The sequence below is a fragment of the Peromyscus eremicus genome, chromosome 19 (genome assembly GCF_949786415.1).
Source record: "Peromyscus eremicus chromosome 19, PerEre_H2_v1, whole genome shotgun sequence".
Lineage (NCBI taxonomy): Eukaryota > Metazoa > Chordata > Mammalia > Rodentia > Cricetidae > Peromyscus > Peromyscus eremicus.
The window spans coordinates 24733868-24861318 of NC_081435.1; the positions used below are offsets into that span (position 1 = coordinate 24733868).

The window sequence follows — 127451 nt, forward strand, 5'->3', positions numbered from 1 at the left end:
TCAAAAAAGAGGAGGAAGAGGAGGAGGAAGATGCAGCAAGCTGAAACAAAGCTCAGAAGTTAAGAGCAAATGCTCCTGTTGCTGAGGACCTGGGTTCAGTTCCCATCAATCACATGGTGGTTCACAACCATCTGTAACTCCAGGGCGTTCAATGCCCTCTTCTGGCCTTCATGGGCCTCGGGCATGCATGTGGTGCACATACATACATGCAGGCGAATACTCATAAAATAAAAATACATATTTTAAGGGTTATTTATTTAAATGACTTTTTTGAGACAGCCCTGGCTGTCCTGGAACTTGCTCTGTAGATCAAGCTAGTCTTGAACTCAAAGAAATCCACCTGCCTCTGCCTCCCAAGTACTGGAATTTAAGGTAGGTATCACCATTCCAGGAAAAAGTGAGGTTTTTTTTGTTTGTTTGTTTGTTTCATTTGTTGTCAAAGGGTGGCAGCAGGAAATAAGGACCATACACTCGTTGTTATTTCTGTCACCATGGCTCCCATGGTCAGCCATTTATTGCGCACCAGGACAAGAGGACCCACTCCGGGGTGGCCCTGGTCTCTCTAAGCCATTGGGATCAACGTCTGTGGGAGAGATGTCCGGGTCATTCTGACTCAGTGTTTTAACCCATTTCCAGTCCAGGGCAAGGCTAGTAGAGGACCCTACGGATCTTGGCTGCACAGCCTTGGAACCAGAGACCTATCAATTGTCAACCTTGACCCTGCTTCTGGTGGGGACTGTCCTTCCCCGGACACCCCTCCAGCAAGGTCCAGTCATTTTAGTCTCAAATCTACAGAAATCACTTCCCACCTCACAGAGGTTGTACTCTATCCCTCAGTTTACCTTCAGCTCAGGGCAGGTGGAGTATGGGTTTGGGGTCTTTCCTGCACTGTGAACAGCCTGAAGGACCAGTCCCTGTGTGGACATTGTTCCCTCTGCATGGAGAATGGAATCAGCTAAAGTGTCAGGACCCTTGGCTTACTCCATATAGGAACATTCTTCCTCTCCATATAGGAACATTCTTAATCTCCATATGGGAACATTCTTCCCCTCCATATGGGAACATCCTTCCCCTCCAAATGGGAACATCCTTCCTCTCCATATGGGAACATCCTTCCTCTCCATATGGGAACATCCTTCCTCTCCATATGGGAGCATCCTTCCTCTCCATATGGGAACATCTTTCCTCTCCATATGGGAACATCTTTCCTCCTGCCAGCCCCCACCCACCCAGGTCTTTTGAGAGAGGGTTTCTCTGCATATAGCTCTGGCTGTTCTGGAACTCACTTTGTAGACCAGGCTGGCTTCGAACTCATAGAGATCTGCCTGCCCCTGCCTCCCGAGTGCTGAGATAAAGGTGTGTACCACCACACCTGGCTTTCTCTTGCCAGCTCTAACCCACCTTCCAGCCACCGAGAGCACACCCCCTTTGATGACACCCCAGCCTTCCTCCCTCTTGTCATCCTGGGGATTCAACTCACTTGCTCTCTACCTGGATGGAATACCTTCAAGGTGAGCTAGCTCAGCTCCCTCCAGGGTCTACAGAAGACAGACACTGGGGCTTGAGGAGGAGCTGGGCTCCATGCTGTGGACTGTTAGCTGTGGACACACTATTTTGTAAAGCCCCTCCATTTTGGTTAAACAACCACAATTCCCAAAACTAAAGTGATTCGTTTTTTCTGGATTTCCCTGCCCTGTCAATCTTTAGTGACGGCCGGCCAAGAGAAGTATTTACTGATCCCTTGACATTCTTTAATTCACCACTTGTCCCTAGTCACCCTCAGCAACCAACAGAGAGCCCGAAGAAGAATAATTTCACTCCTCTTCCTCGTTTCCTAGACCCTTCTGCAGGCCTTTCTGCCAATGAATGGTTTCTGCCTTTGGCTGTCTTTACAGGGACCACAGCAATCCGGGGCCATCTCACTCCTGTCCTCTCACCTCCAGTTCCAAGCCTACCCTCCACATCTCCTTATACAACATCCGTGCTCTGCCTCCACTTACTCCCCTCATGGCTGCCATTCTTGGCCCCAAGCTGGCCTGGGGCCACACTGCGTTCTCCCACAACCTCCCAGCACAAGGCTCAGATCCCGATTTGATGGCTGTCATCCACCCCCTCCATCTCTGCAACACCCACTGTCCTGCTCCACTCAGCTGGGCCCAGTGTTAGGGAGATGCCAACAGCTCACCACCACCCCAGGCGGCCCTGGCCCTGCCACTCCCACACCTGCTATTCTGGGAAACCCCAACATCTCTTAGTGGTCTCACTTTGACACGCTTGCTTGCCTGCATACACACATACACACATACAGCACACCCTGGGAAGGTTTGGGGAAGGGATACACATTTTTGTTGGCGGGGGACATAGGCAGCCAAACATTAGCTAATGATGTTCGGCACTACCAGACCAGGTAGCAGATATACTCTCTTAAGATCACTTCTGGTCTGGTCACCGGCTGGAACTAGCCAAAGAGTTGATAGGAAAAATTAAGAGACTGGGAATCAGAACTTCCAAAGCCGCCTTCTAGGAAACACAACTTCATGGGGATCGGAACCTCAGGCTTCACAAAGGAAACACGGAACCCTTGCTGGACTGGATGGGACCGGAATTGGAGGGCGGGGCACAGAAGAGCATCGGTGGAGCCGGACTGGGGGTCCCGCTCAGGGGCATGTAGTACATCCCCTCCAGGGGCCCAGCCTCAGGGGCCCAGGGTAGCTGGAGACTGCCGAGGGCCGGCAGGTTGGGGGACGGGGGCGACAGTGGTGAGCCAGGGATTGGCCCATAGGCCGGCGGGTAGAGGCCGGGCCCTAGGGCCAGCGGGGCATAGGCCGGTCGTGGCGGCCGGGAGAGAGAGGGCGAGGGCGGCAGCAGCACTTCCACGTACTGCCCGCTCTCGGGATCGAAGAGTAGCCGCAGCCTCGGCTGCCGCGGAGCCTCCACAAAGTAATAGCGACCGCTCTCCGGGTCTACGAGGACCTTCCCCGGCGGCGCGGTTCCTGGAAGCCTCCGCATGCCCTGGGAGGATGCAGGAGGGAGCCGGTCCGTGGGAGGCGCAGAGGCAGCCCGCGGGAGCGGTGCAGGGGTCCTGGCCGCCGCCGTCGCCTGAGGCTCCCGCGGGAGGGGCGCCTGGACCGCAGCTGCAGGAGCCACAAGGGGTGTCTCCAATTCGGGTGCCGCCCCAAGGCTCGATCTGGGACATGCCTGCGGGGAGCCGGGGCGAGGAGGTCGGGTCTCTGCTGACCCTAAAGGAGACCTCTGGGTTGGAGCGCCTCCTAAGGGGCTGCTCCGACCCTCGTGGTCCGGGACCAGGCGCTGGGCCTCAGCATCGCGGTCTTCTCCCCCAGCACCGCGTCCTTGGACACCCGGGGTTATCTCCCGACGACGGCTCAAGGCTAGAGCGCCAGGCAAGCGGATCTCACTGCGCGCGAAAGGCTTCGCGGTGCTGTTCTCTGCCCTCCGCCTCGGGACCCCGCTGGAGTGGGAGACATCCTTAGAGGTTGCGTGGAGTGAAGGCTCTGGAGACTCGTAGGGGTGAGGTACTACCGGCAGGAAGTCCTTGAGAAAGATGGAAGTGTAATGAGCCGGCGCGGGCGACTCCAGCGCCGGGAGCTCGTGCGCTTTGGATGCATCGCCCGCCTCCCCGCAGGCGTCAGCAGGAGGCGCGGGAAGCCCGGAGCCTGGGGTTCCCGCAGGGAAGCTTGGCGCGTAAGTGGTCTTAACCATCTTGCGCACGTCTCGCGGCCGCGGAATGGTCACGCGCGGACGCCCGGAAGCCGCTTCTCCGGAGACCAAGGCCTCTGGGCACACATCGTCGTCCAGGATGCTTGTGAGATGACTTCCGGGCGGTTCCAGAGTATCCATAACTGGAGACGGCTGCCTGCCTCTGAAGGCACTATCCTCATTTTCCAGGGTGAGCAGACACTGCGCCTCTGTGAGTTCTGGGGTCCCGGGTGCTGATGGTGTAGGCGGCTCCAGCTCCTGAGTTACACCATTCATAGCTTCCTGACACAACGCCGTGGATGAGCCCTGCACACTAGGACCCCGTGTCTCTCGGGGCGATGGGCTGTTCGTTTCAATAGGATGACCAGGTGACTCCCGTGGGAGCAGGGCTGGCAGAGATCTGTCCCTACTCAGCCCTGTTGCATCTCCGTCTATCCAATGCCGCACCCTCCACTGAGAAGGAGTTTCGGGACACGGATTCCCAACTCTAGCGACACCCTGAGTCCATGGGGAAAGAGGTGGAGGGGAAGGGCTCCTTCTGCTGACGACTTCCTCGACGGCCGCATCCCGATTTTCCCACTCAGATGATGTTTCAGGGAAGGACAGATTATTCATTCTCCAAACAGTCCTATGAGGTTGTGACCGGTTCTGGGGGGACGGGCAGCGGGGACCCCGCCCCGCCCCGTTTGGAGCCTGCCGCGGAGGGGATGGGCTCCTAGGCCTCACAACCTTACTGGGAACCACCCGGGAGCTTCTAGAATGGAAGGGAGGACTCCGTGCCCTCGGTACGGTTCGACCGGGAGTCTCACGAGGAAACTGGGTCTTAGATTCCTGTTCGTGAGCCTGCTGAATTTTCTCCTCTGACTGCAGAAAGATGCTGGAACTAACTGGACCCAGCGGTTCGGTCCCGGGCGCCGGCTTGTCCCGCCGAATCGCTCGCTCTCTGAGGCTGGGCCAAGGCCGCGGGGCTCTGGCGGGGGCAGAACCATCGTGGGCGCGGGGTGGCCGAGACTTGGCCTCTTCCGGGACCACGCGAGTGCTGCGTGCCGTTTCCTGGGGGTCCGTCGTGGGTTCTGGCTTCCCGGTGGACCTAAAAGTGACATTGCTGGGGGCCGGGACGGAAGAGCCCAGTTTTCTGGCCAGCGCCGTCTGCACGATGCCCGCGGCGGCCTGCAAGCGGCTCAGAGACTCGTCCAGGGAGCCGGTGCGCAGGAGCAGTCGGGGATGCGGCGCGCGACTGTCCTGCGAGGGACTCCGAGGCCGCGGACGCAGCTCGATCTGACGCTTGGGTACCGTGCGGGGTCTAACGGGCGCGGGGCGCTCCTCCAGGGCCACCTCCACACACTCGTACTGGCCTGAGACGGCAGGACTGGGCCCGCGGGGCGGCAGCTCCAGGTAGGTGGCCCAGCGAGAGCCCCCGTCGGGGGCCTGCGGCTGCGGCGACACTGACACAGGCGACGCTGACCGGGGCAGCAGGGCACTGCTGAAGGCGGGCGCCATGGGCGGTTGTTCCTCCAGATCGTCCGCGTCCGAGCGGCTGAACAGAGGCCCCGCGCCGAAGATGACTTCCATCTCCCCCGACGGCAGCATGCGCAGCTGGGGCCGGGGCGGCTGCGGGCCGGAGGAGCCCGGGCCTCGCGGGAAACCCGAGCCGGAGCCGTGATGCTGGCGGCTATTCTGGGCGCTGACGGACAGGACAGGCTGCGCGCCCGCCCCCCGCCCAGGGGCCACCCAGAGCCAAGTCCCCCGGCCTTCTGCGTCCGGCCCAACGTCCGGGGGCTCCGGAGAACCCGGAGCTGTGTGGTACGAGCCGGACGAACTGGACGAATCCTGACGCCGTGCAGGGGCAGGCAGCCGCCTTGAGAGCCCAGGAAGGGCTGGCGGGGCGAGCGCTGTCAGCATGGTGGGCCGGACACTTAGCACTACCTCCCCTGGTGCCTCCGCTGGTGGCGCCTGCACTGTCCCCGCCCCGCCTGGATGCCGTGGGGTCAAAGCGTCTTAAAGCGCCAGTGTCCACCCCGAAGCTAGCGGCGTTGGCAGCAGAGAGACCTAAGCCCTGGGCCCCACGGGGTGAAAGCCCTTTGCCGAACTTTCTCCAGCACAGGTGGAAGGCGGGGTTGGGGCTCCAGACTTTGGCTGACAGGCAGGCGAGAGGAAGGCAGGCCTAGATTTGGAAAGGAGCAAGCAGCTAGGCCCAACTCCACCTGTCACAGGTGGGAAAACTCTGGCCTTGCAAGGGGCTTACCTGAGATGTTCAGGGTGTGAAATCTTGAGGTTCCATATCCTCAGCCCCCAACTCTTTACCATCACAAAGAAACTCCTCCATGGCTTCCTTAGCTACAATCCATCCGCTTCCTTGACTTCCCTCACACCCACAGATCACCTTTGGTAGGACAGGGAGAATCAGAATGACTCTCCTCAGCTAGGACTAGCTAGATTCATTGCTCTTAGCGAGACCAATAGGGAAGAGCTGGAGTGGGGAATATCACCAAGCCTCTTAGCACCCAGAACGAACCTGGGAGACAAACCAACCACTGGAGAGGTCCCAGGCTCACAAGGTTCTTACTCCAGTGCCCCACAACGTGACTTCCTTCCCCCAGCAGGGAAGCAGCCACCCGCTGTCATTACGACAATGGGACACCACATGCCCTTAACTTCTGGCTTGAAGGTCCTGCTAGGACTCAGGCCCCAGCTGGCCCTGAGACTGAGGCAGAACACCTGCCTTCTTTACACTCACCCTCACACTGACCCAGCACAGGCCAGTCTTGACCAATCGTAGTCTTGTGGACCCCGTTCCCCACGATCACTTAGGGGCACACTCGGTGAAGGCTTCTGAAAGGTGTTAACCTTTCATCCTATCAAGGCCTGCCTGAGCAACTTGAGCAGGCTGTGGTCCGCTCCCCGATTTTAGTTTTGTAACTTACGTCCTCTTTGTGAAGGTTTTTGTTCTGAAGTGTAAGGAGGTGTAGGAGCGATTTGTATGGCTAGTATATAATACAATTGTTCTTTCATACTTGTTTTGGGGGTTGAGACAGGGATTCTGTGTAGCTTTGGCTGTCCTAGAACTTGCTCTGTAGACCAGGCTGGCCTTGGAACTCAGAGATTCGCTGACCCGTTTCCCAAGTGCTGGGATTAAAGGTGTGTACCACCACCGCCCGGCTCATACATGTGTTATTACCTGGGTGGCTTCTGGTTTCTAAGATTCACTGTGGTCCCGGAACCTAGTCTTTAAAGTGTCTGGTCAGGCTACATCAACATACACACGCGCTTGCGCACACACACTCCATTCTTCCCTAACCCTATAGCCAACCCCAGAGAATCACATTTATTGGAGTCCAGGTAGGCTGTGACTGGGCTAACCCGGGCTGTGTACGGAGAAAAGGACTAAGCACCAAAAGCAAGCAGCAGTTCCTGCTAGACCCGGAAGACCCAGATCCCACCCCGTTTCCATCAGCTCTACCCTGTCCCAAAGCAGTACAGCAGCAGGGGCAGGAGACTTGAGCAGCATTTCCTGAGCTCAGAAGAGGCTGTACAGTGGTGGCAGTCCCCAGACCCGTTCCCCATGCAGCTGTGGTGCCTTGATTTGCTCTTGGAGAGGTGAGGGGACACACAGGGGTGGAAGGGAAGAGCTGTCTCCCCAGAATAGAGACGGTAGAAGTTGGGCATTACAGCTAGAGAACAGGAAGACAACCAGCATTTTATTTTTCCCTGGGACACTGGCGGCTACGGGCCCGACGTGTTCCGGAGGCTTTCTTATGCTTCTGGTCCAGCACCTGGGCCATGTAGCTCTCCTGTTGCTTCTGGATCCGGAAGTCAGACACGTGATTCCTGCAACGGAGCCAGCTGGTCGTAGGCTGGACGGCCCTGGGGAGGGGCCAGAAGTCAGGCTCCCCACTTCCATCAACAACCCCCAAGCCTGGCCCGGACCCTCACCTGAAAATCTGTTTCTGCTGGCTGATAACTTGCTGCAACTCTTTAATCTCATTCTCTTTGCCATTAAGTATATCTTCTTGCTTTATAATGTGAGACTCAATTTCTGTGGGGGAGAGAGGCAGGGAGGAGGGGTGGTTCCCATCTCTCAGGCCCCTCCTGAGCTGAGGTCTTCCCTTGGGAGGCTTTTCAGAACTTTGCTCTTGATGCTCAGAGGTTATCCTTGAACAGCTTCCAGTACCTCAGTATGAAGAGTGTCTTTCTGTATTGGAGACTGAACCAAGGGTCTTACACATGACAGGTAGGTGCTCTACTACTGAGCTACATACCCAATCCTTTTTGGGTTGTTTGTTTTTTATTTTGTTTTGTTTTGTGAGACATGGTCTTTCTACATAGCCCCAGCTGTCCTAAAACTCACTCTGTAGACCAGGATGGCCTCAAACTCCACAGAGATCCGCCTGTCTCTGCCTCCCGAGTGGGGGCGATTAAGGGTGTGCTACCCTCTATTATTTATTTATTTATTTGAGGCAGAGTCTCTCCATTATGTAGCTCTGGATGTTCTGGGACTTGCCCCATCTAGACCAGGCTGGCCTTGAATGCAAGAGATCCACCTTCCTCTGCTTTCCAAGTGCTAGCTAGCATACACCACCACACCCATCTACTTTCTACTTGGTTTTGAAGCAGTCTCATTAAGTTGACCAGGCTAGCCTTAAACTCACTCTGTAGTCTTGGTAGGCCTTAAACTTTTGGTCCTTCTGCTCTGGGATTACCTCAAGGTGCTCACCACAAGGCTCTGCCGTATCAGCAAGTTTATGGGGTCTTGGGAGTAGGGACCATGATTATGTCCGCGACTTTACCACTCTATTACAGACCTCACTCAGATGAGGATGGGCAAAACCCTGGGAAAGAAGCAGGCCCAAGCCCTGGCCCTTAGTTGCTGCCCCTGGGTCTTTACACTTCCTTGGTAAGATCCCTGCTCTAGAAACTGCAACCCCTGACCTTCCTAGTGCCCTTTCCTGTCCTTTTCTCCTAGTGCCCATGTCTAATGTATCTCATATGTCACTCATTTGTCTTTTTACAACTAGGGCATAAGGCCCACAAGGACAGGGACTATTGTCTTCTTCACTGTTACCCCTAAGACCTAAACCATGCCAGGCCCTGAGATCTGTGTACCGTGGAGTGGATGAACAAGTCCCTAAGGACTCTGGAATTGGAAACATCAACTCTGGCCACCTCCGTTCAACCAGACTTGTTAGGGACAGACTGGATGCCCAGCCCTGTGCTCTCCAGGGACTCTGGGGGGAGATGAGGTCCTTGACCCCATCAGACATGTGCTTATTCCCCAGAAGAAGAGTTGGGACTCAGGAAGTAAAGGCTGGACAGATAGCTCAGTGGTTAAGACTGACTGCCCTAATAGAGGACCCTGAATTAGTTCCCAGCACCCATATGGTGGTTCTTCACTATGTTAACTCTAGTTCCTGAGGATCTGGGCACCCTCTTCTCACCTCCACAGGCACTAGGCACACGCATGGTGCACATACATACATGCAGCCAAAACACTCATACACGTAAATCTAAAAAAATAAAAAATCCTCAAAAAACAAAACTCAGAAACTACACTGAGGGTGTTGGCACCTACCAGTGATCCCAGCACTTGGAAGGCAGAGGTGAGAGTACTGGGAGTCCGAGGTCCCTACCAAGTTTGAGGCCAGCCTGGGCTAACTATCACAACAGAAAAATAAATAAATAAAAATAAAGACTTGGGAGTTGAGGGCTAACTCATAACTGGAACACTTGCCTAGCATGTATAAGGCACGTGAGTGCACATGTATACACACACACACACAAACACAGAGAGAGACGGGGGGGGGGGAGAGGGAGAGAGAAGGAGAGAGGAAAATAAAAACTAATGACAGACAGAAGAGGAAATGAACAGGACGAGGCCACACACTTCAAGAAGGCTCACACTGATGAGGTAGTGTTAGCATGCTGGCGTAGCTGCTTTTTAGGGCCTGTAACTCATATGGAAATAGTCCCTCTTCCAAGACAGCATGGAGAGGACAGTGACCACGGCGATGGAAAAGCCTCTCTCCTAATAAAGCATGCATTCGATACAATGATTTCTGTGTCTTGGGTCAAAAATCCAAGGTGTCTATATGGATCTGAGAGCACTCATATATATAACTTTCCTTCGATGGAGCCCTGGAAAATTCTGATCACATGGGGCGCAGGGGTAAGGGGAACATCCCACTGACTAAAAGGCTGCACAGGACTGGGATTACAGTTCACCGGTAGAGTGCAAGCTTATGCTTAGCATGCAAAGCCCTGGGTTCGATTCCCAGAACCATTAAAGAGAGAAAAAGACAGGAAGAAAAATGCTAGTGTGGTGACACGTGACAGGAACCCAGCACTCGGGAGGTGATGGTGGTGAGCTCAGAGTCATTCCATGGCAAGTCTGAGGCCAGCCGGGGACGCATGAGAACCCTTCTCAAAAAAGGGGGTGAGGGGAATCGTGGACTGGATGGTTAAGAACACTGGCTGCTCTTCCAGGGGACCTGGATTCCATTCCCAACACCCATGATAGTTAACAATCTTCTGTAACTTTAATCTCAGGGAATCTGATGCCCACTTCTGTGGTACCAGGCACACACAGAGTACACATGTACAAAATACACCCATACATATAAAATAGTAAGGTGAATAAACCTAAAAAATCTGTCATTAAGCTAGAGAAATATAAAAAAAAAATGGAGAGTGAGAATTGGGGAAGGGTTTGATCTGTAAAACACTTGCAAGCATGAGAATCTGACTGAGGTCTACAAATCCATGTGAAATGCTGGCTGTGGCGGCATATGCTCATAATCCTAGTGCTGGGGAGGCAGAGGCAGGAGGGTCCTGGGTTTCTCTTGGCCAGCCAGTACAGCCAAATTGGTGAGTTCTGCTGTGGAGTTAATCTTCTCTACAATGTGTAAATTACATTGTGTAGCTGAAGTTTTCCTGTGTCCCACCCAGTCTGCATGTAGCTGGAAGTTTTCCTATGTCCTGCCCAGTCCGTAGCCGCTCAGACCCAAGTAAACACACAGAGGCTTATATTAATTAAAACTGCTCGACCGTTAGCTCAGGATTGAGCTACTGACTAGCTCTTACACTTAAACTCAGCCCATTTTTGTTAATCTATATGTCACCACATGTTCTGTGGCTTTACCTGTGTGCCATTACTTGGTGCTCCCTGGACAGTGGGCTGGCGTCTCCTGACTCAGCCTTCCTCTTCCCAGAATTCTCCTTGTCTGATTAGCCTGCCTATACTTCCTGCCTGGCTACTGGCCAATCAGCATTTTATTAAACCAGTGTACAAAAGCATTATTCCACAGCAATGCTGTGATTAGTTTAATAAAGAAGCTGATTGGCCAATAGTTGGACAAGATAAGGTTAGGTGGGAAAACCAGACTAAGGATACTGGAAGAAGGGCAGAGTGAGAGGAGGTCACCAGTGAGACACAGAGAAGAAACGGGAGGTACGAGATGAAAGAGAGGTAACGCCACGTGGCAGAATGTAGATTAATAGAAATGGGTTAAATGAAGTTGTAAGAGCTAGTTAGTATAAGCCTGAGCTATTGGCCAAGCATTTATAATTAATATATAATTAATATAATAAATAACTGTGTTGGTTATTTGGGAACTGGCAGGAGGGAAAGAAACCCGTCTACAAGCTTCAGGCCAGTGAGAGAGCCTTTCCTAAAGGAAGTGGGTACCACTCCTCAGGATGATACCGAGGTTGTCTTCCAGCTTCTACGTGCATGTGCACACATGCACACACTCCATACATGAACTCAGACAACTTAAGTGGAATGGGGGTTGAGGAGGTGGTTCAGTTGCTAAAGTACTTGCTGTACAGTAAATGTGAGGACCACAATTTGGATACCGAGCACCCATATAAGCAGCCAGGTGCAACTGTGTGTCCCTGTAATCCTAGTGCTGAGGAAGTCAAGACAGTGGGTTCCTGGGGCTTTCTGGGTCTAGATGGACTGCAGTCTAGCCAAAATTGTCAAGTTTTAGGTTCAGTGTGAGACCCTGTCACAAGAAATAGGGCAGTGGGCCAGTGAGATAGCTCAGCAGGTTAAAGTTCTGGCTGGCAACTGGAGGACATGCATTCAATCTCCAGGACCCACACAGTGGATGGAAATGTGAAGGCCAAAATTTCCCTCACCTCCACACATTTACTGTGGGATGCACATGCACACATACACACCACACACAAACACACAAGAAACTGTAATACAAAACCACTGATTTAAAAAAAAATACGTCAGGGGGTTGAAGAATTAGCTCAGTGGTTAGGAGCACCTGTTCCTCTTGCAGAGGACCCTGTCAAGTCCCATCACCCATATGGCAGCTCACACAGTCCCAGGGAATTGGATGCCTTCTTCTGGTATCTGTGGGCACCAGTCATGCATGCAGTGCAGATATATACATACATGAAGACAAAACACACATATACATAAAAGAAAAGAAAAACATGATAATGTGGAGAGTGACTGAGGAAGCTGCCTGACTGTGACCTCTGGACCTTGCACACATATGCACACACAATCAGATAAGTACACACACAAGGAGGGAGAAAAGGAGGAAACTCCAACACAAGCTCCAGCCATGCAGAAATGTTGGTGCATCTAGATTTCAGAGGGAATCTGGTCCCAGAGGCACAGGGTAGAAAACAGGAGACACACAGGTAAAGGTGGGAGACTTAGGGACCCACTGCATGACAGCAAGGGCCACGAGCCTGCTCCTCAACGTCACCCAGATGGCCGGGATTAATTACACCTAAAACTCTTTTGGGAAAGAACTAGAAATTTGTGTGACTAGCTGGGCATGGTGGCACCTGTTAATTCCAGTATTTGGAGGCAGAGGTAGGAGGATCTCTGTGAGTTCAAGGCCAGCCTGGTCTACATACCAAGTTCTAGGACAGCCAGTCTCAAAAAAGGAAAGAAAAAGAAAGGAAGGAAGGAAGGAGCTATGTAAATATAAAAACAGAACTGAAAACACAAAGGATCAGGTAGAAGTATTGATTAAAATGAGGTTCACAGCCGGGCGGTGGTGGCGCACGCCTTTAATCCCAGCACTCGGGAGGCAGAGCCAGGCGGATCTCTGTGAGTTCGAGGCCAGCCTGGTCTCCATAGCGAGTTCCAGGAAAGGCGCAAAGCTACACAGAGAAACCCTGTCTCGAAAAACCAAAAAAAAAAAAAAAAAAAAAAAAAAAATGAGGTTCACAGCACCATACTGGCTAGGTAAGGGCTTGTAGCCCATTGAAGAGGTGCAGGACACTCTGTGGAGAGGCAGCCAGACCCTGACCCCATGACACATGGAGAACCCTAGGGCCTGGGCTGATTTTGATAGAAGGAAAGATGGAGAGCCCTAGGGCCTGGGCTGATTTTGGTAGAAGAAAAGAGATCTCTGGCTATACCAGGAAATAACTCCAGTTGTCTGTGTAGGGGAGATGTTAAGGGAGGTGGAAAGGACCCAGGAGTGTAGGGACCCAGTGGGTACGAGACAGTGACTGTTAGGCTTCAGAAGGCCTTGACACCCATGACGCCTGTCAGCCTGCTTGCCCTGATCAAGAGAGCAGCCTTGTTGGCACTTCTTAGAGAGTGCGGCTTACCAGGAGTGGCAGAAGGCTGTGAGTGCCTGAGGACTATCTAGGGCCCCATGGGGGAGCCTCACCAGGAAGGGACCTTGACCATCTTGGGCTCAGGCTGGTCTCTGGCCTATTCAAGATCTGCTACAAGAATGAACAGATTTCATGCATGGAATGTATGGCTGCTTCGTAGGCTAAGTAACAAGAGTTTAGCAGTCTCTGAAAATGAAAGGTGTTCCTGAAGGCTAGGACAGCTGTGCCCAGTTCAGAGCACTCTACAGAACCAGCAAATGGCCAAAGACATGTACACAGCAGAGCTGAAATCCTGTGGCCCAGACATATTTTACTCAGTGAATAAAACACTTTCAAATTGCCTACACTAACAATTTGGAAGTTTCCATTAAAGATGACTTGAAAATTCTTTTTTGTTTTTGAGACAAGGTCTTACACAGCCGACAATGGCCGCAGACTCCCAATCTTCCTTCCTCCACCTCCTGAATGCTGGGATTAGAAGCATGGGCCACAACACCTGGCTTCTAGATTCTTCTTTTAAAGATCTGGTGACCCTAGGCTCTGTTCTCACGGGAGGGGCATGGCTTTCATGAGTCCCCATTCCTACTGAGTCCCTTGATCCTGAGTCTAAGATCAGCCTACAGTAGGACTGCGCTTGCTCTATGGTTCCTCTAGAAGCAAGGTTATCAATCGGGTACACGACTTCTAACACTTATCAAAAATGGGAAAAAACAAAAGGTGCACTAAGAAGGTTGTATGTTTCAAGAAAAATGGGAGCGAGCCCGTTTCTTTATGGCTGTGAAGAATACCGCACACCGATTTCATCCATCATTTCCGTGGCCTGCCTGGTCCCTGAAGGCATTTTCGAAGGTGTGACCCGCCTGGACTTGCCTGTATCCTCAGCCGGGGGCAGAAGTTGGGGTAGAGCCCTGATTTGGGCACAGGCACTGGGCTGTTGGGAAAGAGCCCATGTATGTTAACGTGGGGGGCAGCACGTGCCTCCCGCCTACCATTACACTTGCTGATGAGCTGGTCCTTCTTGCTAGACTCCTGCAGGACTCTGTTCTTGATACTGGAGAGCCTGCGCAGGGAAGTGAAGAGGAAAGCGTGGGCAGGCAGAAGGAGAAGGAGTCTCCAGCCTCCACGCCCCTTGCTGCGGCCCACTCACGCTTTCTCAAAGGCCAGCTTCTCTTTCTCCAGCTGCTTGGACAACACCTCCACCTCTCCCAGAGCAAACTGTAACTTCTCTTCTTCCTTGGCCAGGAGGGCTTTGGTTTTGGCATGAGCAGCTTTCTCTTCCTGCAGTGGAGGTTTATCCCTCTTTATCCCAAGCTTCCTTGGGTCTCTTAGGATCCCTAAACTAACCTCCTTTCTCAGAGGTGCATGCGGAAGCCAGGGTGCAGGGAAACTCTACCGCACCACAAGGGCTAGAGGTTCCGAAAGGCCAGTGCTCAAGGACTCTGCCCAGACACAGGGATCTTGGGAAATGGGAGAAAATTAGGAGTCTGCAGAGGCCGTTACTCACCCCCAGTTTCTTCTCTACTTCCTGGAACTCTTCTTTACTGACAAAATTTTCATCCTGGAGAACCATCTGCAACAGAGCCAGGGCTCAGGAAGGGACTGGGACTAAGGTGGGAGTGGGTGCCCTCTAAGGACAGGACAAAGGACGAATAATGAAATGATGTCCAGGACTTCAGTCAGGCCTTAGCACAGGAGAACTCAGTTCCACAGGTTTACTGAGGCCCAGCTCTAAGTGCTGCCTGCATGGAGCCATGAGCCTCATGGAGATGGTTCAACACCAGCACTTGACGCTGTATGTCGTGGGGGGAAGCCCAAGGGACCCGGCTTTAGGAAGGATCAGGATTGCTCTCAGAGAAAGTGACATTAATCCTGATATCTGACTGCTAAATATGATGACTAGAGAAAGAATGTTCCAGATGGTGGAACAGACATGCCAAAGGGAGCTGCCAAGAGAAAGATCTGGGAGCCATCGGGGAATTGAAGGTAACTGAGTGCCCACAGAAGCATACATTTTGTTGAAATAGGCAGAGTACGCCTCTCATAATGCCCCTCGAATCTAACTTCTCAGCAGGGAGACACTGTCTACAAATCATTAGCGTGAAAAATATTTTTGGTTTCGAGCCTAGCCTTTAGCGGCTGAACCATCTCTCCAGCCCTAGAGCGAAAAATAGATGTGAAGCTAGTTTTTCTTATTTTTTATTTTTATTTTTTTGCGCTAGAGAAATATCCCAACATTGCTACCAAAATAGGAAAAACACAAACTAGGAGCTCCTGCTGGCCAGCAGCGAGGCAACCTGTGACGCCAATGCTTGGCACCCATTAGCTCAGGCTGGAAACAAACGGACACCGAAAGGCTTGGAGGCCCTTAAACCAGCACCATGAAAGGCCACATTTGTATTAGCACTGCATTTGACACTGGGTAGGAGTGAGGCTTAAGGAATGATCTGGTTTCTGTGTTCAGGAGGCCTTGGGGAGTCAGTGAGGTCATCTCCACTGAACGTGGAGACACTGAGGTTCAATGAGTATCTACCAGTCCCTTCAGCAACCAGGCAGAGTGGGGAACGTCGTCTGATTTAGGTTAACTTAAGCAAGGCACCGGGTTCTTCTTGGTTCCATCCCTAGCCGCCAGGTGAGCCCCGCCCCCAGGATGACGCCCTCCGCAATATATTCTAGCCACGCCCCCTACTCCAAAGAGGGCCTGGTCCCGCCCCTGCCGGTGAGGCCTTTCTCCGCGCGCTGGCTGCATACCACATTCCTCAGTTGGTGGATCAGTTCCTCCTGAGATTCAATCACGTCCCGCAATTGATCGAAGGCGAGACACACAGATCCGGAGCCCCCCTGCGACCACCCAAGGGGCGTCGCCATCTTTCGCCCCCGCCAGCTCGTTGGAAATGGCCTCCGGCTGCGTGCCCTACCCGTCGCCAGCCAATGAGAATACGACGCCACAGAGCACCCTAGCAACCGGGGGCGGGGACTTCCTCTGTTAACAAAGCCGAGGACCGGCTTCAAGAAAGCCTCCCGGGCGTGTGGCTCAGGGAGTGGAGCGCTTGCCCGGGAAGAGGTAGTCTGGATTGCATCCCCAACAATGCAGCAACAAACGACTGGGCGTGGTAGCTTAAACTGGAAACCTCAGCATTCAGGAGGCTGGAAGATTGTGAGTTCAAGACCAGCCTGACCTACATAGAAAAAAGCCTGCCTCAAAACAACAAAACCCACAAAAAATACAGAAGCTCAATGGAAAGCCTGTGTGCTTCTAATTAGCATGCATGGAATGCCCGTAATCCTCCCACTTCGGAGGTAGAGGCAGGAGAATAAGAAATTCAGTCATCTTTTCATACATAGCAAGTTCAAGGCTAGCTTGGACAAGGCTACCTTGTCTCCAAAACAAACCAAACCAAAAAAATGAAAGTCAAAACCTTATAAAACAAGCCGGGGGTGGGGGTGGGGAGCTAGAGAGATGGCTCAGCAGTTAAGGGCACTGACTGCTCCTCCAGAGGACCCAGGTTCAATTCCCAGCACCCACGTGGCACTCACAGCCATCCACAACTCCAGTCCCAGTAGATCTACCATCTCTGGCTTCCACAGGCATTGCATGCAGGCGGTGTACAGATACACATGCTGGCAAACACTTGTACAAATATAATAAAGTTTCTTATATGAAAAAAAAAAAAAAACAAGCCGGGCGTGATGGCTGATGCCTTTAATCTCAGCCCTCTGTGAGTTCCAGGACAGCCAGAGCTACGTAGTGAGGCCTTGTCTCAAAAACAAAACAAAAAACGAACCGAGGGGATGTTGGCTAAAGAAGCAGTCAATAGAACACCCTGAAGTGCACGTAGTCTACAGTCTATACTGTCCTGTAGGGAGTCACTAGCCATACCTGGTTCTCAAACTGCTACCCATGGGCTTAAGAATTTCAGAAAAAAATTCTTTTGAGATTTATTTTTTGTGAGTGTTTAGCCTGCATGTATGCCTGTGCACAATGTCTGCGCCTAGTGCCAGTGGGGAGTCAGAAGTGGGGGCTCAGATTCCCTGGAACTGGTCAGGGATGGTTGTGAGCCACTTTGTGGGCCCTGGGAACTGAGCCTGGGCCTTCTGAAAGAGCAGGTGCCTCCTAAACGCCGAGCCGTTTCTCCAGTCATGTGCCCAAGTTTTTCAAAAATCATTTATTTAAATTTATGTTATGTGCATTGGTGTGAAGGTGTCAGATCCCCTGGAACTAGAGTTACAGACAGTTGTGAGCTGCCATGTGGGTCCTCTGAAAGAGCAGCCAGTGCTCTTAACCTCTGAGCCATCTCCCCAGCCCCAAGTGCCAGTTTTTTGGTTTTTGTTGTTGTTGTTTGTTTGTTTGTTTTTGGTTTTTCAAGATGGGGTTTCTCTGTGTAGCTTTGTACCTTTTCTGGAACTCACTCTGTAGCTCAGGCTGGCCTTGAACTCACAGAGATCTGCCTGCCTCTGCCTCCAGAGTTCTGGGATTAAAGGGGTGCACCACAGCTGTCCGGCTAAGTTTTTAATTTTTGAAAAAATTGTTAATTTGTGTGTGTGTGTGTCTGTTGTGTGTGTGTGCATATGTGTGCAGGTGCCTATGGAGGCCAGAGGAGTTGGATCCTCCGGAACTGGAGTTATAGGTGGTTGTGAGCCACCTGATGTGAGTGCTGAGAATTGAACTCTGGTCCTCTGAAGAGCAATGCATGCTCATAATCACTGAGTCATCTCTCCAGCCCCCTGCCTAAAGAGTTTTACAGTTTTAAAGGTTTGTTTAAAAAAAAACAACTTTAGTTAGAATTTCCATTTTAGGAAAGTGCTGTACTCCTGAGCTACATCCTCAGCCCACAATTCCAATAGCTACATGTAGCCAGTGGTAATATGGATATGTTGTGTAACATTGGATAGTATGTGTGGAAGGTGCCCTGAAGTCTGAGGCCTCCACATAGAGCTTGCACAGAACTTTGTCTAGTAAATGAGGCTGTTCATCTGAGTTACCCCAGACAAAGCTCCAGCGTCCCCCACGGCAGTGATCCCTAGGATGCCTCCATGAATTGTGTGTGTTCCCCCTCTCAGATCTTCCCTGAGATGTTGCTTCATGTCCTTGCCACTCAATGTTCACCCCCATCAGTCTGAACAGGCTTCCCTGAATGTATTTGGAACAACACCTGAAAGGCAGGAAGCTCTGACAACCAGTCCCTGGTTCGACCAGGGTTCGAGTCCCAGGACTCACATGCAGCTTAAGTCTCAGGGATCTGATGCCTTCTTCCAGCCTCTGGCAGGCTCCAAGCACATAGACGGTACACAGATATCTATTCAGGCAAAGCTCTCATACACATAAAAATAATTAAAAATATGTCTGACTTTTACAAAAAAGTACACCCAAGCCTTCTGTATTCTTTTGGCTACAGGGATGGAGACACAGACCCCACCCCCAGGTTTCTTTGACTGCTGGGGACCAAACTCATGGCAAGCACTTTCTGACAATGAGCTCCACCCCTTCCCTGCTCTCCCCAGCTCTTCTCCCCTTTTCAACAGGAACAGTGTCAAAAGATTTAGGTTCCTTCTGTTCACTGAGAAAGGGTCTTGTATAGCCCAGGCTGCCCTTGAACTCCTGACTCAGTCTCCACTTCCCAAGTGGATTACAGGCCTGTTCCACCACACCTATGTTGTAGTTGTCTTTTGTTTTGTAGACAGTGGTGTTTTAGACATGTCTCTGTGGTGGTTTGAATAGGAACTGGCCCCATAGACTCATGTGTTTGCATGCTTGGCCCTTAGGGAGTGGCACTATTAGGAGGTGTGACCTTGTTGGAGTGGGTGTGGCCTTGTTGGAGGATGTGTGTCACTGTGTGTGTGTGTGTGTGTGTGTGTGTGTGTGTGTGTGTGTGTTATGGGGGCAGGCTTTGAAGTCTCACATGTTCAAGCTGTGCCCAGTGTGGCACAGTCTTCTGCTGCCTGCAGATGAAAATATAGGACTCTCAGCTCCTTCTCCGGCACCATGTCTGCCTGCATGATACCATGCTTCCCGCCATGATAATGGACTGAACCTCTGAACCTGTAAGCCAGCCCCAATTAAATGTTTTCTTTCTAAGAGTTGCTGTGGTCATGGTGTCTCTTCACAGCAACAGAAATGCAAACTAAGACCGTCTCCATATGTCCCTCCTGCTGACTTTGCACTGTGGCTCAGGCTTGCCTTGAACTTGGAGCAATCATCGTTCACACTCTCCTGGGGTTCCAGCTGGGAGTCACCCACTCATCAGACTCTGCTAGAGCAGCTCTTTTCGGAAGGTGGCATGTTACCTCAAGGCTCGTCTCAGTCAAAACTAGAACTTAGTCTACTGGACAAGTGTGTCAGTAATCAACTATAATTAGTATTCGGATCGCTATGACAGTGCAAATAAGGAGTTCAAGGGGTACTTCGCCAAAGCTGGTCAGCGTGTGTGTGGACATGTTCTAGCTGAAGCCTGTGGTAACACGGAAGCTCTTGGCAAAAGGGGAAGCGGTCCTCGGAAAGAAGTAAAGTTCCTGGGGCAAGAGTGGCAGCGGCAGAGTAACTACAAGATTAGTCAGAAAAGATGGACAGAGCTGCTTCTGCTGCTCTAGGCCGATAATCTCAGCTACCAGGAGGCTGAGGCAGGAAGACCACGAGTTCAGGCCAAGTTAGGTGACTTAGCAAGACTGTCTCAAATTTTAAAAAATAATTTTTTTTAAGATTTATTTATTTATTATGTATATAGTGTTCGGTTTTGCATGTATCCCTGCAGGCCAGAAGAGGGAGCCAGATCTCATTACAGATGGTTGTGAGCCACCATATGGGTGCTGGGAATTGAACTCAGGACCTCTGGAAGAACAGCCAGTGTTCTTTTTTTTTTTTTTTTTTTTTTGGTTTTTCGAGACAGGGTTTCTCTGTGTAGCTTTGCACCTTTCCTGGGACTCACTTGGTAGCCCAGGCTGGCCTCGAACTCACAGAGATCCGCCTGGCTCTGCCTCCCGAGTGCTGGGATTAAAGGCATACGCCACCACCGCCCGGCTTAAAGATTTATTTATTTATTATGTATACAGCATGTATGACTGCAGGCCAGAAGAGGGCACCAGATGTCATTACAGATGGTTGTGAGCCATCATGTGGTTGCTGGGAATTGAACTCAGGACCTCTGGAAGAGCAGTCAGTGTTCTTAACCTCTGAGCCATCTCTCCAGCCCTAAAAAATATTTTTTTAAAGGCAGTGGTGGTGCACGCCTTTAATCCCAGCACTAGGGAGGCAGAGGCAGGCAGATCTTTGTGAGTTAGAGGCCAGCCTGGGCTACAGAGTGAGTTCCTGGACAGAGAAACCCTGTCTCAAATATCAAAAAAAAAAAAAAAAAAAAAAAAAAAAAAAAAGAGGAGGACATAGCTCAGTGGCAGGGCACTTACTTAGCACACACAAGGACCTAGATTAAATTCCCAGACTGTCTGTCTGTCTGTCTGTCTGTCTCTCTCACACACACATACACACACACACACACACACACACACACACACACACAGCTGGGTAGTGGTACTAGAGGGATGACACCAAGTACTGCTCATCTGGTTCCCAGAACTCACGTCAGGCAATTTACAAAACAGCTGTCTGCAATTCTAGCTTCAGGGGATCAGCTACCTCTACTTCTGTGGCCAACCCCACTCAAGCCAGGCAGTGGTGGCACACGCCTTTAATCCCAGCACTCAGGAGGCAGAGGCAGGCGGATCTCTGAGTTTGAGGCCAGCCTGGTCTACAGAGGGAGATCCAGGACAGCCAAGGCTACACAGAGAAACCCTGTCTCAAAACAAAACAAAATCTTCAAAACAAAATGTTATCTATGATTAGAACTTGGATGATTTTAATGCTGGGGATGGGAACAAGCGACTGAAATACTAGGCAAGATGGTGAAGCTGCAACTGTAGAAGTGGCTGGTGATTTGGGAGTGTGAGTCTAATGGAGGCAGAAGTTTGGATGCTTTGGAGTAAAAACCCAGACTTTCAAGGCGGAGTAGTGCACACCTGTTATCCTGGCACTAGGGATGTCCAGGCAAGAAGATGAGGAGTTCAAGGCCAGCCTGGGCTTCCTGAGACCCCCCCCCTTTAAAAATAACCTCAAAATGAAAACCAGTAAGACAGTGGTTCTCAACCTTCCTGACGCTGCGACCCTTTAATACAGTCCTCGTGTTGTGGGGACCCCAACCATGAAATTGTTTCGTGCTACTTCAGAACTGTAATTTTGCTACTGTTATGAATCGTATGTAAACATCTGAAATGTGACTCCCCAAGGGGTCTCAACCCACAGGTTGAGAACAACTGCGCTAGGCGTTTGCTCTCGAGTTCTGGGGTAGGTACCATTTGTTCTCTGACCCAGCCCACCTAGAACACAGGAAGTTCTCAGACTTAGCTGAATTGAGTTTCACGTGTATGTTGGTCCAAGTAGGAGATGTACCCTGTCGGACCATGAAATATTAAATACCATGAATGGTATTTTTAAACCAAGACTTTGCTAAATATGGGCCACTGGGAACAAAGCCAGAAAAGAGCTCAGTAACACGGATGTTTCTGATGCTAAACCTAGTCTTGATCTGGATTGGCTGTGGTAGCTGCCATTGCTATCTGAAGCACAAAAGGAATCCTTAGCAGAAGTGACTCTGGTTCAGGTAAAGTTGCACCCTTGACCTACAGACACTCTGTGGATTCATTCCTCTCCTCTGTGCTTTTCCCAGCCTCTGCCGCCGCCATCTTCAGTGAAAAGAAATAGATTAGGTCGCTCCTAGGCATTTGGCTTCAGGGTATCACGATGTTGTATACGTTTATTTCAGGATAGAAACAGACTTTTTTTTAAAAAGATTTATTTATTTATTATGTATATATCATGTATGACTGCACACCACAAGAGGGCACCAGATCTCATTACAGATGGTTGTGAGCCACCATGTGGTTGCTGGGAATTGAACTCAGGACCTCTGGAAGAGCAGCCAGTGCTCTTAACCTCTGAGCCATCTCTCCAGCCCCCAGGAATGGATTTTTATCAACAGGTTCTTTTTTCCTTTTCCAAGACACGATTTCTCTGTGTAGCCCTGGCTGTCTTAGAACTCACTCTGTAGACTTTAAACTCACAAAGACTGGCTGCTTCTTCTGCCTCCTGAGTGTTGGGATTAAAGGCATGCACCATTTTCACTCTTAATATAAGAGTGCTGTCATTTTACATTGTTCTTGCTGAAACTTGATATATAAATTGTTGCCAAACTCCTCCCTCCAAAACAAAACATCCACTTGCTGCTCCTGCAGAGAACCCAGGTTAGGTTCTGTTCCATCACCCACATGATGGCTCACAACTGGCACCTTCTTCTGGCCTCCAAGGGCACTGCACACACATGGTGCACATACATGCAGGCAAAACACCTATACACATAAAAACGTGATAAATCTAAAACAAAACAAAAAATCCTTAGCCAAGTGGTGGTGGCACACACCCCTAATTCCAGCAATTGGGAGGCAGAGGCAGGTGATCTCTGAGTTTGAGGATAGCCTGGTCTACAGAGCAAGTTCTAAGATAGTCAGAGCTAAACAGTGAAACCTTGTCTCAAAAACCACTCCCCATCAAAAAAAAAAAATCTGGAATTCATCCCATTGGTATTATGTATTATTCTAAACACAAACTATCCACAGTAACATCTTTAGTCCAAAGTGGCTCCAAGCACGAGGACTGTGGTCGAAGGACAAACAGAGAAGTCATAGGTTGCACTTTGTATATAAAACTGTTTAATGTTTACTTTGTTAAAATACACTCGTTTTTAGATGCAGTGGGTCAGGTGACCAAAGTTTTCAGCATTTTCACAAGTGTCGTCATTCCTGACTCTGGTCACAGAACACCACCACCTCCAAACACTGAGTGTGATGCAAACGTGGACTCAGCGTACACAGTTACTTGGTGACCACTGCATGAGGTATCAACAGTGCAGGCCCAAACATTACGATGTAGAGTAACTTGGCCCCTTCCCCAATAAATTTATTAGGACACCAATCTAATACCTTAAATGAATACAAAGTAAATGCCAGCTCCTGGGAGGGGCAGTGCATGCAGAGACGATGGGGGGGTCTCAAGGGGCTCCTGGCAGCGCTAGTTCTGAGGAGAGTGAAGAGGAGAATGAAAGCAGCCTCAGCGTGGCCGGCCTGCAGCTCAGCCGGCCTGCTGGATCCTGTTTGCAGCAGGCTTTGGTGTTTCTCGTCATTTCCAACAGTTCCCAGAAGCATGCATAGTGATGCTATTTGCTTACCAGTCACTTCTCCCAAGCTGTGCGCCTGGAGCTGATCAGTGAAGCTTACGTTTCCTGGCTTGAGCAGATGAACGAGGACATGGGCTCCTCCCAGGGAGAAGGATTTTCTCCACTAAAGAGAGCACCTCATGTGAATGTCAGTTTCTGGTCCTGTGTGAGCCCTGTTTCTTAACCTCACTCCCATCAGTCTCCATCTGTAGTCTCAAACTGGGAGCCACAGTGACAGCAGGAAAAGCCATATCTAAAGGGTTTACACTGCCAGGAAATCTCATAAAAGACATAGGCAAGAGTACAGAGCTTATTTTACCAACACGCGGACAACGTATCTAAATTATAAGCAAGGAATTAAGAGTTTAACACAATTCTAGATAGTGCCAAATAGATTAAACTACCCCTCAATCAAAGCAAATATAGTTCTTTTGAGGAAATAAGATATGAGTACTGTAGTCTATCAGAAATAAACAAAACAGTACCACCAGGCTATAAGGACAGACAGTTGGTGTGACAGTTGATGGAGCTGAGTTAGATTGACTCTGATTCACCACTGCCATGATATCCACACACTATTCAAGGGCATCTGGGAGGGTGGTACCCTGTCACACCAGTTTCATGATGGTCCACTTTCTAGCTGAAGCAGAGGCTAGGAGAGGAGCACTTGGCATTTTTCCACGTCTAGGAACTTTCCATAAGCTTGTTCGGTTCATGGGTACATTTTACAACATATGGGTATTGCTGTTGTTTGTTTTGAGACAGGGTTTCACTATGAACTTGCTATGTAGAGCAGGCTGGCCTTGAACTCACAGTATTCCGTCTGCCTCTGCTTCCTGAGTGCTGGGTTTAAAGGTGTGTTTCACCATGCCTAGCACATTAACAAAGTAAATTCCCTGTTGCTCATACTTAAAGAGGTTCTCAAAAAATTCGGAAGATGCCAGGCAGTTGGTGGCACACACCTTTAATCCCAGCACTGGAGAGGCAGAGGCAGGCGGATCTCTGTGAGTTCGAGGCCAGCCTGGGCTAGAGTGAGTTCCAGGAAAGGTGCAAAGCTACACAGAGAAACACTGTCTCAAAAAAAAAAAAAAAAAAAAAAAAGCATTCAGAAGGTAAGTCTGGGGATGTAGCTTAGTAGGCTAGCATGCACAAAGCCTTGGGTTCCTTCCCCAGCACCACAAAAGCCAGGAGTGGCTCTAGCATTCAGGAGGTAGAGGCAGGAGGATTTCAGGCAGTAGCGATGGTGCACATCTTTAATCCCAGCACACGGGAGGAAGAGGCTCTGAGTTCAGGGCCAGCCTGGTCTGCAGAGCAAGTTCCAGGACAGCCAAAACTACACAGAGAAACCCTGTCTTGAAACAAACAAAACATCATCATCATCATCATCATTATCATCATAAAGGGGTCGGGTGTGGTGGCACACACCTTTAATCCCAGCACTTTGGAGGTGGAAGTACGAGGATCTCTGAGTTAGAGGCCAGCCTGGTCTACAGAGTGAGTTCCAGGATAGCCAGGGCTACAGAGAAACTCTGTCTAGAAAAAAAAAAAAAGTTCAAAGTTTTTGGCTGTATATCAACTTTGAGGTCTGGGATACATGAGACCCTATCCAAAAATAAAAAAAAGACATGGAATATAAACCAATTGCCTACTGGTCCTCTCATTCAGTCTCATGATAATCTGGGCAGCTCAGTTACTCAGATCTGACACAGCCCTCCAAAGGAAGGCACAATCACACAGCCAGAGCAATCAATGCCTTTTTTTTCTAGAAAGAGCTGCTTTTTCTGCCTCTGAAGGTTTTGTATCAAAGGGTCCTGCTTTTTAAAAAATGTGTATGGGTAGTTTGCCTCCAAGTTTGTCTGTGCACTATGTGCATTCAGTGCCTGTGAAGGCCAGAAGGGGGAGCTGGATCCTCTGGAATTGGAGTTACAGGCTGTTGGGATCTGCCATGTGGGTGTTGAGAATTGAACCTGAGTCCTCTGGAAGAGCAGCCAGTGCTCTTCTTAACCACTGAGCCATCTCTACAGCCCTGGTCCTGCTTCTAAAAGACCAGTGGGTAAGCAGTCCTGAAGGGACACAGACCTACCATGGAAAGGATGCAAGCTGGTCCAGGGGGTTGAGGGGCGGGGACGGAGGTGTCCTGAGGACAGAGGCATCCTAGGGAAAAATCTCTGCTTTGCCAACCTGGCTAGAATCACCTGAGAAATAGGATGATTGCTCACATTTTGTACTTCCACACCTAGTCACATGACCCAGGCCAACCATTTATCATGTTCTGACTCATAAAAGAGGTAATGCACCAGCTTCACAAATTGTGAGGAAACTTAAGTAAAACAAAAGCAAAACACACCACATGTGAAAGCCATTGCTTTGTAGTAGGCACTCCATAAACACTGAATGAACGAAAGATCACTTGTACTAAAATGCACAGGACACCGAGTCAATCAAAGTGACTGCCAAGGCTAACATCAGCCTCCATGAGCAGGGACAGGCCCCTCCCTCTGTGTCTCCACGCCTGAGCCTCATCTCGGGTTTGCCGACTGCACTTCTGTGCTTACTTGTGCTCCGTGTACAGCCCACCATACTGCATGCCGATTGAAAGGGAAGGGACAGAGAATGCTCGCTAGTTCCAAAGGACAGGGAGCCTGCGCCGAGGAGGAGCTACAGTCTTAAGAATACTCCACCTTCTTCCTTAGCCCTGCTTCCTGCTGTCCGACGTCCCCCACTCAGCTGTGTCACAGCTCAACAGGGCTTTGTTTTTGTTTTTTTTTTTTGAGACAAGATCTCATTATGTAACTTTGGCTGGTGTGGAACTTGCTATGTAGCCCAGGCTGGCCTTGCGCTCATAGATTGGCCTGCCTCTGCTTGTGTGAATGCTAGGATTAAAGGGTGTGCTACCATGCCCAGCCTGCTCAACACGTTTTACTTTCTAGATCCTCTGAAAGAGATGACTAAAGAATTAAAAGGAACCTCCCTGGGTATGGCAGCTCAGGCCTGTAATCCCAGCACTTAGGCAGGAGGATCATTGCAAATTCAAGGCCAGCTTGGACTCTATAGTGAGTTCCAGGCTAGCCTGGGCTACCTCTCTCAGAAAAGAAAGAAAAGAAACCACAAATCAGGCAGTTTGCTAATGCTCCTGCCTCAGCAGAGACTTGGATCACACCAAACTATTGGCTGAACAGTTCACTTTCTCTCTCCTCTCCTGAGGGAGTGGAAAACTGAACACTAGGGGATGGTGACTCTAGCAGGAAGAGGTGTAATTCTCGGCAGACACCACCAATACTCTGAAGTGCCTTGGCTGAGCCTAGAAACGCCTGGGGGTGGGCTTTTGCTGCAGGCAGGATGAAGGAAGAAATGTGGGTCTTCTCTGGGATACCCTGATCTACGTTCACAGAGGAGCAAGTCCAAACTTCACCATTCATGTAACTTAGATGAACTGTCCCTGCCCTGGGAGCCAGGCCTGGAAGAACTGGATGGAACTGGTGACAATGTGGCTCCATGTCCTGCAGCTCTGCCCAACAAAGTTAGCAGATGGTAAGTGTTCATCATTTCCTAACTTGTATTATAAAATGGAATTTGCAATGTAAATAGTAACAAGTAAGAAACCCCGTCCTGAGCCGGGCCATCGTCCTCTCAGCCACCCCTCCGGAGGCCAATTAGCTTGGAAAGTTTGTCACAGTTTTCAAGTTTCATTGACTCTGCTTTCTGCCGCAGCCGCTCATCTCTATAGAGCCCCGCCAAATTGGTCAGCTCCGACTCTGAAAGAGACAACAGGTGACGGATCGTTAAGGCTGAGCGCTTTCGTTTCAGTAGTCCTAGACTCAAAAGACCTTACTTTCACGCCACTTTGTTCTACTCCATCCGGGCACTGCTACCCTCCGCCCTAGAGGAACCTGCTGGGCACTGCACCAGGTCCTGAGGGGGAGGCCGCCTGTGACCTGACCACAGTCTCTGCTGTTCTGAGAGCACCAGGCTTAGTTCTTGTCAGCAGAGCACCCGGCCCCAAGCTTGGGAGGCCTGCACATGTGCAGGAAGAGGAGGGTGCCATGGCCTTGCACCGTGATGGGGCTGGAGCCCCATCGCCTGCTCCTGTCATCTGAACAGAGACAGCTGCTTGACTCTCCCCAGCATTGCAGGCTCTGAGCCACACACGACATGGGGTCCTCTGGTAGGTGAGCATCTACAGAGGGTCAGGCTGCGGCTTTCTTCACCCCCTCACCACACAGAAGGTCCCCAACTCAAACGGCTCTTTTAAATGGAAATCATCTCGGCCCAGTGGCCTCTGTGTCCTTGACTAAGTAAATTTCATTTTCTCCTCATGATAGAGCAGGCCATGCTATTTTTAACTGGAATATAATCTCTGCTGTGTTTCCCAACTCCATGGTGGTTGGTCTGAGTTTTTACTCTAAGTTCCTCCTTCTCGGGGGAACTCCTGACATGCACCTTTGGGGACATGTCACGTGTGCCACATAGTAGCAGGATGGCATGCTTGGGTGGCTTCTGAGAGCTGCCAACAGCAGGCAGCTGTTGAAGGACCATGCTTGTGAAAACTCTATTTTAATCATTTTGAAATACGCCTTCCATTCTTAATCACCTTGCTGACAGGTTTTGTTTTTCTTGGTGGAACGAGACGAACCTGTCTGATGAATCGGCAAACTACCAGGACACAGGAATTAGCCTTAGCCTTCAGCCAGAAGGAACAATGGGCATGGACCTCTGAATAAATGTCTATCAACACCAAACACTGCCTGGCATTTCTGCTCACAATGATTCTATTTACACCAAGGAAGGCCCAAAGTGCAGATGAAGTGCAGGACTCCAGGGTGAGGGGTGGCTAAGCATGACAACCCTCCCTGAACAATGGGACTGCAGCCCTGGACTTCAGCCAGCAGTGGCTTGGCAGGCAGTGGGTCTCCCAGGCTGCAGAACAATGTGCTCTTACCCTTGGTGCGGGTGCCCACAGTGCCTGCATGCCAGGGCTTGCCTTGGCACCATCTCCTTGCAGGTGATGAGGCTCTGCAGAGGGTTGTGTGCTGCACCCAAATGTTAAGTTTTTGCTCCTGCTCCCCACTAGGTGCTCAGCACCCCTTCCTAGGGCTTCTTTGGCAGGGGGGAGGCTATGTAGGAGACTTCTGTGAAACCCATCTGCACCTTGTTTCTCTAGAGTCACAGCTACCCCAGTGTCCAGAACAGATTCTGTGGCTCTGCTCTTCACTGGAGCAAGCTTCTTATGCTATTTTGTTACCGACTTTTATGTGTCATTCTCTGAAGTCCTCATCCTGAAGGCTTCAGAGACTAATGATACTTAGTGTTTTCTGTCTTGACAGCCACTATAACAAGCTGAGGGAAGATGGCTGTCACAGGAGACATGGATTGCTGGCCTGCACAAAGCTCACTGAAACCCGGTCAGACAACATTGCTTCGGAGCAATGAAGAGGCACAAGCCAAGGGTTTACTCAAAGAACATATTTTAACAAATTCTGTTAATACTCACTAACTTAAAAATATTTTAGGGGATGGAGAGATGGCTCAAAGGTTAAGAGCATTTGTTGCTCTTTTTTTTTTTAAAGATGTATTTATTAATAAATACAGTGTTATGTCTGCATGTACCCCTGCCCACCAGAAGGGAGCACCAAATCTCACTATACATGGTTGTAAGCCACCATGTGGTTGCTGGGAATTGAACTCAGGACCTCTGGAAGAGCAGCCAGTGCTCTTAACCTCTGGACCATCTTTCCAGCCCACACTTGTTGCTCTTACAGAGGACCTGGGTTCAATTATCAGCACTCACATGATGGTTCATAACCATCCATAACTAGTTACAGGGGATCCAATGCCCTTTTCTGACCTCTGCAGGCACCAAGCACACATGTGGTGCACAGACATACATGCAGACAAAACACTCACATATAAAATAAAATGAATGAATCTTTAAAAAGATTACTTTATGTGTATGCATGAGTGCCTCATACAGTGTATATACGTGCACCATGCACAGGCAGGCATGAGTCTGTGGAGGTCAGAGAAAGGTCCTGGATCCTTTGGAACTTGTTACACTACAGTTGGGAGTCACCCTACATTCGTGCTGGGAATGGAAGCCTCTGAAGAACAGTGAGTGCTCTTAACCACTGAGCCATCTCTCCAGCCCCAGTACTCAATAACTTACAAGTAAAATGAAAGAAAAAAGTCTTTGGGAGGAGCAGGGTCAATAAAATACCTTTTCTCCCTAACAAAGGAGAAAACAAAACTAAGAAACAAAAAAAACAGAGAAAACAAAAAGGGAGAAAACAGGAGAAGAAAACAAACAAAATATCCTTTTCAACTGTAACTACCCACAACCCAGTCCCATGGAACACTGCCCTTCAGTTTATTGTGTGAGGCTGTTCAAGCATGGATCACCAGAAATAAGGTGTTCACTGTGTTCCAGGCACTGCGCTAAGCCACACACACACACACACACACACACACACACACACACACACACACACACAAAACCTCTCAGTAGGAAATGAATTCTTTCCATCACTTCAAAGCCTAGGATTCTACCCACTCTGCTATCCTGCTCAAGGGCGTGGAAAGAAGTGCTCACACAGCTCTGATGGACCAGACTAGGAGGCACTTTCCCGGCAGTATGTATAATATGCAGCTATATCTATGAAAGAGTTCACAGGACAATTATCACCCACAGTAAAGGAATACTCATAATAAAAAAAAAAAAGTCACCCATACTAGGCATTCCAGGGAAGAGCAAATAAAAGGAATAATAAAGACTTTCAAAGACAATGGCTACCCTTGATAAAATTTCCATTTGGTATTTTGCCAAGAATGAACTTTGTTCTCAGTGAGTTTATTTTTACAACCTCAAAGTGCTAAATTTAACCTTCCTGGCTACACTTGCTGCTGGATTCAGAGGGCAGATGCTGCCTCTCAAATGGCACTGGGGTGGTGTGGAGGCTCCACAGAATCACGGTGTTTAAATGCTAGGAGTAGATTTGTTTCAGGGTATGTGCTGACAACCTCCATTCAGAACTGGTCAATTGCACCCATCAGGCTCATTCAATGGATTTGTGTGTGTGTGTGTGTGTGTGTGTATGTGTGTGTTTTAACTGAGGGTGGATCCTAGGACTTTATGTACGTTGCTAGACATAAACTTTACCACTAAGCCATAACCTGAGTTCTTAACAAAACAAAACAAAGCAAAACATTTTGAGATAGGGCTTATTAAGTTGCCCAGGCTAGCCCTGAACTCACTCTGTAGCCACCGCAGTCCCTGAATTTGTGATCCTCCTGCCTTAGTCTCCCAAGAGATTATAGGATGAGATTATAGGCCTGTTATACCAGGTCTGGTTCTCATAGAATTTTCACTTGTACCTGGAGAGGGCCACAGATCTGAACAAGCCTCATGTGGATGAGAAGCTCAGACACCACTCTTCCATGTAGCCCAAGGTCATAGGCAGAGCAAACACCTCTACAACTTTCGGTAAAATCCTTCACCTTTCTGCAATGTTAGCATCTCAATGCCACAGAGTAGAATACGATACATGTGCATGTACACGGAGAGCGTGTGTGTGTGTGTGTGTGTGTGTGTGTGTGTGTGTGTGTGTGTCTTAAGAATGCAAAATGCAGATTTTCATGTAGTTCTTACAGAAAGCAATAAATTCAAACCATTCCTGTGCCTAATACAAAGGGGATGCTTAGGACACATTACTGTGGCTTTCACCTGATTTAGATTCACATAGATTTTGGCTCCTAAATTTTTTCCTGGTGCAGGCCTTGATGGGGAACATCTTTAAGTCCAGCACTCAGAAGCGGAGGCAGGAGAATCTCTGTGAGCTTGAGGCCAGTCTGGACTATACACCAAACTCTTTCCTGATTTCTTTTTCTTTCTTTCTTCTTTTAATTCCCTTTATTTTTGAGTGTGTGTACCCTCATGCATGAATCATAGCATGTATGTGGTGGTCAGAGAGCAATTTTGGGGAGTCAGTTCTCTCTTTCTACTCCTGGGTCCTGGACTGAACTCAAGTCAGGCTTGGTGTCAATCCCTTTACCCACTGACCTGCCTTTACCCACTGACCCACCTCACCAGTCTGATTTTTTTTTCCCCCAAGACAGAGTCTTACTATGAAGCTATGGCTACCCTTGACCTTAAACTCAAAAATCTTCCTATCTCTGCCTCCTGAGTGCTGGGATCACAGGCCTACACCAGTGCACCCAGCTTTTTCCTGATTTCTAAAAGATGAAACCCAATTTAAACAGCCTGGTCTACAGAGTGAGTTCCAGGACAGTCAGAGCTACATAGAGAAACCCTGTCTCAGAAAAACCAACACAAACAAACGACACTAATTTAACAATGAGATGGGTAAAAGCACCTCCCTGCTGTTTGACTGCCCCTTGTTTGAGAAGGTAGTGAGGCTTTGCCCTGTAGAAATAGAGGGCAGAGGCAAAGTCCCCGAGGAGGATAAGACGTCAGCACTGATCCCTTACTCACATTCCTCGTCAGTGCACAGCTTTCCAGTATGAGAACCTTTTCCAACAACATGTGTTGAGCACCTGTTCTGAAGTCAGGACTGTGCCTGCAGCCCAGGACACAGAATTAGTAAGACAGTCTGTCCTGGGGCCAGCAGTCCTGCAGAGGGAATGCACCTATGGATCACTAATGCTATTGATCAGTACTGTGGTGGCCGGAAGAGCAAAGTGCTTTAAGAACACACAGGAAGGGTGGGTTAACTCAGTGAGGGGTAGGAGTACGTGATGGGTCAGCAAGAGCTTAGAAGCACTGTGACCAAAGAGCTAATTTTACAAGTACACATTTATAGACATCCAGTAATAAAGCTTAGAAGATGAGTTATAGTTTGCTTTGAAAAAAAAAAATCAACCAAAATCCAGTTTGCAAAGCCAAGATGCAGTTACTTCGCAAGTGTGGTGTGTGTGTGTGTGTGTGTGTGTGTGTGTGTGTGTGCGTGTGAAATTCATTTGGGATTTAAAATGAACCTATTGGCTGAGACTAGGGCTACCACTGGTGCCAGTACTCCCCAGTAACGCCTGGAACTGTAAGCCAAGTAGGAAACACTGTCTCCTGTGAGGGAGAGAGAAGAAAGATCTTTCACACACATCTACTGGAAAGCCAGACCCAGGAGGTCACTCTTCTCTGTACCCACAAGCAACAAGAAGTAAGGGGACACCAGACTCCATGCTAGCGATCTCTTCTTTTTCTGTTTTTTTGTTTGTTTGTTTGTTTTTGTTTTTGTTTTTTGAGACAGGGTTTCTCTGTGTAGCCCTGACTGTCCTGAAATTGGAACTCATTCTGTAGACCAGGCTGGCCTTGAACTCACAGATCCACCTGCCTCTGCCTCTGGAGTGCTGGGATGAAAGGCGTGCGCCACCACTGTTTGGCTCATGCCTACAACATCTAAACTTCTGACTTGACTCAATAAGGGGCCTGGCTCAATCAGATTTCTCTCTAGGGAATGTGGGATTTAGGGACTGTGAAGGAAAGCAGTTAGCACCGAGAACTTCATGAAGAGGCTTGGGATGCAAAATGGGCGCAGTGACTGGTGAGGTTAGGGACCTTAGGACATTGACAGAAAGAGCAATAGTCAAAATGCACAAAGTCCCACACAGTGTCCTCTGACTGCCACACATACTTTGGGGCATTTGTACATATTCTTGCACAAATAAATAAAGTAATTTTTTAAAAGAATAAAAAACGGCAGGTAGTAAGATGGCAGAGCCAGGGCATACCTATAATCAAGTCCTCAGGAATATCAAAATCCAGGGCTACATACGAACGAGCAGCCTAGAGGCAGAGCCAGGCAGATCTGTGAGAGCACCCTGACCCATGCAGTGAGCAGTAAGTCAGCGAGGGCTATGTAGTAAGCCCGTCCCTTGGGGGCAGGTGGCAGAGAGAAGACAGTACAAGAGGAGAAGACAGTGGTGCCGAGTTTCCAAGTTTTCCAATCCTGGTCGCATGTCGACAAACGTCCCTTCTTTGCAGTAGTAGCTGAGGGGTGTGTGTGTGTGTGTGTGTGTGTGTCTGTCTGTCTGTCTGTCTGTCTGTCTGTCCGTGTGTCCGTTCTCTGTCTCTGTTCACCAGCAGAGGAGAGGGGTCAGGAGGCTGGGGAGACCTCGTGACAGCCTGCTTGGCCTTACTTACTTTGCTGTTTCTCCTTCCAACAGCTTGTCTGGATGTAATCAATATAATCTTTCTCTATTGTTTTCTCCAGGTCACGAAGAGCAGCTCCTCTGTAGGCCTTGTCAAAGTTTTTATCCACGAAGTAAGGCACCTGCAGGTTCTGTGTTTCTCTAGAAATGGTATAGCCCAAGGTTCTGAAACAGAGAGCGGCTCCCATCAGCTCATACCACTGGACAATCTTACTCTTGGCTGGTCTCTAAATACAATTGCCACCATCTCCCAACATCTGTTAGTCCATTAGTGAAGTAGAACACAGTCATCACTACAGGCATCAAACAAGCAATTTGGCAACTACCAATGTAGCTTACAGTTCACTCTTTCCAAGACTCACCTTTCCTTCATTCTTTTTTGGTAAGGTGTATCAGAAGAGGGTACCTGATCCCACAGGACTCCAGTTACAGATGGCTGTGAGCCGCCATGTGGATGTTGACAATTGAACTCAGAACCTCTGAAGAGCAGCCCGTGTTTTTTACTGTAGCATCTCTCCAGCCCAAAACTCACTTTTCTTACATGGTTTTCTGTGTGCGAAGTAGAATGACTAATCCTTTGAAAGTTTGTCTTGAGGGTTGTGGATGTGGCTCAGTTGGTATTAGGCTTGCCTAGCCTACATGAAGCCCTGGGATTTCCCCAGTACTCAATCAAACCAGGAGTAGTGGCACACCCCTGTTATTGAGAGGTAGAAGCAGGATGATCAGAAGTTCAAGGTCATCCTGAGCCACATGGTGAGTTCAAGTCTAGCCTTGCATGCTGAGACCATGTCTCAAACAAACTAATTCAGGGGAGGGGGAGGCACTGGGAAATGGCTCAAGTAAAGGTTCTGGCCCAGTAAGCCTGAGGACCTCATTTGATACCTGGAACCCCTGTAAAAAGCCAGATAAAGTAGCATGCATCTGTAACCTCAGCACTTCTTCAGCAAGGTGGGAAGGAGACAAGAGGGTTGGCTGGAAGCACACAGCCCAGCTAACCTGGAATATGAAACACAGTGGCAGAAACAAGAGACATCTGCCTTAGTAAGGGGGAAGGCATAAACTAACTCCCAAAAGCTGTCCTCTGACCACACATGCACTAGCACACCCCACACATATTTACTTGTTTTTGCTTTTGTTTTTTGAGACATGGTCTCACTTTGTAGCTCTGGCTGACCTGGAACATGCTCTGTAGACCAGGCTGGCCTTGAACACATAGAGATAGGCCTACCTCTGCCTCCCAAGTGCTGGGACTAAAAGCATATGCCACCAGGCCCAGCCTTATTTATTTGTTTTGTACGTATGTGAGTGTAGGTGTGCACAGACCCCAGCACACGTGTCAAAGTCAGAGGACAACTCTCTCATTCTCTCTTTCTAAAATGTGGATCCTGGGCATCAAACTCAAGCTTGGCAGCAAGTACTTTTATGTGCTGAGCCATCTTGCTGGCCTCACATTCACCTATACATACAAAACAAACAAACAAACAAACAAACAAACAAACAAACATGTAAGAGTTCCTAGATACTTGAAAAAATAAAAGCCAGATACAGTGGTATACACACGTTGTCCTAGCACTTTGATCTGGTGGTACATGTTAGGGTCCTAGATAAGTCCCACAAAAGATCACCATCCACGTATGCAAACAACAAGAGCATTAATTATCTTAGTACACATCTTGTAGTCGTAGCACTCAGAAGCTGGGAGCAAGAAAACCAAACATACGAGACCAGCCTGAGCAAGATGGACGCCCCAAAGAAACAGAGTAAACTAAACCAAAGGAAAAAAAACTAGAACCAGGCGTGGTCACACAACTTTAATCTCCGCTTTGGGAGGCTGAAGCAGGAAGACTGCTGTGAATCTGAGGCCAGCTGGACTACACAGTGAGAGATTCTCAAAAAAAAAGAAAAACAAAAAACAAACAAAAACCTGAAGTTTACTTTTCTCTCTTTCTTTTGGTCTTGGTCTATGTAGCCCAGGCTGACCTGGAATTTATAGCGCTCCACCACTTCTGCCTCCCAGGTGCTGAGATTAAAGGAGTGTGCACCACGTGCAGCTTCAAGTTTACTCTCTAACAGGTCTAAATGTGTCGCCAGCTGATGCTCTTGATGCTTACTTAGGGACCAAACTTTGACCAGAGCAACTGAAAACACTAAGTGGAAAAATTAAGAAAGATTCCTAATCTGTATTTATATATAATCTACATGCCTCAACAAGAATCATAATAAATTTTGTTCTCAGCAAAAGCAAAGAAACACAATAGCATAGTTTGACTCTATGTCCTTATTAACAACTAATGTCCCTTCTTGTAATTTTTTTCTTCAAGACAGAGTTTCTCTGCCTAACAGCTCTGGCTGTCCTAGAATTTACTCTGTAGACCATGCTGGCCCTGAACTCAAAGACCCCCTGTCTCCAAGTGCTGGGATTAAAGGCATGTGCCACCCCTCCTTGTAATTTTCATTAATCTTAATTATATGAGCATTTTGCCTGCTTGAATGTCTGTGAACCATTTACATGCATGGTGACCACAGAGGCCAGAAGAGGGCATCAGATCCCCTGAAACTGGAATTATGGATGGTTGTGACCCACCATGTGAGTGCTGGGAATTAAACCTGGGTCTGCTGCAAGAGCAGCTAGTGCTCTTTACCTCTGAACCATCTCTCCACTCTCCTTTCAATTAAAAAAACTGGAGCCGGGCGGTGGTGGCGCACGCCTTTAATCCCAGCACTCGGGAGGCAGAGCTAGGCGGATCTCTGTGAGTTCGAGGCCAGCCTGGGCTACCAAGTGAGTCCCAGGAAAGGCGCAAAGCTACACAGAGAAACCCTGTCTCAAAAAACCAAAAAAAAAAAAAAAAAAAAAAAAAAACAACTGGAAAAAATCACTAGGTTCCAGTCACTATCTATCATCACAACACATTCATCACAACCTGCCCTCTCTCCCTCCCCTCTTCCTCCTCTTCTCTCTCTGTCCCCACCCATCTCTCTTCTCTTCTCTGTCCCTCTTTCTCACTGTAGCTCGGGCTGGCCTGGAATCAAGCAATCCTTTGTCCCTGCCTCCTCCATGCTGGATTGCAGGTATGAGTCACCATCCCTGCCTTCACTGAAATTCTTCCTAACTTCACCATGGTGAGAGAGATTTATTAGGAACCTCAAACCATTCTGCTGGTCCTTCTGAACCAACCCTGACTGTTTTTCCATTGACCAGAGGCTGTCACTATGTAACAAAACAACCCCACTCCTTAGGCACAGGCAGCTGCCACCCACTTAGTCTACATTATTACTGCTTGGCTGCTCCTTTTGGTTTAGTGTAGGTGTTTTCAAGCACCTAAACTTAGTACCTCCACAGAAAACACTAGAGAAACTTTGAATGGCTATTCCTTGAAGCATAAGGTCAGCATTTTCCACAGTGGAAGGTGAAATGAAATGTCAGCATGAATCAGCAAAACCTTAAGTCTTTCATCTTTCTTTTCTTTTTCTTTTCCTTTTTTTTTTTCAATTTCCCCCCCCCCCCCCAAGACAGGGTTTCTCTGTGTAGCCCTGGCTGTCCTGGATCTTGCTCTGTAGACCAGGTTGGCCTCAAACTGACAGAGATCCGCCTGCCTCTGCTTCCCGAGTGCTGGGATTAAAGGTGTTCACCACCACCACCACCTGGCCAAGTCTTTCATCTTTCAGACTGATACTAAGGAAAAATTGGAATTTTCAACTTACGATTTATAGAATAGACTATATGGGGGGTTAGCAGCCAGCAGCTGAGTAATGACAGAAATAAGCACAATCACCAGAACTGGAAGCAGCTGAACAAATGCAGAATATGGAGTCTGTAAAAGAAAAAATGAAGTGTCTGAGAATACAGACATCCCAGAGGAAATGCAGACTATTGACGCACGGTACAGGAACACCCACAAAGCCAAAGGTTTGCCAAAAAGGCTGGACTGCAGCTTAGAACCAAACGACTCATCTCTCTGCTGAGAGGGTAAAGGAAGCCCCTCCAACCTGGACTGTCAATGACCCGCTACCCCTTGCGTCTCTAATTCTGCCAGACATGGATGGGGCTCCAGCAGTGGCTGGTGTGAAGCAGCTCTTACTCTGCCACAGCTGTCCAAAACTGATGACATTGAACTGTAACAGAGACAACCGCATTCTCCCTGGACCATGTGGGGTCGAGGCTCATCAAACTTCTTTATTAACTAGCGTTTGGAGAAAAGGCATTCTCTCAGGGCTGCGAACCAGCCAGAGGCACAGTATTTGTTGTTTTTGAATAGGTACACGAGTGTTTGGCCACTTCGATAGCTCAGAAGTCGAAGTGCCACCAAGCCTGAAAACCTGGATCCATCCCAGAGATGCTGTTGCCTTTTGAGCTTCCATGAGCCTCTACCAGTTTCTTTTCTCTTTTCTTTTTTCTTTCTTTCTTTCTTTCTTTTTTTTTTTTTTTAACGTTAACGTTTATGTGTTTTTTATGTATACAGTGTTCTGCCTGCATTGTGTTGCCTGCAGGCCAGAAGAGGACACCAGATCTCACTGTAGAAGGCTGTGAGCCACCATGTGGTTGGTGGGAACTGAACTCAGGTCCTCTGGAAGAGCAGACAGTGCTCTTAACCTCTGAGCCATCTCTCCAGCCCCCTCTCCTGGTTTCTTACTTAACACCCTTTTTTAGTTCTGAATATTTTGAAAGGGATTCTTATTTTCTGCAATAAAGAAAAGTTCGATCAAGACAGCCCCACAAGCTGGACATGGTGGCACATGACTTTAGTCCCAGCACTTGGGAGGCAGAGGCAGGCAGATCTCTGTGAGTTTGAGGCCAGTCTGGTCTACATAGTGAGCTCCAGGACAGCCAGGGCTACACAGAGAGAACCTGTCTCAAAAACAAAACTGTGGTGATATCGTGTTCCCCAAATATTGTGCACCCTAATAAACTTATCTGGGGTCAGAGAACAGAACAGCCACAATATTAAACATAGAGGTTAGGCAGTGGTAGCACATGCCTTTAATCCTAGCATTTCAGAGGCAAAGATCTGCCTGGATCTCTGTGAGTTCAAGGCCACACTGGAAACAACCAGGCATGGTAACAAGAGCCTTTAATCCCAGGAAATGATGGCAGGAAGCAGAAAGGTATTTAAGGCATGAGGACAAGGAACTAGAGCCTGGTTAAGCTTTTAGGCTTTTGAGCAGCAGTTCAGCTGAGATCCATTTGGATAAGGACTCAGAGGCGTCCAGTCTGAGGAAACAGGATCAGCTAAGGAACTGGCAAGGTGAGGTAGCTGTGGCTTATTCTGCTTCTCTGATCTTCCAGCATTCACCCCAATACCTTGCTCCAGGTTTGTTTTTATTAATAAGTACCTTTAAGATTCATGCTATACAAAACAAAACAAAAAAACTTAAAAAAGAAAGAGAGAAAGGAAGGAAGGAAGGAAGGAAGGAAGGAAGGAAGGAAGGAAGGAAGGAAGGAAGGAAGGAAGGAAGGAAGGAGATCCTTACAGGGAAACTAGGATCCTATGAAAACACAAAAAAGGATCAGGGATGGAGGATTACCAACATTCTGGCCCATCCGGGCCACTTATCCAGCTCTTACCATTGCTGAAAGTACATTTTACAAACATAGCTCAACTGCACTTCTAGGGCTGATTATATACCATAGGAGCAGGCTCAGTATGCCCATGTACATGATCTCGGCTGCACACGCACCTGAGTTTTATCTTCTTCCTCTCTCTTGTGTGTCTGTGTCCTCTCATGGCGGTGTCGCCTGCGAAAATAGTGACTGTCATCTGTCACATTTGAGAACATGTGAATATTTCCTGGAAAACAGACATTAGAGAGAGGGAGGGAAAAAGGAAGAGAGGGAGAGAGAGAGAACGTTTATGAGATGGCAATTCCTTTTTGGCCCTTTTCAAAGTCTTGTTCCCAAGGAGGCTAAAGACAGGCATCTGTCTATCTGACCCGGCAAAAAAGAAGGCAATAGGTGAGCCGGGGGGCCAGCCAGGCACAGGATGTGCAAGGCTCTCCTGACTTCATGGACTTTGCAAGTTTGTGGGAGAAAACTGCAAAAGGCGAGAAGACAGCATTTTGACCATAAGTCCTATCTGACATAGTTATGTCTGCTTCTGTGTCCAGTATTAGTCACTAACATCTTTTTTAACTAAATTTATTTATTTTTAATTTATGTGCATTGGTGTTTTGCCTGCATGCATGTCTGTATGAGGGTGTTAGATCTTGGGAGTTACAGTTGTTAGCTGCTATGTGGGTGCAGGGAATTGAACCTGGGTCCTCTGGGAGAGTAGTCAGTGCTCTTAAGTGCTAAGCCATCTCTCTGGCCCAGTCATTAGCATCTTTAATAACCACTCATAAAATTCAATTTATTGCTGGGCATTGGTAGCTCATGCCTTTAATCCCAGCACTCGGGAGGCAGAGGCAGGTGGATCTCTGTGAGCGCAAGGTCAGCCTGGTCTACAGAGTGAGTTCCAGGACAGCCAGGGCTGTTACACAGAGAAACCCTGTCTTGAAAAACAAAACAAAACAAAGTGCAATTTGTAGCTGGGGTGTAGCTTAGCATGGGATACATGCCTAGCATGCTGGAGGCTCCAGTTGCATCCCTAGCAACACAAAAAATTCAACTTACTTTCTTGGCATTGAATTTTCTCAACTGCTAACTGTCTGTGATATACTTTTCTGGATTTCTATTTTGTTACACATATTGATGGTAAAGAAAATGGGTTTCATTGTGATTTTTTAAAAAGATTTCCTTTTATGTATATGAGCATGTGGTGTTTGAATGAGAATGGATCCCACACATTTATACATTTGAATGTTTAGTCCTCATTTAGTGGAACTGTTTGGGAAGGATTATGAGGTGTGGCCTTGTTTAAGTAGTTGTGGTCTTGTTGGAGGAGATTGTCAGTGGGGATGGGATTTGAGGTTTCAAAAGCCCACACCTGGCTCAGTTTCTCTCTCTCTGACTGTTGTGTGTAGATCAAGATGTAAAGCTCTCAGCTACTGCTCTATTACCGTGCCTGTCCGCTTCCCACTATGATAATAATGGACTAATCCTCTGAAACTATGAGCAAGCCCCCTAATTAAACATTTTCTTTTATAAGAGTTGCTTTGGTCATGATGTCTCTTCACAGCAATAGAACAATAACTAAGACAGGGTGTTTTGCCTGCTTGCAAGTCTGTGTACTATATGCACATAGTACCCATGGAGGCCAGAAGAAAGCATCACCAGGATCCACCTGGAAATGGAGTTACAGATGGTAGTGAGCTGCTGTGTCTGTTGGAAATTGAACCCAGGTCCTCCATATGGACAAGTGCTTGTAATTGCTAAGTCACCTCTCCAAATCCTAAATTTATGTATTTTTGTTTCTTCACTTAAAGATTTATTTTATGTTGCTGGGTGTGGTTACACAGACCTTTAATCCCAGCACTCAAGGCAGAGGCAGGCAGAGCTCTGAGTTTGAGGCCAGACTGATCTACAGAGCTTTCCAGGACAACCAGGCTTACACAGAGAGACCTTGTCTTAAAATAAATAAATAAATAAATAAATAAAAGATTTTTTTATGAGCTTGAGTGGTCTTTTTTAAATTTTATTAACTTTTTTTTCATTTATTTTACATACCAACCAGTTTCCCCTCCTCCCACTCCTCCCAAAAGGACTTGAGTGTTTTTAATCTGCATGTATGTATGTATGTGTGCCACATGCATGCCTGCAGAGGTCAATCCCTTGGAACTGGAGTCACAGATGTTTGTGAGTCACCATGTGAGTACTGGGACTCAAGCCTGGGTCGTCTGAAAGAGCAGCCAGTACCCTTAGCCACTGAACTCCAGATACCCTTTTTGGGTTTCTTTTTGTTGTTGTTGTTAGTGGTGGTTTGTTCATTTTGTTTTTTGTTTTTTCAAGACAGGGTTTCTCTGTGTAGTCCTGGCTGTCCTGGATCTCGCTCTGTAGACCAGGCTGGCCTCAAACTCACAGAGATCTGCCTGCCTCTGCCTCCCGAGTGCTGGGATTAAAGTCATGTACCTAACTGACATAAGGTACACAGACATACATACAGGCAAAACTTAAAAAAAAAAAAAGATACCAACCTGAAGGAAAATGTCCTCCAAAGAACACATTGAATAGTTCTTCTGGAGAGATGTCAGCTTCAAAATCCCTGTAATAATGGTAAGATCTGGCTCGAGGTGCGGTGAAAGTCACCTGCTCATCTCCATACTCATCATAGCGGAGTCTCTTGTCAGGATTGCTCAGGACCGCAAAGGCATTTCCTATTGCTGCAACCAACAAGAAGCCGCACATGAGCACATCCTTGGCTGTGGCTGGGGGTGACCACTGCAGCAGAAGCAGAAGCAGCAGCAGCAGCAACAGCAGCAAGAAGCCTGGAGTTGGTGCTAGACAGCTTCACAGAATTCCAAAGAGGCCTACAATGTCCCCCCAGGACTTGCCCCAGAGATTTTTCATAATCATGATAAAGCAGAAACAACACTAGAATCCAAGAACTAGGAACTGCTACTGAAGTGAGCATTATCCCCTAACTAAGAGTTCTCCAGTCATCCCAGATATGCTGAAGTTGGGACCCTGTCGCCAGCTCAAGCTGCCAATAATTTCAGGCATGTTAGAGAAATGCCTAACATTCCTATTATTCAAAAATGGAATTTGGGGATCTGGAGAGATGGCTCAGAGGTAAAGAGCACTTGCTGTGCTTGTAGAGAACCCAGGTTCAGTCCTCAGCATCACAGTTACTTACAGCTGCCTGTAACGCTAGTTTCTGGGGTTTTTGACAACCTGTGCAGGCCTGTGTGGACACCTGTACACACAAAGTGTACATGCAGACAAGCACACACATAAACAAAATTTTTTTTTAAATGTGTTCAGCCAGGCGGTGGTGGTGCACACCTTTAATCCCTGCACTCAGGTGGATCTCTCTGAGTTCGAGGCCAGCCTGGTCTACAGAGTGAGTTCCAGGATAGCCAAAGCTCCACAGAAACTTTGTCTCAGGAAACAAAAAATAAACAAACAAATAACTGTTTCAAGCTGGGCAGTGGTGGTACATCCCTCTAATCTTAGAAGCCAGGGCTACACAGAGATACCCTGTCTCAAAAAACCACAAAAACAAAAAAAAATCAAAAACCTCAAAGGGCTCACCAAAGTCTTATTTCAGCACATTCTAGGAAACAGTCTTTTTTTTTTTTTTTTCCTCCTTGGTTTTTCAAGACAGGGGTTCTCTGTGTAGCTTTGGAACCTGCTGGTGTCAATGAAGTCAGAAGGAGCACTTTGTTATGATTCTTCTACAAAACTCTATTAATGTTTGCATAAGAAAACCCAGCTAAGTAGAAAAACAAACAAAAACACCCAAATAGGGTTGCTTAAGCATGCACACTCCTTGAAATATAACAGATTTCCCAAAGAAATGGCATTGGTTTCTGAGACTTCCATATGCATATAAAGAGATCGTGGATCATCTCCACATTTCCTTAGCAATGCTGTGAGAACTAGATTCACAACAGAGAGGCTGGCCTCATGGTACTCAGGGACTTTTTCTTTCTTTTTTAAAGATTTATTTTTAGCTGGGTATGGTAGCACACACCTTTAACTAATCCCAGCACTTGGGAGGCAGATGCAGACAGATCTCTCTGAGTTTAATTTAAGGCCAGCCTAGTTTGCAGAGTGACTTCCAGGCTAGCCAGGGCTACACAAAGTCATCATCTCAAGCAACAAAAAATACATTTCCATTTATGTGTATGGGCTTTTGACTGAATGTATGTATATGTACCACATGTGTGCGGTGCCCACAGGGGCCTGAAGAAGGTGCTGAATTGCCAGGAGCTAGAGTTACAGACAGTTGTGAGGTACCTACCACATGGGTTCTGGGAATTGAACCTTGGTCCTCTGCAAGAATAGCCAGAGCTCTTAAACATTATCTCTCCAGCCCCAAGAATAACTTAAAAATTTCTCAGGTACTCATAAGATGGTTCAGTAAAGGCAATTGCCACCTGGCCTGATGACCTGAGCTCAATCCTTGGAACCTACATGATCTACATGGAACCACATGGAATGAACAAACTCCTGCAAATTGTCCTCTGGCCTTCATATACCCACATACCCACACCCACACAAATAAATGTAAAAGAGTAAAGCTTTTTCAAAACATCAGACATACAGAAAGGTTCATGGGGTTTTGTTATTTAGTACAATAAAGACATATAAGCTGGGCCTGGTAGTGCACAATTGTAATCCTGGCATCCAGGAGACTGAGATAGGAGATTCTGGAGTTCAAGGCCACCCCTGGGCTGGTGTTGGTTTTTCTTACTCTTTTTGGGGGGCCTGCCACCCAGCTCCCAAGTAAATCACACATGGAAGCTTATTCTTAATTAAGAATGCTCTGGGGTTGGGGATTTAGCTCAGTGGTAGAGCGCTTGCCTAGCAAGTGCAAGGCCCTGGGTTCAGTCCTCAGCTCTGAAAAAAAAAAAAAAAAAAAAAAAAAAAGAATGCCCCGCCTTAGATTGGCTTAGTTTCTAGCCAGCTTTCCTTAACTTAAATTATCCCGTGTACCTTTTGCCTCTGGGCTTTTCCTATTCTCTTTCTTCTGTAAATCTTACTCTTACTCCATGGCTAGTTGTGTAGCTGGGTTGCTGGCCTTTGGAGTCCTCCTCCTTCTCTGGCGGCTAGCTCCCTCCTCCCAGTTTTCTCCTTCCATTTATTCTCTCAGCCTGCCAGCCCCACCTATCCTTTCTCCCGCCTTGCTATTGGCTGTTCAGCTCTTTATTAGACCATCAGGTGTTTTACACAGGCACAGTAACACAGCTTCACAGAGTTAAACAAATGCAGCATAAGCAAAAGTAACACATCTTAAAATAACATTCCCCAACACTGGGCTACATAATAAAACTTCGTCTAAAAACCAAACCCCAGGGCTAGAGACGGCTCAGCAATAAAGAGCATTTGCCGCTGTTCCAGGAGCAGTGTTAGGTTCCCAGTACCTAGGTCCAGTGGCTCACAGCTGCCTATAACTCCGGCTGCAGGGGATCTGATGCCCTCTTCTGGCCTCTAAGGACAACCACAAACATTGGCATCTCCCCCCCCCCCCACATACACACACATGCACATAAATAAAAGCAACAAATATTAAAAAAAAAAAAATAACCTATATGCCCTCTACCTGGATTGATCAATTGTTTTGTTTGTTTGTTTTTTGGTTTTTCCGGAGCAGAGGACCAAACCCAGGGCCTTGTGCTTGCTAGGCAAGTGCTCTACCACTGAGCTAAATCCCTAACCCCATTGTTTTGTTTTGAGAAAGGTCTCATGATCTAGCTTTGGCTGGCTTAGTACTCACTATGCAGACCAAGCTGGCCTCGAAATCACAGAGACCTGCCTATCTGTACCTCCCTACTGCTGGAATTAAATATGTGAACCATCATGCTTAGACCCTGATTAATTCTTTTTTATTTATTTTTTATTTTTATTGACTCTTTGTGGATTTCATATTATGTATCCCAATCCTATTCACCTCCCCGTCCCTTCATATTCGCCTTCTGCCCTTGCCACTTCCCCACCAAAATAAAATAAAATTAAATTAAATTAAAAAAAAAAAGATCTTGTCATGGAAGCTGTAGTGTGTCACAGTGAGTTACACAGCAAACCCTTTAGTCCATACATCTTTACTTGCAAGTGTTCACTGCAATGAGTCATGGTCTGGCTTGAGGCCTCTGGCTTCTGCTACACTATGAATGCTGGGCCCTCACTGGGACGCTTCTTGGATATCCTGTTGTTGCCCTGTGTCATGGAGATCCTGCAGCTCTGGATCTGCAGGACCGGCCCCTTCACGTGCTCCAGCAGATCACAGATGGAGGTGAGTGTTGGGGTGGGCCAACTCATATCCCTGCTTCTGGGCCCAGGTGATAGCTGGGTTGGCAGCTCTTCCTCATCCTCACCACCAGAGAGAAGTCTCCAGCATTGCCCTGACTAGCTTATCCAATGCTGCAGGCAGCAAGGGGCAGGGCTGGCTCACCCCTGTCCCTGCCAACAGGGTCTGCTCTACTATGCTGCCCAGGTGAGGTGCAAGGCATGCTCTCCAGTGAGGGGCAGAACCAACTCTCTGCAGCTCTTGGATATCGACATGGTCCCAGGCAGCAGTCCAGACCGGAGACATCCACAAAGCCTTTGTTGGTAACATGGGCCTTGGACATCAACACAGACCCCTGCTGCTGCATGGCCACGGACCCAGACATGGCCCTCAGCAGAAGCATGGGCTAGGACTTCACCATGGTCTCAAGTGGCTTCAAAGGGTCCTCACAATAGGTTGTTCCTCTCCACCTTGCATCTTCAGATCCGTCTCAATTCATAGTACTCAAACACTTCTTCTCTTTATCTCCCATCTCTCTGTCCCATACTTGCACATCATAGTGGTTGTGCTGCAGGTGGACCACATGTTGGGTGGGGTCTCTAGGTGTCATCTTCCTGCCCACCCTGCATTGTAGTGGGTGGGGCCTCTGGGTGTCTTCAAGTGTTTGTCCAACCCAAAGCTTCCAAAGGAAATAAGTCTCCGGCCAAGGTTAGACACAGCATGGTAAAACTGTAGTTCAATATAGAGTCGTCCAGTCTCAAGGTTGAACTGCCACCACAGCCATAGAGATTATCAGATAGGCCAATGATGAGAAGTAAACACAGCAGGACATGTCCGGTCAGTTGTAGGTCTCCATTCTGCAGGTACTGCTCTTCCTCCTGGGCTAGGATGCAGCTCTGGGAGTCACAGTGACTCATACAGTGGTCAGTTTTCTCAAAGGAAGCAGGCATAGGCTTACTGGCATTTGTGTTTGTTGCTGGCTCAATTGGTGGGCAGTATAATTCACCTTTCTCAAGGAGCAAGAACAGCAACCGCCTTCACGTCTCCAGTTCTGCCTCACTTCATAGCACACAAACAGCTCGTCCTCCATTTCTCCACCGCTTGCTTCTTTCTCTCCCATCACTCCCAACACCCACTCGCTCATGTCTCAGAGTGCCCAGGGGGTACTGGGCCGCAGTGTTGTCTCCGTTTCCTGGAGTGTCTGTGCTCTGGGGTGGCAGCGTGGTGGGCTTCCCAACTGATTAATTCTTAGCATTTTATTACACTTATTCTCAACTAAGGGCTGGAGATTTAGGTTAGTGGTATCACCATTGGCAGTCCCTAGCTCAGTAATCCAAGCGGGAGACAAAAAGCTGGTAACTAGCTGTCCCTATACAAATGCTATTATACTGATTTTCTTGAGGATTAGACTAGTATTCTTCTGTTTGTTAGTTTGTTTTTCAAGGCAGGGTCTCTCTGTGTAGCCCTGGCTATCCTGGAAATCACTCTGTAGATCAGGCTGGCCTCTAACTCAGAGATCCGCTTGCCTTTGCCTCCCAAGTGCTGGCATTGAAGGAGCAGGCCACCACCACCTGGTTTAGACCAGTATTCTTTTTTTTTTTTTTTTTTTTTTTTTTTGGTTTTTTGAGACAGGGTTTCTCTGTGTAGTTTTGGTGCCTGTCCTGGATCTCATTCTATAGACCAGGCTGGCCTGGAACTCACAGAGATCCACCTGGCTCTGCCTCCTGAGTGCTGGGATTAAAGGTGTGTACCACCACCGCCTGGCGACCAGTATTCTTGTAGGATATTCTATATCTTGATAAGTTTCCTTATTGTATTCAGGTCAGATGCATGGGCACTGCACCACATGATATCAGTTGTTCCAGAACTAGTGATTTGAACATAGCTCTAGATTGCTCCCTTTAAAAATCAGTATTTTGGGGCTGGAGAGATGGCTCAGAGGTGAAGAGCAATGGCTGCTCTTCCGGAGGTCCTGAGTTCAATTCCCAGCAACCACATGGCTCACCACCATCTATAATGAGATCTGATGCCCTCTTGTGACATGCAGACAGAACACTGTGTATATAATAAATAAATGAGTCTTTAAAAAAACACAAACAAACTGTGTTTTAAAAGATCATTCGGGAGGCAGAGCCAGGCGGATCTCTGTGAGTTCGAGGCCGGCCTGGGCTACCAAGTGAGTTCCAGGAAAGGCGCAAAGCTACACAGAGAAACCCTGCCTCGAAAGAAAAAAAAAAAAAAAAAAAAAAGATCAGTATTTTGTGAGATAATACTTTAAAATCATGTAACAACAAAGAATCACACATTGGGTGGTTTTAGTATCGATTGATAAATTTTGCTTGCATCAATTACTTCACTGTGGGTGAAGCCCTTAAGATTTTTATTCATATATTAGGCTTAAAATATGTTTTAAGAATATATTTCTTCAGCTAAAAAGATAATTCAGCAGTTAAGAGCACTTTCTATAATTCTAGGTCCAAGGATCCAAACACCTTCTTTTGACATCCAAAGACACCAGACATGCATGTGCTCATACTTACAGACACAATTAAAAATAAAATCTTTTTTGTTGTTGTTGTTGTTGTTGTTTTTTTCAATATAGTTTCTCCCTGTAGCCTTGTCCTGGAACTCACTCTGTAGACAAGGCTGACCTTGAACTCAGAGATCCACCTGCCTCTGCTTCTCCAGTGCTGGGATTAAAGGCGTGTGCCACCATTGTCTGGCTGCATGGTGTTTTCTTATAAGCATGTCAATAACATGAACAAGGAGTTCCCTGGTCACAGAAGCTTGAAAATACTGCCTAGAACTCATGTGAAAGCAGTTACCAACCTCTCACAAGCAACACGCCAACTTGATTCATTCATTCTGATATCTAGAAGGTCATCTTTAAAAAACATTTTTTTTTAAATTTATGAGTGCCTGCAAAGGTCAGAGGAGGACACTGGGTCTCTGGGGTTGCCAAGCGTCCTGAAGTCGCTGCTTGACAAAGCTCACACTGCTTGGATGACATGGACTGACCCTTCACTGCCCTTGGTGGAATTTGCTACACAGCTCTTGCCTGTCTTTGACATGTTTAATGTTTGAATTCTTGGCTGTTAAGGGCCCCTCACCAAAGGCTAGAGCTGGGATAATGTAACAATTCTTATAAAAGCTGATCTTAGAAAGAATAAAATTTATGGTGGTTTCCTAGGAGAATTAGCTGAAAGAAATGAGTCTTCTATAGAACCTATTACTTAGGTGGTATAGTAAGCATGAGACATGGGATTTGGAAAAAAATCATTAAAGAAGAAAAACTTAGGGAAATTTTAGAAGCTGACAAACTAGGAACCGAGGAATTAGATTTCCGTAGAAAGATCAGATATTCATTATAGCAGATTAATAAGTAATACAGGAGAAGCTTGATATAACAGGTAGTAGGAAATAACTTCTGATCTATTAACTTAGTCAAACTTAAATAGAGATATCCTGTCTCATATTTCTGTAATTGCAAAGCTTTATGACACCAATTTTAAGGGGAAAGATATTGAGTTGAAAGAATTGATTTTATCATGATGTTAGATTTTAGTTCTCATGAATTTGCTATTTGTTCATTGTTTCTTTTACTTTGATATGCTTATGTAATCACGGAAGACTTTAGGAAAAGCATGCAGCATGAAAAGACTTTGTAATCAATAATTAAAGTCTATGAGGAAATGATTTTGTGTATAAATAAAGCCTGTGGGAGATGCAGGTTATCAGAGGAGGTCTTGCCATACCGAGATGCGCTTCCTCTCTGTCCATCTCCTGTGAAATGAAACTAAGAAATGTCCCGTGTCTGATTTCTCCATAGCTACTCTTACATCTACCCACTTCAGACTCTGCCCTTATCCAGAGCTGGACTCTGGTAACTGGCACCCTAACATAGGATCTGGAGATAGGATAAGTTCCCCCCTAGCTGTGAAGAAGGACCTCACTAAAGCTGCTGCAGGACCCCCTGATAAAAGAAAAGGCTGGGTAAGAAGAGTGAGAAGTAAGAAGTATAAAAATGGGACAGACTAACTCCTCTGAGAGACAAATGTATATTGATGTCCTTAAATATTCCCTAAAAAAGAAAGGTATTAAAGTCCAGGAACACAGTTTGTCAGAATTTGTACAGTTTGTGCAAAAGACTAGTCCTTGGTTTCTAGACCACGGAACTTTAGACTTAGGAGTGTGGAAAAGATATAAGATGTTGGTACACTAAACATGGCCCTGAAGAGGTGCCTATTCAAGCATTTCCTTTGTGGGGACTTATTAAACAGATCTGCAGAAGGGACAGATCTCCCTGACAATGTTCCAAAAGAATCTCTCTTGTTACAGGGTATGAACTATTAAGACTCCTGTTCCCATAAAATCTCCTTCTAAGCCTCCTTTATTAAAGCATGGAGATTTAATTGATCTGTTAAATAATGATTCAAAGGAATCTGACCCTGAGGATGCTCCTAAGGAGCTTTTAGAGCCTTATGATGCCTCTGATTTAAAAGAAGCTACAAGGGGCTGGAGAGATGGCTCAGGGGTTAAGAGCACTGGATGCTCTCCCAGAGGTCCCGAGTTCAATTCCCAGCAACCACATGGTGGCTCACAACCATCTGTAATGACATCTGGTGCCCTCTTCTGCTCTACAGGGATACATGCAGGCAGAATACTGTATATGTATGTAATAAATAAATCTTTTTTTTTAAAAAAAGAAGCTACAAAACATTATGATAAAGATTGGCCTCCACCTTATAAAAAGCCATCTGTTCCTCCTCTTAGAAAGAAAAGAGGGGAACTTAAATATCATAGCTCAGGACTCTTAGGTATTTCTGACACTGCCCGAGGAACAGTTTTATTTGGAGATCCTCTTTTAAGATGTTTCCCTGTTATTTATGGGGACAAAGAGGATGAAAATGCTGAATCTTTATGGGAACCACTGCCTTCCAAGCTTTTTAAGAATTAAAGGAGACAGCTGCCAGTTATGGTGCCATGTCACCTTATGTTATAACATTTTTGGAGAATTTGGGTACTTATTGCATGACTCCTAATGATTGGCACCAATTGGCTAAAATGTGCCTAACCAGGGGGACATTTCTTATTATGGAAGATAGAATATAAGGAAGAAGCAAAAAAAGAAGTTGGTATCAGAAAGAGAGAAGAGGATATAGATCTCTCTATGCTATTGGGAGTAGGCCAATGGATTGATCCTAGGCAACAGCTAAAAATACCTAAAAAGGTTTTGCTTTTAATTTCTGATTTAGTTATTGCTGCTTGGAAAAATTTACCCACTTCAGATATTTCTTCCCAGGGGATGGTTAATATAAAACAAAAAGGGGATGAACCTTATGAGTCATTTATTTCTCGGCTCACTGATGCTGTGACGAAAATCCTATCTCATGAACAGGCTACAGAAATAATTATTAAACAACTGACCTATGAGAAAGCCAAGAATGCCTACAAGACATTGTTAAAACCTGTTAGAGGACTGGGAACTACTCCAGAAGATCTGAAGGCTTGTTGATTTCAGCTCCTCTTTTGCTCAGCACATAGCTACTGCTGCTGTCCTCCAAGGTAAAACAACTACTCAATCCCTCAGAGGCAGCCCCACCAGGGAATGTGGTGGTGGTGGGGCTTGTTTTTCCTGTGGTCAGAAAGGACATACAAGCGACAGTGTTCTAATAAAAATCAAGGAGGGCCGGGCGGTGGTGGCGCACGCCTTTAATCCCAGCACTCGGGAGGCAGAGCCAGGTGGATCTCTGTGAGTTCGAGGCCAGCCTAGTCTACAGAGCTAGTCCAGGACAGACTCCAAAGCTACAGAGAGAAACCTTGTCTCGAAAAACCACAAAAAATGAAAAAAAAAAAAAAAATCAAGGAGGACTTGTTCGGCCTTCTCCTGTTAATATGAAGCCTGGAACAAGTTCAAATCCTCCAGATTCCCTCTGTCCTTGGTGCCAGAAAGGATTTCATTAGCAAAGAGATTATAGATCTAAATTTCACAGAAATGGGACCCCTTACCACCTTGGGGGCCTACGATAACTCCGGGAGGTCATTCAGCACAGCCTCCCGCTTTCCTCTCAGGAAACTTTCAGAGGGGCCAGCCTCAGGTCCCTCAAATAAGGAGACGACAGTGATCGATCCCTTCCTGTTCCAGGAGGACACCGGACAACCCAGGGAGTGCGGGACTGGACCTAAGTTCCACCACCTCAGTCATATAACCCCAGACATTCCTAATGTAACCATCCCTACAGGAGTTTATGGACCTCTACTCCCTGGTCAGTGGTGAAGTGGGATTAGTCCTAGGTAGAAATTCAACTTCTCTTCAAGGGACCCATGTTATTCCTGGGATCAAGGTCAGGATTCAAGCATCAGTAAAAACCATACAGATTCATTCTGGTGAGAGAACTGCTCAATTATTAATCTTATCCTGCTTTTCTTAAGGCCATTCAGCTTTGAATATACTGCAGGGTAACTAAGGTTTTTTTTTTTTTTTTTTTTTTTTTTTTTTTTTTTAGGGTTTCTCTGTGTTGTTTTGGTGACTGTCCTGGATCTTGCTCTGTAGACCAGGCTGGCCTTGAACTCACAGAGATCTGCCTGGCCTCTGCTCCCTAAGTATTGGGATTAAAGGCATGCATCACTACTACCCAGCGGTCAAGGCCTTTTAAAACCTTAAAAATACAAGAAAAAGAAATACATGGGCTTGTGGATACAGGGGCTGATATCTCTTATATAGCAGGAAAGGACTGGCCACAAAATTGGTCTACTACAACTACCCCTTCCATTTTATATGGAATTGGACAGGCCTCTCAAGTTGCTAAAATCTCACAAGCCTTACACTGGGAAGATGGTGATAATAAAGGGACTTTTACTCCCTTTGTAATTCCAGCACTCCCCTTCTCTTTATTCCCTTTGTAATTCCAGTACTCCCCTTCTCTTTATGGGGACATGGTATTCTGGAACAAATAGGACTCCTTTTGGTGAGCCCTAACAAAATTGTCTCTTCTCAGATGTTACAAATGGGATATGACCCCCAAAAAGGATTAGAAAAAAAATGGCCAAGGAAGATTATATCCAATAGAAATTATATCCAAAAAATAAACAGGATAGACATGGCCTAGGGTATTAGGATTTTTAATTGGGATCATTGCAAAACATTTTTTTTTTTTCTAGACAGGGTTTCTCTGTGTAGCTTTGGAACCTGTCCTGGAACTCGCTCTGTAGACCAGGCTGGCCTTGAACTCATAGAGATCTGCCTGCCTCTGCCTCCCAAGTGCTGGGATTAAAGGCGTAAGCCGCAACCACCCAGTGCCAATTTTTTTTTTTTAAATCAGGAAAATAGAGACTATTACAGGACATCAGAAAAATCAGTCAAACCATGGAAACTACGGGAGTCCTTCAGCCTGACCTCCCTTCCCCTACTATGATCCCCAAAGGGTATAATATAATAGCTATAGATTTACAGGATTGTTTTTTTCTCTACCCCCCTTGCCTCTGTAGATAGAAAAAGATTTGCTTTTAGTTTTCCCTCTGTAAATTTAAAGCAGCCTTATAGACACTTTCATTGGAAAATTCTTCCCCAAGGAATAAAGAATAGTCCTACATTATGCCAACAACTTGTTGATTTGGCACTTACAAACGTTAGACTCACTTATCCAGACATATATCTGGTCCATTATATGGATGATAATCTTTTAGCTCACCCAGATCAAGCTTTCTTTCTTTTTTTTTTTTTTTTAGTGTATGAATTGATTTTATTTTATGAATCAAAACTTTAGGGCTGGGGAGATAGCTGAGAGTAAAGAGCCTCCTGTACAATGTTAAGGACATGCATGGATCCCCAAAACGCAAAGATCAAGCTTTCTTACAAAATGTCTTACAAACTACTGTTAGTCAACTCACCAGTTCTGACCTGTCAATTGCTCCTGAGAAAATACAGGTGGAGCCACCTGTCTTCTATTTAGGGAGAATTATTTATTCACATACTGTGGACCATCAACCTTTAAATCTGTATTTAAGCAAATTAACTACATTAAATGATTTTCAAAAAATTTTAGAAGTTAATTGGATTTGTCCTTTTCTTAAGTTAACCACTGAGGAGCTTAAGCCTTTGTTCAATATCCTCAAAGGTGATTCTAACCCTAGGTCTCCACATTCCTTAACTGATGAAGAAAAAAATGCACTGACATTTGTGTAGCAGGCTACTAATAAATAGCATTACAGAGAACAAAACTGGATGAACCATGGGAACTAAGGGATCTAATAGTATTGCCTACTGCTCATACACCCATGGGTGTGCTATGGCAGAATGGTCCCTTGGAATGGATCCATCTACCTGTTACTCCTAGAAAAACTGTTACCTCCTATGTTACTCTGGTGGCCCTTGTGATTTCCAAAGGATGCAAGCACAGTAAGGAAATAATAGGTAGGGATATTTCTAATATCATAGTGCCTTATAATAATGAACAATTGACTGAACGCTTCTTACATTCAGAAGTTTGGGAGATTGTGCTAATGGATTTTACAGGCCAGATTTTACATGACTTGCCTAGTCACTCTTTACAGCAATTCTTAAAAAGCCAGCAGGTTATTTTTCCCTCTTACTGTTCTACTGAGCCTTTGCCCAATGCAGCTCTATTCTTTACTGATAGATCAGCAAGAGGCAAGGCTGTGACCATTATTAATGATAGAATCTTTACTCAAGAAACTTCTGAAATTTCTCCACAAAGGAAAGAACTAATTGTTGTAATTTTTTGCTTTCACTAAATCACAAAACTGTCCTTATAATCTTTACTCTGATTCAAAATATGTAGTCAAACTTTTCCTGACTATTGAAACTGCTACTCTGGCTCTAAACAAATCCACTACATCTTCACTTTTATCTAAATTACAAACTTTATTACACTAGAACCTCCCATACTTTGTAAGTCATTTCTGGGCACACTCTAATCTGCCTGGGTCCCTGACAGTGGGTAATTGGCTGGCTGATCCTGCTATGAGGCCCTATATTTGATCATCTGTGAACAAGCTGTTGCCAGTCATAAAATTCATCATCAAATCTCCTGTGCTTTATGCTATCAATTTGGTCTAACAAGGGAGGCTGTCCGGCAAATGGTCTGTCCATGTGCCATTTGTCCAGAAACCCATCATTCTCTGCCTATGGGAGTAAATCCCCAGGACTCGGGCCTAACAATCTCTGGCAAATGGATGTTACTCATGTTCCTCTGTTTGGCAAACTTTTCTTTTGTTCGTGTGTGTGGATACCTTCTCCCACGTCATTGTCGCCTCTGTACAATGAGGGGCTATAAAAGCTGTGGTTCAACATTTTTTTGTTTTTCATATTTGGGTATGCCACAACAGCTAAAAACAGACAATGCTCCTGCTTATACTAGTAAGACCTTTACAAATTTGTTTGACATTTAATATAAAACATACTACGGGTATTCCCTATAACCCACAGGGTCAGGCCATTGTGGGAAAAGCCCATCAGACCCTTAAAGCATGTGTTTTTAGGTTACAAGAGATGAATTTAAATACCACTCCCCACCCACTCTTTTTGTTCTAAATCATCTCAGTAGAGAGGAAGTGGGGACTTCCCCTATGTACTTAAGACACTGGGAGCCCGAGTTTTCTGTTCCCCCAAACCTTTGGTAAAATGGCGTGATTTGCTCACAGGAACCTGGCAAGGTGCCGATGTATTGCCAACTTTGGGTTGAGGGTATGCTTGTGTTTTTCCACAGAATGCAGACTCGCTTATCTGGATCTGGGATCCACTCATCAGGCCTTATTGTGGAATTGCCTCTGATCCACCCCAACCACTTTCTCACACTTGGACTCAACAGACAACACTCCTGATCCTCCCCCTGCTTCTGCGCAAACAGGCACTCCTCCTCCATCTTGCTCAGTTGAATCTTTGGCTCAGCTCTTAAACTTCATCAGCGTTCCAGCCCTGGCACTTGTGCCACGCTTCCAGGTAGCAGCCAGTACCAACCTGGGGAAAACTGAAGTCGTTCAGCAATAGTACTCAGGCGCTGCTGTGCACACCAGAGAGTCTGCTTTTTGCTATGGTATCTCTAACTACAACTGAGGTACTATTACTCTCCCTGGCTGTGAAGCATTCACATACTGGGCTTATTTACCTGATCCTCCTATTTTTCATCTTACAACATGAGACTTCGCTTCTGTTAAAGTTATAGCCGATGCTGTGGATCTTATGGGAGGAGAGAGCAGTGAGTATTTGTTCTATCAGGAATGTGATAATATTACATGCCTGGTGTTTTTGATCATTGCCCATTTGTTTTTACACTGATTCTGCTTCCCCAGTTACTGATTATTTTTTTGCTTATCCAACATGCTTTGATTTGCTGATTCCCCTGGTGGAATAACTATTACCTCTGTTAACAAACATATATATCTTTGGGATCTACAAATTATGCTTCCTGCCCTCAAGGATAGTAAATATGAGACTACTGCTTTGCCATTGCCTTCTGGATACCCTGCTTGTCCTGATCCTTCCACATTGGATAATGCATGGACACATAGTTCCTCCAGAGAAACTTTTCCTAAATGGTTTTCTTGTGGCTTTGCAAATAACTCTGTTCATTGTCTTTTTGTTTGTTTGTTTTGTTTTGTTTTCCAAGACAGGGTTTCTCTGCGTAGTTTTGGTGCCTGTCCTGGATCTCACTCTGTAGACCAGGCTGGCCTCGAACTCACAGAGATCCACCTGGCTCTGCCTCCCAAGTGCTGGGATTAAAGGCATGTGCTACCACTGGCCGGCCCTCATTATCATCCTTTTAATGCCTCTTTTACCATTACTGACTGGTCGGTTAATAATCCTAGCTTTGATTATAAAACATTTTGTGCTGTGGGATGTTCTGTATGGCAAATGTGTTGCTCTGATTGGTCAATAAATAAAACACTGATTGGCCAGTGGCTAGGCAGGAAGTATAGGTGGGACAAGGAGGAGAATAAAGCTGGGAAGTGGAAGGCTGAGTGAGAGAGACACTGCCAGCCGCCACGATGACAAACAGCATGTGAAGACGCTGGTAAGCCACGAGCCATGTGGCAAGGTATAGATTTATAGAAATGGATTAATTTAAGCTGTAAGAACAGTTAGCAAGAAGCCTGCCACGGCCATACAGTTTGTAACCAATATAAGTCTCTGTGTTTACTTGGTCAGGTCTGAGCGGCTGTGGGACTGGCAGGTGAGAGAGATTTGCCCTGACCGTGGGCCAGGCAGGCTACAATTTTGAATCTAAGAAATGAAAATGTATTTATGACCCTCAATCCCTATTCCTTCAAACTTTTAGTACTTGGTATACCCGTGGTTGGCCCACTCCAACTTTATTCCCATCCCTCTCTGTAAATGTCCTTTACAAAAGGATTTATTTCCTCTCTGCTCTCCTCGTAAAGTTCTGTTGTATCACCCTTTGTATGGGCCTGGTTATTACTAATCTATTTGTGCTTCTGTTGGCGGTCCCTCCGCTATCCTTCGCCAAGGACCTCGAGGTTCTCTTACTTCTTGCTGACATGGTTCCTTTAGACTTTCTTGTTTGGGTTGTATAATTACTAACTGCAGTACTGCTTCTTCTTCCTATGATGTTATGTTTTAATTAGACAGCCACCATACGTCCTTCTGCCTGTTAAGGGTTCTACTCCTTGGTATGATAATCCTGGGCTACAAGTCCTAGATCAGATCTCTTCTGCTCTCTTATGACCTAAGTGTTTTGTTGCTGCCTTAATCTTAGGGAGCACAGCTCTAATAGGTACTGTGGCCAGTTTTATAATGTCTACAGCTGCTCTGGTTCAGCATGTCATACTGTCACGTTGATCAACTTTCCAACTTTTCTGTGGCACTTATGCTACAGGAACAAATTGATAGGGGCCTTCAGGATCATTTCAACACCTTGGATGAAGCTGTTCTCTTCATAGGAAATCAGTTAAACAATACTAAGGTTAGATTTAACGTACAATGTCACTCTACTTTTAAATGGATTAGTGTGACCCCTCTTCCATATAATGACACAGAACATGACTGGGGTCAAGTTCAGGCACATTTACAAGGTATTTGGAATAATTCTGCTTTATCCATGGATATGGCCTCCCTTCACCAAAGAATCTCCGACACAGCTCAGACTCCTATTGCTTCCTCCACCATGGAGGAGATTACTGACTCTTTCTTCCTGGCTATATGCTCCCATGTGGGATGTACCAACTCTTGGTCCTTTTTTATTAATTTGGGCATCAGCATTCTTACAATTTTGCCTTTTCTTTTCTTTTTTTTTTTTTTTTTTTTTTTGGTTTTTCAAGACAGGGTTTCTTTGTGTAGCTTTGCGCCTTTCCTGGATCTCGCTCTGTAGACCAGGCTGGCCTCGAACTCACAGAGATCCGCCAGCCTCTGCCTCCCGAGTGCTGGGATTAAAGGCGTGCACCACCACCGCCCGGCGCCTTTTATTTTCTTATTCCCAGTTGTCATCAGACAACTAACCAAAGGTTTGCAGGCCTTGACAGTTGAATCCCATGCTTCACAAGTTAAAAGAAAAGGGGAGATGGCGAAGCCAAGCGTCCTGAAGTCGCTGCTTGACAAAGATCACAGTGCCTGGACGACTTGGACTGACCCTTCATTGCCCTTGGCGGAGTTTTCTACACAACTCTTGCCTATGTCTTTGACATGGACCTGGGATCCATCCCCAGCACCTACAATGTGGCTCACAACCATCTGTAACTCAAATCCAAGGAGATCCAATGCCCTTTTCTGGCCTCAAAGGGAATCAGATGAGCCATGCAGGCAAAACACTCATACACATAAAATAATAAAGTACTCTTAATTGCTGAGCCAACTCTCCACCCCACAAAAGATGTTATTAAACAAACAAACAAAAAAAGTGCAAAACTTGTTAAAAAAAAAAATCAATGTAAGTACATGAAGGCAGGAGGGAACTGTGTTAATAATCAGTTGATAAGAATGTATCAAACTGCCGGGCGGTGGTGGCACACGCCTTTAATCCCAGCACTCGGGAGGCAAAGCCAGGCAGATCTCTGTGAGTTCGAGGCCAGCCTGGTCTACAGAGCGAGATCCAGGAAAGGCGCAAAGCTACACAGAGAAACCCTGTCTTGAAAAACCAAAAAAAAAATGTATCAAACTGGGCATGGTGGTACATACCTTTAATCCCAGCACTCAGGAGGCAGAGGCAGACGGATCTCTGAATTTAAGGCCAGCCTGGTCTAGAGAGCAAGTTCAAGAACAGCCAAGCTTAGGCAGTAAAGGTAACAATCAAAACCAGAAAGCTGGTGAAGATGTAATTGAACAAAGGGACCATGTTCCAGCCTCAGCAAGCAGCAGAACCTGGCAGCTTTGGCCATGTGCTTCTGGCTTTAGAGTTAAGTATAGAAGAAAGGAGTTATGGGATTTGCCTCTGAGTCTAAGGAAAGCTGCTGAGGCTAGGCATGTGTCAGGGATGTCCCTGCATGGATGTCTAGAGAGGCTATTGTGTGAAGATGTAAAGGTGAAACCTGGATTGCCTTGGAAAATCCAAGATGTTAGAAATGCCAGAGCTTTGGGATACCTGCTGAGGAAAGCTGCTAACAGGGAGTGGAACCAGCCCAAGAGAAAGAAGTGTGTTGCAATCAACAAAACTGAAAGGAATTGGAGATCTGAAGAGCATTTTGACAACAGACATGGAGATGCAGAATTTGGAGTTTACCCAGCTGGTTTTCTGTCTTGCTTTGGTCCAGTATTTCCTCACTATGCTCCCTTCCCTATGTTTTCGAACAGTAATGTATATCCTGTGCCATTATGTGTTGGAAGTATGTGATCTGTTTTTTTATTTTGATTTTACAGGGGATTACACTTAAGAGATTGCATGAATCTTAGAAGAGACTTTGAACTTTAGACTTTTAAATAAGTTTGAGACTGTTATAGACTATGGGGACTTTTGAAATTGGACTGAGTGCATTTTTTACATTATGATATGACTACAAGCCTTTGGGAACCAGGGAGTGGAATGTGGTGGTTTGAAAGAAAATGGCCCCCATAGGGAGTGGCATTATTAGGAGGTGTAGCCTTGTTGGAGGAAGTGTGTCACTGTGGAGGTGGGCTTTGAGGTCTCATATATGCTCAAGATACTGCCCATTGTCTCAGTCCACTTCCTGTTACCTTTTGATCAAGATGTAGCCAACACCATGTCTGCCTGCACCCTGCCATGCTCCCCACCATGATAATGGATTGAACCTGTGAAACTGTAATCCACCCCAATTAAATGTTTTCCTTTATAAGAGTTGCCATGGTCATGGCATCTCTTCATAGGAATAGACATCCTAACTAAGACAGAGGGTAAGAGGTGCTTGCTGCCAAGCCTGATGACCTTGAGCTTGATTCCTGGGACCCACAGAATGGAAAGAGAGAACTGATTCTCATAAGTTGTTCTCTGACCTCCACGCATGTGCCCCCTACTAAGATAAATAAATATAAGATTTGAAAACAAACAAAATTGCTACCAACACCACCACAAGGGCAACAGACATGAGTTCAAGGGCAAACCTTTGAAGGCGTCTGTTGCTCCAGGAGCACAGTTCTTGTCAGGGTGAAACTTCAGGGCAAGCTTCCTGTAAGCTTTCTTAAGTTCTTCATCACTGGCATTGCGAGAAACACCCAGAATTTCATAGTAATTTCTGCACTTCTTGATTCTGAAAAGAAAAAAGTTAAAAGTATGTATATCTACAGAGGCTCTATTTGTATAACTAATAGCCAATCAATACATTCTCCAACCTGTGAACCCCAAAACAAACCTAAGAGAAATAGTGAACCCATTTATGAAACATTCAAATCTTCCTACCCAGACCTCAGTACTTCACACAGCTCCTGGATGTACTCTTCTACCCCTCCTATATTCGTATCAGTGGGCACAAGTATTTTAGCCTTTATGTCAAAGTTCAGGCTAAGATCCTGAAAGTGAATCAAAGAACAACAAAGCTGGAAGAATTAGCTAGCTATCTTATTTGGTTTTCTTGAGACAGCATCTCAAGCAGCCCAGAGCAGCCTCGAGCTCACTATGTAGCTAAGGCTGGCCTTGAAGTCTTAATCCTCCTGCCTCCATTCCTCACAGACGTTGAGATTATAGGTGTGTGCTCTCACATCTGCCCTTATGGCTATCTTTCAAAAGGCTACACAGAGAAACCCTGTCTCAAAAAACCAAAAAAAAAAAAAAAAAAAAAAAAAAAATTGTTATGTGGTTCTCACTTTGGGGAGATGGGGAGGGTTTTTTTTTCTTTGAGACAGGGTCTTTCCATGTAGTTCTGGCTGTCTTGGAACTTTCTATGTAGACCAGTCTGTCCTCCAACTCATAAAGATCCAATTGCCTCTGTCTCTCTCCCAAGTGCTGAGATTAAAAGCATGCACACTATGCTTGGTCTTTTTTATTTTTTTTCCAGATAGAATCTCATGTAGTCCAGGCCGGGCTCCAACTCTCCATGTAGTAGAGAATGACTTCTTGTGTGTATGTATGTATCCAGACCAGAGATCAACATCAGATGTTTTTCTTTCTCACTCTTCATCTTATTTTCTTTCTTCCTCTCCCTCTTTCTCTCTTTCTGAAACAGGGTCTCACAGTGTAGCCCTAGCTGCCCTGAAACAGAGATCCACCCACCCCTGCTTCTTGAGTGCTGGATTTAAAATAGCATCACTCCCCACACCTGCCCTGAATTAGTTTTCTGTGTCCGTGAGGCTAGGGTCCAAGTTCGTCCTTTTCATGTGAATATTCAGTTGTCTAAACATTTGCTGAGGACTGTTCTTTCCTCCATTAAAATGTATGGGCACTTTGTCAACAAAGAATGAACCAGAGCTAGGCTCAGTGGTTCATGTCACCTGCACTGCTAGCATTTGATAGGCTGAGGCAGAAGACTTACTGGGAGTAAGTCTGTCTGGAACCAGTCTGTCTACAGAGAAATCTTATCTAAACACAACAACAGTAAAAATCAAGGGCCCATAAACACGAGGGTTATTTTTGGACTCTCAAGCCTATTCCACTGAGCTACATGCTCGTCATCACATCTGTCAGATGGTCTTCATTGTTGCAGTTTTGAAGTAAGTTTAAAATTTAAAGCATTACTCATCCAACTTTGACCTCTTTTAAAAACTGTATTGGCTATTCTGGGTCCCTTCCATCTTCATGTGATTTTTCTTGGACAGAGTCTCCCAGGGCTGCTGAGCAGTGGTGGTACATAACTTTAATCCCAGCACTCAGGAGGCAGAAGCAGGTGAATCTCTGTGTTCAAGGCCAGCCTGTTCTACAGAGCGAGTTCCAGAACAGCCAGGGCTAAACAGAGAAACTCTGTCTTGGAAAAGCCAAAAAAAAACAAAACAAAGTCTCCTAGGGTATAGTGGTGCATGCCTTTAATCCCAGCACATAGAAACAAACAAACAAACAACAACAAAGAGAGAGGGTTGCTTACGCTATAGCTCTTGCAGGCCTGGAACTTGCTATATAGACAGCTGGCCTCAAACTCACATTCCCAGCACCCACATCAGATGGCTCACAGCTGCCTATAACTCCATCTCCATCTGACACCCTCTTCAGGTCTCTGTGGGTATCTGCACTCATGTGTACACATCCACACACAGACACATAAAAATAAAATTAATAATAAAAAAAGGGTAGTGCTGTCCTCTCTTTTCGGTCCTGATTTTGTGTATGTCTGTGTGTTGAGGAGCAGACAGCTCCCTATGGAGCTCTGGCCACCCTGAAAGTTGCCTATTCCTCCTGCTCCAGAGTGCTGGAATTATAGGTTTGCACAACCAGGCATGCCTCATCCCTGATTTTAGTCATTTGAGTATTGCTTTCCCCCCTGGGCAGTATAATTAAAACTTCATCAATTTTGTTGACATTTTAAAGAGTCAATTTAACTTTTGGTTTTTCTCTACTGTTTCCTATTTTCTATTTCATTTATAGCTACTCTTGTATTAGTTCCTTTATCCTTCTTATGTAGGGTTTTGTTGTTTTGGTCTTTTTTTTTTTTTTTTGCCAAGGGTCTCAAACCCCAGGTATTCCTGCTTCAACTTCAGTTCTGTGACAATAGACTTCTGCCACCATGCCTACCCTCTAGTTTCTTTTTTGTTTGTTTGTTTTGTGTTCTGGGGGGGGGGTGCCCAGGGTCTTGCGATACTAGGCAGGCATTCCACCAGTGAACTATATCCCTAGCCCTCTTTTCACTTTCTTATTTGAAACTGGGTCTTCCTAGTTGCCTAGTGTGGCCTTGAACTAACTTTGTAGTCCAGACTGGACTTAACCTTTCAAACCTCTGCTCTCAGTCTCCTGAGTAGTTGGGATCACAAACCTAGATTATCACACCTGGCTAAAAGACATCTTTTTAATTTTTGTTAATGTACTGGAGATCAAACCTAGGGCCTCATGCATACAAGGCAAAGCTCTGTCTACTACTGAGTTACATTCCCAGCCCCTGCTTTCTTACTTTGTTTTTTCGGCTTCTCTTAAAGCAAACCACACAACTCACATTATATTCCAATACTCCATTCTTACCCAGTCTTTCATCTGAAGTCAAGAAGCTAGTGTCTTTCAATAATACGATAACAGGGTCTGGAGAGATGAATCAGTGATTAAGAGCACTGGCTGCTCTTCCAAAGGACCCGGGTCTGATTCCCAGCACTCACATGGAGGCTCAAAACTGCCTACCTGTAACTCCTGTTCCAGCATCCAAGGCCTGTACACAGACATACATGCAGGGAAAACATCTACACAGAGAAAATAATAAATAAACCTAAAGAAAAATGGTGATGACACAGGTCAGCAGTTACATAGCCCATCCTGAGACAGACACTCTTCTAAGCACTTTATATAAAAATCCCTTATTTAATCCTACTACAACAGCAGTTCTCAACCTGTGGGTTGTGACCCCTTTGGAGCTTGAATGACCCTTTCACGGGGGTCACATATCAGATATCCTGCATATGATTCAGATATCCAGACAACAGTAACAAAATTACAGTTATAAAGTAGCAAGGAAATAATTTTATGATGGAGGTCACCACAGCCTGAGGAACTGTATTAAAGGGTTGCACCATTAGGAAAGTTGAGAACCACTGTACTACAGGCTTACCTTTGTACCCCAAGTAGCTGTTCCTCTGTATAAGTGGAGCTCCCCTCTCCCTGTCGGGTCTGATTCCATTCATTCTCAGACTTTTTTTCCTTTTGTGCCTTCATGCAGTTACAGCAACCACAGGGATCATGGCTGCCAGGTCGTCTGTCTTCTGGGTATTTGTTTCTTCTAATTGCATCAAAGTAAGCTGCAAAACAACAGCCAATCAACCCCCAGTTCAAACCAACTTGACTGTGGTTTACTTTTTTTGAGACGGGGTTTCACTATGGCGGGCCTCAAATCCATGAACCCTGGTCTTCAGCTTCTCCGGTGTTGGAATTACAACCATATGCAGCTATGCCTAGCCCTACAGTTTTGCTACTTGCCTTAGCTCTCTGTGAGGCAGCTGGTAGGTAAGTGCAAAGAAGTGTGAAGTAGTGTCTTTAGATGACTAAAGACATCATGGAGACTTCAAAGTTTCCATTTAAAACTCCAACAAACATCTTCCCTGGGATACTATACAGAAAATACAGGGTGTACCCAAGAACAAATTTTAAATGCCAGAAACACAAAGCCCCAAATGTTCACCATACTTAGAGTGCTCGTTCAACAAATGCTCTTAACTTAGATACAGAAGAAGGGCTTGGGAGGCATCTCTACCCAATACCTTACCTTTAGTGCAGTGTAGAGAGAGGCCCATTTCTTTGAGCTGCCTGGACAGAGGTGACATTGCTCATAAAATAACACTTTGCTTGCAATGTCTCCTACCTTAAATTTTAAAGCATAGACAGATGCTGTCTCAAAAACAAAAAAACAGCCGGGCGGTGGTGGCACACGCCTTTAATCCCAGCACTCGGGAGGCAGAGGCAGGCGGATCTCTGTGAGTTCGAGGCCAGCCTGGTCTACAGAGCGAGATCCAGGAAAGGCGCAAAGCTACACAGAGAAACCCTGTCTTGAAAAAACCAAAAAAAAAAAAAACAAAAACAAAACAAAAAACACAAAACCACAACAAAACAAAACAAAAAGGAATAGAGTCGTTTAATTCTTTTAAACTAGCATTTGTAGGAGCTGGAGAGATGGCCCAGCAGTTAAGAGCTCTTGTAGAGGACCTGAATTTGGTTCCCAGCACCCATATGGCAGTTCAAACCTCTTGTAACTCCAGCTCCAGGTGGATCTAAAGCCTCTGGCCTCAAAAGGCACCTGAACTCCCAGGCACATATTCCTTCCCCCACATACACATAATTAAAGATAAAATAAATCTTTTTAAAAAAAATTAAAGGAACACTTGTAGAATTAATATGAACCAAGACACTGGGCTAGGCATATCAGGGGCTGTACGGGTGAGACCAATTCCTATCCACAAAAACATTACAGTTTAGTTAGTGCAAGAGGATTCAGAAAGTCCTGACACCTACAAAATGTACAGAGCAAGGCAGCGAGGACAGGCCACTCCTGTCTTGTCAGAAGACCTGAAAGGCTTTAAAAACATCTTTCTCTGCTACTTAAGATCCTCCAGTGGCACCCCCTCGACATTCTTCCTTTAAGGTATCCTTCATCTCTTTACATGTAACGTTTTTCTCCACCAAGCTTCTTTTGACACCCAAGCTGTGTTTGGGTACCTTGTCAGTGTGCAACCCAAACCCCCAACCTTGCTGTGGTAACCCAGGAACTTACTGGCTGTGTTTTGTAAAAGGCTGTTAACCGCTCAAACTCTCTCAGTGGATTGACAGTTCTGTGAGCTCGGGGACCCGCGTCTGTCAAATTCCCCCTGCAGAATCAGCATAATGCAGGACATATGATAGGTATTGGGATCCAAACTTTCCGCCTGGCCGTAGGATGGAAAAGGACAGACAGCCTACTGGCCTTGATGAGGCCCTGAGGGACAAGATCAAACGGGGACTGAGAGTCAGGTGGCCTAACGCAGAGGAGTTATCCATAAAGGGCAGGTAAGCTACGGACCTCAGCATCCTAAGAGCCTTCGAATCACAGGAGGTCAAGACTGGCCGCCAGCCGCGGGCTCTGGATGGGGCATGGCCGGGGCGGGGCTGGGGGCTCTGAGGAAACCAGTCGTAGCGGGTGACGACCACAGCCTCAGCCGGAGCCAGCGTTCCCGGCCTCTGCCCTGGGCCCTACCCGAACCCTACTCAGGCTTAGCATCTTCCCACAAGCCTCCATCCGGCCCAGGATCTCAGCCTTAAGATCCGAGGACCCCGCATCCCTCATCTCTCCGAATGCTGCCTTGTCCCACCCTTCAGTCGGGGACCTGGTACCTTGGGTCCAGCGCTCCCCGCTGCCCAGAGTGGCCGCCATATCGGTGTTCAGTCAGCAGGTCGGCGGAGCCTCTCAAATCCGGGAGGCTGAAAGAGAAGGGGCGCCGAGCGCGGGGCACGCTGGTCATTGTAGTTTAGTCCGAGTGGGCTGCGGAGCTACGCGACTACAAGTCCCAGCGGGGCCCGCGCGAGAGACGCAGAGATGCAGGGGTGTGATGAGGCTGGACCCCGGGAGGGAAGCCTGTAGGGTTTAGTTGGCTGGTTTCGGCGGCGGCGTGGCTGCTGGCTCTGCCTCAGACTCATCTGTAGCTGAGGATAGTGGCTTCTCTCCTGCCTGATCCTGACAACATACAAGATCCTACGGGGCAACGGCTTCGCACACTGTAGGCCAACCGGCGACATTTACACCCTCAGGGATGTCCATCTTGAGAATCTAGCAGTGCCTATTCTGTGTAAAATCTATGCTAGGCCCTGGAGCTAGAAAGATGATTTGGAGAAGGCTAAACTCAACCCTAGGAAGTTTAATGGCCGCAAAAAAAAAAAAAAAAAAAAAAAAAAAGGAAAGTAGGGTGAATGTAATGTAGTTAGACTGTAGTTTGGGTTGGGTTGCTCCCATCCGAGCTCCTTAGGTATCAGAGGGACCACCATGGGGAGGGTAAGTTTGGGAACTGGCATCAGAGCCCTGTCTTTGCCATTCCTTGTTTTTACTTCATCCCCATCTACTCATGAGCCTCTGAGGCTTCTCTCCTCTTTCCCAATCCTTTCTCTGGCCCGTTTTCTTTTCTGAAGGGCCAGCTCTAGGGTGTTTGTAAAGAGGAAATGGGGGAAGGGGGACGGGGTTCTTGTGTTTTCCACGGAGTCCAGCAAAGAATCAAAGCAATCCTTTCACATGATTCACCGGGGAATCTCTGGTCTCCTTACTCCCGTACTCATCCTCAGAGGAAGGTGATGAGGTTGAAATCACTAAACCTAATCTAATCACCAAGTCAAAAATCAGGTCTACAAAAGGGCAAAATGATCAGGATTTCAGAAAATTATCTGGAAAAAAAAAAGTACCTGGAATTCGCTTAGATCTTATTCAAGAAAAACTAATTCAAATTTGCTGTCAACCACCAGCTACTTAGGCTGTTGGGAAAGTGAGGTGAACATGGGGCTGCCTAGCCCTGAACCCAAGCAGTGCAGAGTCCATATTAGGCACATCATAAAGTCTCCAGTATGTCTAACTAGGTCTCCATGCCTGGATATCTGGCAGTTATTATTACTACGAATAGGGGAAAAAAGAATAACACCACCAAAAAGGGATAGGAAGCTGATTTCCCCTGTGTCCTAGCACCTGGCTCCAGCTACTAAAGCTAATGATCTTTTCCACTCCTGATTTCAAAAATGATCAAAGGATAAGCCAGGCATAGTCAGTCACATGTTTATTTCAGCAGAAGAGAGCAAATGGCAGAATCAAGAGTTCAAGGCAATCTGGGATACAGGAGACCTTGTCTTAAAAAAAAAAAAAAAATGTGGCAGAACACATCTGTAGTACCAGCACCCAGGAGGCTGAAGCAGGAGGATCCTAGTTTGAGGTCAGCCTGAGATACACAATGAGACCTTGTCTCAAACAAAAAAGTATGACAAAGTGAATCAGTATGGGAAGGACTGTGTATCACAACCAGGTGGATTATGTTAATACTCTTAAACTTGAAAGACAAAAGCATCCAACTCGAGATAAGCTGAAGTTCCAACTCTGAGGCTCTGCGCCTATGACCAGCTCATATATTTCAGGTACCAGTATGTTAACAGAAGACTGGAACTGGGCAGGGGAGATGGCTCAGTGGTTCAAGGCTAGGCTCACAAACAAGAAGACAGAGGCTGTCCTGAAGGGTCCACTAGTGGCCCAATCAGGAGCATGCATTGCTTGGTTATACATAAAAAGGTTTTCTGCTTTGGGGATTGTAGATAGCCTGCTTCTAGAAGATGGCCAGCTGAGATAGTGTACTGCCTTGGATTCCCAGGGCATGGCCTAATCACAGATGTCTGAGTACCATCAACTCACAAGTTTCTGGCTAGACTGAGAAGTACCATGAATTATGAAATCACTTGGGTTCAGAGTCTAGGTTTAAGAGTGTTGGGCAAAATTGGAAAACTGAGGCTTCCTGAGGAGCATTCTCTCCCCATTCTCTGAAACCTCCCAGTAAAAGAAAAAAGAAAAAAGGGGGTGGTAGTGACATTGCAACCTTCTCAGATTATTACCATGAAAATGTACCCATTGGCTCCTTTATGCCTCTACTGACATTTCTGGATTCATCTGTTTCTGATTATATCACTTGGACAAATTTAGAACTCCAAACCCCAACACTGAGAACACTTCTGTGCCAGTTGCTGCTTGTATTCACCAATCACTTAGCAGCAGAAATCATTACCATCAGTCAACATCTGTGTTTGTATGAGGTGGAAGAGCCAAGGGAAAGCAACCAGTAGCAAGAGCAAAGCAGTCCGAGAGGTGGGCCGGAGAAGTGGCTCAGAGGCTAAAAGCATGTACTGTTCGTGTAGAGGTCAGTTCCCAGCACCATGTCAGGTGACTCCTAAGTCACCACTTGTAACTCCAGCTCCAGGGCATCCCATATCCTCTTCTGGCCTTGGTGGGCACCTGCATTGACATGCACAACCACTCACACATGCACATATACACATAATTAAAAAATAAAAAGAACTTCTTGGAGGGAAATAAGGGAAGAGAACTGGGATCTCCAAGCCAGTTCTCAGGGCGGAAATAGGTGTGAAAGTTGCAGGGAAAAGGAGAATATTCACAAATCCAGGTGGCTGGCAATCAGGACCACAAGTTTTTTGTTTGTTTGTTTGTTTGTTTGTTTGTTTTAGAATTTAGTAGGACTAGCCTGGCTTTAGGAAATATGTGCCAGAGTAAGAGCAAGGGGGCCTCCAACCAGTTCCCAGTTTCCTATCAGTTTTATCCACCACGTTTAAAATATTTGTTTTTAGAGATACTGATGTGAGGTTTGCCCCATCCAGGCCTGAAAGAAGAAAGATACTGTGTAAATTTTCCTTCTTTTGGTTAAGGTCTTTGTACCTGAGCTGGTGTGTTGCTTGCTTTCTTATAGGTTGAGCAAAGAAATAAGACATTCTAACACACACACATGCACATACACACACACAAACACACACACACAAACACACACACACAAAGACATTCTAACACACACATGCACAGAGAGAGAGAGAGAGAGAGAGAGAGAGAGAGAGAGAGAGAGCCAACTTCCTGCTTTAGAACTGTGTAGTCTTGTATAAGAAAAGGGAGGAAGTTGTCTTGTAAATGGTCACCATCCTGTTGTCTAGACATCAAGGAAGAGATGTAGGCTTAGGGAAGCTACAGGAGCAGCAGAGGGCTGCACTCGGATTTCCTGTCAGAGCGGGACTCTTGTATTTACATACAAAATAGGATCCCACCAAAAGCTCCCCCCACAACATAGTTTGCTGAGAGCAGGATTTAGTGTTAAATGAGTTCATCCTGGACCCCTCCCCAGAGTACTGTTACTTAGCAACAGGAACATCATCACGGCTAGTGTAGTACTGCAGTGTCAGCAGCAGAGTAAGAGCCTTGCAATCTCAAAGATATTAATACCAGGTCATTCCTCCCCCTCCCATATATAAATACCTTATGACTAACAGCTCACATTTGTAGTACATTATCCAGAGTCAGGAGAAAATTTGTGGCTTTGTAATGAAGAAGTCATATGAGTTAACCAGAGTGAAATCCACCCATGTCCTTGACCTGATTAGTGCAGTATGCTAAGCAGCTGAACCGAGTGTCCATGGCAGAATGATAGCAATTCTAACAGAACTCAAGACTTCTAGACATTGTTATGTCACCTGGAAAGTTCTATGCCAGTGATAGGTTTTTTGAACTGTAGCTGGATAAATATGTGCTTTTGGAAGTGCAATTTAAATACAATATATCTAAAATTCTAAAAAACAAAAAACAAAAACAATAACATAGTATGGGGTCATAGACAACTCAGTGGGTAAAAGTACTTGCCACATAAGCTTGAGGACTAGAGTTGGGGATCCCCTGCACCCATATAAAAGCTGGGTAGGCATGGGGGTCTGCTTGTGATCCCAGTGTTGGCAAAGTAGGAGATGGGTGTTTCCTGAGGTGAGCTGGATAGCTAGACTAGCCATACCAAGAAGCACTGGGTTCCAGTGAGAGACCCTGCCTGAATATATAGGGTGAGAGACGCTGCCTGAATACATAGGGTGAAGAGTGAATGAAGAAGACATGGCCTGTCAACCTCTGGCCTCTACATGCAAATGCACACATGTGCATTCCCACTCACAAATATGTGTACTCACACATGTAAGTACACATAACATATACACATAAGAAAGAAAAAAAGTACTGTAGTGTTAGGACTAGAGATGTGACTCATTTGGTAGTGTGTTTAACTTGCATGAATCCCTGAATTTGATCCCCTGCACTGCATGACACTGGCCATGGTAGTACATATCTATGCTTGGGAGTGCAGGCAAGGTTATCTTTGGCTACATTGTGAATTCCGGGCTAGCCTGGGATAGAGGAGATCCTGTTTCAAAATTAAATAAATACTATAGTATTTATAGTATATATACATAATATATATGTATATATATTATATATATGAAGAATACTCCAGGAAATGGGCTCTGAGACACTGAGATATGTATGCCAAATGATTATTAATGAATGTTTCTGCAACAAGTAAGGGAACACAATCATGTAGAAGAAAAACTGAGGCCCTTCCATCCACCAGCCAGCCATCAGCCAGCCACGTGTCCTCAGCAGCCCACAGCTTGTGAACAAATGCCTTGGCTCTGAATTGTGGTCTGGGAGATGGTACCCTAGGCCGTCTGCTACAATTGTTGATCAGTCTTGCTTCCCAAGTACCTTTCCCCATTCTTCCTGCCCAGTAAAGTGTGAGGTGAATAAGGCATGGTACAGCTCATTCTCCTAATACACAAAGAGAAGGAAGTCCACAGAATGTTGAAGACTTGCCTGGAGTCACCTGAGACTGTCTTTGGCTCCTACTCATCTTTTCTTTTTAGAATAGGATTATTTTTAGACAGTGTCTCATTGTGCAGCCAGACTGGCCAGAACTTGTTGGCCTTGAATTCACAGAGGTCCTCCTGCCTCTGCCTCTGGAGTACTGGGATTAAGATGTGTGCTGTCTCTAAATCTTTTTAAATTTATTTTGATTTTATGTGCATTGGTGTTTTGTCTGCATGTATGTCTGTGTAAGAGTGTTGGGTTCCCTAGAACTGGAGTTACAGACAGTTGTGAGCTGCCACCTGAGGTGCTGAGAATTGAACCTGGGACCCATGGAAGAGCAGCCAGTGCTCTTAACCACTGAGCCATATCTCCAGCCCCCTGTCTTTAATTTTTTTAAGATTAATTTTTAGATGGTATGTGTGGGTGTGTGCACACACGAGTGTGTTTGCAGAGAAAAGAGGGTCAGATTGCTGGAGCTGAAGTTACAGATGGTTGTGGATACATGACCTTTGTGCAGGAAATGTAACTCCAGTCTTCTGGAAGAGCAGCAAGTATTCTTAACTGATGAACCATATCTTCTGGCCCTTTTCTGTAGACATGGTCTTACAATGTAGCTCCAGGCTGGCCTCCAACTTAATATTCTCCTGCCCAAGCCCCTTAGAGTGTTAAGATTATGAGTGTAGGGCTGGAGAGATGGCTCAGTGGTTAAGAGCACTGACTGCTCTTCCAGAGGTCCTGAGTTCAATTCCCAGCAACCACATGGTGGCTCACAACCATCTATAATGAGATCTGGCACCCTCTTCTGGCCTGCAGGGACACATGCAGACAGAATACTGTATACATAATAAATAAATAAATCTTTAAAAAAAAAAAAAAAACTCAAGAAAAGATTATGAGTGTAAACACCACATCTGGTTTCCTTCATCATCATCATTATTGTTGTTGGTTGTTGTTGTTGTTTTGTTTTTTGAGACAGGGTTTCTCTGTGTAGCCCAGGCTGTCCTGGAACTCACTCTGCAGGCCAGACTGGCTCCGAATTCAGAGATCCTCCTGCTCTGCCTCCCGAGTCCTAGGATTAAAGGCATGAGTCGCCACTACCTGGATTCTTTGTTTTTGTTTTTGAGATAAAGTCTTTTTATGTAGCCCTGGATGGCCTAGAATTAGGTATGTAGAGCTGACTGGCCTTGAACTCAGAGATCTGCCTGCCTCTGCTCCCAAATTCTGGGATTAATCTCTCCAATAAAGCTCAATCTTTCCAAACTTTCATTTTAATAGTTTTGAGGGGGTTGAGGTGGAGAGATGGCTCAGGGGCTAAGAGCACTGGCTGCTCTTCCAGAGGATCTCCGTTTGAGTCCCAGCACCCATATGTAACTCCAGGGGATCTGACTTCTTCTTCTGACCTCTGTGGGCACTGCACATGGTACAGACATACATGTAGACACAACACCCAGACATCTAAAAATAATTTTTTTTTTTTTTTTTTTTTGGTTTTTCGAGACAGGTTTTCTCTGTGTAGCTTTGATGCCTGTCCTGGATCTCACTCTGTAGACCAGGTTGGACTCCAACTCACAGAGATCCGCCTGGCTCTGTCTCCCGAGTGCTGGGATTAAAGGCGTGCACCACCACCGCCCGGCCTAAAAATAAATTTTTTTTTTTTTTGGTTTTTCGAGACAGGGTTTCTCTGTGTAGTTTTGCGCCTTTCCTGGAACTCACTTGGTAGTCCAGGCTGCCCTCGAACTCACAGAGATCCACCTGGCTCTGCCTTCCGAGTGCTGGGATTAAAGGCGTGTGCCACCACCGCCTGGCATAAAAAAATAAATTTTAAAAAGAGAGGAAAAATAATTTTTTATAGTTTTAATGAGATGGGGGTGGGGTGAATGAAACTTTTTGTTCTCGCTCTCTCATACCATTTTGTGAAGTTTAAGCCAGAAGAAAATGGCATTTGTTTTTGCAGATTAAGTACATGATATTCTTTTTGGGTTCTGCAGACACACACATACAACTATTGGCTTTTCTTTCCAAACTAACACCACAGTAGCACATAGCTATTCCTAAGAAAACATATATTTCCTTTTTTCCTCTCCTTTTTAGAAATCGATGCCGCAGAGCTGGAGAGAAGGCTCAGCCACTGAGAACACTGGCTGCTTTTGCAGAGGACCTGGGTTGGATTCCCAGCACCCAGAAGGCAGCTCACAACCACCTGTCACTCCAGTTCGGGGAAATCTGACACCTTCTGTTCTCTGAGAACAGGCAACAAGTGGAGCACAGACATGTATGCAGGCAAAACACCCATCCACATAAAGTAAATTTAAGAAAATCAAGTGATGTCACAGTGTACCTGAGATCCTTCATTCTTTTTTTTTTTTTTTTTTTTTTTTTTTCTGGAGCTGGGGACTGAACCCAGAGCCTTGCACTTGCAAGGCAAGCGCTCTACCACTGAGCTAAATCCTTTTGATTCTGTTTCTAAGAAACAAACGTATCAGCCGAACAGAGCAAATCGGCTGAGTCTTTGGTGTATGAAGCCCTGTTATCTGCCCTTGTAAACCTTTCTAGTGTCCCATAGCCCAGACCAAATGATGGCAGCTTACTCTGAGGAAGGACATTTTGTCTTTGTTGGCCCTGAGCACATTTGTCAAAATGAGCTGTCTTTCTCATGTTCTTTTTCCTGGAGATTTTTTTTTTTCTCTTTCTTCTTTTTCTTTCTTTCCTTTTTTTTTTTTTTTTTTTTTTAATATAGGGTCTCTCTACATAGCCCTGGCTGTCCTAGAACTCAATGTGTGGACCAGGCTGGCCTTGATCTCACAGAGATCCTCTGGCCTCTGTCTCCCAAGTGCTGGAATTAAAGGTGTGCACCACCACCACCCGGCCTATATTTTAATTTTTAAACAATTTATTTAAAAAGGATTTCTTGCTTGTCTGTTGCATGTGCATGTTTACATGTGCGAGTACTTGTAGAAGTCAGAGAACAATCTGCAGGAGTTGGTTCTCTCTTTCCACCTGTGGGTCCTGGGGGCTAAACTCAGGTCACCAATCTTGGTGGCAGGCGCCTGTAGCAAGCTTTCTCTTCAGGACAGCAAGCCCCAAATAATGACACAGAGACATTATTAATTATGAAAGCTTGGCCTTTAGTTACGCTTGTCTCAGCTAGCTCTTACAACTTAACCCATTTATGTTAGTCTATGTTCTGCCATTGGAGTTACCTCTCTTCCATCTTGTACCTCCTGTTTCCTCTCCGCGTCTGGCCGGCGACCCCACCTTCTTCTTCCCAGAGTTCTCTCTCTGCCCAGAAGGCCCACCTATCTCTCCTGCCTAGCTATTGGCTATTCAACTTTTTATTACACCAATCACAGCAATACATCTTCACACAGTGTACAGATATCCCACAACAGGCACCCGCACCCACGGAGCCATCTTATGGCTGATTCCATTCACTGTTGGGGATAACTGGTCACCGATTGCAGTCTGCTTCTTCTGTTGAGGTGGTTGCCCAGTGCTTCTACCTTACCTAATAAGATAAGAAAAGCTGGGACCTGGTTGCACAGGTTTGTATTCCCAGATACTCAGGAGGCTAAGACCTGGAGATTGTTAAATTCAAGGCCCACCTAACTCAGTAAGTTCAAGGCTAACCTGGACAACTCAGTGAGACTGTCTCAAAATATAAAGTATATCTCAGAGCATATATCTTAGCAGTAGAATGCTGAGTTTTAACCCTAACTACCACACACACACACACACACACACACACACACACACACACACAGAGGAAAATAATTAAATTAGTATATGAAAAGACAGGTATCAAGCAAACCTAACAAAAACTCCCCCTACTACACAAGTTTTCAGAGCTACCTACAGAGGTAGAAACACGCAGGCATGTCTGGCCTAGGAGAGAAGACACCAAAGTTGCTAGACTGCTACTAAGAAATGTATATGGGGTCGAGAGAGAGAGAGAGAGAGAGAGAGAGAGAGAGAGAGAGAGAGAGAGAGAGAGGAGATAGCTCAGCAGTTAAGAGCATTTACTGCTCTCAAAGAAGACCCAGGTTTGATTCCCAGCACCCACATGGCAGCTCACAACCATCTGTAATTCCAGTTCCAGGGGGTCCATGCCTTCTTCTGACCTCTGTGGGTTCCTGCATGTACACAATGCATATACATACATACACACAAGCACATACTCAGAGAGAGAGAGAGAGAGAGAGAGAGAGAGAGAGAGAGAGAGAGAGAGAGAGAGAGAAAGGAAGGAAGGAAAGAAGGAAGGAAGGAAGGAAGGAAGGAAGGAAGGAAGGAAGGAAGGAAGGAAGAAAGAAAGTAAGTAGAGGGCAACATAGATCTTAAAAGAAATTGGATTCCAGGCCAGAAAAATAATTTTAATGTGAGTAGAATGGACCAGTCTACCTTATTACTTGGCTCTTGCTCTATTGACTCCTCATTCCTTAGTTTCTGAGGAGGGAGAGCAGGCCAAATGTCTAGAGTGGCTTCCACATGGGACACAGTCTCTCATATGGTAAGCTGCTTCTGGATCTAGAGGAATGCGATATCCTTTAGAGCTGGGAGCAGACATGAAACAAAATAATTTATATGTGGTCTGTTGCCTTCAACAATCTCATCTCTTCTTCCTCATGGTCAGGGCAGCTGTATCACACTTGGACCCATGGCGACTCAAGGTCACTTTTAAAGAATCTGAAAAACATGCATGATGAGGAATGATGAACTTGGGAGGGGCAAAGTAGGAGAGCAGAGGAGAGAGCCTGGGTCTTTGATCATGGTGTTAGCCTTTCTGGGTAAGGAACCAGAACCTGAAAATAGGGTTGGGGTGGGAGGGGAGAGGAGGAGTGGAGGTGGGTGAATCTGGGGAAGGAAGAAAAATTTAAAACTGTACCTTTTCTGCTGAGGTGCGGCCTTTGCTATTATTCATGTTGATGTTCTTCATGGAGATGAGGGTGATGCTGTCTTTCTCTCCGTTGGCCGTGGAGCAGCTGAGACGGGAAGGGATCCAGTTTACAGAGAGGAGGGGACAGAGCAATGGGGAGTAAAGGGAACTTGGGGCCACCGTACCGTCAATCTTCGTTTCAGAAAACTGGGTTTAGGGACGGATCATGGTAAAATGAGAATGTACACTGAAATCCAGGGGACTTGTATTTAAGTGTTTTTGTTCTTTTTCAAGTTGGGTTGGTGGTATACAACTATAAAGCCAGCACTTGGCAGGTAAGAGGTAGGAAGATGAGGAGCTCGGTGCCATCCTCAGCTACACAGTGAGTTCAAAGCCAGCCCCGGCCCTGTGAGACTCTCTCTTCAAAACCAGACAGTTTTAACTCTCTACTGGTTGTTTGATCTTGACAAAGTTACAACCTGTCTTATGTTTCAGGTTTTTTGTTTGTTTGTTTGTTTTATTTGGGTGGTATTTGTCTGTTTGATTTTTAGATTGGTCTCATATGGCCCAGGCTGGCCTCAGACTACATTTGTAGTCACTGCTGACCTTGAATCTCCAATCTTCCTGCCTCCCACTTCCCAAAGTACTGGGATTACAGCTGTGTACCCCCAGGTCTGGATTATGCAATAATTGAACTAGAACCCAGGGCTTTGTGTATCCTAGACAAGCGCTCTACCAACTGGGCTACATCTCCAGCCCCAATTTTTATTTTTTTTTATTTTTTTATTTTTTTGGTTTTTCGAGACAAGGTTTCTCTGTGTAGCTTTGCACCTTTCCTGGAACTCACTTGGTAGCCCAGGCTGGCCTCGAACTCACAGAGATCCGCCTGGCTCTGCCTCCCGAGTGCTGGGATTAAAGGCGTGTGCCACCACCGCCCGGCCAGCCCCAATTTTTAAAAAAGATTAAATTTAAAAAATTTTAAAACTTATGTGTATATGTGTGTTGAGTGGAGTTGGGGGGCAGGTGTACCCAGGAGTACGGGTGTCCTTGGAGGACCGAAGCATTGGATTTCCTGGAGCTAGAGTTACAGGACTCTGTGCGCTGCCCAATGTGGGTGCTGGGAACTCAGATTAGAACCTTTGGAAGGTAAGTACATACTGTTAACTGCTGAACCATCTCTCCAGCACCAACAACTTTTTAATGTATAAAATAAAGTTGATGGCTGAAGAGATGGCTCAGCAGTTAAGAGCATTGGCTGCTCTTCCAGAGGACCCGAGTTCAATTCCCAGCACTCACATATAGCAGCTCACAACTGTCTCTAACTTCAGTTCTAGGGGATCTGACACCCTCACACCAATGAGCATAAAATAAAATTAAACAAATGATTAAAAAAAATAATAAAATAAGATCAAACATCCCTTAAAGAATTGCTATAAAAGCCAGGCATAGTGGCGCACACCTTTGATCCTAGCACTTGAAAGGTAGAGACAGGTGGATCTCTGTGAGTTCAAGGACAGCCTGGTCTACATAGTGAGTTCCCAGACAGCTAGAGCTACATAGTGAGACTCTGTCTTGAAAACAAACAAACAAACAAAAAGAATTACTGTAAAGATTTGAGACAATATCATAAATTGAATGCCATTGTATACGGTATATAGTAGGTTTGTTTTTATTTTGTTTTCTCAGTACAGGGTTTCTTTAAGTAGCCCTGGCTGTCCTGGAACTCACTCTGTAGACCAGGCTGGCCAAGAACTCAGAGATCTGCCTGCCTTTGCCTGCTGAGTGCTGGGGTTAAAGGTGTGAGCCACCACACCTGGCTTCACAGTAGGTTTTCAAAAAGTTTCCTGAGCTTAGAGAGGATGTATCTTACGTCAGAATCTGCATTCCTGCACTTTTCATTAAGAGACAACAGAAGCTGAGCCCTGGTGCTGAAGAACCTCCTTATCTCTGCTAACCTGAGCCTGCCACCCTAGCTCAGCTTCAGGAAAGACCACAGGATTGTGGGGCATATGTCTGCATGTGGTGTGAATGGGTGTGGTATGTGGCGGGGAATCAGGAGGAGGATTTCAGGTTAGATAGAAGAGTCCTCTCATAGGCTTCTAAAGTCTTACCTTTCAGATAGCCCTGAACTCCCTGGTTTCTGTGGATCTGTGAAATCCCAAGGGCACAGGTTAGGGTCAGACGCTCTTACTCAGATGCCCAGCCTTCCCCTCAAAGCCCACCCGAGCCCGCCTTCCCATCTCATCAAGTGCTGCTGCTGCTTCTTGCCATTCCTGCCCCCAGCCCAACTGGCATCAGCCTGAGCCCCTTGCTCCGGCCTCCTCCTCACAGGGGTCAAGGGAACCCAGCACGTCAAGACGATTACCTTCAGACTCCTTGTTCTTCCGACACTTAAACCTTAGACTGACCACACTGACGAGGACGATCACCACAACCACCAGGATGACAATGAAGCTGATAACACCTGAGCAGGGAAGAGATGGGGAGCAGGGGGGAAGAGGTGGGAGCAGGGAGGAAGAGGTGGGAGCAGGGAGGAAGAGGTGGGAGCAGGGAGGAAGAGGTGGGGAGCAGGGGGGGAGAGGTGGGAGCAGGGAGGAAGAGGTGGGAGCGGGGAGGAAGAGATGGGGAGCAGGGGGGGAGAGGTGGGAGCAGGGAGGAAGAGGTGGGGCAGTAAGGATGAGTCTAGAATTCCCTTCCCTGATAAGTATAGTAGAGTGTGTGTGTGTGTGTGTGTGTGTGTGTGTGTGTATGTGTATGTGTATGTGTGTGCTTCTCAAGTGAATTCTGCTTCTCAGGGGAAAATGAGTAGTCTATTAGCTGGTACTCCTAGCATGGAGCCCATTAAATCCAAGAAAAACTGGCCAGAAGGTCAGTGAAGACTTCTTTCCACGAGGGCCTTGCTCACCAGCAAGTCCATCCCAGAATGAATGGATGCGATTTGAACTCGCGTTCCTATCCAGAGTCTAAGTCAGTCCTGAGGTAGAGCCCCCTCTCACGCCCCATCCTCCCTGCCGTCTCTCACCAAAGGCTGCCACGGTTAGCACCGACTCTGATGTGGGGCTGGGCACGACGGTCACCTCTTCCCCGGTCCGCAGGCTTGTGGTCCCTGAACTGGGAGTAGCATTCAGAGACACTTCTGAAATAGAGTGGGTATCGGTGCATCAGTGAAGGGCGCTGGCGGGAACTGGCAAAGAGAGCCAGCCTCTCCCCTGATCCCCTGAGGTAAGAGCCTGAAGAGGCTAACAGCCCATAGAAAAGGACTTCCTGCCACCGACTAGACCCCTGAAAACAGAGGCTGGAGAGCTCTCCTCTCTACACGGATAGATCTGCCGACTGTTTACGTTACTGGTTTCAGGGGACTCCAGGAGATGCTTCCCACCACCGATTGGTGCCCAGAAGAAAGGATAATTTATGCTGCGGTAGCAGGGAAGACAGACTGGGCAAAGCAGAGCCATCCATGTTCCACAAACCACTGAAGACGGGAGGGAAGAAGGCACCGACCCAGAGAGCCAGGGTGCCAGGTAAGGGGCGTAGGTTTCTGCTCCTCTTACAGTGGTACTGGGTTGGCTAACAGGTAAAGGTGCTGCCACCAAGGCTGGCGGCCTGAATTCAATCCCTAGGACCTACGTGGTGGAAGGAGGGAACCAAAGTCACATACTCCAGACCTGTTTGTTGTCCTGTTTTCTTATCTCTGCTCGCCTCCTGCCTAAGCCTGGAGTCTAAAATGTGCAAGGATCAAAACGTGATCGGAAAGAAAGGGTCATTGGTACGGCTCTTTGCTGGGAACACACACTGGACATACCTTCTCCTGTGTCGTTGATAGTGCTGCTGCTCCTGCTGCTGCTGCTCCTGCTGCTGCTGCTGCTGCTGCTCCTGCTGCTGCTGCTCCTGCTGTCTGGGGTCCCTGTGCCTGCACCCGAAGCAAATAGCCAAGATGGAGGGTCCCCATCCCTCCCAGCATACCCTGAGAAGGATCTAGCCCTTTCCCAACCCTGTATTTGGGAGTCCCCTTCCCATTTCCCTCTCCTGTCCATTCTTTTCTCAGGCCCAAATTCAGGATTGTTCAACCTTGACTATGAGCAGGCCCAGACTCCTGTTTCTACTTCTTTCCAGTGGTTTCTTATAATTTTCCAAACCAGGGCACCCCTGGTGTAGCTTCTAGACTCAAGAACCTCCACCTAGCACTTAGGCCACCTGGCTAAAGGAAGAAGGAACCCATCCAGACATATCTAGGGTCCATCACCTCCTGCCCTCCTGCTCTGGGTACTCACTAAGTCCCAATGTGTGCTTCTGTGGCTGGAACGACATCAAGCCGGGCAAGGAAAGGGAGTGATGATCTGTGGTGCTTGACCTGGGCGTTACAGGCTGACTGGATACCAAGGAGCCTTGTGATGCCTTCTGTAGAATTTCTGTGGATTGGGAAGCACACATAACCCCCTCAAAGCCAGAATATGCACAGGGAGGGTTCCTTAGTCCAAAATAGCCTCCTTTCTTTCTCTTTCTTTGTGTGTGTGTGTGTGTGTGTGTGTGTGTGTGTGTGTGTTGATTAAATCTAAGACTTCTCTTATACTAGGCCTGTTTTCAATTTCTGAAGGAGCCATTCTCTGGCTCACCTCTGAGCCTTGGTCTTTGCAGTTTTTTGTTTGTTTTTTTTTTAAAAAATATTTATTTATTATGCATACAGTGTTCTGCCTGCATTCCTGCAGGCCAGAAGAGGGCACCAGATCTCATTACAGATGGTTGTGAGCCACCATGTGGTTACTGGGAATTGAACTCAGGACCTCTGGAAGAACAGCCAGTGCTCTTAACCTCTGAGCCATCTCTCCAGCCCGGTCTTCGCAGTTTGCTCTGCTTGGAACACGTCTTTCCCACCTTCCACCCCACGGCCTCCACTTGTTCATCTCACTCCTTCCCAGGTCAGTTCTCGAGGCCACTACCTGTGGGGAGGGCCCCCCCGGAGCTGATGTCTGAAGTGGGTTGACATTTGTGTGGGTCCCGTGACACCTGCTGCCCTGCTTTGAGATCACCAGTGTGAGGCCCTGTTTGCCTGTCCCTCCTGCCACAAGGCTACATCCTCCTGCAGAGCTGGCACTGCCCGGTTCCTCCTAGGCCCTTGTAGGCGCTATTGAAGTCTCGACAGCTGAGTACCTGGGGTAGCGGTGCTCAGGAGAAGCCTTGAACTGCCGGGCCCTGAGGAAGATTTGTCTCCTGCAAGAACAGAAGCAGAAGGAGAGAGGAAGCAGGTGGGGCGGGTCTGGCGATGTCGTACCCCTTTGCCCATCTGAGAACCCCTAAGCCCCAAGTACGTCCGAATGGCTGGGGGCGGCATGGGAGGGTAGAGGTGGGTTTCTCAGCAGCCACACTCATTCACTCACCTGAGCTGAGAGAAACTGGCTGGGGGCTCGGACTCCCGAAGAGCCCTGAAACACATCATTTGAGGGTCCGTTACCTCTGTCCCCCAACGGTTCTGTGCCCTTCTCTTCTCTGAAGCTATGTTTTCGTATTTTCTCGTCTTTTTCTCCCCTCTTCCACCTCTGACTAGTCATCTCTGCCCTCTTCAAGCCGTGTTAGACGAGGCCAGTTGAGCCCCAGAGACCTGTGGCCCAAGATCTCATCACTTGTGTTCAGTGAAAAGGAGACTGGGCCACGTGGTTGGTGGTGCACGCCTTTCATCCCAGCCCTGTTGGGGCAGGGTGGGTCTCTGAGTTCGACCCAGGCTGGTCTACAGAGAGAAAGTTCCAGGACAACGAGGGCTACACAAGAAACCCTGTTTTAAAAAAGAAAAGAAAAACAGAGACCAGAGCCCCCCCTAATACCTTTCTAAGCTCTTAGGCACAAACGCTAGATTCGGCCCCACAAATCTTACCCTGAGAGGTCTGAGTTGCTGTAGGCTGAGAGCTGTAGCCTGTGAGAGAAAGCAAAAATGCATAGACTGTGACTGGGCATGGTGACCACGCCTTTGTTCCCAGCACTCGGGAGGCAGAGGCAGGCGGATCTCTGTGAGTTCAAGGCCAGCCTGGGCTACAGAGTGAGTTCCAGGACAACCTGGGCTACACAGAGAAACCCTGTCTGGAAAAGTCAAACCAAATACATAGACAACCTTGGTAACTCTGCCAAGCGGAGCTCACGAGGGAACCTTGGTCTTTTGGCTGTCTAAGACCCCCCTGCTGGAAGGCAAGCACACTTGGCAGGGGATTAAACGAAAACAGCTTATCACCATCATGGCCACATCACTCCTCATCACCCATGGTTCAGAGTCCTAGAGTCTTTTACTGTGTCTCCATCCTCTCTAGGCATCCCACCAACCTGACACAAGGCTAGGGGATAGTTATTTAAACTAACGACCAGTCTGGACCAACACCCAGAACTCTGGTTCTCTGGGCTATGCCCCTACGGGCCCATTGGTTTCCCCGGTGAAGACTGTCATTTTGACTCCAAGGGGAGGGGAGGGGAAGGTGACTGAAATGGGGTGGGGTCTCTCTCTCTCTCCCCCTTTCTCCTCCCCCACCGGAGGTAGAGGCCTGTACCGGACACAAGTTCTGAGGTATATCCAGGAGGAGAGGAAGCGTTAACAGGAGGGGCCGGTTCACTCTCTGAGGCACGTTAAGAAACGGTTGTTCTGGGCCAAACACAGGGTGGAGGTGGTTACCGGCAGCCAGAGTTGGAGCCCTTGTTAGCTATTCTGTGTGCACACGTGTGTGTCTGTGGGCCTCTGAGTAGATGTGTGTATGCTTTTATGTGTGTGGGGGGGGGACTGGAAGGTCAGGCTATGTTTGCTCACTTTCCACAATGAAATCATGTTTGAAAACTCTGAACAATGTGAAAAAGGAAAACAACACTGGGAAATGGAACCGCCCATCGGAGCCGCTCCCTCCACATCATGAGGGAAGGATCAGGCCCAGGCCCGGCTAGACTGAAGCAGCTGGATTCCAGGGCCCTCCCCGCCCCCCCCCCCCCAGGCTATGGCAGCCTGCTGGTCTGTTTGTTTTCCTTAAGCTACTACCTTCCTCCAGGGAGTTATCACTTGGATAGTGTAGAATTGCTTCCAAGCCAAAGCTTACCCAGCCCTGAGATGTGTTCTTCCAGGTCAAGATCTCCTACATCCCTGTTCCTTTGTGGGTAGTGGTTCCAGAAGGAAGTAAATATTACAGGAACCCCAGGCTTGAGAGAATCCTTTCTAGCAAGGGATGAGCCTGAGCGAGCCCTTTCCATCCAAAGTCTCTGAACACAATTGCTTCCAGTTCAAGCACATCATATGGATCCTCTCAGGAGTGGAAGTCAGAGTACACCTGCTTTTCTGAACCTATCTGAGAAATGATCTACACGTTTTCGAGGCATTCCCAAGGCCCAGGCATCAAGCCTTAAAGGTCCGAACTCTCGGCCTCCAACCCCGCTCCTCCCAACTCGTCACCTATAAAGACTTCTGTGGGGGCTGGAGAGATGGCTCAGAGGTTAAGAGCACTCACTGCTCTTTCAGAGGTCCTGAGTTCAATTCCCAGCAACCACATGGTGGCTCACAACTATCTATAACGAGATCTGGTGCCCTCTTCTGGTGTGCAGGCAGAACACTGTATACATCTTAAATAATGAATCTTAAAAAAAAAAAAAAAAAAAGACTTCTGTGAGCAGAGGAGGGACTTGAGGAATGTGTGTTCCTGTAAGGCCAGTGCCTCTGACCAGGGGACACCAGACATCCGAAGAGTCATGGCCACAAGAATCTCTAATTTTCCTGACCTCCACTTCCTAATCCCTACCTGCTTCATTTCCTTCCAGTCTGACCCTGCCCACGCCCCTGTTTTCCTGAGCAGCAGAGTCAAGAGTGTTGAAAACCATGGGCTTGCAGGGCCTGGGGATGTAGCTCAGTGGTAGAGCACTTACCTAGCCTGTGTGAGACCCTAGGATCAATCCCCAGCACCACAAAGAAAAAAAGAGTAGGGGTGGGGGATTTGAAGTTCTGGCTTCACTCACTATCTGAGTTGGATCTGAATTCTCTGAAGTGTGAGAGGCTAGAGGTATAATTCTGTGTAAGTGCTAAATTAATTGGCTCCTCAGCATCACACCACACACACACACACACACACACACAGAGCAAGCCTCCTAAGTTGCTGGGGTGGGAGAGAAAATACACACGAAACACACAGCTCCTGACAGCCCTTGCCCAGTCAGCACTTCACATTTTAAAATTTGCCCCATCTCGTGATTTCTCCAAATCTAAAGACTGGCTGACTCTTTCCATAGTCCATCCCCACTGTTGGCATGAGTCTGCTCCAAACAGTTCCTCGGTGGCCGAAATGAGGCAGATAAGTGCTGTGAGCTCCTGGGTGGAGAGCTTGGGCAAGTTAGGGTGGCCTGGCTAGAGAGAGTCCAGGCCTATGGGATTCCTCAGAGGTCTCCAGGATTAACCTCCGGCTCTATCCTGTGGAAGTTGGTGGGCAGAGAGGGGTGTCAGCGTTAATCCCAGCCCACGGGCTTCTAAAGAAACGGCTCACTTTGGCAGCAGGCAGCGTTTTCTGGAACACAGACCCTTTCACCTAAGCACGCTGGCCCACTTTCCACTGCGTGGAGCGCAGCCTCGTAAGTCTACCACAAAGGGCTGGGCTTGGGGACGTGACAAAGGGAAATGCTGCCCTGTGAGTCAGTGTCCTGGACCTCTCATGGTTCCCAGCAATGGCTCCCTAATTAGAGGATCCTGCTGCAAGGCCCCACTCATGACCACCAGCCGTGTCTGAGAGGTTTTATTTCAGGCACCTTGCCGGTGGAGGCCATCTCATCCAGTCCCGGTGTTGTATGTACCCTCCTTGGTAAATGGTTCTTTGTGTGTAACCAGAAGCCCTCTTGCTGTGATTTGAGATTGAAGTCAGCATTTCAGATTCACAGGTTGTGATTCTTCACAGGAAAGGATAAAAGAGAAGGTCACCTGTGAAGTCCAAGGAGCAGACCGTTTTGTGCTAGAGCCTTCCAGAGTGTGACTGTGGTGACCGGATCAGTCAAGACTATTTATTGACAGGACAGCCACAGGCTTCTTCTGCCTGTGTACCCCTTAGAAGGAATTTTCCAGGTTCTGCCACGCATGGAGCCAACCACTTCCCATCTTTCAGGGGCCAGACTCTATGGGGGAACCGTAGAAAACATCCTAACTGCGCTAACAGTATCTGTTTTACCAGGGCGGCATTTCCCATCCTCCAGGCCAGCTGATCCGCTTTATGGAAAGGTTCTGGAATTTCCCTGTTTCAGGCAGAGCCCTGGATGGGAACATGGGGGTTGGGGGGAGGTGCTGGACAAAAGTAGCAAGTGCCTCTTACCTTGGAGCAGTAGTAAAGTGAGGATTGCTGAACCGAGCCGCATGGCTCCGCTGGTCCCCATATCAGCTGGGCGTGAGGCCGGCAGGCGTCTCAGGGTATTCTCTGTCCATAATGGAGAAGAGAGAGGGAGTGCTGGGAGTCGATGGGGGGCGGGCGGGGGCTGGCTCTCCAGGAGCTTCCTGTCGAAGAATAGAAGGAAACAGATTGGGACTGGCTCCAGGGGCCCCAGCTGAGCACACAGCCCAGATGAGGATGTGAGCCTGAGCAGCAGAGCTATGATGAGGCCTAGCGAGGGCCTCTTTGGTCTCTCTGGATGCTGTGTACAATGACCAATGGTGGCAGTGTGCCCCCAATGCTACCTTCCTCTCTGAGGGATCCCTCAGGTCCCTCCCTACAGCACCTGAATTTTTCCCCAAGCCTGCTGTTCAGGACACATTCTCCTCTCCGAGGGCCCAGCCCTAAGCTCGACCCACCAGCTGCCCATGCTCTGTAGACTATGAATTCTCTACATTCCTCTCCCCACTCACGGCTCCCAGTCCAGATGGGACTTCCAGCATCCTTTAGGGAGGCCTTACAAGCAATCTCCTTATTCCTGGTAGAAAAACAAGAGGTGGGCTGGGCAAAGTGCTCAGTGGATAAAGAACTAGCGTTACAAGCTTGAGACTAAATTCCATCCCAACACCCTCATAAGAATTCAGGCAAGGTGGCTGGCCTGTAGTTCCAACACTGCAGAGGCAGCAGAGACGGAAGAATCCCTGGGGCTCACTGGCCCTCTAGCCTGATTGGTAAGCCCCAGGTTCCTATGAAAGGCCCTGTCTCAAAAAACAAATGAATGGCTCCTGTGGGACAGTCCCTGAGGCTGACTTTTGGTCTTTGTACAGACACTTGCACTGGTGTGCGCATGCACACACACGCATACACACACACACACACACACCACACACGCACACACATGCATACACACCACACATACACACACACACCACATATACACACACATACCACATCACACCACACACCACACACCACACACACCACACACACACACACACCATGAGGATCACATGCCAGGCATTCCCCTTGCCTCCCTCGTCCACTAAGATTAGGTGTTCCCTGTGCCTGGGCAATGCCTTGTGCTTACCCTCAATAGCATGCCCCAGGCTCTCACTTTCTCCTGAAGACTGAAGGCCAGCAGTATTCCTACACAAAACTTACCATATAGCAAGGTCCCAGCACATACTTATTGAATTAAATCTAAAACATTTAAGAGTATGAGAAAAAATGAAGAACAGAGATATTTGACTACAATGCTACTTTTATTTATTTGTTTGTTTGTTTGTTTGTTTATTTATTTATTTATTTATTCCTCTGTGTAGCCCTGACTGTCCTGGACCTCACCTTCTAGACCAGGCTAGCCTCAAACTCAGATCCTCTAGCCTCTGCCTCCGAGTCCTGGGATTAAAGGCGTGTGCCACCACCGCCCGGCTATGATTGATTTTTAGGCAGGACCTTGTAGGCAGAGTTTTCCTGTCCTGACCACCTGGTGTCAAATAAACACACAGAGGCTTGTATTAATTACAAATGCTCGGCCAATAGCTCAGTTTTATTATTAACTAGCTCTTACATTTCAATTAACCCTTTTCTATTAATCTATGTATTGCCACGTGGCTCATGGCTTTACCTGTCCTCTACGTGTCTTGCTTCCTGGGTGGCTGGCTTGAGTCTCTCTGATCCCACCCTTCTTCCCCCCAGCATTTTCAGTTTGGCTTTCCTGCCTAGCTTTATTCTGCCTTGTTATAGGCCAGTCAGCTTTTTTTATTAACCAATGAGAGTAATACATATTCACAGTGTACAGAGGGATTATTCCACAGCAGGACCTGGTATAATTTAGCCTGGTCTGTAACTCACTTTGCGGATGATGCCACCCATGCGTTCCTAACCCTCATACCTCTACTTCCCAAGTGCTGAGATCATGTGTGTGGGTCATAATACCTGGCTTTCTTATTTATTTATGTATTTATTTCATGATATTGGGGGTTCAGGGCCATGTACAAGAGAGGTAAGCACACTTCCAGTGAGCTACATCCTGGCCCTTGTTTGAGAGGGGTTTGTTTTTTCTTTCTCTTTCTTTCTTTCTTTTTTTCTTTTCTTTTTGGTTTTTCAAGACAGGATTCTCGGTATAACAGCTCTGGCTGTCCTAGAACTCACTATGTAGATCAGGCTGGCCTCAAACTCACAGAGATCCACCTGCCTCTGCCTCCTAAGTGCTTTTTAGGGGCTGGAAATATGGCACGGTAGCTAGGAGCATTGATTTCTCTTGCAGAAGACCCAGGTTCAATTCTCAGCACTCATGTGGTGGCTCACAGCCATCTCTAACTCCAGTTTTGGGGAATTCAATGCTCGGCATCAGGCATGCGCGTGCTACACAGACATAAGCGCAGGCAAACACCCATCACATAAAATTAAATTCGAATTTTAAAAAATTAAGTATTTTATTTTCATTGATGTATTTGTGTGTGTCTGTGCATGTCACATGTATATGGGTGTCCATGGAGGCCAGGAAAAGGTATCGCTTTCCCCGGAGCCGAGTTAGAGGTAGTTGAGAGCCACCTGATATGAGTGATGGAAACCAAACTCAGGTCCTCTGGAAGGACAGCCAAGTGCTCTTAACTGATGAGCCATCTCTCAAAACCCTGGTTTTGGTTTTGATTTTGATTTTGTTTGTTTCTTATCTATTTTTTCTCTTAAATATTTATTTATTTGTGTTTTTAATGTGTATGGGTGTTTTGCCTGCATGTATAGTAGTCCACATGCATGGAGTGCACTTTCAGGCCAGAAGAGGGCGTCAGATCTTCTGGAACCGGAGTTACAGATGATAGTTGACATGTGACTGCTGGGAACTGAACATGGATCCTTTGAAAGAGCAGCAAGAACTTTAGGCTGCTGAGCCCACCTCTCAAAACCCTGTATTTTTTGTTTCGTTTATTTAAAAATTTGTTTTTGAGAATTTCATAGGTGAGTACTGTATTTACATCATTCCTACCCTTCCTCTTCCTCTTCCTCCCAGCTCCTCCTGTGTTCCCCTGCTCCTTCTCAAACTCATGACCTCTTCTTCTCCAAATATTATTGTTACTTTATGTACATTTGTGGCTTCGTTTATTTTACTTTGTTGTTTTGAGACAGACTCTTACTCTGTAGCCCAGGATGGCCTCAAACGTCCTGTCTCAGATGACGTTTGACATTGTCAGAAATAGGTAGATTTGGAGGTGGCTCAGTGGGGATCTGGGTTCGAATCCCCAGAACTCATGTAAAGCTGGGTGTGGTGGTGGGGTTCGATGATCCCAGTGCTCCTAGGTGAGATGGGAAGTAGGGTGCCCGGGAACCCTCAGGCCAGTGAGCCTGGTGTATGCAACAGCGAACAATAGAGATGCCTCTAACAAGGTGGGAGGTAAGCCTGACACCAGAGGTTGTCTCTGTCTCCACATACGTGCCGTGTCACAAGCACGCCCACACTCACACACATGAACATGCACACCCACAAAAGTCCACACACATCATATACACGGAGATACACAAGGAAAAGCACATGTTAGTAACAGGTAAGAAACACACTTGTATAGAGTTCAAGGAAAAGAAAGGTTATTCCGGCCTCAGGGGCTGAAGAATAGGTTCCAAGAGGGGTGATGCCCAAACTAATGAGGCCAGAGGATTAGGCTTACACAGCAAGGGGAGGGGGTGGTTGTAATGGTGAGTGTGGACATGGGAAAGTGATGGAGAAGCCCGGGGCCAGAAAGTCCACACTCTTCCTCTTCCAAGCTTAGAAGTGAAGGTCTTGACTTGGGGCAGAGTCCAGATTCCCTCTGGCTAAGATCCAAGAGGATGGAAGTGGGAGGTAGATCACCAGAACCTTCAATTGCTCTGGGAAATGGTCTGTAGGAGATTTCATGACTCACCAGCAAGAGGCCTCGGGTAATTTGAGGATCAGGTCAATGGCCCTGGACTCAGTGGAGGTGACAGGTTGTGGGCAGCTTGGCTAAGAGACAAGAAACCAAAAAGCTGTTAATACTCATTGCTTCGAGTCACTAGGTGAGGGGATCCTCCAGGAGTCTACTGGTCTCCGTATGAATAGAGGCCAGTTTGCCTCCAGGGCAGGATGAGGAATGGCTGGTTATGGACAGCAAATTGGGACCAAAAATTACCTTGGGAAAACTAGGCCAGGAGGGGTAGTGCCCATCTGTAATTCCAGTACTCAGGAGTCTGAGGCAGGAGAATAGTGAGTTTGAGGTCAGCCTGGGCTACTTAATGAGACTGCCTCAAACAAAACAGAACATTGGTTATGGTGGTATATGCCTACCATCTTAGCACTCAGTGGGGTGGAGGCAGGCAGATTGGGGGTGTAAGGTCATTCTTGGCTACATACTGAGTTTAAGACCAATCTAACCCACATGAAACCCTATCTCAAAAACAAATTAATTAATTTAAAAAACTAGAGAGGTGCCTTGCTGTGGTGGCACACGCCTTTAATCCCAGCACTCGGGAGGCAGAGCCAGGGGGATCTCGGTGAGTTTGAGGCCAGCCTGGTCTACAGAGCAAGATCCAGGAAAGGCGCCAAAGCTACACAGAGAAACCCTGTCTTGAAAAACAAAAACAAAACAGCAACAACAAAACAAACAAACAAAAAGTAAAACAGAGCAAACAGAACCCAGAGAGAAGGAGTTGGAGAGATGGTTCAGTGGTTAAGAACACTGGCTGTTCTTCCAGAGGTCCTGAGTTCAATTCTCAGCAACCACATGGTGGCTCACAACCATCTATAGTGGGATCTGTTATCTTCATTGCCATAAAGGCATACGTGCAGATAGAGCACTCATATACATAAAGTAAATAAATCTTTTTTAAAAAAGAAAGGAAAGAGTGCCTTGTAAAGGGACATAAATCAGAATTCTATAGGTGTTTGGTTGGTTATCATAAGGTAAAAAAAAAAAATGTGTGGTGAGGTAAGGAAGTGAGGATTTCTAGTAGATATTATTATACGTTATAAAACATTTATTTTTGGTGTGTACTGGGAGGGGGTGCATCCCATAGTGTGTGTAGGTCAGAGGACACTTGTGTGAGTCAGATCTCTTCTGCCACCATGTGGATCCTGAGACCAAACTCAGGTCATCAGTGTTGAGAGCAAGCACCTTTACCAGAGGAGCCATATCACCAGCCTGGGATTTCTGTTTTGCTGGGGACGTTTCAGGTCCTTGTTCTCAGCACAGAGAAAGGACAAATCTTTACAGTGAAGTGTTTCGGCTCTTTTAGAATTTTGTCTAGCAGGTTTGTGGTTAATCCCGGAGAGACTCCTACCTACTCCACTACCCCCACCTCTCCACCCTTGCAAAAAAAAAAAAAAAAAAAAAAAAAAAAAGCCTGCAGTGGTAGATGTACCAGCTACGACCCTCAGCCGGTGTTTCTGTATCTGTGTACTGCATTAACGTCCCACTGGCTGCACAGTGGCCTAGACCTACAATCTCAGCACTCTGCAGGCAGAAGGATCAGGAGTTCCAGGTCAGCCAGATCTACACAGTAAGACCCTGTCTCAAAGGACAGGGAGGAGGGTGGCTACATTATATTCCATATGTATATACAATGACTATGTGTCGGCTAAAAATCAGGGCTAGAGAGATGAATCAGTGGTTTCGAGCACTTGTCTCTCTTGCTGAGAACTGGGGTTCCATTCAAAGTACCCACACAGTGGCTCACAACCATCAGTAACTCCAATTCCAGGGGATCTGATGCCCTCTTCTGAGCTCCTCAGCCACCAGATATGTACATGGTGCACAGACATACATGCACACAAATACTTATATACACAAAATAAGACAAATAAACCTAAATAAAACTCTACTTAATGCACAATGTTAAAATAAATAAAATAAAATTTTAAAAAGATGGCTTTGCCAGGGGGTGCGGGCACATGCCTTTAATCTCAGCACTCAGGAGGCAGAGGCAGGGGGATCTCTGTGAGTTCGAGGCCAGCCTGGTCTATAGAGTGAGTTCCGGGACAGCCAGGGCTGCACAGAGAAACCCTGTCTCCAAACAAAAACAACAGTAATAGCTGGCTTAGCAGTAAAGATGCTTACTGTGCAAGCCCGGCCGGACCAACATAAAGGTGCAAAGAAACAACTGGACAAAGTTGTCCTTTGACCTCCACACACATGCATGACACAAGTGCCCCCATACACACCACGCATATGCACATACACACTCACACAATAAATAAATTCAGAAAACTATTTTAGTTCTTAACATTTTAGAAATAAATGTGGTAAAGCAAAAAATGGATGGACAGAGCTGTTGGGCTGCAGAGATTCAGAGGCATGATATCCAGTCTATTATGTAGGGTATGTGATCTATACCCTGTCATGCTTGAAATGTTGTACATAGAACTACATAGAACAAGGAAGAGCGAAGGACCTTAGCTTCAGGAAATGAGAGTGGGCAGGTCCTAGGGAGGGAGTAGATGACAGCCAGGTGTCTGGAATCTGCTGAAGGAGAAGTGGGCAGGGCAAGTTAGGCTCCTGAGCAGCAGGAGGCATAAAAGGAAGTGCCTAGGAGGAAGATCAAGGTACTCTCAGAGCTGGAGGCCGGCCCTGGGTAGCCTAGGAGTTCCTGTAAGTACAGGCGCGGGAAAGAACGGTGAGGGTGTGTGCAGAGGGTGTGTGCCCAGGAGCACCGCAGACGTGGCAGCTCCGGGTAGGGACTGAACTAGGGCAGTGAGCTCTTTTCCTTTGCCCAGCTGGTATCCAGTCCCAAGAGAACGCTACTCCAGCCCCGGACAATGCACCAGGTAGACTCTTTGCTCGCCCGTTCCTGCCAGCCTGGCCCGACTCCCTATAGGGCCCTACACCCTTCCCAACCTAAGCTTCCTTTCCCCCTTTGTGCACCTGGAGTAGTTTTCCTGCCCCTGCCTGGAGGCCCATGAGAGACCCTCCCCCAAGCCCCCCAGCCTGGCCCTGCGCCGGCAGAAGTATTGAGTTGGGATCTAGGGACAGTGTGACAGAGGGACTAAAGGAAATAGTTTGGTCTGATCAGCCTCTCGTGGCTCCAGCTGCCTTCTACAGAGTGGGCCAGGCCGAAGGCTCAGAGTTAGAGGGCCCCCAACTCCCAGTGTATTGTAGAATGATGGCTGGAGGGAGGGGGGCCACCTCACTAACTCTGGGCTTCCCTTCCTTCACTGAGATCCCTCATCCCTACTCAATATCCAGCAGGGCAGGGACACACTAATGACATGGGTTAGTCCTCCGCATAGAGGACATAACGGTAGAAAGACCCAGAGATCCCGGCAAGGGTAGACTGGTGCAGGATCTCAACCCATCCTGAGCATAACCAGGAATCTACACCAGACTCCAGCCCTATCTAGGCCTCTACAACTTGGCCCCAAGCCCTAGAGGGAATGAGACATACTTATGGGATGACAGTATGGGCGTACATCCTACCTCACACCTAGTTTCTGGGGTTTACGTCCCCTCTTCCTATCCCCTGCCCAGGGTACCACTCTTCTGCTTCCCAGTGACTCGGAGTAGGGGAGCCTCCTGGACTAGACAATGACTCCCTTTTTCCAGAACATCTCAAAGCAGCTGCTGCTCACTGCCCACTGCCCAGGATGTGGGGCAGCAGCCCAAAGAGTACTCAGATTTCCAGTGCAACACCAGATCTATTTGTGACTCTTGCCGGAGACCTGGGAAGGGGGAGCAATGCGAGGAGACTTTGGGGCAAACTGTATTTAGAATGCCAGACTATAATGAAGCCTCTCCCTTTGCCCTTTCTGAATGACTTTAACACCCTGTCTCTCAGGGGGGTTGCTTTTCTGTCATTCTCTCTGTTTTTCTCTCATTTTCTCTCATTTCTGTCTGTCTTTACTTCTCCACCCCCCACCCCCGCCCCCATAGCTGCAATGTCTTTGTCTTTCAGTTTATTGTGTTCTTGAGTGTGTTCAGGCCTCCTCTCATTCTCTCTCCCCTCTGTCACTGTCTCTGGGGATTTCTGCCTCTCAGATCCCTTCCTCTCCTCTGTCCTTTTTCTGTACGTCGATGCCCATGCCAACTTCGGCCATCTCTCCTCTTCCCCTAGGATGGCCACTATCCCCAGCCTTCTCCACCTGTGAATGGTTCATTGGAACAGGAGCCTCAAAAGCAGCTCCCAGAGATGCTAGGTGAGGTCTGGGAACCGCCTCGAGGGGACGGGCTGCCACTCCTCTTGGCCATCATCGCTGCCTTTGTCCTACTAGCGATCTGCATCATCCTGGCAGTTCACTTTGGGCCGACCTTGCACCACGGCCATGCCACCCTCCCTACAGAGCCTCCAGCCCTAAAGCCAGAGAACGGCATTTACCTCATCCACTGGCGGCTGCTAGACCTCCAGGACAGTCGCAGAGAAACCCAGCAGGGACTTCCTATTCCTCACTCTGGCCTTGTCCTAGATGGGCACAGGCCCAGCATTGATGAAATCACCTATCTGTAGGAGGGTGATGTGGAGTTAGCCTGACTGGTTTCAGAACAAGAAACTGGAACGTGAATTGGAACCTGGATGTCAGAGCTGCAGACAGGCCTCTGGACTCGGCTAGAGCAGCCCTCAGATATTTAATGAGAAAGCTCCACGGCGATAAGAGAAGCGAAAACCACCTGAGGACCTTGCCCACAGACACGGTGCCAAGGCCACCCTTACAAAGTTTCCCCTCAGGGATCTCCAGATCCTCCTCAGAGTTCCTGTTCCCTCCCTGTACCTCTCATCTCCATCCCTTTTGGAGCAAAGTGAAGATTCCATCCCTGAGCAGGAATATCAGAGGTCTACAGAGAAGGCCCTGCCTCCACACTGCTGATCCAGGGAGAGCTAAGGCGAGAGGAACTGTGGGGTGTCTTCTCTGAGACACTGGGGACTTGGGAAAAGAGGCACCTCTGTTGCCTTTCAGCCTTTGGAAGGCTGTTAGCCTAGGCCTTGTTGATGACATCCAAAGCCCTTGGAATCCTTAATCTCCATGTAAGAGTTCCAAGACTAGCCTTATTTGTCCCCCAACTCTGCCTTGACATCCTTGGGTGTGATGGGGGCGGGCGTTGTGAGCTCTTATTACCTCTTACTTTCTGAGTAAGGGTGGGCCTGTTGGAACAAGCCTAAAATTCACTACAAATCACTTCCAGATCCAGAATTTTCCAGCTGGTGGGGAAACAGGAAAAGAAAATGAACTCTATGGAACTTGTTTGGGAAAGGAGGGGGCATGAAGGGGTCCATCACTGTTGGGAAGTAGCATAGTTCATCCTGGAGCCAGGAAAATGTGGGCTGGGGCCAGGAAAACTAAGCCGGGCTTCCTGGTGACTCTCTGGAAAGGCACCCTTTTCTCTGGTACCTCAGCACCTCATTCGTTTTACAAACATAAACCACATACCCTGGGCGTGGTGGCGCAGCTTTCTAATCTAGTACTTGGGAGATGGAGATAGAAGTTCAAGGTCATTCTCAATGACACAGCAAGTTTGAGGACCAGCCTAGACTACACGATACCCTGTTTATTAAGAAAAGAGGGAGGGCACTGAAGACACCACTCAGTGGTTGGGAGCCCTGGCTGCTCTTCCAGAGGACCATGGTTCCGTTCCCAGCACCCACATGGCAGCTCACAACTGTCTGTAACTCCAGTCCCAGTGGATCTGGCACCCTCACACATTGCGTGCAGGCAAAACATCAGTGCACATAGAATTAAAATAAAGTTTAAAAAAAAAAAAGAAAAGGGGGGGGCGGTGGTTAGTTGTGCTGGTGAATGCCTTTAATCCCAGTACTCAGGAGGCAGAGGCAGATGCATCTCTGAATTCAAGGCCAATCAGTCTCACATAGTGAATTCTAGGCTAGCCTGGGCTACATAGTGAGGCTCTTTCTTTAAAAAAACAAAAACAAAAACAAAAAACATTTGAAGACGTTTATGAAGACACCTATGCTGCTTTACCCTTGGGGAAGAGCCTTAAGGATTAGTCAACCTTAAGGCCCTGGCCTCTGGGGAAACCCCACAGAATGAGAGAGGATGGGAATCAGGGAAGTGGAGGAGGAGCAGAGTGGGGTCAAAATCTGTACAGAGAATGAACTCACCTCCTTCTCACTGCTTAAGAGGCAGCTATGAGCCTGGAGGTAATGGCACACACCTTTATCCCAGCACTCAGGAGGCAGAGGCAGGCTGATCTCTGTGAGTTCAAGGCCAGCCTAGTCTACATAGTGAGTTCCAGGATCCCCTGGGCTACACAGAGAAACTGTCTAAAACAAAACAAAACGACAACCCACCAACCATGGTGGACACAGGAGGTACCAAGCAATGAGGCCAGGATTTGAACTTGAGCTGCAAGGCTCCACGTCCTAGGAACCACCCTGGGGACTGGTGGGCTGAACATAGTCAAGCTGGGGAGGCCCTTGATTCTGGGCTGGTTGCTAGAGAAGGAGTCAACACTGTGTGTGATAGAGACTCCTCAGTGTTGGGGTCAAGATGGCAGTGACAGAAAGAGAAAGGACTGCCCACCCCCCATCCCCCCACCGCCCCATCCCACCCCCTCACTCCTCCACCCCAGGCCACTTGATTCCCCTGGCTCTGCTGTCCTCAGAGCGACTGGCTTCCTCTGACATGTGTGTATGATTTCTCCCAAGTGACACTTGAGAAGCAGATGAGGGCCGAGGGCATGGCTCAGCAATAGAGTGCTTGCCTATGTGAACAAGCCCGCAGATTTGATCCTCGGTACTGGAGAAAACACATACACATAAAACAAGCAAAAACAAATACATAGTGGCATCCTGAGCCCTGGTGATGGAAACAAAGGTAGAGAGCGGCCATGTGGAAAGCCTGGGTGGAACTGGAAAGATGAACTGTCTGCCCTCCCAGATGGGGGTGACAGTGCCACCACAATGCTGTTACAACGGCATAAGGTAGGCTAGGTGACTGTCACCCGGTGTTCCCAGGGAATGTCCTGTCTACTCACATACGTCCTCCCTGATCCTTTCACAACTTTCTCATCTGTGAACATCTGTCCAGTGGCCTCTGCTTCTCTGGAAGGTCCCTTCCCCGAGACACAGCTGTGTGCCACTTGCGAGATCGGTGTGCTAACTCCACTCAGCCCGGCTCCTTCTGCCTGCCATTGGAGGCAGGGCCATTGAAAGCAAAGGTGGGGTGTGCCCTCAGTGTGACTGGTGGGCTCTGTCTGGATTGAAATGACATCTGTCTACGATTCCCCAGTAGCAGGGTGAGGAGGCCACATGTGGATGTCAGAGGTGATACATTCCAGTGCCTCAGCCATCGCAGCCTAGATGGTGTGCTCAAACTGGGTAATATGAGGAGTGCCTTTCAAAGGACCACGTACAAGGGACATGATATAAAGAGACCACAGAGAGTAAGTAAGCCAGCGTCACACAAATACCAGTGCTAGGGGAAAAGGGAAGGACGGCCCACTGTGACTGCATACAGTTAACAAAACAAAATGCTCCTGACTTGCCCTCCTCCCTCCCCCCATTCATCTACTGAAGCTCCCGCTGAACATACATGACCAGAAGCTGGTCTGCTGATACCACCCAGACTGGTCAACAAGGAGCAGAGAATGCTGGAGCATCCATGGGAAATACTTGGCCTATCTTTCTCTCTCTTTTTTTTATTAAGAAATTTTTTTATTCATTTTGCATACCAATCACAGATCCCCCTCTTCCCTCCTCCCTCCCCTCCACCCCCCCCCCAACCCATCCACCCCGATTTCCTCCTACAAGAAGGTAAGGCCTCCCATGGGGAGTCAGCAGAGCCTGGTTCATTCAGTAGAAGCAGGTCCAAGCCCCTCCCCCTGCCTCAAGTCTGTGCAAGGTATTCTACCATAGCTAGTGGGCTCCAAAACGCCAGCTCATGCACCAGGGATGGATCCTGATCCTGCTGTCGGGGGCACCTTAAGCAGATTAACCTACACAACTGTCTCGCTTACGCAGAGGGCCTTTGGCCTATCTCTTAAGTTTACCTGGCAATTGACACTAAATTTCTACATGGTTAGTCCTCACAAAAACCCTATGAAGTAAGCAGGGCACCCATTATAATCCCATTCAACAGGGGAGTAGGCTGAGGCTCAGAGAGGCAAAATGGCTTGCCCAGGAACGTGGGACTCATCTGGAGATGTGAAATCTCTGTGAGGTCCTCCAGCCATTGAGGGAAACCACAGTCAGGAGGCTGAAGGATCAGCAGCAGTTCAGACCAGGCTGTCTCATGCCTCAGATGAGGTCAGTGCGCAGTGGGAGAGGCTGCTCCATATCACTGATGAGGAGTTTTGGCTCTTGGGACAGCACAGAGGAATGAGACACCTCTGAAGTCTGGGGGCCACTCATGGTAACTTCTTCCCTTTCTTCCTGACGAATGTGCCGGAGAACCTCCTGAGACAGTGAGAAATTGTTTCCATCTTCGGGTTCTGGAACAGGAAATATAGGGTGGGGGTTAGGTGGGGACCTTACACACTCCCAAAAAGGATGCATGTACCCTTAGGAACTGCTAGGGCGATCCTTCAGCCTCCTTACCCTCTCCCAATCTACCCCACAGCTTCTGGGGGGAACCCAGAGCTAGAGGTGGTTGTCAAGGTCATAGATGCCCACCTTCCTGCTTTTAGAAATGATGTTCAGAAAGGGCAAAGACCTGCCTAAAGGCCACTTAGCCAAGAAGTGGCACAGTCAAGTCTGGCCACATTCAGGTGGCAAGAAGACGTCTACCAGAGGAGGAAATGAGCACGCACGACCGCTCTGACCACATGGGAAAGTCCAGAAAACTCTGCTTCCTTACTCTCTGACCCGCTGTGAGACACTGGGATTCCTGATTCCTGCCCTCCAAGCCTATCAGTTTCTCACCTTGGTAGGCAATGAGGCGGCAGTTGTTTCTAGATTCAGGGACGTTGGCCAGGATGTCTTCAAGTGTCCGGTAGAAGAGTTTGGCCTGCTCAAGCCGATCTTCCCGACTAAAGCCAGCTTTCCCATCCTGTGACATGGCAAACAAGGTCTGCAAGGGGGTAGCATACTCCAGGATACAGGTGCCTGCCTGGAGGAGGTGAGAACAACATTAGACTGAGCCAGGACCCTGACAGAAGAATTGTGGGCCTGATGCCATGGGCTATGGCCCTACTCCCTCAGTCTGCAGAACAAGAGTCCTGGGACATGACTGCCCCCTTCCTAGCTTAAGGCCTGGGGTACCCTAAACACTCTTCACAGATCCTTCCCCCATGATCCTAGAGCATGGTAATCTGGCTGAAAATGGAGTCTGGGGGAGTGCTCTGGGGTTTTGCTTTGCTCTGGGCTTTCCCACACCCAACTCAATTCTTCAAATGCTCTCACATTTCACACTTTCATTATTGTGTCCCTGAGCCCCACTTTCCTCCGTTGTAGAAGTAGGGATCACAACAGTCCCTGCCTCACAGGTGTAGCACAAATCTTAGAAGGTCTTATTAATAAAAAACAAAAAAAAAACTCGGGGCCAGGTATTGGGGTGAACGCTGAATGATCAGAGAAGCAGAACAAGCCACAGCCAACCTCACCTTGCCAGTTCCTCAGCTGATTCTATTTCCTCAGACTGGAAACTTCTGTGTTCTCATCCAGAATGAATCTCAGCTGAACTGTTGCTCAAAAGCCTAAAAGCTTAACCAGGCTCTAGTTCCTGGTTTTCACACCTTATATACCTTTCTGCTTTCTGCCATCACTTCTGGGATTAAAGGCGTGAGTCACCATGCCTGGCTATTTCCAGTGTGGTCTTGAACTCACAGAGATCCATGGATCTCTGCCTTTGGAATGCTATCTGTTTTCTGGCCTCTATGTCTAGGGCTGTTCTGTTCTCTGACCCCAGATAAGTTTATTAGGGTGCACAATATTTTGGGGAACACGATACCACCACACACAGGTTGGTGGTAGGCTTAAATGAGGTGGCTATTTGGTGCACACACACTAGCTTCTGGTATACAGTAAATGCTCCGTAAATATTACTCCTCAATGTAGTTCATAACTGAATCTTGCCTTGGACCAGCTGTGCAAGCAGGCTCAGAAAAGAGGAGTTCTTACCAGTGCATGGCTAGGGACCCAGGGTTCTAGGGAGATGGGCCTTTTCCCCAAGCCCAGTTCTGTACACTTACTGGCTGCCCATTCTCCAGAAGCTCATAGACACTGTTGGAATAAACCCGATTCTTGATGCCAGCACGGTCTAGGCTTTGCTGGGGCAGCATATCTCGGAAGCGAATGTTGGGGTCAGCCACACTCAGGTTGTCAAGCACCCCACAGTCCAAGGGGAAGAGAATATATAGCCTTCGGCTCCGTGCTCCCTGTAACATGTTGTTATGTAGCTGATTGAACATTCGGATCCGGTCCTGGAGTCCTGCCGTGGAGAAGCCCAAGAAATCATCACATTAACCTTGTCTCCCACCCAATCTAGAACTGAGACCCAGATCAGACCCAGCCAGTGGTTAAGAGCACTGATTGCTCTTCCAGAGGACCTGGGTTCAATTTCCAATACCCATGTAGTGGCCATTCATCTGTAGTTCCAGTTACAAGGACTCTGATGCCCTCTTCTGGTCTCCATGGGTACTAGGCACACACATTGTGCACAGACAAACATGCATTCAAAATGCCCACATGCATAAAAATATACTTTAATAAATTAAATTAATACATAAATTAAATATATATATATATCTTTAATAAAGTAAGATTAAAATTAAATGTGAACGATAATGGTCCCATGTAGTATATGAGTTAAAAGAGAAAAGGAACATTAGAGAGATCTGGCATGTTATAGATATTTTTCAAAAGCATTCATGGGGGCTGGAGAGTTGGCTCAGCAGTTAAGAGTACTTAATGCTCTTCTAAAGAATTTATTTATTTTTATTTTATGTGCATTGGTATTTTGCCTTCATGTATGTCTGTGTGAGGATGTCAGATCTTGGAGTTACAGACAGTTGTAAGCTGCCATGTGGGTCCTGGGAATTGAACCAAGGTCATCTGGCAGAACAGCCAGTGCTCTTAACTGCTGAGCCATCTCTCCAGACCCCTTGCTGCTCTTCTAGAGGACCTGGGCTCATGATTGCTAACCATCTGTTACTCCAGTTCCAGGGGAGCCAATGACCTTTCCTGGCCTCTGCAGGCACCAGGCACTCACATGGTACCCAGACATACAAGCAGGCAAAACACCTATACAAGTAAAATTTAAAAAACAAAAAAGCATTCATGGAAAGCCAAGTGTGGTGGCACATGTCTGTAATCCCAGTACTTGAGTCAGAAGGATCACAAGTTCAAGGCCAGCCTGGTTTACACATGAGTTCCAGGCCAGCCAGGGCCACTAGCGAGTTTCTGTTTCAAAAGACAAAAAGAAGAAAAGGGAAGGGAACGATACAGGGAAACTGGCTGTAGTGGCACACACCTGTAATCCTAGCTTTTAGACTAAGGCAGGAGGAGAATTAGCAGTCCTAGGACTGCCTGGGCTACATAGTGCATCTACAAGCACATAGCACACAAAATTCACGTAGGCACACACTCACAGACACAAGTTACAACAAATAAATCTTTGCCAGGTGGTGGTGGTGCACGCCTTTAATCCCAGCACTTGAGAGACAGAGGCAGGTGGATCTCTGAGTTCGAGGCCAGCCTGGTCTACAGAGTGAGTTCCAGGACAACCTGGGCTACACAGAGAAACCCAGTCTTCAAGGGAAAAAAAAAACCTAAGTAAATAAATCTTTAAAAAAAGAAAGACAACCAGGCTGGAGAAATGGCTCAGCAGGTAAAAGTTGCTACAAAGGCTGACACTGTGAATTGGATCCCCAGAACCCATGTAAAAGGCCAGAATGTGGCGGAGTGTTATAATCCCAGCACTCCAATCGAGAGATCAGAGGCAATGACAGGGGAGTTGGCTATGCAGCCCCAGAAACAAGAAAGACCCTGCCTTGGGGGTTGGAGGGATGGCTCAGTGGTTAAGAGCACTGACTGCTCTTCCAGAGGTCCTGAGTTCAATTCCCAGCAACCACATGGTGGCTCACAACCATCTCTAGTGGGATCTGATACTCTCTTCTGGCATACATGCAGACACAGCACTCATACATAAAGTAAATAAATAAAATTTAAAAAAAAAGAATATTTAAAAGGAAAAGAGAAGAGAAGGAAGAGACTGCCTGGAGAAGGTGGAAGGAGAGAACGGACTCCCAGTGTTGCCCTCTGACCTCTGTGCACACACCCGCACTCATACATACTCACACAAAAGAAGAACTCTAAGGGAAGGAAGAAGTAGGCAAGCATTCGTAGACGACCTCGGGCAAAGCACTGACTAGCTTTTATCACAGTTTGATTTACTATACACCAGGCATAATAATGATACCCTTGGGCTGGTAGTGTAGCTCAGAGGTGTACTCAGATTTTTGGAGGGCAGCCAGCTCACAAAAAAATGACACAGAGACTTATTAATTATGAAAGCTTGGCCTTTAGCATAGGCTTGTCCCCCAACTAGAGCTTATAACTTAAATTAACCCATTTATATTCATCTACATCCTCTTTTTAAGTTCTTTTTTTTTTTTAAAGATTTATTTATTTTTATTATGTGTGCAGTGCTCTTTCTGCAGGTCAGAAGAGGGCACCAGATCTCTTTACAGATGGTTGTGAGCCACCATGTGGTTGCTAGGAATTGAACTCAGAACCTCTGGAAGAGCAGTCAGTGCTCTTTTTTTTTTTTTTTTTTTTTTTTTCCGAGACAGGGTTTCTCTGTGTAGCTTTGCGCCTTTCCTGGAACTCACTTGGTAGTCCAGGCTGGCCTTGAACTCACAGAGATCCGCCTGGCTCTGCCTCCCGAGTGCTGGGATTAAAGGCGTGTGCCACCACCGCCCGGCCGCAGTCAGTGCTCTTAACCACTGAGCCATCCCTCCAACCCCATTAATCTATATTTTATCATGTTGCCAGAAGTGATACGGTCTATTTCTGCCCAAAAGTCCCGCCTAGCTCTCATGCCTAGCTGTTGGCCATTCAGCTTTTTATTACACCAATCACAGCAATACATCTTCACACAGTGTCCAAATATCTTACAACACAGTGGTAGAGTGCTTACTAGGCATGTGTAAGGCCCCATATCCAATCCTCAAGACAATAAATTAATTAATTACAAAACAATAATAATAAGCCAAGTGTAGTGGCTCACACCTGTAATCCCAGGTCTTGGAAAGTAGACGCAGAAGGATCAGAAATTCAAGGTCATCTTCAAACACATAGGGTGTTTTTTGTTTTTGTTTTTTATTTTGGTTTTGGTTTTGGTGTAACAGTCCTGGCTGTCCTGGAACTCGGTCTCTAGACCAGCCTGGCCTCGAACTCATAGAGATCCACCTGCCTCTGCCTCCCAGTGCACCACCAGCTCAGTACATAGGATGTCTTTAAAACATTTGTCTCAAAGATCACACTAAAACTCTATAACACCCTTCATATGGATGGGGATGCTTTAGGAATAATTATTTTTTGGTAGACAAGGAAATGCTTCAAAAAGCATAACAAAAAGTGTAGCAGAAGCCGTGTGTCCTGTCTAAAAATGAAGATGCAGAAGTTAGCCTACCTGGCAAGATCAGCCGCAGGTACCCAATGTAGTATGACCAGGCCAGCCCTTGGGCAACATTGAAGCTCTTTTTTTCACAGATGGCAGAGATTTCCGCTGGGGCCAGGCTCTATAGACAGCGGGAAGGGCCTGAGGGACTTCCGAGAGGAACAGGACAGCCAGAGCCCTTCTCTTGCAGGAAGCTTTCCCAATCTGCTGCCCACTTGCTCTCAGTGCTGCTATTAAAACCACCATCCCATGTCTCACAGCTCTACACCCAGCTCTTCAATCTTCAGTCTCAATCCCAGCACTGAGCTCAGACAGGTCAACGCTAGTCATGGTCCCATCTACCCAAACCACATACCTCTTCTGGGTCCTACCTGGAAGCCTAGAAGGATGTTGAGGGACTGTGAGAGGCCCAGGAGGGCAAACATCCAACAGAGATGCGGGCCAGTAGTATTTGGGAGGGAACAGTAGAAATAGAAGGACAGGAACAGCAGGGCCGTGCGGCGGATGGGGCAGCCCAGGCAAGCACGTACAGCCTTCCAGTATTTGCCCTGATACCTGCAGAGCAGAGCCCAGCCTCAAATCCCAGCCCAACTCAGCCAATGAGGTTCAGGGAAGGCCAAAGTTAGGAGTCAAGGGGGTGATACTTGTTGGGTACCCAGTCTCCATGGGGACTGCAGAGGGTCACCTGGAGCGGACATGGCACAGCTCTTCAGCCAGACAGCAGACCTCTTTCAACAGTAGTCCAAGTTGCAGGGAGGTTAGGTGGAGTACCAGGTACCGGAGTGTGTGATTTGGGGGATCCCCAAGCCACCATAGGATCATTAGGCTGGCCACCAGCAAGACCAAGGCTGCCTGTTTGGATCGGTGACCTCTGGGACGTGGGATGGATGGATGCAGGCTGGAATATGGCATCTGTGGGCATCAAGAAATCCACATCTCTGTTTCTGGTCCTCTCCTGCCCTTCACAGACTGAGGTCCAGACTGGTCACCTCCCCGGGTCTCCCATCCCTTGATTCCCAGCTATTCCCACAGGCTGCTCTTAGAGACACCTCTAGGAGATATCCTGGGTGCATAGCATTCCACAGCACCTGTCTAGGAGAGGTATATTGTAAACAGAACCCATGCATGCATGCCCCCACTGAGCCCACTGGTGTGATAAAGAAAAAAGTGACAACCCAAGACGTAGACCTTAAAGTGGCCTATGCCAATCTGCCCACCCAGGGTTGCTCCCACCATGGAGTACCAGGGCAGTACTACTGCATTTCTAATCCTACCTTCAGCCTCCTAGACTGAGGTGTTCCTGGAGCAGGGGAGACAGGGAAGAGCTGTACAGTAGCTACTGGCAAGTGGCCTCCTGAAGTGTAGACTAAAAATGAAACGTTAAAAACAACTGCAGCTTCCTCAGTAAAACCACAGCCCCGGTCCCTTACGAGATCACAGTTTTGGGTATTCTAGGGAGAAGTGTGTTTCCTGCCAAAGCACAACCCCCACCCGACCCTGCCAGCCTTAATAAACCAGGTCTGACTATAGGAGAGGAAATGAGACAGCCCCTCCGGTGACCTTGCTGAACCCCCAAACTTAGGGTGTGCAGAAAGTCACTTACCACTCTGGGTTCCTCTTAAGCTCCCACCAGGATGTAACACACTCCAGTGGACACGCTGCAGGACTCCACACAACCCCACCGGATTTCCAGATGCCCATAAACCCGATATTACTAATGCCTGGGATACTGGGAGGGGAGGGTGGGGCAGGAGAGGTTGAGAGGGTAGGGTAGACGGCGGCACGGCACGTGGCACATTACTTCCTGAAACCAAGCGGCTCTGAGCAGAATTTGGTGGAAGAAGTCTGGAAGAGGAGGGGTGCTCAGTTCTGGGAAATGACACGCCTGTAACTTAGCTCAGAATGGCAGAGTGGGCGGGACGAGCACTCTAAATCCTGAATCCTGTTTCACTCAGTCCCCCCAGGTCCCCAGGCAGGTGGCTCTAATTCTCTCCTGGTTTTTTGTTTGTTTTTACATCTACAGCTATTTCTTTATTGTTGGGGGCTGGGGGACTAAAATAATTATTTATTCTCTCCTTTAACCCTGTGGGCACCAGGGATCTAACACATCCTTAGGCTCAGCAGGAAGCACCTCTTCCCTGCTAGCCAGCCAGCCAGCTAGCTCTTTATCCTCCTTTTACATGAGGGTGATCTGAGCTCGGAGAGGTACAATAACTTTACCCAAGTGAGTGAGCCCTTGAAGCCCGTGAGTTGCAGATGAAAAATGCCAGGACCATGACTCATGTAGTTTCCCTGGCACAGGGAGAATCTGTCTGCCGCCGCCCCTGGACAAAGGTTGTTCATTCCCTCCCAGGCAAGAAAGTCCTCTCCTGGGTCCTCCCCACATCACAAGCAGACACAGGGAAAGACAGACATTCAAAGATGTTCCCTTGCCTCCCAGGAACACTTTGGCTTCCTGGAAAGTCTCTGGATTTTTTAAAAGAAGTTCCTTGAACTGCAGGGAACCCCCTACATTTTCCCTTCCCCACAGTTGGCTTACATAAAGACATAAAAATGGTAGATGACAGCAAGAGAGACGTGATGACTCCTTGCAGTAGGAATCTAGGTGATTTTTATTCTCTTTTCCCTTCATTCCCTTCATTCACTACATGGAATGAAGAACATTATTTGTATTATGCCAACTGTATGCAGTAGCACAGAAAGGTGGGTGTGGTGGTGCATGCCCATAATCCCAGCACCAAGGAGGCTGAGGTAGGAAGAGTGCGCTGAGTTTCAGGAAAGCCTAGTCTACATAGTGAGCAGTAACAACGAAGTATTCATCAAGGAGGGGCTGGAGAGATGCTCAGAGGTTAAGAGTCCTGGCTGCTCTTCCAGAGGCCCCAAAGTAGATTCTCAGTACCTACACAGTGGTTCACAACCATTTCTAGCTCCGTTTTCAGGGGACTAGATGCCTCCTCTGGTCTCTTCAGGTACCTGTCATGAAAGTGGTACAGATACACATACATGCAGGCAAAATATCACACACACTAAGTAAGTAAATAAATAGACAAATAGATATGCTTGTTGTTTGTTTTGTTTTTAATATCCAGTTAGAAGGAAACTTCTTGACATTGCCTCCATCTGGGCACTGTTTTCTACTTGCTCTGCCCCCTTTACTCAGCCATTATTCTGGGCAATGGAATACATTCATGCCACAGAAGGTACTGAGCCAGGTTCCTTAGGAACAGTTAGATGTGCCTAGTAGTCAGGAGCAAGGAGTAATGGAGACCAAGTATCTTTTGTTTTTTTGTTTTTTTGTTGTTTTTTTGGTTTTTTTGTTTTTTTGTTTTTTTGTTTTTCGAGACAGGGTTTCTCTGTGTAGCTTTGCGCCTTTCCTGGGACTCACTTGGTAGCCCAGGCTGACCTCGAACTCACAGAGATCCACCTAGCTCTGCCTCCCGAGTGCTGGGATTAAAGGCGTGCGCCACCACCGCCCGGCGAGACCAAGTATCTTAATTAGGGTTTCTATTGCTGTGATGAAACACCTTGGCCAAAAAGCAAGTTGGGGAGGAAAGGGTTTATTTGGCTTACACTTCAGCATTGCTGTTCATCAATGAAGGAAGTTAGGACAGGAACTCAAACAGGCCAGGATCCTGGAGGCAGGGGCTGATGCAGAGGCCCTGGAGGGGTGCTGCTTACTGGTTTGCTCCCCATGACTTGCTTAGCCTGCTTTCTTATAGAACCCAGGACCAGCAGCCCAGGGATGGCACCACCCACGATGGGCTGGCCCTCCCCCACTGATCACTGAATGAGAAAATGCCTTACAGCTGGATCTCACGGAGGCATTTCCTCAGCTGAGGCTCCTTCCTCTCTGATTACTCTAGCTTGTGTCAAGCTGACACACAAAACCACCCATACAACTGATCCCTTGTCAACTTGACACGCAAACACATCACTATTAAACCACAATCCTCCTTTCTTACTCACCTCCATGATCTTAAATAACTTTAAAAGTCCCACAGTCTTTACAAATTCGAACGCATTACAATTTCAGTTCTGCAGGTCGATGGTGGCACACACCTTTAGTCCCAGCACTTGGGAGGCAGAGGTAGGCGGATTTCAGTGAGTTTGAGGCCAGCCTGGTCTACAGAGTGAGTTCCAGGACAGCCAGGACTGTTACACTGGGAAACCCTGTCTGGAAAAATAAACAAACAAACAAACAAACAAAAAATCAGTTCCTTTAAAATAGTCCATCGAAGGCTGCACCATCTTAAATAGGTATTTTCTAGGGTTGGAATTTCATCCCCATTGTAAGGTACTAAGTGGGTAGGGACTTAGTCTAACCACGATGTATAAAGATGAGGCATTTCAGGGGTGATTAGGGTTAGAGAAGATCATTAGGGTGGAGCATCTATTATTTAAAATTGCTGGTTTTATAAGAAAAAAAGACCAGTGGAGATACACATTGTCTCTTGTCTCAGCCAGGCATCGTGGTATACTCCTGTAATTCCAGTACTTGAAGAGTGGAAGCAGGAAGTTCACGGTCATCCTTGGCTATATAGTGAGTTTTAGGACAACCTGGACTGAATAAGAACCTGTCTCACAAATCCAAACCAAATAAATAAATACATGTCTCCTGTCTTTGGCCCCATAATGCCCAGCCCGGCTGTTTTGCCAGCAAGAAAGTTAATACTGAATGAGGGCCTTTAACCTTGGACCAGAACTACAAACTGAGAATAAACCTGTTTTCTTTGAAATCTCCCAGTTTGTACTGTGCCCTTAGCAACCAAAAACAGACACGGACACACATACTGGAGGATGGGACTTTAGCACATCTCCTTGGGGGTACAAGCAAATCCCTAACCTGGTCCAGTGATAAATACAGGAAGGCTGGAGACTTGAGTAGGACCCTGAGGCCATGCCTGAGAGACAGGGCTTGCATGTAACTATCCTCAACATATAGACAGGCAAGGAGTTTGTATTTGTCCAAGACTGAGTATCTCATCAGCCAAGAGGAAGGCCACGAGGAAAGTTGGTTTCAAGTTGCTGTCTAGCATTCAGGCTGCTACTTCCAGGTGTTTTTTTGTTTTGTTTGTTTGTTTTGGTTTTGGTTTTTTCGAGACAGGGTTTCTCTGTGTAGCTTTGCACCTTTCTTGGAACTCAGTTGGTAGCCCAGGCTGGCCTCGAACTCACAGAGATCCGCCTGGCTCTGCCTCCCAAGTGCTGGGATTAAAGGCGTGCGCCACCACCGCCCGGCTTCCAGGCCAGTTTTTCTGTCTTCTCTGACACTCATCATTGACGTTCTTGGAAGAAAAATAACCTCATTTACCCATTTAAAGGAAGCTTGGTCCTGACACAGTGTGAACGTCCTGGTGGCCTCTGGCCTCTCAGAACCACTCTGGCCCACACAATCTCAGCATCTCTTAATCCTAGTAGGATATCAACATTGGGGAAGTTTTATTTTTATTTATTTTATTTTTATTTTTTTTGGTTTTTCGAGACAGGGTTTCTCTGTGTAGCTTTGCGCCTTTCCTGGAACTCACTTGGTAGTCCAGGCTGGCCTCGAACTCAGAGAGATTCACCTGGCTCTGCCTCCCGAGTGCTGGGATTAAAGGCGTGCGCCACCACCGCCCGGCCTGGGGAAGTTTTAATACCAGTGACCCTGTGGGACCTGTGATCCAGCCTGACTTCTTGTGATTCCGTCTTCTAGCTGTGTGGCCTTCGCCAGGTGTAATTATGTTATGTCCTAATTCCAACATTTAGGAGGCTAAGGCTGGAAGACAGTGAGACGAGTCTACAAAACATAATTAAACAGCATAATTGTACTTGATCTTAGCCAAAAGGCCAAGAAGTGATAGCAGCATAAAATACCTTCGTGGAGTCGGGTGGTGGCGCATGCCTTTAATCCCAGCACTCAGGAGGCAGAGGCAGGTGGATCTCTTGTGAGTTCCAGGCCAAACTGGTCTACAACGTGAGGTCCAGGCCAGCCAGGACTACACAGAAAAACTCTATCTCAAAAAACATAGGAAGCCGGGCGGTGGTGGCGCACGCCTTTAATCCCAGCACTCGGGAGGCAGAGCCAGGTGGATCTCTGTGAGTTCGAGGCCAGCCTGGGCTACCAAGTGAGTCCCAAGAAAGGCGCAAAGCTACACAGAGAAACCCTGTCTCGAAAAACCAAAAAAAAAAAAAAAAAAAAAAAAACAAAGGAAAAAAAAAACAAGAAAAATTACATTTGTGGTATGATTGAGTCACCACTGTTAGCAATTTTTTTCATCACCCCAGACAGAAACATGATACCCATTGAGTAATAATTCTCTATTCCTCTCTTCCTTCAGCTCCTGCTGATCTCTAAATTATCCTCTAACCTCTAACTTCTGCCTTTTCTAGATGTTCTTTTCAGATCATGTGGTATTTGCTTGTTTTTAATTTTAATTTTTTTTGAGATACATAAAACTCAGCATATGACTCCACCAGTCAAAATGAAAACAAAGACCCAATATATCAAAGTCCATAGTTCTAGAAAAGTCTCTAAATGCTTTTTGGCTTCTGTAGTTATGCTTCTGGCTAACTGTCCTTATTAACTGAAGTGTGTCAACTCAGGATATGGCTTTCTTTCTTTTCTTTTTTTTTTTTTTTTTTTTTTTGGAAAAGCTGGGGGCTGCATTGGGACTTTCTATTGGCTTGTATTTTAGCGAATTTCTGCGCCCTCATCTCCCCACCCCCCACCCCCTCTTCCTACCCTTTCCTGTAACTGCCCCTCAGTCTCCTTTCTGGTTTCACTTCACCCTTCACAAGGCTCGTTTTTTTTTGCCCTCCCCCCCACTTCCTCAGGACCTCTAACCACTCTTGGTCTCCTTTCTAGTTGTTGGGAGTTTTTGTTTGTTTGTTTTTAATGATTTTAACCAACATTTACGTGAATTTATATAATACATGTATGTATACATTGCAAGCCAGGATCAGAAGTCCAAGGTCATCCTTGGCTACATGGTAAGTTCCAGAAAAGCCTGGACTTCCTGAGCTCCTGTCTCAGTGTAGGAGAGGGCGTAAAGATGTCACAGTATATGAAGGAGCCTGTTACTAAGCCTGACAGCCCCAGTCCTGAGTTTGATCTCAGACCCTACATGTGGAAGGAGAGAACTGATCCCCGAAAGTTGTCCTCTGACCTCCACACCTGTGTGCACACACACCCTAATAGATAAGTAATGTAATTGCTAAATTTAATTTTGATTTTAATTTTTTTTTCAAGACAGGGTTTCTCTGCGTAGTTTTGGTGCTTGTCCTGGGTCTCAATCTGTAGACCAGGCTGGCCTCAAACTCACAGAGATCTGCCTGGCTCTGCCTCCCGAGTGCTGGGATTAAAGGCGTGCACCACCGCTGCCCAGCCTAAATTTAATTTTAAAAATCTCCAGGAGGTAGAAAAAACTATATATAGTTTTAATGTATATATGTATATACTTTATACATGTATACATATGTGTATATATGTGTGTGTATATATGTGTGTATATATACACACACACACACACACACACACACACACACACTCATACATTTGAGGCCTGGAGGTGCAGACCTACAACCCCAGGTACTTAGAAGGATAAGGCAGGAGAAGCTCAGGTTCCAGGTCAGTCAGTACTACAGAGTGAGTTCAAGGCCAGCCTGGGCAACCTAGGGAGACAATCTCAAAATCCAAAGTAAAAAAGGGCCAGGTATGGAACTCAGTGTTGATGTTGGATAACAGCCTTAGATCATGAGGAACTGAGTCAGGCTATGCAGGGCAATAGCCCCTAGCCATAAAGAGCGGATTAGCCCCAGCCTGGCTGTTCTGCTCCACCTGTACAAACAATATGACCACGTATGGAAAAGAACCCACCCTGCTCTTAGTGAAATCACAAAAAAAAAAAAAAATAGCTGTAACTTCCTGGTAACTACTCATGTATGTGTGTATGTGTATACACCTGCCTCTCAGGTCCTCTAAATGAGCTCAACCTTCATCCTGCAGGAAGGCTGAGGCCCTCACTGTTCCAATAAAGCGACTTAGCCTGTTGAGATGGGGCCTGTCTGCCTCATTTTTTTCTATAACAACAAACTTTCCATGATCTGTCCACAGAGAGACCTTCCCCAAGAAGCACCCCCCAGGTTTCTTGCCTCTACCTCCCAAATGCTGGGGTAACAGGCTTGCATCACCACACTCAACTTGTTTTTATGGTGTGTGTGTGTGTGTGTGTGTGTGTGTGTGTGTGTGTGTGTGATATGCACGTGTGAACCTGCCTGTGATATGCACGTGTGAACCTGCCTGTGTGCAAAGTCCAAATGAGGACATCTGACATCCTCTATCACTTTCTGCCTCATTCCTTCCAAGAAAGGTCTCCCTGAATTCATAGCTTGCATTTTCAGCTAGTCTGGCATCCAGAAAGTCCCATAGATCCTCCCGTCTCTGCTCCCCAAACACTGGTGTTGTAGGCATGTGAGCGACCGTGCCTAGCTTGTTACATGAATGCTAAGACCTGAACGTCAGGTCCCCAGAGTGCAGTGACACTCCTAACCAACTGAACCATCTTTCCAGCTCCCTACTGGGGTTTTGTTCTGTTTTGATGTGGCTTTTGTTTTTGTTTTGAGAAGGGCCACTCTATAGTCTTGGCTGCCCTTGAACTCACAGAGATCCCTCTGTGTCTACCTCCACAGTGCTAGGATTAATAGAGTACACCACCATCCTAGCTTGTTGGGGTTTTGTTTGTTTGTTTTGACAAGTTTTCATGTAGCCCAAGCTGTACTAAGATTCAGTATGTAACCCAGGCTGGTCTTGAATTCCTTTTCTCCTGCCTCAGCCTCCCACATTCTGGGACAACAGGTATGAGCCATCATACCAGGCTTTATTTGTTTCTTGGGGGGTTTTTTTGTTTTGTTTTTTGAGTCAGGGTTTCTGTCTGTAGCCCTGGCTGTCCTGGAACTTCCTTAGTAAACCATGCTGGCCTCAAACTCAGAATCACTTACCTTTGCCTCCCAAATGCTGGGATTAAAGGCGTGTGCTACCACTGCCGGCCTTTTTTTTTTTTTTTTTTTTTTTTTTAAATAAGGTTATTTTTTATTATTTTTAATCATGTGAACATATCTGCACACGGATATGTTCACATGAGTTCTGATGCCTGAGGAGGTCACAGGCAATGAGTCCCCTGGAGCTGGAGTTATAGAAGGTTATGAGGTCCCTGATTGGGTGCTGGGAACAGAGCTCAAATGCTCAACCACTGAGCTACCCCTTCAGTCCCTCTTCATTTTAGGCAGGGCCTCACTATGTGGCCCAGGATGGCCTCAAATTTATTCTTCCAGCTTCAACCTCCTAAGTATACTTATACTTACAAGTATACTACTTATAACCTTATAAGTATGGCTCACCATGCCCACCAGTCCTTGGCTTTTTGGACAGACCATAAGCCATAGGAAGAGAGAACTTAACCTGTTCACTTGCCAGTGTGGTCCCAAAGCCGACACACAGTGTCTTCAGTCATAAACTGGTGACAAGTAAACTCCGTGGAGCCCAGCAATCTCTCTAAACGTTAGAAGAACCTTCCCCTGTGACCCTAGACAGCATACCCAAGAGAAGCTAAAGTGAGTGTCATACTTGGGCTGGATGTTAGGAAATGCTTCTAATTCCATCCACTGCCTTGGCTGAGAGCAAGAAGCAGTGGCGGCTGGGTTTGCAGGAAGCCTGGTGAGCTCTGTGAGACACAGGCTGCAGAAAGATTCCAGACCAACCTGAGGTTCTGCATCCCTGCAGTGCCAGGCCAGCTGGGCAGTTAAGGAAGTCACAAGGGTGTCTTAGTCGTGGGAGGAAGGGAAGCGGTGTTTTTTTCCACTCCAGGAACTTGCTTCTGATTCAGGCTGGTGGAACGGAGCTGGTCTAATTCAGTTCCCATGTCCCCATATGCCTGCCTGCCTCTTTCCAGGCCTGAGATGCCATGTGACTGGCAGTAGTGACACCTGGTGGCCAGTTAAACTAAAAGCCAGCTGGTCAGGTTTGTACCTCAGGACCTAGTCCAATGTCTGGCATAGAGAAGACCCTCTCTTTTGAGGGGTAAAAGAATGACTGAACATGGACTGTAGAGAGGAGGGGGGTGCTGTGTCCACATGCTGGAGGCCCACCAGGGGACCAATCAGGACCCCAAGAAGGGCCAGACCATTCACCTGCTCAGCATGAGCACAGAGGGGAGCCTCCAGTGGCTCTCTCCTGTCCCTCTTCTGTGCCTGTCCTGTGCTCCAGGGACACCTGTGAGGCAGGGCAAAGAGCTATTTGAGGAAAGGACGAGTTAATTAAAGCTGCACCTGCCTCTGGGCTCAATCACGCCCGGGAGCTATGAATAGAGCCCAGTGGGTTGGGATGGGAATGCCTGAGCAACGTTCCTTCCAGAAAGAGACTCTGGGGTGTAGTTCTGTCATAGGGTATGTGCTCAGCATGCATGAGTCCTCACCAAAGGAATGGAGGGAGGCAAGAGGAGGGGAGGGAGGGAGGGAGGGAGGGAGGGAGGGAGGGAGGGAGGAAGGGAGGGAGGAAGAAGAGAGGGCTCTGAAGCTCAGAGAAGTCTGACACTTAACTTTCCACAGCCAGACTGCCTCGGAGTCAGGGTTCCCAGTACTAGCTCCTTGAGCCGTAGCATTTGAGTCCCTAAGACAGAAACACAGACAAAAAGAGCCCAGAGGAACAAGCAAGGCCCCTTGGCCTGCCAGGCCAGAGGAGTTACATCTACCGTGAACTCCGAAGCACACCCCTGCCCTTCAACCAAACAACTATTGTCTGCCCTAAACTGAGTGTGGATCCCCACTCAACCCACCTACATCCCTTTCCCCAAACACTCTGCTTTATAGACATTTCTGGTTTTCCAGAACTGGTTTGCCCTCTCAGAACCGTTTCCTTGACCACAAAAGATTGCTGGAAGTGTGTAAGAAACTAAATGCCAAGTGCTGAGAAGTGTTTGGTACATGATAAACATCTAGTATGATCTGTAACTACCCAGTACTTGAAAAGCTGAGGTAAGAGAATTGTTGCCACAAGCTCAAGACCAGCCTGGGCTATGTAGTGAGTTCCAGGATGGCCTGAGCTGGGCTACAGAGTGAGACCCTCTCTCAAAATATTAAAATGGGGGTGGGGGAGGCTGGGGAGTTAGCTCAGTTGAGTGCTCTCCCAGCATGCATGAAGCCCTGGGTTCAATCACCAGGGTGTGGCAGTGCTACACTGTAATCCCAGGATTTGAGAGATGGAGACAGGAGGACCAGAAATTTAAGGTCATCTTTGGCCACATAGGAAATTCAAGGCTAGCCTAGGCTACATGAGATCTTGCTCCCCAAAAACAAAAATAACAAACAACCCTGTTACTGATATTGTTGTCCTCTTTAAGGCCCAATTCAAATCTTGCCCATAATCCTCAGCTAAATGATGACATCCTTAAAGACAGAGGTGAAGGAAGGCTTAGGACATAGCAGTAGTCTGTCTTATCTTCACATAGCATCTACGGACTTGTTACTCTTGGCAACAGCCCTATGGGCTGGGCAGATCTCAGCATCTTACCTGAGCCTGGCTTATAGCTTTCACCCCTCCAGGCTATACTGAGTGATTTATCTGGACTAGGTTTGATTTTTCTCTGATAGATCAAAAACCAGAGACAAGGTGCTGCTGGAGTACAGAGAAACCATCTCCCATTGCCTAGACTCCAAACCCCTAGTACAGGAGGATAAAGCGTTGATGTCAAGGAGAAGAGAGTGGAATCATGGACCTAAGCTGTCCTAGGCATCCTTAGAAGGAAGTGTATCCCCAAACTAGACCCCTGTGAATGATAGGGAAACTGTTGAGAGTCCATTATCCACAAATCACTTCCTCGCTTCTGGTACCAGGTCCTCATATGGATTGCTTTAAGCTTAGAATATGCCCAGATAATCATTCATTCCATCTCAACAAGGATTTATTGAGTCCCTTCTCTGTGGCAGGCACCTCACTCTGTATACAAGACAATCCCAGTGCCGTCATTAAGAGTGCACATTCTAGAGACAGAAAGATTAGACGTTATCTCAAGATGGAGAAGAAAAGAATACAGAGCAATGATTTCCTAAGTACAGAATCTCTGTTTTGTGTGATGGAAAAGCCCCACAAACGGACAGTAGTATCAGGACATAATATCATGAATGTAATAAATCAATACAATTAACGTAATTAATGAATATCATAAATATAGTTATTGAATAAAAAAAAAGAGTGCACATTCTAGTTGGGCAGAAAAGCTGACAGATAAAATTTTACCTACCGAGCACTGCTCTAGGAGCAAGCCCAGGACTTCAAGAGAGCAGGATGGGGCTGACCTTTCAACGCAATTTAAAGGAACAGCTGTGTCCTTTGGAAAAGGCAACCTGCACAGTTAGGAGAGCCTTGGTGTTCTCAAGCCCCCACAAAAGGCTCTGCACCATGGCAACCTGTTTGCAAACATGTTTGGTGGGTGTGGGCTAGCGGCCCAGAACCTGCACACTTAACAAACCCCAATAGTGAGTGGGTTTGGTGCAAGAGAAGCCGGCGGCGCGTCCACAATTGAGGGAGAGATGGGATGTGAGTTCCAGGGGCCGGGTGGTGAAAAGCCGGGAGGTCTGATGTAGGTGTTTGATCTTTGTATCACAGGAGGCTCCCAGAGCGTTGTTCCCAAGAACAACAGAATCTTTACAAAGATTTCTCCTCCAGCTGCTGGGCAAGAAATAGCGAAGCAAACCCGATTGCTAGCTGAACAACACCCATCAGGGTGATCCAGGCAATTGCCAGAGGACACTGGATGATGAGGATGGTACTGCAAGGTTCTTGGTAACATCCTGTCGGACGTCCAATACCCCAACTTGGGAGGCTCTACACTTGGTGTGGTCAGAGTTCCCTAAAGGACATTACCCAGATAGGCGGAGTCCCCAAAGGTGTTTATCCCTCCCTCTACCCTTTGGTAAACTGTGCCCACGGCTCGCCTTCCCGGCATGCCTCCCGGGAGTGACCTCATCGGCTCGGTGCCGACTCCTGGGCTTCGCTAGATGGCGCTGCTCTTCGCCGGCTGTAGCTCTCAGCTGGTGCCAGGGCGGTAACCCCGCACCATGTCCGCTGGGATCACTGCTGGCTGCTCCCAGCTCACACATCTGCTTTTCCACGCTTCCCTCCGACGTGCAAATCAGGAGCCTGGGCTTCATACCGCATCTTTGGGAGCATTTATCCTCAAATGGACAAGCAGGCAGACGCAGCCGTGGAGTCTGTTGTCCTGTTTCGGAATAGTCTGGGAGCTCTTTACTGACACCTAGTCGGCCCTGGCGGACAGTCTCCAGCTGTGACTCGAGGAGACTGTCTTCCAGTGCCTTGGTTTACCTTAAAATGAGATGGAAATAAATAAAACTATTTTAAAATACTGTTAATGGTGGTAGGGCATGGGGCTGCCCCATGAAGCCTGAGGTGGTGGTGGTGGTGGTGGTGGTGGTGGTGTGTGATGCTTATGTGTGCACTACTTACCTGTGTGTGCACATATAGAAGCCAGAGGTCGCCCGGCAGTGGTGGCGCATGCCTTTAATCCCAGCACTCGGGAGGCAGAGGCAGGTGGATCTTTGTGAGTTCGAGGCCAGTCTGGTCTACGGAGCGAGATCCAGGAAAGGCGCAAAGCTACACAGAGAAACCCTGTCTCGAAAAACCAAAAAAAGAAAAGAAAAAGAAAAAAAAAAAAAGAAAAGAAAAGAAAGAAAAACAAAAACAAAACAAAATAACAACAACAACAACAAAAAGAAGCCAGAGGTCGACTTCGGGCGTCGCCTATTGCTCTTTGTCTTTTTTAGTATGTGCACATGGGTGCAGATGCCCGCAGAAGCCAGAGGCATTGAGTCCCTCTGAAGTTACAGTTACAACCAAGTGTGAGCCACCGGCTTGGGGATATGAACCGAACTCCGACTCTTTGAAACAGCAAGATGTGTTCCTAACCACTGAACAATCTCTCCAGCTTCTCATCTTAATTGAGATGGGGATATCTCATTTAAACCGGAACTTGTCATTTCAGCTGGACTAGGGGGCCATTAAGACCTACTGACATCTGTCTTTCTCTGCCCCAGCACTGAGATTGCCCCAATTTTACTAGGTGCTGAGGATCAAAACTCAGGTCCCCATGCTTGCTCAGCAAGGACTTTACCATGAACCGTCTCTTTGCCCATGAGTTCAGAGACCTACACTCTAAGATTTTATTATTTATTTATTTATTTATTTATTTATTTATTTATTTATTTATTTATTTATTTAAACAGAGTCTCACTATGTAACTCAGAGGCCTGCCTGATTCTGCCTCCCAAGTGTTAGAATCAAAGATGTGCTGGCCGCCTTGCCTGGCAGAAGATGGGATTCAGATTCTCTCTCTCTCTCTCTCTCTCTCTCTCTCTCTCTCTCTCTCTCTCTCTCTCTCTCTGTGTGTGTGTGTGTGACACCACCTGTGATCAGGTTCCTAAGACTCTCAGAAGGTGTTGAATACTCTGGAGTTGGAGCTACAGGTTTCAGTGAGCTTCCTGACGTGAGTGCTAAGAACAAAACTTCATTCCTCTGAGAGAGCAGTAAGTCTAACTGCTGAGACGCCTCTCTAGCCCCAGAAGCCAGGATTCTGAACATCGCTGTCAAAAAGGATTTCAGGGGCGCTGGAGAGATGACTCAGAGGTTAAGAGCACTAGCTGTTCTCCCAGAGGTCCTGAGTTCAATAAATAAATACATCTTTAAAAAAAAGATTTATTGGGGCTGGAGAGATGGCTCAGCGGTTAAGAGCACTGCCTGTTCTTCCAGAGGTCCTGAGTTCAATTCCCAGCAACCACATGGTGGCTCACAACCATCTGTAATGAAATCTGGCGCCCTCTTCTGGCCTGCAGGTGTATACAGTCTTCTGGCCTGCAGGTGTATATGCAGACAGAACACTGTATACATAATAAATAAAAATAAATCTTTGAAAAAAAAAAGATTTATTTATGTATTATGTATACATTGTTCTGCCTTCCTGTATTCCTGTAAGCCAGAAGAGGGCACCAGATCTCATTACAGATGGTTGTGAGCCACCATGTGGTTGTCGGGAATTGAACTCAGGACCTCTGGGAGAGCAGCTAGTGTTCTTAACCTCTGAGCTATCTCCCGCCCAGAAGTTTTTTGTTTGTTTGGTTTGGTTTTTTAAGATAGAGTTTCTCTGTGTTGCCCTGGCTGTCCTGGAACTCACTTTGTAGACCAGGCTGGCCTCAAACAGAGATCTGCCTGCCTCTGCTTCCTGAGTAGTGGGATTAAAGGTGTGAGCCACCATTGTCCAGAAAGAAGAGATTTTTTTAAAAAAGATGTTGGCATGGATTCAATAGAGCGGTGCTCGGGGAAAGGATAAGACACAACATGGGTATGGGCTTCTCAGGGGAGAATCATGCTTAAGTGGCCCACAGCGGCCATATGTACAATTTAAGGGGTTGCTTAAAAAACTTTCTTTCCTTTCTGCTTTTTCAACAAATGAGATGATAGGGTGGCTTTGGTGATGCCTTGGATAGAATTATGGTCTGTTAGGATAAAACCATGGGCCACAGACTTGCACGTGGGGGTGAAGAGGTAGCATTACTGTGCATGGGAAATTTATAGAAAACTGCAGGTTTGCTGAGTGAGGGGGCACACGCTTTTACTCCCAGCACTCAGGAGGCAGACGCAAATGGGTCTCTGTGAGTTTGAGACCAGATTACATAGTGAGTCCCAGGAGAACCAGGGCTGTACAGAGAGACCCTGTCTCAACACCACCAACCCCAAACAAACAAACAAAGAAACCCTGCAGGTTTATAGCTAGGGAAGGAGAAAGACCACATACACTTAGGTGTCAAGTGTAGTTCATTACTATTTTAGCATTCTGTTTTTGTATGTGTACTTGGGATTAAACCCAGGACCTCTCACATCCTAAGTATGTGCTCTGTCACTGAGCTAAGGGCCTACTTTTAGGAATTAAAGGTACTACTTCTGGGTACGGTGGGTCAGTGCAAGGTGGTTGGAGAGCTGTTATCTGGGATACTGGGAAAGAATGAAGGAGAAAAGTAACACGCACTTCCCTAGGGTGTTCAGGCTTTGATGAGGCTCTCTCCGAGGATGGGACTGAGTCAGGTACCCTGGGAAAACTGACTTGCAGGCTCTCTCAGGCAATCGCTGCAAACTCATTTAATAAGCATGTCCAGCTGTGGAAATGGGTGCTATTGGGTGCTCTGTCTTCTGGTGCCCTGAAAACCAGAGGAAGATTAACATCCAGCCAGCCAGATATAGGCAATGCAGGCTGATGGAGCATCTAGGCACACAGACCCCGCAAGGACTGAGTCTAGAGCCCCGTGATACCTACCTGTAAGTAATCTACTCTGCCCATGCCATGCCAGTGTCCTTCCAAATCATCAAAGTCTCCACTCCACTGGGCTTATTTTCAGGTTCTCATAACAGAGAAATGGTACCCCAGGTTTTCTGCCACGATGCTGCAGTGTTTATTATTTATGTTGATATTAGTTTAACAAATTCACACCCAAAGACTGATCCCCAGCGTAGGGTACATTGCCTTATATCCCTTTTTGCTATTTTCCTTTTACATTTTAGCCCACTTTTCTCCCTTACATGGTAACATACATCCCGACTGGGTGCTCTGTGTTAAATGGTCGTGACAGTTACGCACGCACACACAGATACTGATTTGCCATGGTGCCGTCCCTTTTTCCTAGAAGGGCTCTTATCACAGTCTAAATTCCTAGAGGCGAGGGACACAGAATGTGGACGGCCTTCTCCACTATCGCAGCCCTTCCCCAGTACTCAGCGACATGGGAACCAGACAGCCAGACTTGGGCAGAGCAATGATGAGAGAGACATGGCCAGATAGAACAATGTCACCTTTTCCTCCCTTGCAGTCTAGTGGAGGAGATAAAGTCGACCATGAGACCAAGATGTGACCTTGCAGCCATCCTGGCAGGACTAAAGATATTCTAAAGGGACATTTGTGTTTCCTTGGCTATCAGATTATTGGAACAATAGTCTCCAAGATATTGGAATTTCCCCTGGAATCTAATGCTGGGAGAAGGGACTACAGATGGGCCTCCTGAGAGTATGTGTTAGGGAGGAGATAAACTAGTGGGAGGTAGAGAGGGGTGAGCAGGAAGCAGTCAGCCTGGACAGTATCCTAGGGAGCCTGGAGATAGGAAACTAGAAAATAACCATGGGATTCGTCAGCCATGTAAGCAGGTTTCCCGGAATGCTGACTGACCCTGGCACCCAAGGCCTCCCCGGGGATTCATCAGTAGAACAGGGAAATGATTTTCACCAAGCCACCATCCCCCTCTCCCAGCACTGGTTTTTAGGCATATGTGTCTTTATCTAATTTCATTCTCACCAAAGGCTGCAGGGTTGAGTGTTATCTTTATTCCCAACTTATGGATAAGGAGACTGAGGCGAAAAAAGTTTATGAGATTTTGCCATAGTCAAATAACTGGCAAATGCTGGGGCCAAGTCCTGTTTGCTCCTACCCACAGCTCTACCAGGAGGGGTTGTTTGGGTCAGATCCAGATCTGGACACCCTGGAAGGCAGAACCTGACAAGAGAGGATTTGAAATGTGAGAATAGGCCAGTTCTGTGGCCAGAACTAAGAAAGCATTGCTAGAGCCTTTTCATAGCAATGATGACCTTTGACCTTCCCTTGAAGGTCAAAGTTGGCTAATAGCAGTACCAGAAAGGATGGAGAGCTGGCTGAATTGAGGGGGAATAAAGCCAGGTGGTGGTGGCACACACCTTTGATCCCAGCATTCAGGAGTCAGAGACAGGGATATCTCTGTAGGTTCAAGGCCAGCCTGGTCTACAGAGCAAGTTCCAGGACAGGCTCCAAAGCTACAGAGAGAAACTCTTGTCTCAACCCCCGCCCTCCCAAAAAAGTGAATAAGAAAAACTATCCTCAGCTTGGCCGTAGTGGTGCACATCTTTAATTCCAGCACTCGGGAGGCAGAGGTAGGTGGATCTCCGTGAGTTCAAGGCCAGCCTGGTCTACAAAGGGAGTTCCAGGACAGCCAGAGCCATTACATAGAGAAACCCTGTCTCAGAAAAGAGAAAAAGAAAAGAAAACTATCTTCTTGGGACCTCAGGGGTGTCATGAATTATGAGAGAGACAAGGATTGATGATGAAGGGTATTGAGCTGGTAACTAGAGATGAGATAAAGGAGAAACTCTGAGGGGCTGGGAAATGGGAACACACGGTTTAGGCAGAGCTGCAGGCCAGGTGCTTGGAGCAGTTAAGGACCTGCAGCCTGCTTCCTTTGTACCAGAATCTTCCTCCTAAAAATGCCGGTGTGAGCAACCACTGCTGTCACAAAGTGCTCAAAATGTAATCCAGAGTGAGGTAAAAGCTAGGCCAGGGGACCACGGTTACTCAATACCTAGCCACCTCTGGAGGCCCTGCCTCAGGGTGGATTGAGATCAAAGAGGGCCTGAAGACCCCAGAGGAGGAAGCCTGTTCAAACCTCCAGGGATCCTGCGTCCCTAGTCAAGAAGGCCTTTGTAATGATGATTAAGCTCCCAATAAGCCCCCTACAGCTCTCAGGCCTCCCTCTCTGGGAGTCAGCCTCTGGCCAACTCCAGAAATGGGGAGGGGAGCAAGGTTGGTGGTAGAGGGTGGGCAGGGTAGGAAAAGCTCCATACCAAATTCAGGCCGGGATGTAATCCTACCCCTTTCCGTACCCCCAGTGCCCGCAGATAACACCTGGGTACATGAGGGAAGACTTCAAGGCCCAGCCCCTTGCTTAGGCCTCATTGCTGCCCCACAAACTCTGACAGAGGTTTCTGGATCCAGGTGAAAAAGAAAGAACTACAGGTACCCTTAAGAATGACTTCTGGCCAGCCGCGGTGGCGCACGCCTTAAATCCCAGCACTCAGGAGTCAGAGGAAGGCAGATCTCTGCTAATTTGAGGCCAGCCTGGTCTACAGAGTGAGTTCCAGGAAAGGCTTCAAAGCTACACAGAGAAACCCTGTCTCAAAAAACAAAACAAAACAAATGACTTCTGGAGGCTGGAGAAATGGCTCAGAGGTTAAGAGCACTCACTGCTCTTCCAGAGGTCCTGAGTTCAATTCCCAGCAACCACATGGTGACTCACAGCCATCTATAATGAGATCTGGTGCCCTCTTCTGGCATGCAGGGAGAACACTGTATACATGATAAATAAATAAAAACCTTAAAAAAAAAAAACAAAAAAAAAACCTCTGACTAAATGTGGTGACAGGTTTTTAGTCCACTCTCAGGAGCAGGCAGATCTCTGTGAATTCAAGGCCAGCCTGGTCTCCACAGTGAGTTTCAGGTAAGCCAGGACTACATGGAGAGACCCTGCTTCAAACAAACAAACAAAAACTAAATAAATGAGCACTAACAGAAGAAGACCGTTGTACTCTACTTGAACACTCAAATACATGAACTGATACCCCAGTGAAAGGAACCGAAATTGATTCGCAAGAGGGATTTATCTCACAAACCGACAGTGACACACGAGTGGCTTGCGCAGAAGCTCTGATTAGTCTTTTGTTGAAGTTCTGTAAGAATCATAACATGAAATATTACTCAACCAGAAAGAAGGAACCCATCGGGTCTCTCGAAGAACAGTCGAGGAAACTGGAGACCATTGTTTTAAAGGAAATAAGCCAGACTCAGGAAGAGGAGAAGTGTCATGTGGAGTCTCAAAAAATGTTGTTCGAGCTAAAAGGGAGGCCGTGAGGGAAGAGGAAGGGCTCAGGTGGGGGAGAATCAGGGTCACACGGCCAAAGTACGCTGCATGTTCGCATGAACATTCCACCAAGAAGTGCGTTGTTTGCACAATATATGCTAATAAAAACGTGGCCGGGGCGGTGGTGGTGCACGCCTTTTATCTCAGCACTCGGGAGGCAGAGGCAGGCGGATCTCTGTGAGTTCGAGGCCAGCCTGGTCTACAGAGTGAGTCCCAGGAAAGGCTCAAAACTACACAGAGAAACCCTGTCTCGAAAAACAAAAAACAAAACAAAAAGTGAAGAACAGTAGCAACACGACCGTCACCACCGGAGCCTCTACTGCTGCAGTGGCCCCGTGTGGTAGAGGACACCCATAGTCACAGCACCCTGAAGGCTGACACAGGAAGATCATGAGTTGGAGGACCCACCTGGGCTGCTCAAGGGGACCCTGTCTTCAGGGAACGGTGTGTGGGTGAACGACAGGTAAAAGGGCAAGCCTCCTGTAATTTCAGGAGGAGCGTCAAGAGTTTGAGGCAAGTCTGGGCCACGTGGTGGTTTTACGGTAGCCTTGAAGGCCCACTAAAGGAAAACTCATTCTTCTTGGTCAAGAAAATGGAATTTCTGGTTTACTTGGAGACCTAACATTCCAGTTAGGCTAAGCAATCACCTGATTAAGGGACTACCCTCAGGAAGATAGAGTTTCTGTAAGCCAGGCTAAAGAGATAGGAAGAATAATTATACCTTCAGGGAGGTAATGTACTTTTCCTTCCCAGAAAGCCCAGCCCCGATGAGGTCATTTTCAGAGCCTCAGGCAGGCAGAGATCCCTTTCTAAGCAGGCTTTCCCGACACCGCTTCAGCCTTCCTCTAAAGCGCCTCTCTTGCCATGTGGTTGACTCCGGTGCCGCCCTAACTCTGTGGCCCAGCTTTTTCTTTTCCTTCCAATCGCCCTCTGGGCACCTGCTCCAGTTCATGGCTTTCCTGCCCTGGGTTTTTGTTTTAAGCTCTAATAAAATTGTTCTCAAGCTTTTTTTTTTTTTTTTTTTTTTTTTTTTTTTTTTTTTTTCCTGAGTCCCTTATTAAATTCTTTTTTAAACAAAACCAGAGCACCAAGTGCTCTCAGCGGACTGGGTTCAAGTCCCAGTGTAGCTCACAAACCCTAGCTCCAGTTCCAGGGGATCTGATACCCTTTCCGGCCTCTTTGGGCACCAGGCAAGCACATGATGCACATATACACATGCAGGCAAAACACTTATGCATATAAAATAAAATAAATAAATCTAAAAAAATAATTGAAAGGCAAGACCAAGACCCCAAGACCTCCATAAGGGGATCCCAATTTCCAAGGTAACAGGTGAGGTGAAGCTCCAAAAATTTTCCAGTAACACTGTGATAACTTGCCCCCCCCAAAAAAAGGGGGGGAGAAAACAAAAACGGGGTTGGGGGATATCATTCAGTGTGTAAGAGTATTTGCTATACAAGCATAGGACTTGAGTTCAAATCCTTGGAATCCATGTAAAAGTTGGGCAAGAGGTCGGAGAGATGGCTCAGTGAAGAAGAACACTTATTACACTTATTATTCTTTGTGTTTGTTTGTTTGTTTGTTTGGTTGGTTTTTTGAGACAGGGTTCCTCTGTGTAGTTTTGGTGCCTTTCCTAGAACTCAATCTGTAGACCAGGCTGGCCACGAACTCGCAGAGATCCACCTGCCTCTGCCTCCCGAGTGCTGGGATCAAAGGTGTGCACCACCACCACCCAGCTCCACTTATTGCTCTTACAGAGAACCTAGGTTCAGTTCCCAGCACCCACATGGTGGCTCAGAAACATTTGTACTTTCAGTTCCAGGGACTCTGACACCCTCTCTGGCTTCCAGGTACTAGGTACGTAAGCAGTACACAGACATACATGCAAGGCAAATACCAAATCACATAAAATAAAAATAATAATAATAATAATAAATATTTTTTTAAAGAGCCTTATAATGGTTGGATATGGCCATATTTGCCTGTAACCCCTCACTGGGGGAATGGACAGGCTAACTCTTGGGCCTTGTCCATCCAGACTTGCTAAAAATGGGGAGTGGCAGGTTCATCGTCACAAGGGAATAAGGTAGAGATAGAGCAGGATACCTGATGTCCTCCTCTGGCTTTGTACACACACACACACACACACACACAAAACACACACAACACACCTTTAACCCCAGCACTCAGTGGGCAGAGGCAGGTACATCTCTGTGAGTTCAAGGCCAACCTGGGTTACAGAGTGAGAAGATGTCTCAAATATAAAAATAAATATGTAAGTAAAATAAGGGCTGGAGGGATGGCTCAGCAGTTAAAAATTCTGACCGTTCTTCCAGAGGACCTTCAATTTCCAGAACCCACATGGCAGCTCACAACCATCTGTAACTCCAGTTCTAGGGGACTGGACACCCTATTCTGACCTCTTTGGGCACTAGGCACAGGCACTAGGCATGCTTGGGGTGCACAGATATACGTTCAGGAAAAACACTCATACACATAAAATAAAGTATTTTTTCAAAATTAAATGAGTATGGTGACTCATGCCTTTAATCCTAGCACTTGGGAGGCAGAAGCAGGTGGATCTCTGTGAGAGTTCAAGGCCAGCCTGGTCTACAGAGTGAGTTCTAGGACAGCCAGGGCTATGAAGAGAGAGCCTGTCTCAAAAGACAATTTTTTTCCCCACGATACAGGGTTTCTCTGTGTAGCCTCTGCCTCCCAAGTGCTGGGATAAATTTTAAAAATTTTAATAATTTAAAAAAAAAAAGAAAGGAAAAGTAAAGAGCCAGGCAGTGGTGGCACATACCTTTGATCCCAGCACTCAGGAGGCAGAGCCAGGCAGATCTCTGTGAGTGCAAGGCCAGTCTGGGCTACAGAGTGAGTTCCAGGACAGGCTCCAAAGCTATGCAGAGAAACCCTGTCTCAAAAAACAAAACAAAAGAAAACTAATAATAGTAGTAGGTTTTCCTTAGGGCCTAGACTTGCCTATCTATAAATTCTTGGCTCACTATGGTGCCAGGCCTGGATTTTATCCAAGTTGGACATATCTAATCAGAAAGTGGTTGATTATGTCCATGATGTTTGTGCCATTGTTACACCAGTGGGGATGTCTCGCCATGTCAGTCTGTTGTAGCTCACAGTGTTCACAGCTGGGGGAGACTGATGATTATTTTTCTCTTCTGGCATTACAAAAGCTACCCAATAGAGATGAAACTTCCAGGTCAGTACCAGCTTTATTCCTCCATATTTATGACTCAAGTATGTTATATCTGCAGCAACAGGGCCTCACCGTCAAGTTCTGGAGGGTGGCCAAGAGCACTGTCAATAGCCTGTACTGTTTGGGGGGTTTATGGGACTTCACTGGCCAACAGCTCCAAAGGAAGTAACCCACTGTTGACACTAGACATTTTGTTCATCTCTGGTATCTGGTAGGGGCATTGTTGCCTGTTATGAGCCATACAATCTTGAACAGCTAACTTGTAGAAGGATCTAAACTTCCTATCCTGATGTCTTTGATGACTTGAGACTGTCTTATTCTTTCCTCGGACCTTAATTCAGGCTGGAGTTGAGTAAAAACACGGCTTAATTTCCCTCATATTCTTCCACTCTAAGCAAGACCCTAGATCTTGGAATCAACAAATACAGTACTGCTAACAGAACCTCTTAATGCTGGAGGATTTCCTTGAACATAGGAACAAAGTCCTCCACTTGCTTTCCAGGCAGTCTGATCCTGGAGATCTATTAAGATAATGGAGGGAAAATCATCATTAGGTCAACCTGTCCTCATCCTGAGACGTAGGTGAATGCATTCCTCAGGATGAATTATAAAATGCTGGTTTTTCTCCCAGTTGTAAACACCTTTGAGATTCACCACACTCCAAAAACAGCCCACCCTTCCATTCTTTCATATTCAAAAATGTGCCTTAATTTGGCAAAACAGAAATATGAGCTGTTTACTTTTTGAGTGTTGTGCGGCACTATCCTCTGGGAGAGGTGAACAAACACTCACTTTAGATAGGGAACTGACTACAGAGCAAAGTACGGATACTAACAAAATCCAACTTGGTGAATCAGTGAGTTTTACTGGGGTTACTTATATCAGTATGAGTGAGGGGTTACTTACAGGAGCAGGGATGGCTTAAATGCAGCTGCGTTTATTACTGAAAGCCAACCCCAGCACTGGTGACAGCTTTGGAAAGCTGGAAGCCTGGAGCTTACTGCATGACTTGCAGGTAGCTTGATAAGATAGAATATCTTCTAGAAAGCTCACTGGTCTTTGCTTCTTAAGGTACCTTGGCTGGTGTTCCTCTTCCAGGCAGCTCAGCTGCTCTATATCCTCCTAAATCCTTATGTAACCTTAGGGTGGGAGGAGCTATGTGCATCTGGTCAGTTTCAGGGACTTCCTAAGATTTCTGAGTTGTTTTCTTACTAAGTTGTTTTTGGTTAGTTAGTTAGTTTGTTTGTTTTGAGACAGGGCCTCACTATGTAGCCCTGGCTGTTCTGGAACTTGCTATGTGCACCAGGCTGGCCTCAAATTCACAAACATCCACCTGCCTCTGCTTCCTGAGTGCTGGAGTTAAAGGTGTGCACCACCATAGCTGGTGATATTCTCAGCTTTAAAATGCTTTCCTTTAGGCCGGGCGGTGATGGCACACGCCTTTAATCCCAGCACTCGGGAAGCAGAGGCAGATGAATCTCTGTGAGTTTGAGGCCAGCCTGGTCTACAAAGTGAGTTCTAGGACAGGCTCCAAAAGCTACACAGAGAGACTCTGTCTCTAAAACCCAAACCAAAAACCAAAAACCAAAAAAAAAAAAAAAAAAAAAAAAAAAAAAAAAAAAAAAAAAAAAAGCTTTCTTTTAGAATTTCCTGCGTCTTAATATGTCTCCTTAGAATTTCCTGGATCTTTCTGGATGGTAGGGTCCTTTAATCCCAGCACTTGGGAGACAGAGGCAGGTGGATCTCTGTGAGTTCAAAGCCAGCCTGGTCTACAGAGCAAGTTCCAGGATAGGCTCCAAAGCAACACATAGAAACCCTGTCTTGAAAAA

General features: G+C 47.1%; 6 protein-coding genes, 1 long non-coding RNA gene and 1 other non-coding gene across 14 annotated transcripts; 3 read left to right on the forward strand and 5 right to left on the reverse strand.

The window, feature by feature from the left end:
- Window positions 1-463: 463 nt before the first annotated feature.
- Window positions 464-5648, reverse strand: Prob1 (proline rich basic protein 1). Its single transcript, XM_059245871.1, has one exon. The coding sequence runs from the start codon at window positions 5617-5619 to the stop codon at window positions 2560-2562; it is 3060 nt and encodes a 1019-aa protein (XP_059101854.1). The 5' UTR covers window positions 5620-5648; the 3' UTR covers window positions 464-2559.
- Window positions 5649-7394: 1746 nt separating this feature from the next.
- Window positions 7395-16307, reverse strand: Spata24 (spermatogenesis associated 24). Of its 2 annotated transcripts, none has more exons than XM_059245872.1 (6): window positions 16060-16307; window positions 14816-14881; window positions 14459-14589; window positions 14301-14371; window positions 7651-7753; window positions 7395-7581 (listed from the first exon to the last, which is right to left on the reverse strand). In XM_059245872.1, the coding sequence occupies exons 1-6, from the start codon at window positions 16174-16176 to the stop codon at window positions 7416-7418; spliced, it is 654 nt and encodes a 217-aa protein (XP_059101855.1). In that variant the 5' UTR covers window positions 16177-16307; the 3' UTR covers window positions 7395-7415. The 2 variants fall into 2 exon arrangements, with proteins under 2 accessions (XP_059101855.1, XP_059101856.1); XM_059245873.1 differs by having other exon boundaries at window positions 7395-7545; window positions 16060-16305.
- Window positions 16308-27102: 10795 nt separating this feature from the next.
- Dnajc18 (DnaJ heat shock protein family (Hsp40) member C18) lies at window positions 27103-69733 on the reverse strand. 4 transcript variants are annotated; one of them, XM_059245855.1, is made up of 10 exons: window positions 69573-69733; window positions 65893-65979; window positions 65297-65390; window positions 63644-63830; window positions 60072-60217; window positions 41790-41975; window positions 39399-39508; window positions 37425-37534; window positions 33715-33887; window positions 27103-27319 (listed from the first exon to the last, which is right to left on the reverse strand). In XM_059245855.1, the coding sequence occupies exons 4-10, from the start codon at window positions 63745-63747 to the stop codon at window positions 27195-27197; spliced, it is 954 nt and encodes a 317-aa protein (XP_059101838.1). In that variant the 5' UTR covers window positions 63748-63830; window positions 65297-65390; window positions 65893-65979; window positions 69573-69733; the 3' UTR covers window positions 27103-27194. The 4 variants fall into 4 exon arrangements, with proteins under 4 accessions (XP_059101838.1, XP_059101837.1, XP_059101836.1 ...); XM_059245854.1 differs by having other exon boundaries at window positions 69554-69733; XM_059245853.1 differs by lacking the exon at window positions 65297-65390.
- Window positions 65172-78264, forward strand: LOC131895450 (uncharacterized). 3 transcript variants are annotated; one of them, XR_009375187.1, is made up of 3 exons: window positions 65172-65568; window positions 73013-73193; window positions 78123-78264. It is a non-coding gene; the product is annotated as an uncharacterized LOC131895450 (long non-coding RNA). The 3 variants fall into 3 exon arrangements; XR_009375186.1 differs by lacking the exon at window positions 65172-65568 and adding an exon at window positions 66086-66275; XR_009375185.1 differs by lacking the exon at window positions 65172-65568 and adding an exon at window positions 69931-70252.
- On the reverse strand, window positions 75274-85203 carry Ecscr (endothelial cell surface expressed chemotaxis and apoptosis regulator). Its single transcript, XM_059245856.1, is given in 12 exon segments — window positions 75274-75601; window positions 75801-75897; window positions 77903-77939; window positions 78157-78255; window positions 78814-78927; window positions 79594-79701; window positions 80063-80200; window positions 80940-80999; window positions 81167-81211; window positions 81658-81696; window positions 85094-85175; window positions 85177-85203. Coding segments are annotated over 12 exon segments (855 nt in total). The 3' UTR covers window positions 75274-75592.
- Window positions 85204-90374: 5171 nt separating this feature from the next.
- On the forward strand, window positions 90375-90437 carry LOC131896256 (U7 small nuclear RNA). The gene has a single exon (XR_009375415.1). It is a non-coding gene; the product is annotated as a U7 small nuclear RNA (small nuclear RNA).
- Window positions 90438-91913: 1476 nt separating this feature from the next.
- Smim33 (small integral membrane protein 33) lies at window positions 91914-93635 on the forward strand. The gene is made up of 2 exons (XM_059246226.1): window positions 91914-91922; window positions 93206-93635. Exons 1-2 carry the CDS (start codon window positions 91914-91916, stop codon window positions 93593-93595), a joined length of 399 nt encoding a protein of 132 aa, XP_059102209.1. The 3' UTR covers window positions 93596-93635.
- Window positions 93636-96892: 3257 nt separating this feature from the next.
- Sting1 (stimulator of interferon response cGAMP interactor 1) lies at window positions 96893-104393 on the reverse strand. Its single transcript, XM_059246460.1, has 8 exons — window positions 104266-104393; window positions 103937-104028; window positions 103348-103574; window positions 103034-103217; window positions 102675-102783; window positions 99232-99470; window positions 97964-98150; window positions 96893-97533 (listed from the first exon to the last, which is right to left on the reverse strand). Exons 3-8 carry the CDS (start codon window positions 103572-103574, stop codon window positions 97340-97342), a joined length of 1140 nt encoding a protein of 379 aa, XP_059102443.1. The 5' UTR covers window positions 103937-104028; window positions 104266-104393; the 3' UTR covers window positions 96893-97339.
- Window positions 104394-127451: the final 23058 nt, after the last annotated feature.

Coding starts and splice junctions, on each gene's coding strand:
- Prob1 (XM_059245871.1), bottom strand. CDS start 5,619: ATGCTGACAGCGCTCGCCCCGCCAGCCCTTCCTGGGCTCTCAAGGCGG.
- Spata24 (XM_059245872.1), bottom strand. CDS start 16,176: ATGGCGACGCCCCTTGGGTGGTCGCAGGGGGGCTCCGGATCTGTGTGT. Junction 14,372..14,458: donor AAGCTGGCCTTTGAGAAAGC/GTGAGTGGGCCG, acceptor TTCCCTGCGCAG/GCTCTCCAGTATCAAGAACA. Junction 7,582..7,650: donor CAGCAGAAACAGATTTTCAG/GTGAGGGTCCGG, acceptor GCCCCTCCCCAG/GGCCGTCCAGCCTACGACCA.
- Dnajc18 (XM_059245853.1), bottom strand. CDS start 65,932: ATGGCGGCCACTCTGGGCAGCGGGGAGCGCTGGACCCAAG. Junction 63,831..65,892: donor CGGGGAGCGCTGGACCCAAG/GTACCAGGTCCC, acceptor GTTGTTTTGCAG/CTTACTTTGATGCAATTAGA. Junction 39,509..41,789: donor TGGAGGACATTTTCCTTCAG/GTTGGTATCTTT, acceptor TCTGTTTTCCAG/GAAATATTCACATGTTCTCA.
- Sting1 (XM_059246460.1), bottom strand. CDS start 103,574: ATGCCATATTCCAGCCTGCATCCATCCATCCCACGTCCCAGAGGTCAC. Junction 98,151..99,231: donor TTCTGGAGAATGGGCAGCCA/GTAAGTGTACAG, acceptor CACCTCCTCCAG/GCAGGCACCTGTATCCTGGA. Junction 97,534..97,963: donor CCGCCTCATTGCCTACCAAG/GTGAGAAACTGA, acceptor TTCCTGTTCCAG/AACCCGAAGATGGAAACAAT.